We start from the raw sequence: 133,121 nt of genomic DNA on the forward strand, positions 1-133,121 counted from the left end.
TACAATGAAGTTGTCCATTCTAGCCTACAGCTGCACCCAGGCAACATTCATACCTGGGCTGACAAGTGGCAGGTAATATTCACACCACTTAAGTATCAGGTAATGATCATTTCCAACAACAAAAGGCCCAACCACTTCCCTCAACCTTCAATAGCACCACTATTGCCAAGTCTCCCATCATTGACATCATGTGGAGATGCCGGTGATGGACTGGGGTTGACAATTGTAAACAATTTTACAACACCAAGTTATAGTCCAACAAATTTATTTTAAATTCCACAAGCTTTCGGAGGCTTCCTCCTTCGTCAGGTGACGAAGGAGGAAGCCTCCGAAAGCTTGTGGAATTTAAAATAAATTTGTTGGACTATAACTTGGTGTTGTAAAATTGTTTACAATCATTGACATCCACAGGGTCACCCTGACCAGAATGCTAGGTGGACAAGTCATAGCAACAGGGTACACTGATGTGTGGCTCACCCCCTGACCTCTCAAAGCCTCTCCACCATCTACAAGACTCGTCAGGACTGTGATGGAATACTCACCACTCACCTGGATGGGTGCAGCTACAACACTCAAGAATCGCAACATGATCCAGGACAGAGCAGTCCACTTGATCAGTACTCCTACCACTAAAATCAATATCCACTCGCTCGACTACCGAGGCACTGTGGCTGCAATATGTGTTAGAGTGCACTACAGCAACTCAGCAAACTTACTTTGATAGCACTGCCAAACCCCACAACCTCTACCCCAAGGGCAGCAAGATCATGAGAACACCATCACCTCCAAGTCACACAACGGTCTCACTTATCATATCTATCAGCATTCCTTCATCATCCACAGAATCCTAGAATTCCCTACTTATCACAATTGTAGGAGCTGCGCCTGCAGAAAAACTGCAGCAGTTTGAGCATCACCTTCTCTCAACAGCTAGGGATGGATGAGACAACAAGCATTTATATAGTACCTTTAACATAGAAAAACATCCTAAAGTGCTGCACAGAGTTGTAACAAAAAATGCAGCTTTGCCAGCATCATCCACATCCAGAGAACAGAGGTTTTTTTTAAATAGCAATTTCAGTTCAGCTCACTTAAAAACCAAACAGGTAGCAAACTAAAGCTAAAACAAATTGTACATGATCAGCAGCAATAGCTGATTTCACGTTACAGAAAAGTTTATCAAAAAAGTGTTTTCACCTGTAGTTGCACAATTTGGCTCTAAAATAGAACAATTCCCCCAAATAATTATTAAAACTAGAGTCAGTGAAGTTGGACCAACACTTGTTATGGAAGTGGAAGGCTGCCTGCAGTTCCTGCCTCGAGTTCCCTGTGACAAAGTCATTAACTCTGTCTCATGGTCTGACACCGGATGTTTTCTAGACGAGGTGAAAGTTCGTCATGGTTTCTCACTATCAGGTGACGGTAAAGCAACAGTAACCCGTCTGCTGACCGAGGCTGGGCTGGGTAGCTGCTGTGAAAGCGGCGATAAAATGAGCAATCTAGCCGTGGAGGGATGCGGGGAAGAAGAGGAAAGCGAGTGTGGCTCCGTCGGACTGGAGTTCGCTTATGGAGGAGAAGCCGAGTGTGACATCGCGGATGGAGACCCTGATAACGGAGCTGCACCAGATGAAGGTATGAAAAATGCAATCACCCAACTGATCTTGTGCGATGAACCCAATTCGTGTATCTAGTACTGTTAGCCCAACTGATATACTCATTGGGTTAATCGCTATTGGCATATCAGTGCAATTAACTGGATCAGTAAATCCAACCATTTAATATTGGACATGCACTGTGCTCCAATTAGTTACACTTTGTATCTCTTACAGGTTTAAGCATTTAAAATATATATAAAAATAAACGTTCTTTCCAGACCTCTGGGTCCTTAAACCGAGGCCCCGTCTGCTCTCTCGGGTGGACCTAAAAGATTCCGTGGCACTATTTTGAAGAAGAGCAGGGGAGTTCTCCCTGGTCTCCTGGTCAATATTTATCCTTCAACCAACATCACTAAAACAGATTATCTGGTCATTATCAAGTTGCCGTTTGTGGGATCTTGCTGTGTGTAAATAGACTGCCTTTTCCTACATTACTCCACCTCAAAAGTACTTAATTGGCTGTAAAGCACTTTTGGGACATCCTCAGGTCCTGAAAGGTGCTGTATAAATGCAAGCTCTTTCTTTACACCAAATGACCATTCTTCATGTACAAGAGCAAGTGTCAGTGGGCTTTTTGACCATGGCAGTGGAATCTGTCCTCAGACATTTTTCAGCAGATGGATAGTGACGAAGAGGAGGAACTTGCCTAAATTTTCCTTTCCCTACCTTGGAAACATGGAGTCCAATTGTAGTGTCTCCACCAAATACTTGGGCTGAGATTAACTGATCCTGCACAGACTAGGCACCCAGTTTATTTGCTACTGGTTTCTCCTGATGTTCAGTGGGTAAATGCACAATAGTTTAGAGTTATATAGATCAGGGATACCCCAGGTTTGATCCCTGGTCTGTGCTAAGCCAGCTGCTGATTTCAGCTGGGGTGATGATTGGGCACTACAATTGGGCCCAATGTCTTTAAGCTAGAGAGGGAAAAATCACAAGCTTTCGTAACTCACCTGACGAAGGAGGAAGCCTCCGAAAGCTTGTGATTTCAAATAAAACTGTTGGACTATAACCTGGTATTGTAAGACTCCTTACATTTGTCCACCCCAGTCCATCACCAGCATCTCCACATCAGGGAAAAATCAGACAGGGTTTCTGCTCTTGACTGCCATCTCATGACCTTTACTGAAAAGTGCACAGTGGTTAAATATCAGATGCAAACAACAATAACTTACATTTTATATAGTGCCTTTAATGTAGTAAAATGTCCCAAGGAGTGTTATCAAACAAAATTTGACACTGAGCCACATAAGGAGATATTAAGAGAGGTGGTCAAAAGCTTGGTCAAAGAGGTAAGTTTTAAGGAGCATCTTAGAGAGCGAGAGAGAGAGAGGCGGAGAGGTTTTCGGGAGGGAAGTCCAGAGCTTAGGGTTTAGGAAGCTGAATGCACAGTCGCCAATGGTGGAGCGATGAAAATCGGGGATGTGCAAGAGGCCAGAATTGGAGGAGCACAGAGATCTAGGAGGGTTGTAGGGCTGGAGGAGGTTATGGAGATAAGGAGGTGCAAAGTCATGGAGGGATTTGAAAACAAGGATGAGAATTTTAATATCGAGGCACTGCCAGACCGGGAGCCACTGTAGGTTGGCGAGCACAGGGCTGATGAATGAATGGGACTTGGTACAATTTGGGATACGGGCAGCAGAGTTTTGGATGAGCTCAAATTTATGGAGGGTGGAAGAGGGAGGCTGGTCAGGAGAGCATTGCAATATTTAACAGGGTTAAGCCTTTAGTTAAATAGCCTGCTCATATTCATGGCCTTGCCTTATATAAGACAAATGGGTGCCTGAGTGAAGTACTGGAAGTCATGGCCTTCAAGAGAGCCAGATAGAAAAATAAGAGAATTTTGGGCTGAAAGATTCTCTGTTACTAATTTTACTGTCAACATCAGCATAGTTCTTGTCATAACATATTATTCTTACAAACATCTAATTTCTAACTAAAGATTTCTCTGGTCCCAACTGAAGTTCCATTGTAACCTGTAGAAGACTTAAAATCTTTAAGACAAGTCTGTAATCATTGCCACTTAGTCAGCTGTGTAATGACTGGGTTTGTTTTCAATAAGTTTGATAGTGAGTTTGGAGGATATTTACTCTATCTTTCAGTCTTTGCAGACATCTGTAAATACTGCAAACAAAATTATTTTAAATACTGAAAACAACATTTTGATCCGAAGGATGATCGGTAAATACATGTAATGAGTTTGCACATTCTTATTTAAGTGGGTTGCTGAAACTGGGGAAAATAAAACACTTTGGCAGTGCTCAATGGTATATACTTTAATGCACAGAGCCTAGTGAATAAGACAGATGAGCCGAGGGCTCAGATAGACACGTGGAAGAATGATCTCATAGCTATTACTGAAACTTGGCTTAAAGAGGGGCAAGGATGGCAGCTCCTGGTTACAGGGTTTTCAGACGAGATGGAGTTGGGGTGGGGGGGTGCTTGCAATATCGGTTAAAGAAACAATTACAGCTGTGAGGAGAGATGATATGTTAGAAGGATCATCAAATGAGGCCATATGGGTTGAACTGAAGAACATAAAAGGGGCAATCACACTACTTGGAGTGTACCCTAGACCCCCAAACAGTCAGAGGGAGATAGAAGAGCAAATATGTAGGCCAATTTCTGAAAAGTACAAAAACGATTAGGCAGTAATAGTAGGGGATTTCAAATACCCTAATATTAATTGGGATAGAATCAGTGTAAAAGGTATAGAGGGTGCAGAATCCTTAAAATACATTCAGGAGAACTTTTTTAGCCAGTACATAGCAAGCCCAACAAGAGAGGGGGCAGTTCTGGACTTAGTTTTAGGGAATGAAGCTGGGCAGGTGGAAGGGGTATCAGTGGGAGAGTATTTTGATGGTAGTGATCATAATTCAGTTAGATTTTGTGTAGTTATGGAAAAGGACAAAGATAGACCTAGAGTAAAAGTTCTCAACTGGGGAAAGGCCAATCAGTGGGAGGCATTCAAGGAGGAGATAGTGAGGGTTCAGAGCAAATATGTTCCCACAAAGAAAAAGGGTGGGACTCCCAAAACTATAGACCCCTGGAGGTCAAGGAGCATACAGGGTACGACAAGACAAAAAAGGGAAGCTTACGTCAGACACCGAGAGCTCAATACTGCAGAAAGTCAAGAGGAATATAAAAAATGCAAGGGTGAAATTAAAAAGGAAATTAGGAAAGCAAAGAGAGGGCATGAAAAAATATTGGCAAGTAAAATCAAGGAAAACCCAAAGATGTTTTATAAATACGTTAAGAGCAAGAGGATAACTGAGGAAAGAGTAGGGCCATTAGGTTACCTTTTTGGTTTCTGTGTGTGGCGATGGAAGACATGGGTATGATTCTTAATGAATACTTTGCGCCTGTCTTCACAGAAGAGGGGGACAATGCAGACATTGTAGTGGAGGAGGAGGAGGAGGAGTGTGAAATATTGGATGGGATAAACATAGTGGGAAAGGAAATATTAGGGGGATTAGCATCTTTGAAAGTCAGGCCCGGATGAAATGTATCCCAGGTTGTTCAGAGAAGCAAGGGAGAAACAGCGGAGGTTCTGACCGTTATTTTCCAATCCTGTCTGGCTACAGGCATGGTGTCGGAGGATTCAAGGACTGCTAAAGTTGTACCGTTGTTTTAAAAAGGGAGAAAGAGAGAGACTGAGTAATTACAGGCCTGTCAACCTAACCTTGGTGGTGGGCAAATTACTGGAAAAAATTCTGAGGGACAGTATCAACTGTCATTTAGAAAGGCATGGATTAATTGAGGATAGTCAGCATGGATTTGTTAAGGGAAGGTCGTGTCTGACTAACTTCATCGAATTTTTTGAGGAGGTAACAAGGAGGATCGATGAGGGTAGTGTGTTTGATGTAGTCTACATGGATTTTAGCAAGGCTTTTGAGTAGGTCCCACATGGCAGACTGGTCAGCAAAGTAAAAGCCCATGGGATCCAAGGGAATGTGGCAAGTTGGATCCAAAATTGGCTGTGGCAGGAAGCAAAGGGTAATGGTCGATGAGTATTTTTGTGACTGGAATGCTGTTTCCAGTGGGGTTCCGCAGGGCTCAGTACTAGGTCCCTTGCTTTTTGTGGTATATATCAATGATTTAGACTTAATTGTAGGGGGCATGATTAAGAAGTTTGCAGATGATACAAAAATTGGCCGTGTGGTTGATAGTGAGGAGGAAAGCTACAGACTGAAGATATCAATGGACTGGTCAGGTGGGCAGAAAAGTGGCAAATGGAATAGAATCCGGAGAAGTGTGAGGTAATGCATTTGGGGAAGGCAAACAAGGCAAGGGAATACACAATAAATGGGAGGATACTCAGAAGTGTAGAGGAACAGAGGGACCTTGGAGTGCATGTCCACAGTTCCCGAAAGGTAGCAGGACAGGTAGATAAGACGATTAAGAAGGCATATGGAATACTTTCCTTTATCAGCCGAGGCATAGAATATAAGAGCGGGGAGATTATGCTAGAACTGTATAAAACACAAGTTAGGCCACAGCTAGAGTACCGCGTACAGTTCTGGTCACCACATTACAGGAAAGATGTGATTGCACTAGAGCGGGTGCAGAGGAGATTTATAAGGATGTTGCCAGGACTGGAGAATCTTAGCTATGGGAAAAGATTGAATAGGCTGGGGTTGTTTTCTTTGGAACAAAGGAGGCTGAGGGGAGATTTAATTGAGGTGAATAAAATTATGAAGGGCCTAGATAGAGCGGATAGGAAGGACCTATTTACCTTAGCAGAGAGGTCAATAACCAGGGGGCATAGATTTAAAGTAATTGGTAGAAGGCTTAGAGGGGAGTTGAGGAGAATTTTTTTCACAGAGGGTAGTGGGGGGTCTGGAACTCACTCCCTGAAAGGGTGGTAGAGGCAGAAACCCTCATCTAAAAAGTACTCGGATATGCACTTGAAGTGCCATAACCTACAAGGCTACAGACCAAGAGCTGGAAAGTGGGATTAGGCTGGATAGCTTTTTTTTGGCCGGCATAGACACGATGGGCCAAATGGCTTCCTTCTATGGGGTAAATTTCTATGATTCTATGACTTGCCAAAAAAAAACATATGTTTATTTTGATGTACACAACTTAAGAATCTTATCATGATTCTACTGTTCATGTTAGTATTAAACAACTTCTGGAAAGATTGTATTATTTGACTTAAATTGTGTTCAAATTCAGATCTAAAAAGATGCAATATTATCCCTATAATATCTGTGGAGACATTATGGCTAGAATAAAAATAATCTATACCAGAATAGGGAGAAGAGAGTTAACATTTAATGTAATGAGTAAGTTTAACTTATAGTCACTACGCCAGAATAAAACCAGCACCTTCATATACTGTCACCATTTTCTATGATGAAGAATCTCTAATGAATGGTTTTGATAGGTGAAAAAATCTTGTCATTTTCCAAGAGTAATATTTTGTATTATGTTTTTGTATTTTGTGAAGACGATTCCGAACAGTGCACAAAAACCACCAACATTTTTTTTTAAAACTATAAAAACATTTTGAGGCACTTTTATTGTGATCATTCTGTACACTTCAGGGCTGATTACTTTACTTTAATGTTGTGAGTTTAATTTTTATTGATCTCCACCCCCCCCCCCCCACTCCAATTTTCACCCCTCATCTCCTAAAGGTGCTGACTTGTGGTTCTATGGGCAATGGATACCCACAGGTTCCACTTCCAAGTGCCCATTCTTTATGTTTGTGTCTAAGTAGTGAGCATCGGCAGTCTACTTAACCATGGGGACCACAGCAGAGCCCAACCCATTCAACATCCACATTATGTGTTCTTTCCCGCAGGAGCGAGAGCCTGGCTGATTGTCACCAGTCCCCTACCCCACCCCCGTGCTGAAATAATCCTTGTTTAATTTTTGAAAACAGTTTTTTTTTATTTTTTAGTTATGCACTTCAATGATGACTACTGCACAGAGGTCAAACCCAGGATCCTGCTAATGGGACTGAGGAGAAGCGGCAAGTCTTCCATCCAGAAAGTAGTCTTCCACAAAATGTCGCCTAATGAGACGCTGTTCCTAGAAAGTACCAACAAAATCTGCCGGGATGATATCTCCAACAGCTCTTTTGTTAATTTTCAGATCTGGGATTTCCCTGGACAGATTGATTTTTTTGACCCAACATTTGACTATGAGATGATCTTCAGAGGGACTGGGGCATTGATATTTGTGATTGACTCACAGGTAAAGTATTCTGAGCTTCAGATTTAGACATTACAGATGATTTTATTCTAAGTATAAACTGGTGCTACTTTCTATCCAACATCTTAAATACCACGGGAGATTTCAGTAGACGTCACACACAGAAGATATCTTCCCCCATAAATGGTTGGGATTAGTCCCAGTTACCAGTTTGTAAATGGGATTAGATTATTGAGACACCTGAAGGTGGGCTCTGATTGGGTAAGAGCCATTGTAAACACACAATGAATGCCTTTGCCTCCGAACCTTTCATTGTTCTGCATTCGAGCTACTGCTGTGAAATCCAGGGAATCGGACAGAATACCTGAAAAATAAATGAAAGCATTTTATTAAAAATAAAAGTATGTAATCCGACGGCATTAATGAATTTAAAGGCTTTGCTTTGCATAATTCAAAGCTACATCGGAGTTCATCGAAGAAAAATGCTACTCCACCTTTGTTCATTTTTAACAATGCTGCTGTTTTATTTTTCCTGCTACTTAATCACATGTACTTTTCAAACCATCATAATGCACCTCCACTGTATACAAATGTGTTACAGGTGGACTTGGTGAGGGAAAACTTCGGCACAGTGTTGTCATAAACTGTCCTTTCCCCTCTGGGACTTGGTTTTGAATCCAGCCAGGACTGACGAAATTACGGTCTTCCTCTTTCACCTGTAAGGGTCCCAGCTAAAATGAGTTTGGACAGTCCCTAGTGGACTGGGCAGTCCAGAATACAAAACTGTCTGTCATTTGCATAAATATGCACAAATTTAACTGACACACTTAGAAAGGCCATAAAGGTGTTTGGTGTGGGAAATAGAAAAAAAAATAGTTCTGTGGTTGGCATAAAAGTAAATGCTGAGGGCACATTGGTCAAGTGCACTGTGGGAGGGGGGTGCAGGGTTAAAATTACATAGCATTTACAGCACAGAAATGGGCCATTCGGCCAAACAGTTTATGTTCCACACAAGCCTCCTCCCGTTCTATTCACTTCATCTCACCCTATCAACATAGCCTTCTATTCCTTTCCCCCTCATGTACTTATATAGCTTCTCCTTAAATGATCTATCCTATTCGCCTCAACCACTCCATGTGGTATTGAGTTCCACATTCTCGCCACTCTCTGAGTAAAGAAATTTCTCCTGAATTCCTTATTGGATTTATTAGTGATTATCTTATATTTATGGCCCATAGTTTTGGACTCCCCACAAGTGGAAACATCTTCTCTATGTCTACCCTATTGAACCCCTTCATAATTTTAAAGACCTCTATTAGTTCACCTCTCAGTCTTCTCTTTTCTAAAGAAAAGAGCCCCAGTCTGTTCAGTCTTTCCTGATAGTTATACCCTCTCAGTTCTGGTATCATCCTTATAAATCTTTTTTGCACTTTCTCCAATGCGTCGATACTTTTTTGTAATATGGAGACCAGAACCGTGCATCGTGTGGTCTAACCAAGGTTCTATATAAGTTTAACATAATTGTTTTGCTTTTGAATTCTATTCCTCTGGAAATGAACCCCAGTGCTTTGTTTGCACTTTTTATGGCTTTGTTAACACGCATTGCTACTTTTAATGATTTGTGTATCTGTACCCCATTTAGACTTTCAATTAGTTTCAGCATCTCTGAGCTAAGGAGAGGAGAAATCAATCAGTATTCCTTTTTTTAATCACTGTATAGTAAACCCTGCTAGAAAATATGCAAGTCTGGATGTCAAGTAAGTAAGGACAGGATTGAATTTGGTTATGATGCCTCTGCAGTCAAATAGCCTGCTGACACCATTTTCAGGCTCACACATGAAGAATGGTCAGTAGGCTGAGTACTCAAGGGGATTGAGCACTTGTGGAACTGTACCCCAGCATGAGTCAGTGGCTTCTGGAAGGGTCGGGAGAAAGTTTGGAGAAAATATAGGTCCAAAATGAAGGTCGCTTTACTCTGTATTTGTTATGCTGACATTAGGTATGCAGAATGGTAAAATATTCTATTGGCATATTTTACCTTCAAGAACACAAAAAAGGGTTGGGGAATCGCTGGCTTCTATTTATTGATTTGAGGGAATAAAACCTACAAGTTTCCTTGGATAAGAAAGCTTTATTTAATTCTTCAAATTAAAACTATCTCCACAAATAATTACTTTGTTCATATAATCCTTAAAAATCTTTTGTCCCGCACTTCCTCTTTATCACACTTACTTCCTCACTTTCACCGTCACACGTTGATTGACTCAAAGTAAAACAGCAGCATCGTACTGCATGGTTTTATGCTCCTGTCGTATTAAAATAATGTATCATCTGACATAGGAAAACATTCAATCACAAGCTTACTAATAAACTTCCAGTCACTCCGACATCCTCCCTCATGCAAAATCATTAACCTTGACTCCAGGTACTTTGACCCGGGTACATTCTCTCCTGCTCTCAGACAGAACCACACCTGCCCACATCTCTGTACTCTAGGGACTAGGCCTCAGGTCTGTCATGAAGAATGCATACATACTCACCATAGACCAAAGGAATGCATATGCTGACAACTCCTTTACTGTGTGCTTCTATCCTTTCACCTATGGAAGTATTCAGATTAGCACAACTTTGTTTTCAGCTTGTACTTTTTGGTGATTTTTTTTGTGCTCATCAATATTTGTGATGATAGATGTCAAGAGTGAAGCACTGTTCAATTTTGGTAGCGATCAACAGTGGGAATCCTGCCCAGTTTTCCTCTCCTTGTCCCATGAGCACTGAGGCCAATTACAGCACCCCTACCACTGTCACGACTGAGATCAAGTAACTTTGTATAGACCAAGGATTGAACCTAGGACCTTCCTGGTCTGTATGGCTCAGCTGTTCCCTGACCCTTAGCTATCAGGGAAGCTAGTGTGACTTTTGTAAGAGAAATACATGCATTAAAGATCAATAAGTGATTTTCCCAATAATGCTATCAATCTCCTGCAGATCTGCTTTTGTAATAATGCATTTTTAAAAAAAATCTATTAATAGCCTTCTAATAAAACTATACCAAAGTAATGGGATTGGTACAACTTTGTTTTTAAATTGAAAATGCATATGTGGGGACATCAGGCTAAGACAGGATTGAGGTCAGGTGAGATCATAGAATGACACAGCATTGAAGGAAGCCATTCATCCCACCGTGCCTGGTCCTCCCCACCCCCTAGTAAAAAAGGCTTCCAACACTAACTTCCTAGGCTCATGCATGATTCACATGATTAATGACCACTTAGACGAGGTACTGGAGAAAAAATGGTGCCTGTGAAACCATTCCCCAACAAGGAATCAATGAGAATAGGAAGCGAGGGATGGCAGAAAATTGGTGGGAAAAGAAGGAAGAAAAAAAAATGCATTGTTAGAATTATGGATAATCTTTCTATGAGGGACTAAAACCTTTAGAACATTTTTGTTCAACATTAGCACTGATGATTGGGGTAACTGGATTAGAGGAGCTATTGGCCATGTGTGACAGAGGTGAAATTAATATCAGTTGTTTGTTAGTAATTTACTCAGATCTTCAGCAATAATATTGTTTCAACTGTTAATTTACCCCCCCCCCCCCCCACCCCGCAACTTGTCAGGCTTATTAGCTCCTCCATTACCAATTAATAAAATGTAAGAACAAGAAAGAATAGGGAAAAGGGTGTAGATTCAGTTGAAGAACTAGATATAAGCAACGGCCTTTTTCTGTGCTATGATTTTTAAGAAAATACTTCATCCACTCGTACTTGACCCACTCAGACCATTTTCATGTTGCTCCCATGACCTTTTTTCTCTTCTTTAATTTGCTGCTATATCCCTCTTCTGAAGAACACAACTTGTGCTGGATTACAGTTCCACAGGTGGTAGTGGCCATCTGATACCACAACTTGACTTGTTTGTGGCTTACCTGACAATGGGAGTCATCCCAACTGAGTCCTTTGGGATATCCTGTGCTCACCTAATGCTTACCAATGTGTACTTCCCCATAGATGTTACTGAATAGCAGTCGGGGTTGGGAACCCCTTTGTAGCCTGTGGTACTGAGACCAATTGTAGTGATCCCAGCTAATTCAACACAGCCCACAGATTGAATCTGGGACCTTTCCTGATCTATACTGTTCAATGCTATAACAATAAGGTGGCAGTTGAGGTGTTACAATTGGCTTCAACACTCCTGAGCTAGGGAGGGGTATTCAATCTGGGTTCCTAGTTCTGATCACTGTCCACTGACCTCTGATGGAAATTACCCATGTTAGGATATTGGGTGAGGGAGAGACCAAAGTCGATTGTAAAGACCCCATGGTTGCTTTCATGTGAAGAATACTCAGCTGTTACTAGAGGACTGCCAGTGTTCAAAGAACTGCACTCCAACTAGAGTTGGTGCCTTTTAGGAGAGGAAGGGACAAATGGGTGAAAAGTTGGTAGAAAAGCAAGTGGCAGATGGAATTCTGAATCGATACAGACAAGCAGGGGATAATTGATGGTGGCAGGGGTGGTACTGTTATAATTGTGTGTTCTACCCAGGTGAATTATAGAGATTAATAAAAATGAGTTAATAAAAATGAATCTTTCTATTAAAATGGTGTACTTTTTAAATTCACAAATAATTGATGGTTAAACAAAATTAGTTACAAAATGACAGCTAATTTCACTGGAGTTCAAATATTGATTAACCAATGTCCTCATCAAAAACATAGGTATTAATATTACATTATCACACAGATTAAAAGCTTGTATAATTAAGTATAATGAAGACCTCCTATGTCCAGGTGTCCATGCTCAGACAAACCATAGTAATTGACCCAGGATCTTAATTCTCATTTACCCCTAAGTACATATTATGGATATTAAACATTTTTTTTTTGTCTAATGCAACCTAGGATGATTACATGGAGGCTTTGGCCAGATTGCATCTCACAGTGTCCAGGGCATATAAAGTAAATGAAGAGATCAATTTTGAAGTTTTCATTCATAAAGTAGATGGCTTATCTGATGACCACAAGATAGAAACACAAAGAGATATTCACCAACGTGCAAATGATGACCTTGCAGATGCTGGTTTGGAAAAAATTCACCTCAGGTGAGAATCTCGTGAAAATATAATTTCTGGTTTTGAATACTGAATGCCCTCTGTAGCTACGATAAAGCATTTGTAACTGTACATACACCCCGGGTAAAAGATGACGATTAATCTAGTACTGTACTGCTCGTGTGTCACCGTTTCAAACCCTGCACATGTTGTCAACTTTGCGTGTAATGAATACCAGCTTCAATACATGGGGGTGTTCATTCAGTGCAGTTTTTTCTGAAATTGAAGAATAAGTCACCAAATATTAGAATATATTGTTTTGGTACCTTGTATAACTGGCACAGATTTCATTGTAGTGCTCTGCATGCCTTTAAATCACTACATGTCTAGAGCCCCAGTTGAACTGATTGAGCAATAAACGGAAGATAAAACTAGAAAACCTATCTCAATGAGTTTTTGATGGACAGGCAAAGGAAGGGAGACAATAGCATTTTCCACCTGATGCATACACTTTATCCTGTCTGCCTGAAATGGAAGATCTATGGAGGGACCCTGTAAATTAAGATTAAGTAACTAAAATTTATTCAAGGCCATCATGTTCTACACTATCCCCAACTCCAGGATATAACATTTATTGTAACCAAGTAGTGAAGTGAGAGAAATGTAGAAATCTGTGGAACATTTGTCAACTTATCCTTACATAAGATACCATTTGTTTTGGTCCTCTAGCAGTTTCTGGCCATCGGAAAATGTCAGATGATATTGTTGCAGATTGACAATGGGCTGTGAAAAATAACTTTATAGTGGTGGTATGCAGTGGAAGGAGTTATTTCAGTAGTCCCATAGTAAAGTGAAAAATTGTCATCTAGTTCCTTTTTGTTCACTTTAGTGTTAAAGCTCTCACTCAGCGCTCCATAATTTAGATTTACATTTAAGAGATGAACAATAATTGTTCAATAAAAACAGCTTTTGTTTTCTTTCTACAGTTTCTATTTGACAAGTATTTATGACCATTCAATATTTGAAGCATTTAGCAAAGTGGTGCAGAAACTGATTCCTCAGCTTCCAACCTTAGAGAATCTATTAAACATCTTCATCTCAGTAAGTTCCGTTTCTTAACAATTGCTGCTTATTATGTTTGCAAAAATATTTTGGTTTCTTCTTAAAGGAATGCTGTAGGGTAAGTTCCTACAATCATATCTTTTTGGTTATATTAATTGAAAAAAGATCCTCTGATTTGAAAGTGAAAGCTACAACTACCTCATTGCAGACCTTCCGATGGAGGCTGGCATCTCCAAATGTTAAGGCTATCCGATTGTCTTTAATTAGTCTCAGCTCCCACCACCCGACTGCTCTACTGAAAGCAATGAACTCCTGAAGGGAGTTGCAGGGAGCCAATACTTAGCAAAGAAACATCATGACTGACTGTCTAGCTTCAGAAAGATGGTGGACCCATCTCAGTGGGGGCATCCATCTGGTGCTGAGTTTAAATATTTTACAGCAATAATTACCTATTTTTAAAAAATTTGATGTACTCTGCAAACAAACTATTTAATTTCCTGTGGAATTGCTCATGGATAGCCTGGGGTCTAAAGGCACACTTGTGGTGTTCAGCTAACCTGATCTGTCCTTTATGGCCACTGTTTATGTACTTTTGTACTTTAAGTGATCTAAATAGATCATGAATTCAATCAGAGTTTATTTGCTATTTGGTGAGGAAGTTTCCAGATTGTAAGATTCTTGTAAATTTATGGCTGTAAGTCAGAGAAAAAAAAACACGTATTTCCCATTGCCCCCTCCCCCCTGTTTTTTGACAGCTTGAAATGTGACATCTGGCCTGTGACAGAAGCTCTCAAAACTTTAATAAATATAGATATGAGCATAAGGCTGTAAGGACTTGTACTAGGATATTTATTCCTATAAATTATGTTTATCTAATGTTTTCATCCTTGGAAACATCCTATAAATTATGTGCTACAAATAAAGTTCATTCTGTCTCACCCACTCTTCAAAGGCTTTTAATTCTAGTCCTATTTCAATTGAAATCTGCTGGACTGTTTTTTGTGCTGCATTCCATGCTGTGTTATGGTATGTTTACTGCAGGCGTGTCACCTTATAATAAATACTTGGCTCCTAGGATCTGTGTTATAATGAATAAAGCGGAATAACAATTGCAGAGGGTATTGTAGATCTAGGGTTCACTTGATATGGAAAAAAATGGGGAAAACTAAAGACAGACTAAATCATAATAATCAGATAATATACTCAGTTTATCTTGGTAAATCCACCAAACTGATGCTGCTTTACAGTGCCCATAATAGTACAATGTACCAGCAAAATTTGTGATGGGATACAAGCATCTAGTTTCAGTCACACTACCCACTCACGTCATTGTAGATTGGGGCTTCAGAGCTCCATATAAAGAAGACTTGCGTTTATATAGCCCCATTCACAACCTCAGGATGCCCCAAAGCGCTTTACAGCCAATGAAGTACTTTTTGAAGTGTAGTCACTGTTGTAATGTAGGAAACGCGGCAGCCAATTTGCGCACAGCAAGCTCCCACAAACAACAATGAGATTATGACCAGATAATCTGTTTTAGTGATGTTGGTTGAGGGATAACTATTGGCCAGGACACCGGGGCGAACTCCTCTGCTCTTCGAAATAGTGCCATGGGATTTTTTATGTCCACCTGGTGGCAGACGGGGCCTTGTTTTAATGTCTCATCCGAAAGACAGTACTGCACTGGAGTTATGTGTGTGTGTAAACACTCACATAAGGCACCGGTAACCAGCTTCTGACTACTACTAAAACTTTTACTGATGATGAGATGGTAAAATCTTTTCATGTTTTCTTCCCCCTCCAATTTTCTCCCCTCCCATTCTGAAGACAGTGGTGCCGTCTAGGTGCCGTCTGATAGCTCATCCAGGTATGCATAAGCCAAACAATGAATGTCAACAGCTTCAACCCACCCTCCCCTGATGATAATGTGTATGCTTTCCAATAGGGGTCACTGGTTAGCGATCAGGAGTGGGAACCCTGGTTGATTGCCCTGCCCTCTGTCCACAAACAAGATAATATTAGCACCATCAATATCACCCCAGCTGATACCACACCAGCATTGTGCTTACTAACTGAGCCATTGGGGAAATTCTTTTAATTGTTGCGATAGAATGACCGTGTAAGAGGCTGGGCAATTTTTAGTTGAAAATGTTAAGTAAAGACTAGCTTTGTACCAAACAAAAGGGAAAAACTGAAAATGTTGGAAATCTGAAATAAAAACAGAAAATGCAAGGAAAGGCAGTTTAGTCAGCATCAGTAAGGAGGTTATGACATTTAAGGGGTGTAGGCTGCAGCAGTTTAAATGGGGTTGGTGAGTATAAAAGACGTTGGCTTCATACTAACCTTATTTATACTGTCCCCGGTGTGAAGCAAAACAATACAAAAACAACCTTGGGGGTCGACTCCTTTGCCGTTGTACTGGGCTACACCAACAACTTTATGCTATACTTTTGGCACTGACTCACCTGAAAATCATGATGTAGCACCACCATCAAAGGTGCAGCAGAAACACAGTACAAGTAACAACAGGTGGTCTGGGATGAATTATTAAGTTGCTTGTGTCTGTTTTTAGTTTTATGCTCATATTGTGTACTCTTGGGTGCACCAATGATGCACAGTTTTGATCTGAAGTACCCGGGAGCGCACTAACATTTATAATACATCCCTTGCCATCAGTACCACGTTTATGTCTTTGCCACTTTTATGTTTGATAATGTTTTGTTTATTACAGAATTCAGGAATTGAAAAGGCTTTCCTCTTCGATGTAGTCAGCAAAATCTACATTGCAACAGACAGTATGCCAGTAGACGTGCAGACTTATGAACTCTGCTGTGACATGATAGATGTTGTTATTGACATATCCTGCATATACGGGTTAGTACCTGATTGAACTTGTTACAAAGAGAAAGCAAAAAAAAAGGTTAACTTCTTACATTGATTTTTCTATTATACTAGCACTGTGGCTTTTCAATTTTTTATTAATATTTCTCTCATTTATTTTCTTCATCTGCCCTTTAAGTAGAAGATAGACAGGTAATCTCCAAACACTCTACCAATACTACTGTATAACTGACCACAAAGAGATGCGTGGGAAAGGCTCGTTATTGCTCACTTCTAAGTTTGTGTTTCTTTTTCGGGAAGTACCTCATTCTGACAGCACAGCTGAATTTAGGACGTAATTGACATAAATCCACATCCTACCATTCCATCCTCCAATACGTTAATACGTCAGTGCATCTGCACAAACCCTGTGGACTTCATTTTTAACTGCAACTTGTTTACAAGACTCCCTTTGCTGCCTACCCATTTATTAAAACCACGTTCCTCTTGAGCTCCCACTGTCTATACAATCTTCTTTATGTAATACACTGTCTTACTCTGTTCAGTCCACTTCTCTACTTTGTAGTGTTAATTTAGCATACCCCAATTTACTGATTCAGTTGATCATTTTTTCATTTACATGGGCAAACATCATTGAGCAGTTAACTCCATATTAGTACTGTTTCCAAACAATCATCAATCATTCTTCAATTCACAAAAACAAAAGCAAAATGCAGCAGATGCTGGAAATCTGAAATTAAAACACAAAATGCTGGAAAACACTCAACAGGTCAAGCAGCATCTGTGGAGAGAGAAACAGAGTTAACATTTCAGGTTGATGACTTTTCATCAGAGCTCGTATCATCAATTCATGTCTTATTTAGCTGTTATTTAAAAGTGTGTATTTGTTTAGACATTCGGTACTAGGATTCTGTTTTATTGTTCCATAATTTCTGAGCCTCTACAAAAAGTGTATCAAATAAGATTACCAATAGTCAAAAAGAAAAAAAAGTCAAAAGTGTGAAATGCATAGATGCCAGTGATGCACATCTTGGCCATTTTACACAATGTGTTGGGGGGGGGGAAGAGAGGGGGATACTATGCAACAAACTTAAAAACAAAACTACAGCTTTTAGTCTATAGAAAATGTTTTTTATTGTTATGTGCTAGGGGAAGCTTCAGAAGAATCTACTTCAGAGTCACTGTATGCATTCAAGCCAACTTTTCTCAGCAAAGCTCAGTTGATATTGCCCACCAGTGTCAGGTCCAGTTTCATGATCAGGTGTCCAGTGGAAAGCTGAGATCCCAACTGTACACCATAGAAGTGATTCAAGGTGTCAAAATTGGACAGCAAGTGTATGTAATAAAGATTGGGGTGGTTTTATTGTTTTCCTTTGAATATAACAAGAACATTTACTGAATACTACATTATATTCTATTTACTAAGCAAGCTATAGACATCCAGATTTTACGGCACAGATTTTTCCACAAGTTTCACTCATATTTTACTATTGCACACTGCAATTTCACCCACTTAATTCTACCAATTAGCTTTTAGAAATTCGATATAGGACTATATTTTTCTCTGTGTAAAATTAAACAGAAAAATCTTAGTAAACTCTCACTACTTTTTATACTGACAGTTTATTAAACATTTTTTCATTAACTTCACAAATAGAGCAGAATATATTCCATAGTAGTTTGAATGGAATTCATACTTTGGAAAATATATTCCATAGTTGTTTGAATGGAATCATATTTTGGTCAGCTCAATGAAATAGTGTTGTCTAAGTTGGCCTGACTGAACATACTAAAAAAAAAAGAGACAAAACGTTCAGTGAATGAATTGCAAATTTCACCAGAACTTGCAAAAAAGCTGGGTGCTACCAGAAAACAAATACAGATCTCACTATTGAAATTAGAATCTGCTGATGTTCCTGCATTATGGTATCGGATAAAAATGAACGACTCAAACCTTCATCATCAGCAAATGATCAATGGGCTCAAATTATCATTTAATTGCATTTTGTGATACATGAAGTCCAACAATTCAGGACATTTACACTGATGAGGTGATGGACAAATACATTACACCCTTTATTATTTTTAAATAGTTAGGTTTTTAGCAATGTTAGAACCTAAATAAGGAACAATTTATGGATTTTTTTTTTATTTGTTCAGATTTCTTTTTAAAAGGCTGTTACATTTTAGGATTTTTATGCTAGGTACATTCCTTGGGCTCAGAGTGACCAGTTATTTCTGTCAGCAGACCTCGTGTTCCCTAAGAACCTGCATGAATCTTTACCTGCCCAATATCTAGGTAAATGTAATCAATCCCAGGGATCAAACAACCCTTATCAATGGGTGGCTAACTAAAGAAGTTAAGGATAGTATTAGATTAAAAGAAGAGGCTTATAATGTTGCCAAGAAGAGCAGTAAACCTGAGGATTGGGAGAGTTTTAGAAACCAGCAAAGAATGACCAAAAAATTGATAGAGGGAGAAAACAGAATGAGAGTAAACTAGCAAGAAATATAAAAACAGATTGTAAGAGCTTCTACAAGTATGTAAAAAGGAGAGCAGCAAAAGTAAACGTGGGTCCCTTAGAGGCTGAGACTGGAGAAATTATAATGGGGAATAAGAAAATGGCAGAGATGTTAAACAAATATTTTGCATCTGTTTCACAGTAGAAGACACAAAAACATACCAGAAATAGTGGGGAACCAAGGGTCTAACAAGAGTGAGGAACTTAAAGTAATTAATATTAGTAAAGAAAAAGTACTGGAGAAATTAATGGGACTAAAAGCAGACAATTCCCCTGGACCTGATGGCCTACATCCTAGGGTTTTAAAAGAGGTGGCTGCAGAGATAGTGGATGCTTTGGTTGTAATCTTACAAAATTCCCTGGATCCTAGAATGGTCCCAGTGGATTGGAAGGTAGCAAATGTAACACCACTATTCAAGAAAGGAGGGAGAGAGAAAACAGGGAACTACAGGCCAGTTAGCCTGACATCAGTCGCTGGGAAAATGCTGGAATCCATTATTAAGTATGTGGTAACAGGGCACCTAGAAAATCATAATATGATTAGGCAGAGTCTACATGGTTTTATGAAAGGGAAATCATGTTTGACAAATTTATTAGAGTTTTTTGAGGATGTAACTAGCAGGATAGATAAAGGGGAACCAGTGGATGTAGTACATTTGGATTTTCAAAAGGCATTTGATAAGGTGCCACATGACAGGTTGTTACACAAGATAAGGGCTCATGGTGTTAGGGTAAGATATTAGCATGGATAGAGGATTGGTTAACGGACAGAAAACAGTAGGAATAAACAGGTCATTCTCAGGTTGTCAGGCTGTTGTTACTAGTGGGGTGCCGCAAGGATCGGTGCTTGGGTCTCAGCTATATTAATGACTTGGATGAAGGGACAGAATGTAATGTATCCAAGTTTACTGATGATACAAAGCTAGGTGGGAAACTAAGCTGTGAGGAAGACACAAAGGGCCCGATTTTAGCAGGGGTGCGGGTTCTCGGTGGGTGGGCAAGCGGGCGCATGGGTAACGCGCCCGGTGAAATTAGTGGGTTTCCCGCGCGATCGTAGCAGGCAAACCACTAATTGGAGCCACTTACCTTCTCCTCCGGGTTCCCCGCTGCTGATCTGCGTGTCAGGCGGGCTGCGCATGCGCAGTAAGCTCTGTCAGCTGGAGGAGCTCTATTTAAAGGGACAGTCCTCCACTGACAGATGCTGCAACAAATAGCAAAGATGACTGCATGGAGCAGCCCAGGGGGAAGGCTGCTCCCAGTTTAGTGATGCCTCACCCCAGGTATCAATACATGGGGTGAGGAGGAGGGGGAGGACAGAGATCTTCCACCTGGCGGGCGGGAGGAAGCGGCCCGCCTCCGCCACCAGGAAGGCCTGGCTCGAGGTGGCAGAGGGGGTCACCTGCGCCACCAACATATCGCCCACCTGCACACAGTGCAGGAGGCGGTCCAATGACCTAAGTAGGTCAGCCAAAGTGAGTTTACGTAGTCTTTCCCCTACAGTCCGTCTGCCACATCACTCTCCCCACCCCACATCTCCTTCAGCACTGCCAACACTACTCTGTCACATCACCCCTCATACCCACTCAAACCCCATCCTCAACTTACCTGCACCTACTCACCTCACCAGTACTCACCCCGCCACTACCACGCAACCCAATCCTCATACAATCTCATGGCTCTATCCCATACTCACCCTCTCATGCATCTCTCTCACGGCCAGCCTCACTCAACCTGCCACCACCTGTGCTGCAGCCACAGGGCATGCATCACATATGTGCAGTAGGCAGCGTAAGGCAAACGTGTCGTGAGCATGAAGGGGATGCACAAGGGTGTCTGAGGGTTTGTCATGGTTGTTACATCTATTGAATTTCAGAACAACTCACATCACACATTATATTGGCACCACTACTGCCATGTCTTCGCGAATCCTGTCCGGTTTGTGCAATAATGCCCGCTCCTGGGTATCACTATGAGGACCCACCACTGATGCCACCCATTGTGTCACTGCAGAGTGGGTGTAGGTGTATTTGCAGGGCTCTTCTGTGCAGACGACTGAGAGACATCGGCGATGTCCCCGGTTGCACCCTGGAAGGCTGTGGAGGAGAAGTTCGGGAGGGCAGTGGTGACTTTGACAGCGACAGGTAGGAAGATGGTGCACGGGCCAGCCAGGAGCAGCTCGGCATGAAAGAGGCTGCAGATGTCCACGTCTACATGTCGAGTGACTCTGAGCCTACGTGTGCACTGCTGCTTAGAGGTCCAGGAGGCTGAGCCTCGGTCTGTGGACCCTGTGGCGAGGGCAGTGCCCTCTGCGACGCATCTCTCTCTGCGGTAGCCCTCCCTCCTGCTGTACAGGTGGATGTGTCACAGCACTCTGTTGTGGAGCTCCACGTGTCAGAGGTGGACGGTGTGGATGGCGAGGCTGGTGAGGCTGGTGATGCTGTTCGCCCTCCGAGGAGGTCATGACTGCAGCTATGGCGGCCCCCATCCGGAAGATGTACATCTGAGGGGGTCCGCAAGGTAGGTACATGTCTCCGGACCCCGGGGTAAGTGTGCAGGTTGGTGACTTTGACTGTCAGGAGGAGGGTGGTGGAGGCCAAACTTTGTCCCAAGTGACAGAGCGGCCTCCTGCAATGGGTGAGGGTCCCCCCCCCCCCCCCCCACTGTCAAATGGACCTTTGCAGCTGCCACAGGCTAACAGCTGCAACATGTCCATTCGATCTGGGAGTGTTTCCCCCAGTGTGGGAAACAGTCCCATGTTGATCCAAAATCACACACGGTCCCTTGATCAGGTCAGTTAATGACCTGAAATAGCTAAATAAATACTCTCAAGTGGCATCCCGCTGGCTTTAATTGCCTGCGGGATTCCCACCAGCGGGGGCTGCGCGCGCACCAGCGGGGAACCCGGAAGTGGGCGGGATCCTGCATTTCACGATTTTCGAGGCCCCCCCGCCGAGAACGCACCCGATAGCGGGTGCTAAAATCGGGCCCAAAGAGTCTGCAAAGGGATATAGACAGGTTAAGTGAGTGGGCAAAAAGATGGCAGATGGAGTATAATGTGGGGAAATGTGAGGTTATTCACTTTGGTAGGAAGAATAGAAAAACAGAATATTTTTTAAATGGAGAGAAACTATTAAATATTGGTATAAACTGGGCGACATGGACATGTTGGGCCGAAGGGCCTGTTTCCATGTTGTAACTTCTATGATTCTATGATTGATGTTCAGAGGGATTTGAGTGACCTTGTACATGAAACACAGAAAGTTAACATGCAGGTACAGCAATCAGTTAGGAAGGCAAATGGTATGTTGGCCTTTATTGCAAGGGGGTTGGAGTACAAGAGTAAGAAAGTCTTGCTGCAATTGTACAGGGCATTGGTGAGACCTCATCTGGAGCACTGTGTACGTTTTTGGTCTCCTTACCCAAGGAAGGATATATTTGCCTTTGGAGGCAATGCAACGAAGGTTCACTAGATTGATTCCTGGATGAGAAGGTTGTCCTACGAGGAGAGATTGAGTAGAATGGGCCTATATTCTCTGGAGTTTAGAAGAATGAGAGGTGATCTCATTGAAACATGTACGATTCTGAGATGGCTTGACAGGGTAGATGCTGAGAGGCTGTTTCCCCTGGCTGGAGAATCTAGAACTAGGGGGCACAGTCTCAGGATAAGGGGTCGGCCATTTAGAGATGAGGAGCAATTTCTTCATTCGGAGGGTTGTGAATCTTTGGAATTCTCTACCCCAGAGTACTGTGGATGCTGAGAAATTGAGTATATTCAAGGCTGAGATCGATAGATTTTTGGACTCTTAAGGGAACCTAGGGTTATTGAGATCGGGCGGGAAAGTGGAGTTGAGGTCAAAGATTAGCCATGAGCTTATTGAATGGCGGAGCAGGCTCGAGGGGCCGTATGGCCTACTCCTGTTCTTGCTCCTATTTCTTATGTTCTTAACATGCTCTGACTTATGTGTCACATGTGATCTCCTCATTCTTCCTTGGAGGAAGAATATACACTGTAGCAGACCATGGATCAGGCTATATACCGACAGAAATAAATTAATTTTAACATTAAACTGGGGAGCCAAGAGCAATCAATACAAACAGTATATTTACAGTTACTACAAACTTTTATTAATCTCCCTGAAATGTCAAAAGAAAGAAGCATTGTTGCTGTACGAACCCTCAACATAAAATTGATCCTGAAACACAGCCACTCGCTTCAAATGTGGTGAGATGTGCCCGCAAAAGTCTGTTATTAGCTTCTTACCCATGATGGCCTCACACTGACAGGTGCTGGGTGAAAGTTACCAAATATAAACTCATAACTGGCTGCTCCAGGCTCCAGGGCTGTTCATAGAATCAAAGAAAGGATACAGCACGGAAAATGGCCATTTGGCCCATCGAGTCCATGCTGGTTCTATGCAAGGGCAATCCAGCTAGTCCCGCCACCCACCCCCCCCCCCCCCGCCCTATCCCCATAGCCCTGCAAATTTTTTGCTTTCAAGTACTTACCCAGTTCCCTTTTGAAGGCCATGATTGAATCTGCCTCCACCACTCCCGCCGCCGCCCCCCCCCTCCCGCCGGCAGTGCATTCCAGATCCTAACCACTCACTGCGTTAAAAAGTTTTTCCTCATGTCACCTTTGGTTCTTTCGCCAATCACCTTAAATCTATATCCTCTGGTTCTTGACCCTTCCGCCAATGGGAACAGTTTCTCTCTATCTACTTTGTCTAGAACCTTCATGATTTTGAATACCTCTATCAAATCTCCTCTCAACCTTCTCTGTTCCAAAGAGAACAACCCCAGCTTCTCCAGTCTATCCACGTAACTAAAGTCCCTCATCCCTGGAATCATTCTGGTAAATCTTTTCTGCACGCTCTCTAAGGCCTTCACATCTTTCCTAAAGTGTGGTGCCCAGAACTGGACACAATATTCCAGTTGTGGTCGAACCGGTGTTTTATAAAGGCTCATCATGACTTCCTTGCTTTTGTACTCTATGCCTCTATTTATAAAGGTAGGTTTTAAGGATGGTCTTCAAGTAAGAGAGGTAGAGAGGGTTAGGGAGGGAATTCCAGAGCTTAGGGTCTAGATGCCTGAAGGCAGGGCCGCCAATGGTGGATTGAAGAGTGGGAGATGCACGAGGCCAGGGTTGGAAGAGCACAGAGTTCTTGGAGGGTTGTAGGGCTGGAGCAGGTTACAGAGATCAGGGTATAAGTATTTCTCCCATTCCTGAGAATTGCCAAGCACCATCTACTGCCAGACACTCAGGGGATCTGCTCTCAGTGCTCTGGCTTCACTGTTGTGAATTGAGGATGGCTCCTCTGCAGAGTTTTTTTTCCCCTTCATCCTCCCCCTGGAAAGAATCTGTCCTCCACTCAGTACTTCCCCACAGTGACATGGCTGAGATCGGCAACTAGATGGGATGGGGAGTTGTGGACACAAATCTATGTCTTGCTACTCCATTACATGGCACATGGCACATTAGTGCTCTAAGACATTGCCCCATAGCACTGCTAACTATATCTGGCACAAATCTTTATATACAGTTATGTATCCATAGCTTTCTTCAGTATTGCTTAGCTCAAGGTTACTCTTGACTTTTTGTCAATAGTTAGTATATATTTGAGTCTAATAAAAGAACTAAGTTATATTTGCAAGAGCTTTATAACCTTCAAAGCTATAATATTTGACTTCAACTAAAAGAAATCTAGAGTTCAACTCCCAGTCTCACCTCACGTTCACATATTGTCTACCTATCAGAAGGGGACTTTTGGTTAAATGATTTAAAGGAGGGAGGCAAAGTCATCAATGACCTCTTTAAGCGGTATGTCTTGTGGAGCTTGGCCAATGACTCAGTGTATAGATGCATTGCGTGGTGTGGTGCTGAACCTTACAGATCAGGAAGGTTTCAGTTTTGGTCCTGGGCTGTACTGAATTAGCTGGTCTCATTCCAGAGTAGCAATGGGGCCACTACAAATGTTCTCCAAGCTAGAAAGGAAATACATCAGCTGAGGTAACTGCTCCTGTGACTACCCAGTGACTCCTGCTAGAAAAGTAAGTGTGGAGGTGAAGAAAGGATAGGTCTGGGCTGAGCTGTGATTCCCCCCCCCCTCCCAATTCCTCAATCAAAAGCTCTTGTCAACACTCACTATCTGAACTCACATGAAGAGTGGCCACTTACGCAAGATATCAGCGGGCTGCTGGTGCCAGGAGGTGTAGCTCAGAACGAGTAACTGTCTTCAGGAAAGCAGAGGTGAAAATTGGAGGGAGAGAGATGGCATGCCTCATCGCGAATTAACAAAGTAAGACTGTGGAGAGGAGAAACATGTTTTCTGTAGTTTGAAATGCCACTCGTTAATGTTAATGCAACTGTGCTCTACTTTTCCAGGCATCGAGAATTTGGTGGAGGAAGTACTTATGACAAAGAATCAGTGGCAATCATAAAACTGAACAACACAACAGTTCTTTATCTAAAAGAGGTGACAAAATTCCTTGGTCTAGTTTGTTTTCTTAGGGAAGAAAGTTTTGAGCGCAAAGGTAATTTTTGCCTATTTTTATCATAAAATTACTCACCACATAAATATGTCTAGTTAGTACATTACATGTGAAAACTACTGTCAAATTCCCTGTCCATGTACTCAAAATATTCAGATGTTTTTATTTTTCTCAACCACTGTTCCCTCAATATAGCCATGATGTGGAGATGCCGGTGATGGACTGGGGTGGACAAATGTAAGGAATCTTACAACACCAGGTTATAGTCCAACAAATTTATTTTAAAATCACAAGCTTTCGGAGATTATCTCCTTCGTCAGATGAATGAATGAAAAGGTTCTCAAATCGCATATCTTATACTATGTTGGGACAGCATCACACCAATCAAAAGGTGTCGTTGTTATTCAAACAGGCCAGTCACGGAGAACAGCACGTCCCAGTACACTAGATATACATTGTGTCTATTACACAGGCAGGCAGAAAGAAACTCAAAATGGCAGAGAGAGAGAGAGAATTTTAAAAAACATATAATTTTTTTCCCCTTTTTGCTGGTGGGGTTACGTGTAGCGTGACATGAACCCAAGATCCCGGTTGAGGCCGTCCTCATGGGTGCGGAACTTGGCTATCAACTTCTGCTCGACGATTTTGCGTTGTCGTGTGTCTCGAAGGCCGCCTTGGAGAACGCTTACCCGAAGATCGGTGGCTGAATGTCCTTGACTGCTAAAGTGTTCCCCGACTGGGAGGGAACCCTCCTGTTTGGCGATTGTTGCGCGGTGTCCGTTCATCCGTTGTCGCAGCGTCTGCATGGTCTCGCCAATATACCATGCTCCGGGGCATCCTTTCCTGCAACGTATGAGGTAAACAACGTTGGCCGAGTCACAGGAGTATGAACCATGTACCTGGTGGGTGGTGTCCTCTCGTGTGATGGTGGTATCCGTGTCGATGATCTGGCATGTCTTGCAGAGGTTGCCGTGGCAGGGTTGTGTGGTGTCGTGGACGCTGTTCTCCTGAAAACTGGGTAACTTGCTGCGAACGATGGTCTGTTTGAGGTTGGGTGGCTGTTTAAAGGCGAGCAGTGGAGGCGTGGGGATGGCCTTAGCGAGGTGTTCGTCGTCATCGATGACCTGTTGAAGGCTGCGGAGAACATGGTGTAGTTTCTCCGCTCCAGGGAAGTACTGGATGACGAAGGGTACTCTGTTGGTTGCGTCCCGTGTTTGTCTTCTGAGGAGGTCTATGCGATTCTTCGCTGTGGCCCGTCGGAACTGTCGATCGACAAGTCGAGCGTCATATCCCGTTCTTACGAGGGCGTCTTTCAGCGTCTGTAGGTGTCCATCGCGTTCCTCCTCGTCTGAGCAGATCCTGTGTATTCGTAGGGCCTGTCCATAGGGGATGGCCTCTTTGACGTGGTTGGGGTGGAAGCTGGAAAAGTGGAGCATCGTGAGGTTGTCCGTGGGCTTGCGGTAGAGTGAGGTGCTGAGGTGCCCGTCTTTGATGGAGATTTGTGTGTCCAAGAAAGAAACCGATTCTGAGGAGTAGTCCATGGTGAGTTTGATGGTGGGATGGAACTTGTTGATGTTATCGTGTAGTCTCTCAATATAGGATATGCCTATGTAACTTAATTTTTGATTTTCTTTCTGTGCCAAATGGGAAAGACCCCTCCCTCCCTAATGGCACATTCAAGATCAGGAACTCACCATCTGTAATTACTGGTGTGAACCCACATCCTACCATTTCATGGCACTTAGCATTTGAGTGAACATGCTGCACCTGGTAATGCAATCCCTTTTTAATGCAACCTTTCCAAAAGAAATGCCCTTTTTTTCAAGTCAGACGCTGTCTTTGTTCGTTTTTAACATACCACCTTCTTTTCCTCTTTTGGAACATTCTGCTATGATGCGACACTTTATCTAGCAGTCCAGCTAAGAACTGGCACAATTCACTGCAAAAAGAGTAAGCAGAATTCATAACCTTAAGGTTATTAAAAAAAACATGGAATTAGGAAGGCCATTTGGACCATTAAGCTTTCTCCTTCCACAGGGTATCCACAATCCATTGTACCAAGAGTTCTACCTCAGTCAGATGAGTACAGTAATGGAGTAGCAATCTAGAGGGTGAGAGTTCAAATCCAATGTTATGACTTTGAATTCAATAAATCTGGGCTGGTACCAGGAACTTATTATCCCTACCTAGTCTGAACTACTTGTGACCCCAGTCTCACGTGACATGGTTGACTTTTAATACGCTCTGAAGGGGTCTGGCAAGCTATTTAGAAACATAGAAAAATTTATGGCACTAAAGGAGGCCATTCGGCCCATCCTGTCTGTGCCGGAAAAGGCCCATTAACATCTTCTCAGGGCACCTGGAGATGGGTAATAAATGCAGACTTGGCGGTGTTGTCCACATCTTCAGAATAAGAAAAAAGGCCCTCACTTGTTTAATTTCATTGTTCTGCAAAATTTCTTGCTGATCCTACAATACCTGTCTTCAGTTGCTTTTCACAGATGATATAATCATGGTCTCAACAATACAGAAACCTTTGTAAACAAATGGAACATTTGATCATTTCTCTCTGTAATTTTCCCTATATCCTTCAATTCAGTTTGTAACCAGATATTTATCCAGCACTTTTTAATTAACATATCCATTATTCTTGGGGGGAAACAGACTCTTCTGATCTCTTGGCTTGTTTTATTTTGGTACTTGTGCTTTCTATTTCTGCTCTCACTATCCAAATTAAATGTTCATCCATTTAAGAAGCAGACTTGCCAGCGTTGCTGAGCCTGAACAAAATACATCAGCTTCTTATTAAAAACCACAAACCATTGAGGGGACTAATATGAATGTATTTTTTACATTATTTGGATGTAATTGTTGCCTTTATGGCATTTGTTGGATTTCATTTAATTTTTCTTTGTCTCATTGCAGGTTTGATCGACTACAATTTTCATTGTTTCCGCAAAGCTATTCATGAGATTTTTGAGGTTCGCACAAACATGCTGAGGTGCCGCAAACAGCACAGAGGACTACAGAGAAGCAAAATGGGAACTCCCAATGGCACACCCAGACTTTTGTCATAAAGACTACTACATCCACTGTGTTTTTGCTAGCGCGATCAGTGATGCTAAGTTGCTATACTGTGATACAAATGCACTGACATACATGAAGGTAATGCTCAGGATATTAACACTGATAGAGAAATTGCTCTAAAGCAAGCACTTTGTAAAAGGTATATTTTTTCTTTAGCACATGCTGAAAATCAATATTTATCATATGTAACTTCGATGTATTACAAAATCCATTTCGAACAGCAAAGGAGTGGAATGGGTATCTATTGCTGGCCTGCTGAAATTGTAGCAGTTTATTTTAAAACAAATTAAATGCAGTTTAATATGCTATAGCTTTCCGTGTTAATAGGGCATGGGTTGACAGTTTCAGAGAACATCAAGTATCCATCTATTTAATCTCCCGCCAGTGTACCTAAACTTAGAGAAACCTCTTTGTTTCTCCCTCCAGTTTTCTCTGTTCCACTCCTAAAGTAGCTCTAGTACCTCAGGCACATGCAGGGCCATAGCCATGAAGAATTTTTACTGAGGTAAACATGGCCATCCACAGTTTTTTTTTACCATTTATAGAGCAATACATTGGTAGATGGGACATCTCTGCCACTTTACATTACAGGAAATGACTACTTTCTTCGCAGAAGCATGACTGACCAGTGTTATTTATGTTAACAAATCAGGACAGGAAAAGAAGTTACTGAGGCAGCTGCCTGTCATTGCCTCAATCCTGGGTGTCCCCCTGCCTAAGTAGCCATTCTTCATGTAAGAGTCAAGACCGTGAGTATTAGCAGTCAAGTTCATCTATGGGAGGCAACACAGCCAAGCCTGATACTCTCCTCATATGATGTCCACAAACACACTTTAAAGGGGGAGTTGCTGATTGCGAGCAGGACCGTGACTGATTTTTACCCTGCCTAGTCAAGGTGTGTTCAGGTTTGCTGGGATTCAACTAACCTCCTTCGCCTGCACTGCTTAGTTCCATACTGGGCAGTGTAATTACCAACTGAGGCATTGGAAGAGTAAAGAGTTACTTCTGTTCTTTGAAGCTGTCATCTCTGAACCACTCCAAACTAAATGTTGTACAGGTTTTTGTTTAGCATTGAGATTCCTGAGTGCAAGTTGACTTTAACTCCTTGGAGAGATCATAGAATAGGCCAACTTCATTTACCTTTGCCTGCCCTGGATTCTAAGCAGGTTCTCAAAAGTAAGTACTTCATAAGGTACTGGTGCTCCAATGCACTGTGTATTTTAACAACTGAAACCAAAGAGTACAAATGCTGTAAAACTAAGCAGATGTCCACTCCTTTTTGAGTGAATCTAACAGTGACATGTGACATAATGCTCTGCGCTTACTATGCAGTTTACGAATCAGATGTCGAACTACCCAGATATATATAGCTGCCTGTTCTTATTTATTTTATGTTCTGGTTGAGTAAGTAAAATAATAACAAGCTGGTTTTTAAAAAAAGGCAAGCTAATATGTAGCTGTAATAAGGAAATACTGTATTTTTGAAATGCTGAAAATATTTATACACTCCATTTTGCAGAGACGCAACCACCCACAAAATGATGATAAGGAAACAGGAGGCTTGCCAACGTGCATGCCCCATTCACAAATTGATGGTAGGCATCCGGGAAGCCCACCTACATGCATGTCTCACCCACATGCCTTTGCTAGAGGCTTGCTTGAGCCCAGCTGTCATGCTTGACAATAAATTTGAACAATTCAAAGTGATTCAGTGGTTCTCAAACTTGTTTTGAGCTGGGAGCAGCAAAAAGAACACTCAGCCTCTCACGCTCTTCTAGCTAAGGATACCGTTAGTGGAAAACATTGCAAAAAAACTCTTGTTTCTTTTCTCCTCTTCCTTCACTTTTGATTCTCTTCCCTGCTCTTCTACCTTTGTTTTTCTTTCTCCTCCTCCTCCTCTTCTGATTTTCTCTTTCTCATCACTTATCTTTTTCTTCCTCTCCACTTTCACATCTGTTTTACTCCCACACTTTTGCCTCCCCCTCCAATTCACTTTGTTTTCTTTATCAATGTTGTCTCTCTTCCCCCACTTTTCACTCTTCTCTTATTTTTCTATTTCTCTTCTGTGCCTTTGCAATAGTTTTTCAGGGGCTTCCTCAGTCTCCACAGCAGGTATGACTGCAGATATTTTCTTTCTTCTTCAGGCTTCTCTGCATATCCACTGCAGTTGGGGGTCACTGCCTCACACACAAGGCTCTTGCAGACAATCTTTCCTGCTGGGTCCCTGTCCTAGTGCTGCTGCTTAGCCTTTCTTACATTCTCTCTCCCATCACTGGTTACTACTCTTCTGCATTCATCTTAGTGTTTCTCTCCTGGAGTTCTTCATCATTACACTTTTCTTCTCTCCTTTGAGTCCTTGCAGATGCTTCTTTTTATCATTTATTTTTCCTGTGCTGACTTTCCTTTGTGTGCTCATGATTTCTCATACACCTGTAAAAGCTGTCTACAGCTGATTCCTGTACTCTCTCTCTCTCTCTCTTTCCTCTTCACCCACCCCCCTGACAAAGGCCTTTTCTCAAGCAGGTTTTTCCCACACATGTTTTGCCTCTGAGAACCAGATTTAAAATGTAAGAACTGGAAAAGTATCTGGACCATTTCAGTTCATTTTAAATGTTAGTGGTGATTTTCCTGACCATCCCAGTTGGTGGCTGCGCCACTGCCATTTTGTGTGGTGGTAGATTGGGAACCAGCTTTTTGGTATTGCGGTACTTATAGAATCATAGAAGTTTACAACATGGAAACAGGCCCTTCGGCCCAACATGTCCATGTCGCCCAGTTTATACCACTAAGCTAGTCCCAATTGCCTGCACTTGGCCCATATCCCTCTATACCCATCTTACCCATGTAACTGTCCAAATGCTTTTTAAAAGACAAAATTGTACCCGCCTCTACTACTGCCTCTGGCAGCTCGTTCCAGGCACTCACCACCCTTTGAGTGAAAAAATTGCCCCTCTGGACCCTTTTGTATCTCTCCCCTCTCACCTTAAATCTATGGCCCCTCGTTATAGACTCCCCTACCTTTGGGAAAAGATTTTGACTATCTACCTTATCTATGCCCCTCATTATTTTATAGACTTCTATAAGATCACCCCTAAACCTCCTACTCTCCAGGAAAAAAAGTCTCAGTCCATCCAACCTCGCCCTATAAGTCAAACCATCAAGTCCCAGTAGCATCCTAGTAAATCTTTTCTGCACTCTTTCTAGTTTAATAATATCCTTTCTATAATAGGGTGACCAGAACTGTACACAGTATTCCAAGTGTGGCCTAACTAATGTCTTGTACTACTTCAACAAGACATCCCAACTCCTGTATTCAATGTTCTGACCAGTGAAACCAAGCATGCTGAATGCCTTCTTCACCACCCTATCCACCTGTGACTCCACTTTCAAGGAGCTATGAACCTGTACTCCTAGATCTCTTTGTTCTATAACTCTCCCCAACGCCCTACCATTAACGGAGTAGGTCCTGGCCCGATTCGATCTACCAAAATGCATCACCTCACATTTATCTAAATTAAACTCCATCTGCCATTCATCGGCCCACTGGCCCAATTTATCAAGATCCCGTTGCAATCCTAGATAACCTTCTTCACTGTCCACAATGCCACCAATCTTGGTGTCATCTGCAAACTTACTAACCATGCCTTCTAAATTCTCATCCAAATCATTAATATAAATAACAAATAAAAGCGGACCCAGCACCGATCCCTGAGGCACACCGCTGGTCACAGGCCTCCAGTTTGAAAAACAACCCTCTACAACCACCCTCTGTCTTCTGTCGTCAATCCAATTTTGTATCCAATTGGCTACCTCACCTTGGATCCCGTGAGATTTAACCTTATGTAACAACCTACCATGCCGTACCTTGTCAAAGGCTTTGCTAAAGTCCATTTAGACCACGTCTACTGCACAGCCCTCATCTATCTTCTTGGTTACCCCTTCAAAAAACTCAATCAAATTCGTGAGACATGATTTTCCTCTCACAAAACCATGCTGACTGTTCCTAATCAGTCCCTGCCTCTCCAAATGCCTGTAGATCCTGTCTCTCAGAATACCCTCTAACAACTTACCCACTACAGATGTCAGGCTCACCGGTCTGTAGTTCCCAGGCTTTTCCCTGCCACCCTTCTTAAACAAAGGCACAACATTTGCTACCCTCCAATCTTCAGGCACCTCACCTGTAGCGGTGGATGATTCAAATATCTCTGCTAGGGGACCCGCTATTTCCTCCCTAACCTCCCATAACGTCCTGGGATACATTTCATCAGGTCCCGGAGATTTATCTACCTTGATGCGCGTTAAGACTTCCAGCACCTCCCTCTCTGTGATATGTACACTCCTCAAGACATCACTATTTATTTCCCCAAGTTCCCTAACATCCATGCCTTTCTCAACTGTAAATACCGATGTGAAATATTCATTCAGGATCTCACCCATCTCTTGTGGTTCCGCACATAGATGACCTTGTTGATCCTTAAGAGGCCCTACTCTCTCCCTAGTTACTCTTTTGCCCTTTATGTATTTGTAGAAGCTCTTTGGATTCTCCTTTGCCTTATCTGCCAAAGTAATCTCATGTCCCCTTTTTGCCCTCCTGATTTCTCTCTTAACTCTACTCCGGCAATCTCTATACTCTTCAAGGGATCCACTTGATCCTAGCTGTCTATGCATGTCATATGCCTCCTTCTTTTTGACTAGGGCCTCAATCTCCCGAGTCATCCAAGGTTCCCTACTTCTACCAGCCTTGCCCTTCACTTTATAAGGAATGTGCTTACCCTGAACCCTGGTTAACACACTTTTGAAAGCCTCCCACTTACCAGACGTCCCTTTGCCTGCCAACAGACTCTCACTTGTGTGTGTGACTAAGACTGACAGCTGAAATATCATTTTCAGAAATTAATTTTTGAACTTTGATAAATAAATAGATAAAATGCCCACAGATGAATGAGAGAATTCTGCCTTGGGTACAGTCAAACTAAAACACTAATATTTTTATAATTACTAATGTAATTACTAGGAAGGTGGCTAGCAGATTTTAAGAGCTCTATCTCAAGAAATTTTCTCAGTTATGGATCACTCACCAAACACATTCTACATACCAGCCAAACATTTATGGAAAAGCTAGCACAGTTTTTAATTATTTCAGGGTGGAAGCACAAAGTGTGCTTGAAGTCATTAATGTAAGAGAAAGAAATAGATTTGTGGTTAATTTTGTCAGTCAAATCTGAAAAAATTCAAGCTGATTTATTAGCCATAATTTTGTTACTTTCAGGTCGACCTACTAAAAGGAACAAAATTATTGCTGATAAATCAGCTTGCTAGAAAAGATTGTGCCGCCCCCACTTTTACAAAAAAGGTAAATTAACTGAAGTTCCAGGTTATCCATCTAACCCTACATATTAGATTAAGCATCCCTGGCTAGTTACCTTCCTTGTCAGGACATTTTCAGTATCCCAGCAGTTCATTCCATACATTGCAGCCTCATTCCAGTCATACTCTATTTTGTTCTCCCTCTCCAACTTCGGAATTCGTTGACACGGAAAAATTCCCTTTTGTTTCGGGTTGGAAAGTCGCAAATCAGCTTTTGTCACACGTTACACAATGGGGCTTATGTCTACAAATGGTTAACCTAGATGTCCTTTTTCAGTTAAATTTGCATTCCCCCAGTATCAGAAATATAAGAGAGAAACTCATCACCAAGCTATCACTCCTTAACCGCCCTGCTTGTTTTACTTTGCGGGACTTTCATGTTTGGGGTGGGGGTGGGGGTGGGGGTGGGGAGAGGATATTAATCAAACCTACAAGCGTCATTCATTGTGACTGACAGCCATTCATTCTGGCTTTGCAAAATGCGACCTATTTTGATGAGTGAGTGGGTATATGGACCAAGCACAGCCTCTCTGGGCATGCATGGTGTCCGTGGAAAGTTTATTTCCAACGTCCGTCTTCCCGCTGTGGTCGGGCTCTGCTTAAAACCCACACACACAAGATACGGTTTCACTCGCGGTTTGCCGAACAGATCCGTGCCTTCTGTAGCAGAGTGTCTCTTCCTGATCGGTTTCCATTGGAGGAAGCGAGAGGAGGGGGGCGGGGCTTGGGCGGGGCTTGGTTGGTTGGTGGGGGGGGGGGGGGGAGAGAGTGAGTGACGTCGGGTGGCGCTGCGCGCGAGCTCACCCGCCTGACGCTGCGCCGGGGTCCACAAAGTGACTGCCACGTCACAAAAGGCTAAACGTCCGCCGCGCGCGGGGGGGGGGGGGGGTTCTGAGAGCAGAGAGAGAAAACGGACAAACCAACGAACCCACCTCGAGACCGGGCTCGAGAGCTGGAGCGGGGCGCGCGCGCGCGCGAGGGGGGGCGAGGCCGCTGCCGCCGCACTCGGTTCATTAAAACCCGCTGTGTCGGTGGAGCGGCGCCATCAACGGCAACATGGAAGTTCAGTACAACCTGAGGAACCCGGGTGAGTGACACCGCCACCGCCTTCCAGACCCGAACCCCCCCCCCCCCCCCCTCTCTCTTCCCACCCCACCCCGGACCCGCTGCTGTGGGGCCCATTTTACGAATCCAGTCCGTGTTCTGGGCCAGGCCTTTGCTGTTTCAAACCCGGTCAGTCAGTCAGTCGTTCGCCGGCTGTTCACTGACTCTAGTCTGCGGCCCTTCTCTCTTCCCCACGGTGTGTTGTATTTTGTACGCACTTGTTCCTGCACCTGTACCTTTCTGTGTCCCCGTGTGACTGGAGTCGGATGGCTTTGTCACTTTTTTTTCCCCCAGGATGGGAAGGCCCCGAGCCACTCCCGGAAATATCTCCAGAATCCAAGCGCTGATCGGAGATAACCTGGTCGGTACGACGAGTCACACTGACCTTTAACTTATTAGGATGATATTAAGTATCTGTCCGTGGTTTCCACCCCCCCCCCCCCCTCTCCATTTCCTCATTTACAGGCTGCCCCTTGGCAACATCATCCGAAGGTACGGAGTCAGCTTTCATATGTACACTGACAGCACCCTGCTCTTCCTCAACACCATCTCTCTTGACCCATCCAATACTTCGGTGTTGTCCGACTGCTAGTCTTGAATGAGCCGTAGTTTCCGCCAGTTAAACTTCGGGAAGACCAAAGCCATTGTCTTTGGGCCCTGTCACAAACTCTGTACCCTTGCCACCAATTTCATGCCCCTCCCTGTCCACTGACTCCGATTGAACCGGACTGTTCACGCCCCATTCAAACTTAAGCTGAGTTTCTGACCCCCATGTACTCTCCATCACAAAGACCGCCTATTTCGACCTCTGTAACATTGGCCACTTTAGCCCCTCTGCCACTTAAACCCTAATCTGTGCCTTTGTCACCTCCACACTCAACTATTCTAATGCTCCGTTCTGATTAAAGGTCATTGGCCTGAAGCGTTAACACTACCTTCCTCCCTCCATCGATGCTGATGAGTGTTTCCAGCATTTTCTGTTTTTATTCCAGATTTCCAGTACTGCGTTATTTTACGCTTTGTTTTATTCCAGTGCTCTCCTAGCTGGTATTTCATCCTTCATTCAAAATTCTGCTGCCCTTACCTATCCTGCACCAAATCCCGCTCACCAATCACCTGTGTTTTTGCCACAATTTTAGACTTCTTATCCATGTGTAGCTTCCCATGAATATCTTTGAGATTCCTTCTAGAACGATGCCAAGCATTATAGTCATGATGTGGCGATGCCGGTGATGGACTGGGGTTGACAATTGTAAATAATTTGACAACACCAAGTTATAGTCCAACAATTTTATTTTAAAATCCACAAGCTTTCGGAGGCTTCCTCCTTCCTCTGGTGAATCACCTGAGGAAGGAGGAAGCCTCCGAAAGCTTGTGGATTTTAAAATAAAATTGTTGGACTATAACTTGATGTTGTCAAATTGTTTACAAGCATTATAGTGCACTTGGGTTACCCACCACAAATCCATTTTTTAGACCATTGACCTGATGTGCATAGAGTGCACTAGATCCCTAGGTGAGACTACAAACCAATGCAATATTATCTGTAAAAAGGAGTAGCGCAATTCTTTCAGAAGTGCCCGGAACCGATAGTCTGAGGCTGCCACTTACAGTACTATCTAGCACAACATTGATGCATAAATTGAAATGTGAGACTGTTAGTGGAAGGTTTGCCTTGCTCCTCTTTTCAGATATCTTTCCTATACTGTCAGTTAGATTGAAATTGAAATTAAGAGCAACTTGGGACTTGAGATGCTAGTTGGTCACTCTTCAGTTGTACGTTGACATTTAATTTTAAAAGGATTTCATGTGGAATGAGTGCTATTTCTCATGAGCTTTGATCCATTAATAAATGTACAGGAACTGCATAGTTATTAATTATTCAGTCTGGATGCTGGCCATCAGTATCTACTGTTATCATGCCCACTGGGGATGGGGGTACTAGAATACTAGCCATAGGAACTAGATTTTGACCACCCAGGATTTGAGAGAGGTCGAATCCACTGCCAACAGAAACAGTAGGATCGAGGAAAATGATATTTTCTAAAATCTAAATATTGTGTAAAAAAGAGAGAATGGGGTGGAAAACAGAGGGGCAGTTTTTGTGTTTTTATGTTATTACAAAATAGTAGTGTCACATCTGGTTGTTGTTACCATAGTAGTATTGTAATAGTTTTTTTTCTTAAATTCATGAGCTGAAATGTCAAATAAATGGCTGAGCCAGAATATACAAAATTTTGTGGAGCATGCAGCCTGGTAATAATGTAGGATCATACATTAAGAGGATCCATGTGCAGTTTGTTGTGGTTGTCTACTGTTCACTTATAAGTGGCAATTCTATTCAAACTAAAGCTAGGTCGTAGCTATATTCAGATAGAACTTTCATTTAGAAAATCAAGCTAAGCCTTTTAAAGGAAGTATTATATTCCAGAATCAACTCCTGTATGGATTGCTGAATAGATAACAATTCAGTTGGACAAAATACATGTTCAGTTTCTTTAGCTATCTATCAGGGAAATTGTGTCCTACATGAATTTAGTTTGCATAGTCTCAACTTAAATTGTGATGCACAGTCTGATGATTTATAAGTTGGATTTGCATTTAGTACTCAAATTAAAATTTTTTGAAAACTATCTTACTGTAGGTATTATTGAACACATCTAACTGAATCTGAGTTCAGTTTCATGAATTAGTTTGCATTTGTACAAGACCTTTTTAATTTTGTTAGAAAAATATCTGAATTTCATGTGGCTCTTCATGCAGTCAGTTTATAAGGATATTATACCATGTAAAATAGAATTTGTATCCTTTTTAAGCTACAAAGTCCATGCTGAAATGAATGCAGATGTCAGTTACTGTTAAGGTTATTTCACACCTTCGAGAGAGGGTGCAGGAGTCAAAAGTGTAAATTATCTGACAATCATTGTTTTAAAAAAATAAACTTTGCTACATTTGCACCTTGCTTAGAGATGTTTCATTGTTTTTAGTTGGTTTTAACTTCAAATAGCTGCAGCTGTTGAGAAAATGGAAGTCAGGGCTGTGAATCAATCACATAGGAAGAATAAATTTGCCATGGTTAGAATAAATTTGACAGTGAAAAAGTGTTAAAGAAATCTGCTGCAGCTTGTGCTATACATAAGACTTAAAATATTAGATATATACACATTGTTGTATTCATTATTTCTTGCAGTTGATTGGCTCTAATTTTAATTTCATAAAACAACAAAAAAAAAATCAAAAACTGAACAAGTAGGGAACATGCAAATAAAGTGAGAGGGAAGTGGACCGATACTATTCGAATGAGAAACTGCTATGGACATATGAAAACACCTTTAAGTATGAGTAGTCTGCAGAATTTACCAATAAAAGAGGAACAATTCAAATTGTCACTATATTGGTTTCTCCAATAAGCTGAGCACTTACTAATAACATTCATAATATATAATGGGTACAAAAAAAATTACAAAATTTACAAGAAAATGATTAAACTTAAAAATAGTAGTGTGTTTTTATAGTGTCTAACTTCTCTAGATTGGCTTCGAGGCCAGACTGAAATAGAGTGGCCCCACCTCCACATTGCAGTTTTTTTTGAAAAAAATACTGGCAGAACCTGGGAGCCTTGAGCTGCAGGGAATGAGCGTTCAGAAACTGGATTCCCAACACACTGCTAGGAAACAGCACACTAAGGAAATCCCCATAATTGTCATCACTAGATTGCATCAACTTGATGATATGATAGAATTTATGGATACAGTCTACATAACTCAGCATTTCATTCAAATTTTATGATGATTTAGAATTTTTCAGCGCAAAGTTCCCATTTTGCTGTTATTATGTTGCTTAATTCAAATAACTGGACAATTCAATATTTAGTGTTTTTAAAATAAAACACTATTATCAGGAGTGGCTTTTATTTTAAAACTGTCTAATAGAGCCCTTAAAATGCTATTTTTTTCCCCATCCTGTAACAAATTGGACTGAAATGTATAGAATTAGGTTAAATGCATCAACAGTAGGCATATACTTGTCCCCCTCTGTAATTTTTCCAATGTATTTTGACATTGTTAGTTGAATTGCTACTATTCGGTGGAGGTGGCAGTACATACCTGCAAGACTAAATTATTTTTGTAAAGTGAGCAACCTTAGTGAAAGGCTAGGTGTGCTCCAATGTGAGTGGATGGGGTGAGCTGTGGTTGTGCATTCCTTCTTGCCGGTGATCTGACCTTGTTTCGCAGGCAGTATGTGGTACGAAGACACATGTGATGGGCTATGACATCTGCCACTTGACTTGCATAGAAACAGATGCATTCTAGAGGGAATAGGGTACATTATAATAACATTCGTACTCTTTAAAAAATGCATTTTTTTAATTAAAAAGGGGAACTAAACTAATTGGCAGCAGCTGGAGAGTGATTTTTTTTTAGGGCATTATCACATTGCTAGGGCCATTGATGGGATAATTTGTTACAATAAAAATTGAAGTAGTAGAATGGCGAGAGGAGACAGTGCTAGCATAAGTAGTGTTTAAATAAAGCTCCTTATTAAAATTTAAGAGCTTATTTTAGGGTAAGCATAATACAGTAATAAACCAATTTTGATATCTGGGTGGTATTAGTGAGTGAATATTGCAATTTTTTTTACAACAGTGTCATAGTGCATGAGGTGAAAATTGGCCTGCCCAAAGAGTCAATAATTCTCTGGAGCTGCCACCAATTTAGGGGTTAAAAAGAATTTCAGTACTATTGATGTGTACTTGCTGTTTGGGAAGAGTCCCAGGTGGTGCAGTTAATATGAGAAAATGATAAGTTTGAGAGGTCTGTGTACACCGTGTGGCTGCAATGCTCCAGCTGGAAATGATCAGCCAAGTCAAGACTTCGAGCAATTATCTAAGTAAAAATAGCTCTTTTATAAAGAATAACGTTTCCTGTTGCTCCTAGTTTCACTTCCTTGTTGCACATCTTAAAAACAGCTATGAATGATGAGAGAACATTAATTTGCATTAAAGTTCATTTTAGTTGCACTTAATTACATTGCCTACAGATCACAAGATGGATACAGATGTGAGAGGCCATTTCTGCCCATCTATCCTGAAAGAACCTGTATTTCCTCAGTATCCAAGTTTTTGTCTCCACTGCTCCAGCAAGAAGTATGTTCTGTGTGCTGATGGTGTTGGTCACTTTTGTATGTACATTAGCCCTAAAATTCCCTTTCATTGTTTTAACTTGTCCCTATCTCCCTCTCTTATCCTATTGTCACATTTTAATTGAAAACATTCCAGTAACCCAAATTAGACCCCCCTCAACCGCCTCCATTCAAGGCTGAAAAAACAATGTTTCACAAGTCTTTCCTCATAACTCAATCTTCTGATGCTAGGGACCAGGCATGTGGCTTTTCTCAGCAGTGTCTTGATGCTTGAAGTTCTCCCTTGTGTCCACTTGACACAGTACACAAAGTACGGTCTGACAGTGCACTGTACAGTTTGAGTATGACTTCTCTGACTGGTATTCTACTGTTTTATCTATATAATTTAACATTCTATATGCTTTGTTAGTAAATCTAATAATCCCTAAACCTCTTTCACCTTCACCTTTTCAAAATCATTCTTGAATATGTTTGTCTTTATTTTAAAAAAATGTATTTGCAGTACACTAAATGAAAGAGAATTTGCTTTCATGATTCGGACGTCCTTAAAATGTTTTACAGCCAGTGAAGTACTTTTAAAGTGTGGTCACTGTTGTATTCCAAGCGATGAGCCAATTTGCGCTCAATAAGATCCCACAAACAGCAATTAAATAAATGATCAGATCATCTGTTTTTGGTATTGGTTGAGGGATAAATATTGGCCAGGACACCGAGGAGAATTCCCCTGCTCTTCGAATAGTGCCATGGGACCCTTTACGTCCACCCGAGAGAGCAGAAAAGGCCTCTGTTTAACGTCTCATCTGACAGATGCCACCTCCAACAGAACAGTACTCCTTCAGTGTACTGTACTGAAGTGTCAACCTAGATTATGGAGTGGGGCTTGAACACACAACCTTCTGACTTGGAGGTGGGAGCGCTACCACTGAGCAAAAGCTCATACCTTGTCCATACTAAATTTTAAAGTCACTGTTTTGTCCACCTCAATAGTTTCTGGGAAATATTAAAATTCTTATTACTCTGGAGTAATCCTTCACCTGAATACAGTTTACCTGAATACAGTTTGCAATTTGATTAATGGTAACAAAGTGGAGACAGTGATGTGGTAAGAAAAATGCTTGCGGCTACATTGCATGGGAAACGTGCAACGGATTGTCTAATATATGTATGCTTTACAATAGTATTCAAAATAATAGGGGGAAAAGTGTTTTTTACTGTGGAATTTTGAAGGTTTGGAGTAGATAGTAATAAAAGTAATAGTTTTACCACTGGGGAGCCATTGTTCTGCATAGCTAATGTTTTATCTTAATTGGTGTTTTAAGTTTTGTGTTTGTCTGGGAGAACATTGGCTACCGAAAAAGGTTCCTTTACAGCTGAGGATTAATGAACTGAATGTCTTTCTGCAAATAACAGTATTTATAGATGCTCTAGTTTTTAAAACTGTTTTTAGTTGGAGAAATGGTGGGTGTGCATCTTGGTCATGTTAGTCAGTCAAGTTTTTTTCAATCGTATTATGAAATCAGTAATTCAGACCAAACAACTCCAAACAAATGTCTTGCTCCCTTTCTGGTGTCGTCTTCAAAGCCTTCCTTAACATTTCAGCATTTTCATTGTTTGCCAAAATTGCACCGATATTCAGGTTGGGTACAAATATCAGTATTGACACAGCAGGTTGTAAATATGCTGTGTCAGAGACCGGCTGCAAGTTTAGCATGTTTACCCAGTGAGTTCCTGATTTTTGCAAAGCTGGTGTGGTGAGATGCCCTGCCCGCCGCCGCCCCCCCCCCCCCCCCCCCCCCCCCCCGCCACAGCCACGGAGGAACAATTGGTCGGTGTATTACTCTGGGCCACACTTAGGCCAAGACTGTGCAACATGTTAAATATTTAATTTTCTACTCTTTTGCATAACCCAGATCAAGAATCTAACTGAAGAATGAAATATTTTAACTTAAAAAAGATCATGTTACAGGAAAAAAGTATTTAATACTAAAACATTTTGGCTTACAAAACATTCTCCTATAATCATTATAAAATGGAAATTGCATTATGAAAAGTTTTTGCTTTAATTTTACAATATTAATCAAATCCTGCATCAGAACCAAATTGGATATAGTGTAAATATCTGCCTAAGATCATGATTAAATACTGAAATGTTTTTTTTAAAAAACCACAGATGTTCATCCTATGCTGCAAATTGTTGAGGCTCATGTCTGTGTCTTTGTGAAATTAAAGTGATTAAGCATGTCTGGTAATGATCTATTTGCATAATTTCCACATCTGAAGTCAACTGGATCTAAAATGCAGGGAACTTAAGATTGCTTTTTAAAATAATGTATTCCATCTTTCAAAGCTCTTAGTGGTGGAATGTAGCTGATGAACTTTTAGTGGTGACGCTATAATGTTACTTATTATGAAACTAGATTTTCATGAGATGGCATGCAAAGAGCAATTATGGCAGGAAAGCACACTGTTTGCTTAACTGCTTCAAGCATAGAAATTCAAAGTTATTGTGCAAACACTTAGCTTTGCAAAGAGTACAGTCAGAGCTAAATAAGTCCAACACATTTTGCACTACATTTTAGTCACCTTTGTAAACTTAAAGTATATTATCGAGGTGTATTGTATGACAAAATGTCCAGACCAATCCAAATAATGTAATGCACCCTAACTGACTAACAATAGTCTGATTATTTTTATTTTATAATTTTCGAACGAGTGCTTCTCATCTCCAGTGCATCCAGTTTTGTTAATGACTGGGAGAATACGTCGAACTCGAAAGAAAATTATAGTGGATTTTAGCAGGTCTATAATGTTTAATACCCACCAATATCCATTAGATGCTACAGTATAACTAGAGTATGAGCAGCAGAAATGCTGTTATACTACAGTTGCTGATAGATGATCTGTAGTTAGTTATACCACTAACTATACTGACTATACTTCATACTCGCCCCATCACACAGGAACACATATATGCAGAGCTGCACCTTGTCAGCTAGTTTTCAATGTTATGAGAGGGTTGCTGAATCCACTGTCACCCTAATGATTGATTGAAAATAATTTATTTCCTGATTTATGGATTGATTTATTGTATTCATGCTTTTGGGTTTCTATGGAAATTTGTACAGCAACATTGTTGGTAAGCTGGGAACACACTATTTAGTTACAGTGTAGCCATATTTGTCCCTGACTGTTCTGATAGTTGCAACTAGTAGGTGATTGCTACAGTGTTACACGTGTGCTCTTGTTATTTCCCTTCATTTCTTCAAACTTTGCAACATTTATATTGTTGTGCGCGGCTATTGATTTCCGGGAGCAACCATAAGTTCTACACTGGATTGTTTAGTTTTTTAAAAATTCATTCTCGGGATGTGGGTGTCACTGGCAAGGCCATCATTTATTGCCCATCCCTGGCTGCCCTTGAGACAGTGATGGTGGTCTGCCTTCTTGAACCGCTGCACTGTTTGTGGTGAAGGTGCTCCCACAGTGCTATTGGGTAGCAACACTGAAAGAACGGCGATGGATGTCAAGTCAAAGCTTTCTTCAAAATTTCAGCATTCCCATTCACTAGCTGCCGTTGTCCTTCTAGGTGGTGGAGGTCACGGGCTTGGGACGTGCGGCTGTAGAAGTCTTGACGTTGCTGTAGAGCATCCTGTATTTAGTAAACACTGAAGCCACGGCACTCTGGTAATGGAAGGCGTGGGTGTTTAGGCTCGTGGATGAGATGCCGATCAAGCGGACTGCTTTGTTTTCTGTGGTGGCGAACTTCTTGAGTGTTGTTGTAGCTTCATCCGTCAAGCAAGTGGAGAGTATTCCATCAGATTCCTGACTTGTGCCTTGTAGATGGTGGAAGCTTTAGAGTGTCGGGAGGTGAGCCACTTGCCGCAGAATATCCAGCATTTGACCTGCATTAGTCGTCAGGGCGTCTGTGGCTGGTCCAATTGAGTTTCAGGTTAATGGTGACCCCCAGGATGTTGATGGTGGGGGATCATCGATGGTAATAGGAGGTGGTGGTTAGGCTCTCTCTTGTCTGATTCTTTGGTGAGTGAGTTGCTTTTAAAGCCTATTGCACCTGCTAGCTGTGGCTCTTTGGTAGCATTCTCTCCTCTGAGTCAGAAGGCTGTGGGTTCAAGCCCCACTCAAGAGACTTGAGGACAAAATCTAGGCTGACACTCCAGTGCAGTACTGAGGGTGTGCTGCACTATCGGAGGTGCAGTCTTTCAGATGAGACATTAAACCGAGGCCTCGTCTGCCCTCTCAGATGAATGTAAAAGATCCCATGGCACTGTTTCGAAAAATAGCAGGGGAATTCTCCGTGGTCCTGGCCAATATTATCCTTCAACCGACATCACTAAAACAGATTATCTGGTCATTATTACATTGCTGTTTGTGGGACCTTACACTTCAATAGTACTTAATTGGCTGTAAAGCGCTTTGGGACATCCTGAGGTCATGAAAGGTGCTATATAAATGCAAGTCTTTCTTTCAGTGAGGGTCTAATGTGCTTTAAATACCTGGTCACACCATTGAGATAGTTAGTGACAAATGAGGGGCAGTTTCTGCTAGCTTCTTTAGGAGCTAGATTGAGACTGTCCAAAATCGTTTCACATAGGATTCATAGCCAATGTGGAAAGGAGAGTTTCATCCTGTCAGTACAACAACTTGCATTTACGTAGTGCCTTTTAGCATAGAAAAATCTCAAAGCGTTTGAGGTGTAATCAAAAATGGGTGCTGAGCCAAAGAAGGAAATACGTCCAAAGGCTTGGTCAAAGTGCTGGGTTTTAAGGAAGGTCTTAAAGGGGGGGCAGGCAGGCAGGCAGAGAGATTGAAGCATGGAATTCCAGAGTGTGGGGACTACGCATCTATTCTAGCAGATACGTATAGACCTTTTTCCATGCATATAATGTTGCCATTATTAGTGGATGTCTGCGCTCCTGTTGCTCTTGTTAGTCTATGAAAGACTGGCTGATAAGGTGGTTTGGTTGAGAAGCTCTGATCTTTGTGCCTAGCCATGAGTTGTGGGAATAGACCTGGCATAAGCCATAATTACCTGGAGTTGGGCTGCCCAATATAGTGCCTGAAGTTGGGAAGGCTGGGCAATCACCTCCTGTTTGGTGAGCTGCAGGGATATTGGGTGTATTACCTGCCCATAGAAACTATGATGATGATGGATACCTGCAGTGGTAGGTAAACCAAGTGGGGGACTTCATCCATTTCTTTTAAGTAATGTGTGCAGATTGTTCATTTATCCAGGTCAGCATGTGTGCTGGTCATAGTGGAGTCCTAAGTCTTTGTGTATAGTTTGGTGAGCTCAGGCATTCTCTGAGTGATTCAGTCTTTGCTAGGTTTGAACCAAAGCCCAGAGGTGAAACAGCCGTGTGCAAACCCATTACTCCAGCCAGTCCTTTGCCTCTCTCTCTCTCGCGCTCTCTCTCTCTCGCTCTCGTGTTTTTGATTGCTTTAATGGTTCTGTTTTCTAGTCAGAATAAAGTAGTCAAGATATAAAATGTATCCAGTTGCTCAAGACCAGAATCATCGTACCAATTTTTTAAAACAATATTTAGCTTTCAAAATAAAGTTGAATATTGGAGAAGAATAAACAAACTCCACAGTTGCTTATTCTGCAGCCATTATCTAGACATCTGATCTGATGTTGAATTTTAAAAGTTGCATTATTTTTTAAACAGCTGTCAAACGTTTAATGAAAGAAGCACAAGAACTGAAAGACCCTACAGAACAATACCACGCACAGCCTTTGGAGGTAAGACTAGAAAAATCTAATTAACTTTTAAAAACTAAATACAGAATTGTTTGGAGTGTATGTTTTTTGCTGATGGAATGGAGAACAGAAAACTCATCTCGTAACGCACACCATTCCTGAGTGGTCCAGCTGGCGATCTTTTTGCTCAATCTTCAGAGCACTGTTCACGACGTTTAACATGCATTTAGATGTTTTCTCTTTTCCATCTGTCACACCCTTTCTGCCATAGAAGTGCTTTGCCTCCATCTAGTTTTATTGTCATTTTAAAACTTTTTTTCCCTCTGGCAGCTTGATTGATATGAGAAAACTGCCATGGAATGAATTACAGGCAATGCTTTCCCTTGTTGAAGTTGGTATTGCAGTGCTGTTGTTCAAAGAGCTTTTTACTAGTGTCACAATTAAAAATGTAACGGTATTTGTAAAAAGTACTAATCAGATAAGCAATGGCCTTAGTCTTATTCAGTGACTTTTCATAAATGTGCCACTAATATGGATTTACTTGATTGGATCTACTTGCGGTGATTTGTCTATTGCGTTACATAAATATATTTTGTACTCTGTTAGCTGGATGTAACCCTGTGCTATTATCATCTTTATTGGGTCTATGAAATATTTTTATTAGCATCCGTTTTGTTCTTGTGCTCCATTGGTCAATGTAATGCTGATATGTTGATAGAGTTAGATGAAGTAGGGTGGGAGGAGGCTCGTGTGGAGCATAAACACTGGCATGGAACTGTTGGGCCAAATGGCCTGTTTCTCTGCTGCACATTCTATGTAATTGCACCAACAATTTTTAAAATTTGCTTTAATGGAGTTGAAGCTTGTTTAAAATCTGATGAAAGGTGTTAGAAAAAAAAATCTGATGAGAGTCTAGTAGCGGTATGCCTATTTTTTTCTTTCATGGTGATTCAGTGAGGTAGGAGTTGTTCAACTTATAGGGCTACTAAGTTTTTCTCTTTTGTACATTGTGACCTGACGGTGTGACATGACAGTTTTAATGCTTAAAGGGATGTGTGTTAGGCTTAAAGGTGGTGTGTGTAGCATTGCTGCTAATATTATATGTGAAGTTTTTGGAATGGTACAGAATATTGAGTTAGAGGTTTCATCAGCCTTGTGTTCCTGACATAAAAGTGAATGTCCAGCTGAAGTGTTAGCCGCTGTTATGTTGTTGCTCCATTGCATTATTCCAAAGATTATAGCTCATCTACCTAAGATGTTCGTCAAACCACCTGCAGTGATCCAGTCATTACTTTTTATTTCCCCCCAAGTGGACAGTGAAATTGACAAAGATAATGTCACTGAGAATAGCTAGGTTATTAATGAAAGTAGGAAAGGAGCTGTGATGCATTGTTGCAGAAATCTGGGTAGGTGGTGCAGTCAGCCTGTTACCCATTTATCATAGCAACACCTTTGCATCTTGAGGTTTATTTTTGGAAGGACCAAAGCCCTATAGTGCAGAATCCCGCCAAAGTTGAAAAGAGCAAAAGAAAATGACACACTTTACCAGCTCATCAGAAATCCTAGAAGAAGCCAGCTTTTCAATGGGAGAGGGTTGGTGTCGAAGACTGTGTTAAGGGCTACAATTATAACTTTATGCCGGACATCAAGAATCACTCAACTTCTGGGTGAATTAATAGATTAAAAGTGTAAGAACTTGATCAATTTGTTCTGAAGTCAGATTGACTATCAGATCGGAACCTACAAAACATGCCAAATGTTTTCCATGTCTTTTAATTCAGGAATTGTCCCCTTGGATTAGAAAATTGCCAATGTCACTCAATTATTTAAGAAGGGTGGGAGAGAGAAACCAGGAAATTATAGACCTATTAGTCTTGATGTTTGTTGTGGGGAAGTTACTAAAATCTGTTATTAGGGACAGAATGACTGAGCACTTAGACAAATATGAACTGATCGTAGATGGATCATGCATGGATTTGTAATGGGTAAGTCATGTCTAATTAACCTAGTTGAAGTTTTTGCGGAGGTTACTAATGTGGTAGATCAGGGAGTGCCTATAGATGTTATTTCTTTGGTCTTCCAGAAGGTATTCTATAAGGTTCCACACAGGAGACTGTTAGCAAAAATGAAAGCGCTTGGAATTAGAGGCAACCTATTGACATGGGTAGGGAATTGGTTAGGCAGTAGGAGACTGAGAGTAGGGATAATGAGTATGTACTCCAATTGGTAGAATGTGATTAGTGATGTCCCCCAGGGATCTGTACTGGGGCCTCAGCTTTTCACTATATTTATCAATGACTTCCCTCTAAGGTACTTTTAAAAATATTTTCTCCCTTCCTCCTGCACCATATCCTTGCCAATGCTGTTCTGAAACAAATCGCAGCATTGTCCGTGAGAGCAGCCTGGGCTTGCTTTTCTTACAGTACTTCTTTCCTCAATGGATGCTACTTAGGGCTGCCTTCCCATGGCAGTAAAGCCGACACCAACAATACTTCTAGGTGTGATCTTGCATCCTAGCACAGTGCACTGATGCTCCGTGCATCGTCACCAATTTTTGGTTTGTTATACAGTATTTGATGGCAAGTACACTATTAATCATTTGTTCTTGTGGTTATAATGTGACCCAATAATGGTTTATAAAAGTTAGGGTAGAGATTGCTTATGTCCCTGAATGGGTGTATGATTACATAATACGTATAAATGGCATGCATGTTTCTACATTGTGACTTATTGTTACTTATGATTTAACCTCATAATTTAAACAAAATGGTCAGATTTCCATTTAGCAATTTTTAACATTTTTTGCTTTTGTAATTTTTTGTCGCTTTTAGGATAATCTCTTTGAATGGCATTTCACTGTCCGGGGTCCTCCAGACTCTGATTTCGATGGTGGTGTTTACCATGGCCGAATTGTGCTTCCACCAGAATATCCCATGAAACCACCCAGCATTATTCTGCTAACAGTAAGAGTGTTTTAAGTTTCTTAACAAACAATGTGATGATAAGGTCATATCAATATAGAGCAATTGAAGGCTTGGATAAATAGAGTCCTTACCCTTGTGTTGAACTGATCACTTGGTTCTCTGGTTAGTTTACTATTGTGTAGTGGCACAGAGTGGATTGTTGCATATTTGTGCCCTGATTCCATATGTGCAGAATTCTCTCTTGGTCAGGTCATCAGAAGAGGGGAATAAGATTCTTCCTTCTGAGAAGGCAAAAAATCTGTTATTCCCAGAGAATTCTCTTGTATAGAATATGGTGGCTGGTTACATGGCAGCATAACAGTTTTTAGTATTTTTTGAAAGGAGAGTAATGTAATGGTGATGCAATGCATATGATGTGGCGTGCAGTATGTTTTAATGTTCTTAAATGTTGGATTTGCAGTTAGCACGCAGTTGGACCAGTCACCAGCATGAAATAAACATTACCATCCATCAGGTTTGCAAACTGTCAGCGATTTGAGAGGCATGTACAGGCTTTTCCTCTTGATCCAGTAGATTTTGAGCAGAGAGTCAGTGTTTGAAATGTCACTGGTTGGGGAAGGAAGTGCTCTAGCACAACAGGGAAGCAATAAGGAGATTGGCATGGCAGTGTGCACATATTATGCGGTTATTTTAACACTCCCTCAGTGTCTGGTAAGCATTGCCCTTGATGGTTCTTGTATAACAATCCACCTTTCACCAATAGATGTTTCTGAAATCCTCAGGACTATAAGCTTATTCTGTTCCAGTTATATTCAGCTATTATCAGTGCTGCTGAAGAACAGGAAAGAGCTGCTTTATATTTGTTTATTTCCTCCAATATATGAAAATGCTATTTTATATCACCAAACCTACAGACACGTTCAGTTTTTAAAAAAAATTATATTTATAAAGCATATTATGAAGCCTTGGAATGTTTCAAAGTGCTTCACAGCCATTGAATTACTTTTGAAGTGCAGCCACTGTTGTGTAGACATACATGGCAGCCAATTGCACACAACTTCCCACATATGACATGTGATGTACGACCAGTAATTTTTTTTGATGGCGTTGGTTGAGGGATAAATATTGACCAGGGCATTTAGCAAACTCCCTGTTGCTCTTCAACTAGTGCAATGGGATCTTTTGCATCCACCTGAACAGGCAGGCTGGACCTCAGTTTAATGCCTCATTCAAAAGACAACACCTCCAACAATGTCAGTACTGCACTGAAGTGTCAACCTGGATTATATGCACAAGTTCCTGTGTGGGGCTTGGTTCCATGACATTCTGACTTAGATGTGAGAGCGATACCAACTGAGTCAAGCTGACAATTATGTTAAGTGACTTTTTGTTAGAAAAAAAAAGTGCTTTCTGTTAACTTTTTGGGTTAGTTTAATTTTCCGCACCAACCCTTTGTTGTAACGTATCTAAGGAAGAGTACCAAATTATGCACTGTTGTGTTGCATGCTTGGAATTGCGAAGACCAGCTTTGAGAGTTTCCAAGCTTTCATTTAAGATTTTTTTTTGAGATGCAAAACTGTGAAATGGAACAAGCAGTTTAGTACACTGGTGCTTCATGTAGTTCGTTCTCCATTTCCGTTATGCTTTTTGCAGGGAGATGCTGAATGAAGGCTGTGCAGTCTTGTCTCCACAGCACATTTTGCTTTTGCTCTTGCTCTTTCTCTCCGCCCTCCTCCCTCCCCCCCCCGGCCCTTGCTTCAAGAGGAAAGGAAGGTCAGTAATTTACAGCACACCTGCATACGTCCTAGTATCTGACTATACAGCAGCATTGGCTGAGGCCCAGAACCAAGTATCTAGTCCACCCTATTAGCTGATGAAGGTATGTGATGTGGGGAGATTTTAGGAAGTGAGAAAATTAGTTTTCTCCCGTTAGGAGATGGATAAGAGTAACTTTGCTTAGCTTGCTTACTTTGTCTGGACGTGCTGAAAAATTTGGAACAAGCAATTAGTTCAGTAAAATTATTTTCTAATGGTAAGCAGAAACATTTTGGTATTTCACTGTGATTATTGAGGAAACATTGAGAACAGTTGGAAGCAAGCAGGCATTTCACCCACCCATCTGTTGAACAGGTTTTTTTCTGTTTCAGCCTAATGGAAGGTTTGAAGTAGGAAAGAAGATTTGTTTGAGCATCTCGGGACATCATCCTGAAACCTGGCAACCATCCTGGAGCAGTGAGTACTACCCAGAATCCAAGTCATAAACCTAAATCATCTCTTAACAGCTGCAGCATTGATCACAACAAATGTGTTGCGTCACCCAGTGTGGTAGCACAGTTCTAGTTCCAACACAATATACTATGGAGTGGTGCATGCAGGGTTACAGCTGTGATTCCTCTTTTTGCGAGATTCCAATTTTAGCCATGCCACAGTGGGAAGTTTCTAAGTAGGTACGAGGCTACAAGGAACAAGGTCAAACCCAACTGCTGTGGTGCACTTTCTTGGTCTTGCAATAGAGTTTTCTTTGTCCATTTGCTTGCCTGATCTCTTAGCTGGTATGGTGTGGACATAGACACCTACAGGAAAAATGGGAAACAAATACACTTTTTAAAAACTTTATAATTGTTGTTTTAAACCACAATATTGTTTGTTCCTAGTACGGACTGCATTGTTGGCCATTATTGGGTTCATGCCAACAAAGGGAGAAGGAGCCATCGGTTCTCTGGATTACACTCCTGACGAGAGGAAAGCACTAGCCAAAAAGTAAGATTTTGTTTAGTCTATTTACATTATTTAAGCGATGGCCCAATACTAGCATAGTTCCAGGTTATTTGGGGAAAGTTGTGCCAGTGTTTCTCCCCCCAGCACCTCAAGCTCACTTTCCCCTCCCAAAAAATGTTGTAGAAAGAAAATGTACATTTGTCAAAATCTGTATCATTGATGAATGCTAAAGCCTGCATAATATGTAAGAATTATTGGATTAAAGATTCCAATATGTAATCTATATTTAAAGTCACAAATTATCTCCAGTTGAGTCTCCAGTTAACCAAGCCGGATCAATCAACAGTGGGACTGCACTAAAATATGGAATAAAATAACAGAATTGCTGTGCCAGAGCCATTAAGGATGGTTTTGAACACAAATACATTAACTTGCACTACTTTGCTTAACAACATCTATGATATCATTAATACCATCGTAATAGTAACCATCAAAGTAAAGTAATTAACTGCTTATTATCAATCAGCAGAATAGGCACAACAGTATTAAGCATATCACTAATTCTTTGAAGAAGTAACAGAAAGCGTAGACAAGGGTAATGTAGTAGATAAAATATATTCAATTTTCAGAAGGCCTTTGATAAGGTACTACATTGTGGACTCATGGCTAAGGTAAGAGCATGTGTAGTCAGGGGAGAGGTAGCAGAATGAATAGTAAGCTGGCTGCAAAACAGAAAACAGAGTAGGAGTTAAGGGTTGCTATTCAGAGTGGCAAAAGGTGGGGAGTGGTGTTCTACAGGGTTTGGTGCTGGGACCACTGTTAACAATTTACATTAATGATTTGGATTCAGGAATTGGAAATACAATTTCAAAATTTGTGGACGACCCCAAATTCGGGGGTGTAGTTAATACAAAGGAAGAATGCGTCAAAATGCAAGAGGGTATAGAATCAGAGAATGGTTACAACGCAGAAGGAGGCCATTCAGCCCATCGAGCCCGTGCCGACTTTGTAAGAGCAATCCAGTTAATCCCATTCCCCCACTCTTTCCCTGTAGCCCTGGAAATATTTTCCCTTCAAGTATTTTTCCAATTCCTTTTTGAAAGCCACAGTTGAATCTGCTTCCACCACCCTTTCAGGCAGCGCATTCTGGATCATAACTATTCGCTGCGTGTAAAAAAAAAAAAAAAAATTTTCCTTATGTCGCCTTTGGTTCTTTTGCCGATCACCTTAAATTTTAGTCCTCTGGTTCTCGACCCCTCCGCCAATGGGAACCGTTTCTCTTTATTTACTTTATCTAAACCGTTCATGATTTTAAACACTTCTATCAAATCTCCTCTCGACCTTCTCTGCTCTAATGAGAGCAACCCCAGTTTCTCCAGTCTATCCACGTAACTGAAGTCCCTCATCCCTGGAACCATTCTAGTAAATCTTTTCTGTACCCTCTCTAAGACCCTCACACCCTTCCTGAAGTGCGGTACCCAGAATTGGACTCAGTACTCCAGTTGTGGCCGAACCATTGTTTATAATGGTTCAACATAATTTCCTTGCTTTTGTACTCTATGCCTCTATTTCCTCAACCTGTCCTGCCACCTTCAAAGATTTGTGCACATACACCCCAGGTCTCTCTGTCCTGCACCCTCTTTAGAATTGTACCATTTAGTTTATATTGCCTTTCTTCATTCTTCCTGCCAAAATATATCACTTTGTACTTCTCTGCATCAAATTTCATCTGCCATGTGTCTGCCCATTCCACCAGCTTGTCTATGTCCTCTTGAAGTCTATTACTATCCTCCTCACTGTTTATTACATTTCCAAGTTTTGTGTCATCTGCACATTTTGAAATTGTGTCCTGTACACCCAAGTCCTAGTACTGACCCCTGGGGAACACCACTGTATACCTTCCTCCAGTCCAAAAAACAATCGTTCACCACTACTCTGTGTTTCCTGTCACTTTGCTTGCCAATTTTGTATCCATGCTCCCACTGCCCCTTTTATTCCATGAGTTTTGCTGACAAGCCTATTATGTGGCACGTTATCAAACGCATTTTTGAAAGTCCATATACACATAACCGCACTACCCTCATCAACCCTCTCCATTACTTAATCAAAGAACTCAATCATGTTAGTCAAACATGATTTTCCTTTAACAAATCAGTGTAGACTTTCAACCCTCTCATTAATAAACTTACAGAATGGACATGTAATTATCAAATTAATTTCAATATAGATGAGTTAGAGGTAGTGCATTTTGATAGGAAGATTAAGGAGGTTGCATACTGCTTGGATAATAGTCTAAACGGGATAGAGGAGCAAAAGGATCTAGGGGTGCAGATACACAAATTACTAAAAGTAGCGACGGAGGTTAATAAGGCCATAAAAAAGGCAAATCAAGCACTGGGGTTCTTTTCCAGAGGGATAGAATTGAAAAGCAAAGAAGTTATGTTAAACTTGTCTAGAATCCTGGTTAGACCACACTTGGGAATATTGTGCACAGTTCTGGTCTCCATATTATAGAAAGGATTGGAGAGGGTACAAAAAAGATTCACAAAGATGCATACTAGAACTGAGAAGATATCCTTATCAGGAAAGGCTGAACAGGCTGGCACTCTTTTCTCTGGAAAAGGCAAGTCTGAGGGGTGACCTGATAGAGGTCTTTAAGATAACGATAGGGTAGACATAGAGAAAATGTTTCCACTTGTGGGGGAGTCCAAAACTAGAGACCATAAATACAAAATAGTCGCTCATAAATCCAATAGGGAATTCAGGAGAAACTTCTGTATCCAGGGAGTGGTAAGAATGTGGAACGTGCTATCACAAGGAGTAATTGAGGCAAATAGCATAGTTACATATAAGGGAAAGCCAGATAAACACATGAAAGAGAAAGGAATAGTAGGGTATCCTGATAGGGTTAGATGAAGGAGGGAGGAGGCTTGTGTAGAGCATAAGGGGAGTCTAACCACCTCCCCTTGACATTCAACGGCATCAACATCCTGGGGGTCACCATTGACCAGAAACTTAACTGGACCAGCCATATAAATACTGTGGCTACGAGAGCAGGTCAGAGGCTGGGTATTCTGCGGCGAGTGACTCACCTCCTGACTCCCCAAAGCCTTTCCACCATCTACAAGGCACAAGTCAGGAGTGTGATGGAATACTCTCCACTTGCCTGGATGAGTGCAGCTCCAACAACACTCAAGAAGCTCGACACCATCCAAGATAAAGCAGCCCGCTTGATTGGCACCCCATCCACCACCCTAAACATTCACTCCCTTCACCACCGGCGCACTGTGGCTGCAGTGTGCACCATCCACAGGATGCACTGCAGCAACTCGCCAAGGCTTCTTCGACAGCACCTCCCAAACCCGCGACCTCTACCACCTAGAAGGACAAGGGCAGCAGGCGCATGGGAACAACACCACCTGCACGTTCCCCTCCAAGTCACACACCATCCCGACTTGGAAATATATCGCCGTTCCTTCATTGTCGCTGGGTCAAAATCCTGGAACTCCCTTCCCAACAGCACTGTGGGAGAACCGTCACCACACGGACTGCAGCGGTTCAAGAAGGCGGCTCACCACCACCTTCTCGAGGGCAATTAGGGATGGGCAATAAATGCCGGCCTTGCCAGCGACGCCCACATCCCGTGAACGAATAAAAAAAAAATAAACTTGACATAGACCAGTTGGGCTGAATTGCCTGTTTCTGTGCTGTAGTTTCAATGTAACTCAATGTAACAATATTGGGTGGATTATGTTTAGTAGCAGTATGAGTTGCATTTAATGTTCAAAATTACGGTATGGCTTAGCAAGGCCACTTCTTCAGGCTGAACTAGACTGTATGCAATCTCCTGAACTGAGTTTCCAACTCCATATCCTCTCTATCACAAAGACAAACTAATTACTCCTCTGTAGCATTGCCTACCGCAGCCCCCATCTGCTGCTGAAAGCCTTATCTATGCCTTTGCCACCTCCAAACTCATCTATTCCAGTGCTTTCCCATTCTCCACCCTCCCTAAACTTCAGCCTATCCAAAGCTCTGCTGCCTAAACTACCCGAAGTCTCGCTCACCCACTACCCCTGTTCTCACTGACTTACATTGGCTCCCAGTCTCCCAATGCCTGAAGTTTAAAATTGTAAATGTATCCAAAAGCAATTCACTTCCATTCTATGATTGGAATTGGTGCAATCCTTGTATGCAACAGACTGAGCTTATTTGAGACTTAGCAGACAAATAAAATCTGTACTTATAGAAGGAGTGCACATGGTGAACTCTCAGCTCTCGAATCCTGCAGCTGCTCTCCTGCTTGTCTAGCCAGCAGCGTCCCCTCTTTCTCCTGCCCTTCTCCAAGCAGCCCTCAAAGTTAATACAGGGCTGCTGAATCAAAGCTTGGAATTCTCTACCTGCCCTGAACTGCAGCCTGACTCTGAAGACACCTCCCCTCTCTCTCCTCCTCCTCCCTCCCCCCCCCCCCCCCCCTCCACAACTTCCATTCAAAAAAAACCCATGCAAACAGCATTTCCAGCAACCTTGTTGCCAAGCCCAATGGCAGGCACACAAGGAAGCAGAATCCACTCCTAAATGTAGTGCCCCAGCACAACTGATGGTGATAGTTAATGATTTTTGTTTCAATTTCCAGGACTCTGATTTTTGACAGTTTGAACATGGCTAGTTTATGATTTTCCCCCAAATTTACCATGACAGAATTACAACCCTAAATTCAGCTTGTTTCAGTGCTAGCACTCTCTCCTCTGAATTAGAAGGTCATGGGTTCAAGCAAAATCTCGGCTGACTGTTTTGATGCAGTACTGAGGTAGTGTTACATTGTCAGATGTTGATTTTCGGATGAAATGTTAAACAGTGTTAAGGTAGACATATTATTCAAGGAAGTGCAGCAAGTTCTGGTCAACGTTTATCCGTCAACCAACAACACCAAAAACAAATTAACTGATCGCTTATTTCATTTGCTGTTTGTAGAACATTGCTATGCACAGATTATCTGCTGCATTCGTCTACATAATAAAAGTAACTACACTTGAAAAGTAACTCATTGGCTGTGAAAAGCTTTGGGATGTCATGAAGTGTGCTCTATAAATTCTTCATCTTCCTTCTAATTACCCAGTGCAAAAATTTGTATATTCTTACCTGTTCATCTATTACTAGAGTGGAAGTGTATATCGCCCTATTTTTGTGGGCTTAGTATGATTTCTGTCGTCTTAAACTGAGATTAAATGACACCTGAAGAGATCAAATATATTTGGCATGTTCTGGGACAAATGTGGCCTGTTCTCATTTTTAATGTGGCCATTCACCAGTTGTGGGAGTTGCATATGGCATTCACTCGTAAGAACATAAGAACTTAGTCCCATTAGTTTCTCAAGTACTTTTTCTCTACTGATATTAATTACTTTAAGTTCCTCACTCTCATTAGAACCTCACTTTGGTTCCTCACTATTTCTGGTATGTTTTTTGTGTCTTCTGCTGTGAAGACAGATACAAAATATTTGTTTTGTGCATCTGCCATTTCCTGATTCCCCATTATAATTTCTCCTGTCTCAGCCTTTAAGGGACCAACGTTTACTTTTGCTATTCTCTTCCTTTTTACATACTTGTAGAAGCTCTTATAATCCGTTTTTATATTTCTTGCTAGTTTCATATTCTATTTTCTCTATCAATTTTTTTTGTCGTCCTTTGCTGGTCTCTAAAACTCTCCCAATCCTCAAGCTTACTACTCTTGTTGGCAACATTATAGGCCTCTTCTTTTAATCTAATACTATCCTTAACTTCTTTAGTTAGCCACGGGTGGATCACTTTTCCCTTGGAGTTTTTATTTCTCAATGGAATATATATTTGTTGAGAATATTGAAATATTTCTTTAAATGTTTGCCATTGCTTTTCAACTGTCATACCCTTTAATTTGGTTTCCCAATCTACCTTAGCCACCTCGCCCCCTCATACCTATGTAATTGGCTTTATTTAAGTTTAAGACTCTAGTTTCTGACTTAAGTATGTCACTCTCAAACTCATTGTGAAATTCTATCATATTATGATCACTCTTCCCCAGAGGATCTCTTACTGTGAGATTACTAATTAACATTATACAAGATCTAAAATAGCCTGTTCCCTGGTTAGTTCCATAACATATTGCTCTAGGAAACTGTCTCGAATGCATTCCATGCACTCGTTCTCCAAACTACCTTTGCCAATTTGATTTGCCTAGTCTACATGAAGATTAAAGTGCCCCATGATTATTGCATTATCTTTGTTACAAGCTCCTATTATTTCATGATTAATACTCTGTCCAACGGTATAGCTACTATTAGGGGCCTATAAACTACTCCCACCAGTGTTTTCTGCCCCTTGTTATTTCTTATTTCTACCCATATTGATTCTACTTCCTGATCTTCTGAGCCAAGATCTTTTCTCACCATTGTCCTTATGTCATCCTTTATTATTAGGGCTACACTCCCTCCCTTTCCATTCTGTCTGTCTTTTCTAAATGTTATATACCCTGGAATATTTAGTTCCCAACCTTGGTCACTTCGCAACCATGTCTCTGAAATAGCTATTAGATCAAACCCACTTATCTCTACTTGTGCAACTAATTCATCTATCTTGTTACAAATGCTCCGTGCATTCAGATAAAGAGCCTTTAATTTTGACTTTTTACCATTTTTTTTCCTGCTTTGACATTATTTGTCGATGTACTATTATTGGTAAACTCTCTGTCTTTCTTGTCACACTCTGCTTACCTTTACCCAAATCACTACACTGCTTTGTTGCCTTGACTTTCCTGATTAGATTTCTAAATTTCCCCTCACCTGACCCCTCCCTTTTTAGTTTAAAGTCCTATCTATAGCCCTAGTTATTCGATTCGCCAGGACGCTGGTCCCAGCCTGGTTTGAGTGGAGCCCATCCCAACGGAACAGCTCCCTCTTTCCCAAGTACCGGTGCCAGTGCCCCAGGAATCAAAACCCCTGTCTCCCACACCACTCTATGAGCCACGCATTTAACTCTCTGATCTGTTTGTCCTTATGCCAATTTGCACATGGCTTAGGTAGTAATCCAGAGATTATTACCTTTTGAGGTTCTGCTTATTAAGTTAGACTCTAGCTCCTTAAGCTGTCTCAGCAGAACCCTATTCTTAGTTTCTCCAATGTCGTTGGTTTCTACTTGGACCACAACAACTGGATCCTCCCCCTCACACTCCAAGTTCTTTTCTAGCCATGAGGAGATGTCCTTAACCCTGGCACCGGGCAGGCAATACAGCCATCGGGACTCTCAGTCGCAGCTGCAGAGAACAGAGTCTATCCCCTGATTATACTATCCCCTACCACTACCACATTCCTTTTTACTCCCCAACTTGAATGGCCTCCTGTACCATGGTGCCATGGTCAGTTTGCCCATCCTCCCTGCAGCCCTTGTTCTCATCCACATGGATAGCAAGTACCTCGTACCTGTTGGACAAGGTCAAGGGCTGAGGCTCCTCCATCACTACAATCTGGGTCCCCATACCTACCTGACTTGCAGTCACATCCTCCTGTCCCTGATCACTGAATGAATCTGAACTACTACTTAACCTAAGGGGTGTGACTGCCTACTGGATCAAAGTGTCCAGGTAACACGTCCCCCCTCCTTGATGCATCATAATGTCTGCAGCTCGGACTCCAGCTCAACAACTCTGAGCCGAAGTTCCTTGAGCTGCAGACACTTGCTGCAGATGTGGTTCCCTGGGATCACGCTGCTCTCCACCAACTCCCACATGCTGCAGTTATGACTCGTGGAGAAAATGCTAGTCTTTTTGAAATATGGCCATGATTCTCTAATGTGTGATTTTTTAAAAAAGTTTTATTGTGTCATAAAACCAGAGGAGTTTTCAGCTCAAAGAGGCCATTCAGTTCATTACCTATGTGCTGGTTCTTTTGGTATGCCAATCCATAATTAATCGCACTGCCCTACTCTTTCCCCATATCTGCTTCAAATGTTTATTCATCCCTTAAAGATGCAGTACTACTCTCTGACAAAGCATTACATGCTCTAACAACTATCGGCATAAAATTTCTCGTAACTCCCCTACTAGTTCTCTTAAATTGATGATCCCTTATCACTGATTTCACAACAAGAGGAAATAGTCTTTTCACTATTCATCTTATGAAATCCCTTCATAAGTTTAACATTCTCCTTGCTTCAATGGAAATAGACCCAGTGTTTCAAGTCTTTTTTCATAACTATAGTTTTTCATTCTGGTATCAGTTTGTTTTGGAATTTACAGTCTAAAAGCTATTACTGAAAGGGACCACGGTGGAAAAATTTGATAGGATCTACTATTGGGCGTGAGTAGCACGATCCGCTATTCACCCATGTCCAATGGCCCCTGCGCAGGCAGGACAAGAACTTGGTCCGGCCTCTGTACTCGGGCTCAATCTGCGTTGAAATCCAGGCCTTGCATGTCGATTCAATGCAATTCGTACTTTCCACCAGCAGGGGGAGCCCCAATCTCTTAAAGGCAGGCTGTCTCTTAAAATCTCAAAGGTAGCTGGTACCTGTTATTTGCTTAAAAAAAATAACAGTCTGCTGTCTGCACGGAGTCTGAACGGCGATCAGACATCGTACATGTAAAACACAGGTGCCAGTCTTGTCCCTATGTTTACAAACTGATAAGTTATGTTGACACATTGAATAAAGGCTGTGCACTACTAAATCCCGCATCCTCCAATCTGCATGCCCGACCTCACCAGTCTGCCCACCTGAGTTAGTACCGTAGCTGCGAGAGAGCGTGCACCAAGGTTCCCGGCTGATGCACTACAGGCCTTGATGCAAGAGGTGGACAGTAGGAGGGCCATCCTATATCCGCTGGGGGGAGGGAGGGGTTGGTGGCAGCAAGAGGCCCTCCAGACATGCCCAAAATGCAGTGTGAGGCAGTAGGGGACGAAGTCAATGCCAGGCGCACAGCACCACGAACGTGGATGCAGTGCAGGAAGAAGTTCAATGCTTTGACACGAGTGGTCAAGATGAGTGAGGTCAAGTGGCGTCTCCTACCAACTACCACCACACACTACACCGCCCATCACCCACATACCAACAACCTCTTTCCATCAGTACTCAACTCTTTCAATCAGATGCTTCCTCACACAGTACCACTGTTGCAAGCCGCCCACCCACACCACACAGGCTATACACACTGGCAGTTATTCAGCCATGACAGGCACATCACCCAGACACAAGTCCTGCTTTCTTGCAGAAGAAGGTGACGCATAACAGGAGGCAGCAAGTGGCAGTGGCATTTAGCCCTTCGAGCTTGTTCTGCCATTCAGTGAGATCATGGTGGACTTGTGACCTAACTCCGTATACCCACCTTAATACCCTTGGTTCACAGAAATCTATCAACCTCAGATTTAGAATTCACAATTGAGCTAGCGTCAACTGCTGTTTGCAGAAGAGTGTTCCAAACTTCTCCCACCCTTTGCATGTAGAAGTGATTCCTAAATTCATTCCTGCACGTCCTGGCTCTGAATGTTAGGTTATGTCCCCTAGTCCTAGTATTCATATATGGGAGACCTCCAAAAACAGTTACAAATGTGTCGGCAGCCAGAAGCAATAATCCAGCCGCTAACCTGTAAATCCTGCATGGTGGGGGTCCTCCAGGCACTGTAAGACACGTTCAAATGGTCCAGGTTAAGACTGTGCATTGAGTGGAGCGTTAGGTCCCAAAATGGTGTCTATCACCTTAAAGCAGCGTTGCACACTAATCGTATCCATTTTCTCCTTACTTTACATGCTTCCGACGTTCGGTATTTGTGCATGCGCCACCTCCTATACCAAGATGGCGTCCGGAGCACATCATGCTGGTAACATGCATGCGCAGCCAAGACGCCATTTTGGATGTTCAGAGGCCGCCTAGCGCCGAAACAACGGGTGCTACACAGCCCAATTTAGCACCCCATATGTTTATATGAGAGTATGCAACAAACCACGGTTTAGATTGATTATCTCTGCTATTGTAATGAACAGAATGCAAAGGACCATGATTTTTACTGAACCTTTGTATTGCCTTTTAATAGCATATATTTTTCTAAAATGTTTTTATAATTTAGGTCACAAGACTTTAACTGTGAAAACTGTGGTTCTCACATGAGGACAGCCTTGCTTCCATGCACAGCAAGTAACATTCCAAGCCTGGCTGATGTGGAGGCCAAAGAGTTAGCAAAACAAATCAGTTTTAAGGTATGTTGACTTTTTATAAATTGTATTTAATATTGGTATACATTATTAGTTTAGCCCATCCATGTTACTTTATAGATTTGAGGAGTGGATGGCTTGCATATTCTCTGAAAACTCAAACATTGTGAGCCTTACTTGTCTTCTTTGACAAGTTCTACCATAATTCATCAGTAGTGGGGAAAGAAGTTATAAGAAGGAAAGGGCTAACTTGCATTGATTTAGTACCTAATGCTTCACATGGAATTAATTACTTTGGGAGTATAGATACTGTTATGTAGGCAAATATGGCAACCAATTTGCATGCAGCAACATCCCACAAACAGCAAATGATATAAATGGCCATTTAATTTGTTTTTGGTGTTGAGGGAGGAATGTTGGCCAAGATGTCCTGCTCTTTAAGCTTGATAGGCAGACAGGATCTCTGCTTAGTTCCTCACCCGAAAGACAGCACTTGGCGATGCAACACTCCCTCATTAGTGCATGGCAGTGTCAGCCTACATTATGTGCTGAAGTCTTGTAATGCAGTTAAAACCACAACTTCTGAGTCAGAGACCAGAGTAGAGTGCTACCAACTGAGCCAAACTAACAGTGTGTTTCAAGTTTATAACTGCATTATTTATCTTCAATAGGCAGAGACGAATTCTGCTACCAGTGCTGTTGCTGAACCCTCTCCAGCACAGACACCTATAATAAGTGCAAACCAAGATGTCCAAGTTTCCCATCAGATTCCATTCACTCACGCCAATCCAGAAACAGAAGCTATAACAGAGGTGTGTAAACCAATTTGTCTCCTATCTTTAACCTCACCTGTGTACGAGTTTCCTTTGAAGAGATCTATTTTCATGGAGATTATTCAGATTGAATCAGAATCTGATGGTGTACTCCTCAATCCACGTAGGCCTTACACTGGGCCAGTTTAGTAAAAGGAAATGTGCCATATGCAGTGGTGGATCCATTCCAAATGGACTTCAGTATGAATCCAGTTCAGGCTGATTTTAAAAACTTGATGTGAATTTATAACCATGCAACATAACTTTGGAAGCAACGCAAGTGACCTCTGCACCATGCACGTTTTAACCTTTTGCAAATGAAAAGCACTAGTAACACTAGGCTTTCAAGTGACTGATTCAGAGGCAAATGGAATCAAGCCAAAGAGGACGTTTTAGTACGTGCATGCGCAAGCACTATGATTGGTACATAGGAGAAGTCAAGACACTTAGTGCCACCTGTATAAAGAGTGTGGTTCCAAAATTTGGTCTAAGTGTTCCACCCTCAGGCACTGATATGCCCCCACCTTGAGGGGTGCAAAATAAATGGCAATCAAAAGATGAGCAAAGCAGTTTGATGAAATAGTATCTATAAATTTGAATGCTAACATTGGATTTCATAGTACAAAGGCATTACAGTGTGTTACTACATTGATATTTCCTGATCTATTCATGTGCTAAAAGGCCAGATTAGAAGATTTATAGGTTAACATGAATAGATTTTCTTTTTACTCTTTCCGTCAGTTCACCTACATAGAAAATGGCACATTTCATATGAATTAATTTAGTTTCACCAGCAAAGGGAATGCCTAACGGCTCAGTTGATAAGAACACTGATCAGTTTAGAAATGAGCCATAGACCAGGAAGGCCCCAGAACTGTGTTGAGCTAGCTTGCCTAACCAGGGCAACTGTAATTTTTTTAAAAGACAGCCAGGGTCACCATTTCTGACTTTTAACCAGTGGCTCTTCTAGAGATTTGCACCTTCATACCTTTTCATCCCTGAGTGCCTCATCACTTTGAGTCTTCCCTGCTCGGGGAGCTGCTTGACCAATGCCAACTAAGGCACTACATCAAGCAGTTCTGTTGGAAATTTCACAGATTGCATCTGTTCCTGACTTGGAAGTCGATCAGGCTGTGTTTGAACGAGTGAAATTCAGTACTGGCCTAAAATGCATATCACTTTGGAGCAGCAACATGCAGCATCAAAGAATGGTGGCTAAATCTGCCACTCCGCTTAATTGCTGATGCCAGCTGCTTCACTGTGGGGAGATGTTGAGCACACGTTGCTTAATTACCAGTGGGGAGCATTTAGGAGGTTGGAGGCCGTTAGAGAGAATATGAAAAGTATTGTCCCTAGGCTGTTTTTTTGTGACTCTTAGCACCAGCTCAAAGGGCATTAGTGGAGACTTAAAAGCTACTCTTAGCTATTGGTGATGTATGACCAGAAAAGGGGGAAAATCCAGAGGAAGACACACCAACCTCACCCTTCTTTTAAAATAAGTACTCTATCAAATGTCCTGGCTATTCTAAGAGTGTCAGATTTTAGCTTCTGCCGTATATTGTTGATACATCAATCATAGTAAACACAAGTGATACGTGTCCGCTGGATGGAACCTTTGACGCCTTGAGCTTGAAATCCAGTGTAAGGGAAGTTGGCAAGCCAGATCCGTAACTTAGGGATAAGGATTGATTCTAAGCTGGATCTGTTGGACTGGGGTGCAAAGCGGGGCTGGACATGTGCCGTGGCTGGCGAGGCGCCGCCCCCCCCCCCCCCCCGGGGCGGTGGCGACTCCGGACGCACACCAAGCTCTTCCTGTGGATCGTCCCAGCTGCGGTGCCTGTCTTAGCTGACCACCTTACACCAGTTTATTTCTACTTTTATACCCTATAGTGATCCATTTATGTCACCTGACCCTTTTATAGCACATCTACTTTTGGTCACAGGATATGATGTAACCACAGTCAGAAAAATGGTAGAAACCGGTTCTGTAGTAGACAGTAGGCCTCATCTCTTATCTCCTAGGTTGCTTTGTTCAGCACTTTACCACTATACTTGTGCATCCATGGTAACCTCGCTTAACTATATTTTAGATTTATACACTCCTAAAGTCATGTGATACAATTCTCATCTAAGGGTCAATTGTCTACAGGAATAGAGTTAATTCTATACCAACTACATATCTTGCTCAGGCTGCTTATTCTGCAGAGATATTTTTGACACGTGCTGTACTCTCTATCCTAATTGACCCAGATGCTTTCTGCTCATGTCAAATTATCCCAACAGTCATTTTCAACCATTACCTCAAATCTACAATGAGCCTATTCAATAAAATATTACGTGTAAGTCTGACCCCTTGAACTTCTGAACTATTTGGTCTGGAAATATTTCTTAAAATATCTTTTACTTTTACATAACAGTAGTTTGTTTGTGGACCAATTGCAGATGAGTTAGCAAAACTGGTGGCCATTTTGAAAATTAGTGCAGTATTAACTTAGAGAAACCCTGTGACTTAATTACAATAATTGAATTTCCATAGTTTATAGTTCTAATTTTGTTATGTATTTAAAATCTTTTGCTAGAATTTGAATGTTTTTTGACATTTGTGTTAAATTAACAGGGTAAACTTACTTAAATTAGTGTATGCAATATGCAGTAAATTCTCCCCATTGTCGGTTTGCTGTATTGTAATTATTTAGTGGATTGAGCATTTACATAACACTCTTCTTTTATGAAAGACTGTGGCCTGGAGCACAGCCAAGATAGCCTGGGTGGTAGGGTGTTTCAGCTTGAATTTGAAGATAAATTGTGGTCAAAATCCAGGATAAGCTGTGGTTCAGAAATGACGAAGACTGGAGATTGTTTTAGTAAAAACAAATCTAGTGACGTTGGTCCATCTGCTCATGTTCAGAGAAAGAGAAGGTAGAAAAGCTAAACTGAATCAACAACTTAAATCAGGAAATGCTGTCTATTTAAGCTCTTGTACATTTTTACTTAATTTCTAATTAATTGGTTTGATATGTTTTGTAAATTCAAGATTGGGTAATCTACAGTATCAAAAGAAGCACTGATATATTGTGGGGAGTGGAAGTCGTCCTGCAAAACAATACTATTTCTTCTCTTGTGGTTTTTGGAGAGGGTTTCCCTGTTCCCAAAAAAATTGTAATTAAAGCTTATTAATGTTGTTGTTAAAGGGAAATATATCTGCCTTTTTCCTGAAAGGTTTATAAGTAAAATGACATGAAAGAAAGTTGTCATTGCATTTTAATAACGGGTAATAGTAATTGTTGCTATCTGGCCTGTAAAATACTTTGTTTTCCCGTTTTCCCTTTTTCCCCCTTCACCATCTCCCACTATTTGTACAGGTCAAAAGAGTCTCCATTTCATATTAATGGAGGCAGAGTTTATCCATACTTGGTAGTGTGAGACATTCAGAAGGAGACTGTACCAAATTGGTTTTGGTAATGAGTTTTATTTAGTACAAGACAAAGCACATTTAACAGTCTTACCATCTAAGGCAATAGATACAATAAAAACAGTATTACCCGCTCCTTTAGGTAGACACCACCTCTCTACCACAATCTCTCTCTCTCTCTCTCTCTCTCTCTCTCTCTCTCTCTCCCCCTCCCTCTCTCTCTCTCTCTATCCTATCTCCCTTCCTGCTGTGTCGTTTGATCACCGTGTGGTCCCAGTTCTGTGGCTCAACTGGTTAGGCCCCAGCTGGAATATTGTGGCCAATTCTGGGCACCACACTTTAGGAAGCATGTTAAGGTCTTAGAGGTGATGCAGAGGAGATTTACGAGAATGGTACCAGGGATGAAAGGATTTAAATTACATGGAGACGCTAGAGAAACTGGGGTTCTCCTTAGAGCAGAGACAGTTAATGGGAGTTTTGATTATTAAATCATGAAAGGTTTTGATAGAGTAAATAAGAAACTGTTTCCACTGGCAGGTGGGTCGGTAACCAGAAGTCACAGATTTAAGGTAATTGGCAAAAGAACCAGAGGCAACATGCAAAAAAAATTATACAGCGAGTTATGATCTGGAATGCACTGCCTCAAAGGGTGCTGGAAGCAGATTCAGTAATCCCTTTCAAAAGGGAATTGGATGAATACTTGAAGGGAAAAAATTTGCAAGGCTATGGGGAAAGAGCAGGGGAATGGGACCAATTTGAATAGCTCTTTCAAAGAGCCGGCACAGGCACTATGGGCCAAATGGCGGCCTCCTGTGCTGTATCATTATATGGCTTTCTTGTATTGTTCACTTTACTTCGCATGTAAATCCACTTAATTAATATGCAAACTCGCCTTTGCATTGTGTAAATGTCGTAATATCACCCATCTGCCCTTACTTCCCTTGATCAATAGCCCTCATGCTGTGATCAAATGGTCAACAGCGCAAATAATGTGATCAAATGGTCCTCTTATCAGTACCACACATAGTATGATCAAACCGGTTTCAGTTTACTGTTGCATCATCCAAAACGTACTCCAATATCAATATCACCCAAAACTTATTCTAGCTTAATGTTGTATCACCGGAAACTTCTTATGCCCATGTTTGTTCCAAGCTGTTATCTAAAATGTAGTTCTACTATTCACCCTGCTTCCTTTCAGTGGGTTCCCTCTCACTTCATAATAACTATCTCAATGAAACTAATCAGGTCGCTTTGCCTCCTTTAGTGTGAAATGGAGTCAGTCATCTGATAGCGGGAGAGATATTACACACTGTTAAAGTGTAATTGGCCAGAATTTAGCAATGATGCATCTGCATGTCACCTATAGAGTTTTGTAACTTACTGTTGAGAAAAGTTGAGAAAAGGGCAGAGGAAACAGTAAGATGGCTCTTTTGATTTTTTTTTTCTGCATTGTTTAGTCTGATCGTGGGTTGGATACCCTGAAACCTTCCTTAACACCTTTGTTTTATTATAGATTGATGGCGATGGCACTCACACTGGAACTCAGGAACCTCCACAAAGCCGACCCAATACTACGTCCCTAAGCCCTCGACAGCGGCGTGCTCAGCAGCAGCGACAGGCAAGGCGCCCAACTTCACCATCGTACTCTCACGTCCGTCGGCCAGCTAATACTAGTCAAATAGGATCAACTGTCCTAATTGTCATCCTCACATTAGCACTGGCTGCCCTCATTTTCCGAAGGATTTACATGGCTAACGAATACAGATTTGACTATGAATTGTAATGATCAGTTGCTTTACATAGCCATAGACTGGATTTATTATATACCATATCATGTATTTTAACATGTCCAATCCCCATGTTAATGGCCAAGATTTGCAGGGGCATTTAATGACCTACCCAAAAGGTAATTTAAAAAGTTACAGTATGTAAGACTTATGCATAATTATTATCCTTGGGTTAATAAACAGTGGCATTTTCCAAAATTTAATGCTGCAGGGAAACCCATTCAGAAATATTTTTGATCAAATTCTTGTTAAAATCAATTTATCTTTGGTAGAATTGGGTTGGTTTTATTGAGACCATGCTGTTCAAAAATGTCTAATTCTGAGGGTGCTGAAAATCTGTTTACTGGAAAGTTTCTGTGGACCACTAAGGTTTATTAGACTCATAACCTGAGTGCTAGTGGGGTTATATACAGTTTTACCTTTTTGAAGTGAGTCCTGTTTCTGCCTATTAACTAATACATTAACCTGTCAGTAAGAGTGTAAACATCCAGTCATCTTATTTGAATTTGAATACCTAGTCAGGATTTTTTGTTCTGTCTGATTGTAGCAAATTTAAAATCCAAATTATGAGCTCTCAAAACTGCTAAGTGAAGTTGTTACAGGTTGCGATGTCATGCTAGTTTCATGGTGCTAGATTAGCAGTGTTTCAATAAACACCCCAAACTAAATATTAAAATATGCAAATTTCCTTTAACGACAATCCACCGAGAGTTAACATAAAACCCGCAGAAATCAATCCAAATCGATGGATATTATTACGTATCAAATGTATGAGATCCTTATTTTAGTCCTTTGTTGTCTATTAGATAATTTCTGTAAAATTTACCTGACATTATGCAGTTCATTTGAATTAAATGCTTTTTTTTTAAATGACACTTATATAGGATGATCCCATGGAAGGGCTGGGATGGAAAGGGAAATTTGGCCTTCTAAAAGTGCGAGAAGCATTACTTGCATTCCTTTTTATTTCTTTTATTTAAATTATCCTTTTTGTTTAATGGTAAACATGAAGGAATATTGCAGTAATTACCTGTAATTTTTGTGTGGCGTCAAAGGAACCATACTTGTAAAATTAAATGAGAAGAGAGATGTAAGTTTTGGGTGTAGTGCTTTGATAAGTTACTCGTAGAAGAACCTTTCCTTCTGAAGTCAGACAAAATAACCAAATGTAGCATTTTCCAGCAAGTGGTAGAAAGATGCCCCTTCTCCATTACTCATGGTTATTTATTTTCCTTAACCAAGGTATGCTAAACGCTGTAGCATGTCAGAATTAGCAATTAGAATGTGTGTATATATTGCAAAATTGAACTTTCTGTTGAATGTTGCATAATGCTTTTAATTTTCTTATACAGAATGCTATGCAGATTTTAATTTTTTTAATTTTTTTGATTGTTTAAAGTATGTGAATAAATATTGTCTGCTTCAGTAAGTAGACAGGGCACTTTTTTTGTTTGCTGGATGCCCTTTGAACAATGATTTTTGCCATTTGTAAAGTTACGGTTTGAATGTTGGAGTCCGTTTCAAATATAAAGCCACTTTAAAACAAACTATCTCATACAGATGTAAAATTTGACATTCTATGTAATTTTTTTCCTGCTATAGAATTGATTATGTGGGACCCTGAATACTTTGTACAAGCAGTGCCACAGCACTTTACAGTTGAGGGAACAATGTGGTCACCCTTCTAACTTTCTAATGCATCAATGTCACTAAATTGCTCAAGGTGGATTTTTGGCGAAAAGCCCATTGTTTATTTGTTTTGGGAAATACCTGACTGTTCTTGGGTTCAGAAGCAAAATTGACATAACTGCCTGTCATCTTAAAAAGAAAGATAGTACTTTCCTGTCGTGCATCCCAGATATATTACTGCAGTATCTTTGGAGAATTTTTGTATCAAAGTTCATTCAGCATGGTGTTAGAAACACTCTGTTCTGCCACAAGCACAACAATTGGAAAGGTCATTAAAATAGAGTACTTCCTTAATCTCTTTTTTTAAATATACATACATACATACATATATACATACACACACCAATGCCAGATAAAACAGTGAAATAAATATGCAGTTGAACAAATGTAAATCCAGATTTATTGTCTTGTTTATACTTGTTTATCTTCAGTTTTCTGTCATTTGAACAAATAAATGGCATTTTTCATTGTTTAATGTTAGATATTTTATCAGTATGGGTTGTGCAGTTGAACTGAAGAGACCCTTGCAGAAACTGAAGCTCAATGCAGTTATCAAATATCTTAAATTACATAGATTTAAAACAAAGAGCAAATTTACTTAGCCATTGTAAAATCATCTTGTATGTAATGAGCAATAGTGCTTTATGTACTTCTTGAAAAGAAAAAAATTGCAGGGCTTTGGGGAGTGGGACTCTTTTTCAAAGAGCCGGCACAGGCATGATGGGCCGACTGGCCGCCTTCTGTGCTGTATGATTCTATGTACGGATCATTCATGTCTAATGTTTGCAGACATAAAGCCTTTATTTTCTTGCTATAATAGGAGCCCATTCTATTTACACATAACCAAAATATAAAACGCTGGAAATAGAGCAAGCAGTCAGCATCTTTAAAGCAAACAATAAAGTTAGCACTGTGTTCCATCTGAATCCTTAACTTGTCTTTTCTCGTTACTGTTGATTTGCCAGTGTATATCCAGCATTTTCTGTTTTTTTGACTTTCCAGTATTTACATTTTTTTTGTGTTCACATGTAGTTGAACCATAATTAGTGGACTTATAAAAGCACTTGGGTTTTCCACTACCTAGCATTTTTCTACAAGTGACTGTTGAAGTCCTAGGTTTACTGTAATGCAATATAAATAGTGGAAGCAATACATCTTAAAAGTCCAATTCATTATATACTGTAATCCATGCACCATTTATGGTGGTCTTTTCATAGCCCTCTGGCATTTTCTATCCGTGAAACCAACACTCCTCATTCTTTCAAGCTGTACTGTGATGGTTATCCACATTCCAGTGTTGATGAATTCTTGATTATCCTGTGGTAAGATCACAAGGGCAGGGGTGCACCACTAGAACAGGTTCTAAAGAGGCAAGGGAGAAGAAATTCAAAAATATCTTGTAATCTGATTAGCTTTCAAACACTAAAATTTCAATAACATAATAAAAAAAATGTTGTCTTCCCGCACCAATTGATTTCCTGTTCTCACATTTTTGTCACACTTTGCTAACTTTTTCACATTACAGATGTGGACATGGAAATTTATAATGCAAAACGCTTATGCAAACATTGAGAAGACCAAAGCCATTGTCTTTGGCCTGCACTGTATGCCGCTTTTGGATCTTATAATGACCTCCAACTTCACTGATTTTCTGCCCTGCGATCGATTCTGCACACCTCCAGCAGTGTGTCCTCCCATACACTACCCTTCAAATAGCTTCTGGACTCACTCGCCCGCCGCACCTGTCTGCGCACGTGGACATCAGTCCGTCGATGCTCCAAACTGCCTCCACCTTACCCTATCACAGGACCTCTGACTTTAACTTTGGACTCCCTCCTATTGTCTCCTCTGTTTATTACCAGGACATGTCTATCCTAATCTTGCCATGTAACATGAGTTTCCCTGTGTCCATTTGCGTGCGCGTTTTGGCTGCTGCTCCGGACCTGAGCCCATCACTTCTATTTCCCCTTTGTTAATCTTTTCTCTTTACCCCTCCTAGGCCCCTCTCTCCTGCCACCATGCCTCCTTTCATTTCTCCCATCTCGGTTGCTTCGTCCCCCAACCCTTCAGCACTCCTCAACCTTCTGACTCTCCTGCCACTGTCACAATCAGATAAGACTACAGCTTCCCTCTGTGCCTTTCTCAGCAACCTCTGAAGGGCCCGTCGAGGTACTCATCGCTGTATCCCTATGAGCAGCAAACCCCAACTGCCCCACCCTACTCTCCTGCTTACAGACTTTCCTGCCCAGCGTGCCTGCCCGGGGCTGATCTTGCCAATCTCCTTCCCGTCCAACTCAACCTGCCCAGCGCTGCCCCTATGGACTCTGCCAGCTGATCAGCTATCACAGCCCCTCTCCACATCTCCCTCCAGAATGTCTATTCACAAGGCTCTTGCCATCCATGACCTTATTGTGGATGATTGCATCGACATCATGTCATTGACGGAAACCTAGCTGACTGGCGATGACACCTTCCCCCTTAATGAAGCCTCCTCGCCTGACTATATCTTCCACCGCTTGCCCCACCCAAACTGCCACGGTGGTGGTGTGGCCCTTATTACCAAATCGCACCTTGGTCTGTCCCCCTACTCGGACATCTCCTCCTTTGAGCATCTCGCCTTGTTCCACCCCTCTCACCACCTTTTAAAATCTTCATTCTGTGCCACCCATCCAAGTACCATGCTAAGTTTCTCACAGCAATATCTTCACTTTTTTCCTCCCTCAGCCTCTGCACCGAGTGACTTCTCATCCTTGGTGATTTCAACCTCCATCGCACCCTCGCCCCCACCTTTGATACCCTTGTCCCTATTAAAGACGTTACTGTCTCTCACCCTGGTCGTTCCCCCTGGTACAGCCCTCATCTCCACTCCCATAAGTCCAAGGGATGGCAGACTTGAACGTTTATGGCGGACAACTGGTTTAGTCATATATCACCAGATCTGGCCGGATCGCATAAAGCACTATCGGGTCCTGCACTCCTCTGCCAAAACTGCTCACAATTCCAGGATATCCTGGAATGCAAAGATAACCCCGAGCTTCTCTTCACTAAAAATCGTCTTCTTAAACCTCTCTCCCCAGCCTTCTCCACCCTCACCTCTAACAACAAGTGTGAGGCGCTCATGACTTCTTTGTTACTAAGATTGAGACCATCCTTTCAGCTGCCTCTGCCACTTCCCTCCCCCAGTCCACCAAGCCAAACTTCCCCTAAAGGTCCCCCCCCCCCCCCCTTCCCTAGCTCAGAACTCTCATCGCTTTCTAGTTCCTCTCGTCTCTCCCATCATGCCCTCTCTGGGCTCATCTTGACCTTGAGACCCACCTCCTGCTCCCTTGACCCTACCAAACTGCTGACCACCCAACTTTCCTTCCTGGACCCCATGTTAGCTGATATTGTTAACAGTTCCCTCTCCTCAGGTACGGTCCCCCTCCGCTTCAAATGTGCCGTCATCATTCCCCCTCCTCAAAAAACCCACCCTAGATCCCTCTGTACTTACAAACTACTGCCCCCATCTCCGACCTCCTTTTCCACTCCAAAGTCCTTGAATGTGTTGTCGCCTCCCAAACCTGTGCCTGTTTTTCCCGCAACTCCATGTTTGAATCCCTTCAATCAGGTTTCTGCCCCTGCTGCTGCCACAGTACTGAAATGGCCCTTATCAAAGTCACAAATGACATCCTCTGTGACTGTGGTAAATTATCCCTCCTCATCCTTCTCGACCTGTCCGCAGCCTTTGACACAGTTGACCACAACATCTTCCTCCAAAGCCTCTCCTCTGTCGTCCAGCTGGGTGGGACTGTGCTCACCTGGTTCCATTCTTATCTATCCAGTCGTAGCCAGAGAATCACCTGCAATGGCTTCTCTTCCCACTCCTGCGCAGTTACCTCTGGAGGCCTCCAGGATCTATCCTTGGCCCCCTCCTATTTCTCATCTATATGCTGCCCCTCGGCGACATCACCTGAAAACACGTTCCATATATATGCTGACGACACCCAGCTCTACCTCACCACCACCTCTCGACCCTCCACTGTCTCTGATTTGTCACATTGCTTGTCCGACGTCCAGTACTGAATGAGCAAAGATGTCCTCCATCTAAATATTGGGAAGACTAAAGCCATTATCTTCGGTCCCTGCCACAAACTCCATTCCCTAGCCACAAACTCCAGTCCCTAGCCACCGACTCCATCCCTCCCCCTGGCCACTGTCTGAGGCTGAACTAGACCATTCGCAACCTTGGCATCCTATTTGATCCTGAGATGAGCTTCCAACCACACATCCGTTCCATTATCAAGACTGCCTACTTCCACCTCCTTAACATCGTCTGTCTCTGTCCCTGCATCAGCTCATCTGCTGCTGAAACCCTCATCGATGCCTTTGTTACCTCTAGACTTAACTGTTCCAATGCTCTCCTGGCCAACCTCCCATCTTCCACCGTCTGTAAACTTGAGCTCATTCAAAACTCTGCTGCCCGTATCCTAACTCGCACCAAGTCCCATTCACCCATCACCCCTGTGCTCGCTGACCTACATTTGGATCCCAGTCCTGGAACATCTTAATTTGAAAATTCTCATCCTTGTTTTCAAATCCCTCCATGGCCTCACCCCTACCTGTCCCTGTAACCTCCTCCAGCCCTACAATCCTCCGAGATCTCTGCGCTCCTCCAATTCTTGCCTCTTGCGCATCCACGATTTTAATCGCTCCACCATTGGCAGACATGCCTTCAACTGTCTAGGCCCTAAGCTCTGGAATTCCCTCCCTAAGCCTCTCTGTTTCTCTACCTCGCTCTTCTCCTTTAAGATGCTCCTTAAAACCTATCTCATTGACCAAGCTTTTGGTCACCTGTCCTAATATCTCCTTATGTAGTTCAGTGTCAAATTTTGTTTGATAACACTCTTGTGAAGCGCCTTGGGACATTTTACTATGTTAAAGATGCTTTATCGTAGTATCATTGTAGGTACAGCACAGGAGGAGGCCATTCGGCCCATCGTGCCTTTGCTGGGTCTTTGAATGAGCTATCTAATTAGTCCCATTCCCCTGCTCTTTCCCCATAGCCATGTAAATTTTTTCCCTTTAAGTATTGATCCAATTCCCTTTTGAAAGTTACTACTGAATCTGCTTCCACCATCTTTTCAGGCAGTGCATCCCAGATCATTACAACTCGCTGCATAAAAAAATGTTCCCTCATGTTGCCTCTGGCTCTTTTGCCGATCACCTTAAATCTCTGTCCTCTGGCTACTGACCCTTCTGCCACTGGAAACAGTTTCTCCTTATTTACTCTATCAAAACCATCCATGATTTTGAACACCTCTATCAAATCTCCTGTTAACCTTCTCTGTTCTAAGGAGAACAGCCCCAGCTTCTCCCGTCTCTCCACATAACTGAAGTCCCTCAGCTCTGGTACCATTCTAGTAAATCTCTTCTGTACCCTCTCTAAGACCTTGACATCCTTCCTTCCTAAAGTGTGGTGCCCAGAATTGAACACAATACTCCAGCTAAGGCCTAACCAGTCTTTTATAAAGGTTTAGCATAACTTCATTGCATTTGTACTCTATGCCTCTATTAATAAAGCCCAGGATCCCATTTTTTTTTTTAACAGCCTTCTCAACTTGTCCTTCAACCTTCAAAGATTTGAGTATGTGCACCCCCAAGTCTCTCTGTTCCTGCATCCCCTTTAAAATTGTATAATTTAGTTTATATTGCCTATCCTCATTCTTCCTACCAAAATGCATCACTTCACACTTCTCTGTGTTAAATTTCATCTGCCATGTGTCTGCCCATTTCACCAATCTCTCCATGTCCTCCTGAAGTCTGTTACGATCCTCCACATTGTTTACTACATTTCTGAGTTCCGTGTCATCTGCAAACTTTGAAATTATACCCTCTATACCCAAGTCCAAGTCATTAATATATATAAAAAAGAGCAGTGGTCCTAATACTGACCCCTGGGGAACACCACTGTATACTTCCCTCCTGTCTGAAAAATAACCGTTCACCACTACTCTCTACTTTCTGTCCCCTAGCCAATTTTGTATCCACGCTGCCACTGTCCCTTTAATCCCATGGGCTTTAATTTTTCTAACAAGTCTATTATGCGGTGCTTTAATAAATGCCTTTTGAAAGTCCATAGACACAACAACAACCACACTACCCTCATCAACCCTCTCCATTACTTCATCAAAGAACTCAATCAAGTTAGTCAAACGATTTTCCCTTAACAAATCCATGCAGACTTTCATTTATTAGCCCATACTTTTCCAAGTGCCAATTTATTTTGTCCCGGATTATTGTCTCTAAAAGTTTCCCCACCACTGACGTTAAGCTGACTGGCCTATAATTGCCAGGTTTATCCCTCTGCCTTTTTTTGAACAGGGGTGTAACATTTGCAGTCCTCCGGCACCATCCTCATATCTAAGGAGGATTGGAAGATTGTGGCCAGAGCCTCCGCAATTTCCACCTTTACTTCCCTCAGTAATGTAGGATGCATCCCATCTGGAACAGGTAACTTTTCTACTTTAAGTACTGCCAATCTTTTAAGCAGCTCCTCTTTATCTATTTTTATCCTATCCAATACCGCTACTATCTCCTCTTTTACTGCTACAATGGCAGCATCCTCTTCTCTAGTGAAGACAAATGCAAAGTATTCATTTAGTACCTCAGCCACGCCCTCTGCCTCTACAAGATCATCTTTATTGTCACTAATCGGTCCCACGCTTCCTTTGAATACCCTTTTACTATTTATATGTTTATAAAAGACTTTTGAGTTCCCTTTTATGTTAGCCGCTAATCTATTCTCATACTCTCTCTTTGCCCCTCTTATTACCTTTTTTAGATTCCCTCTGTACTTTCTGTGTTCAGTCTGGGTTCGCTACTGTATCGTGAACCTTACATTTGTCATAAGCCTTCTTTTTCTGTTTCATTTTAATCTCTATATCTTAAGTCATCCAGGGAGCTCGAGCTTTGGATGCCCTTCTATTCCCCTCGAAGGGATATGTCTACCCTGTACCCAAAAAATCTCCTCTTTGGTGGCCTCCCATTGTTCAATTACTGTTTTGCCTACCAATTTTTGATTCCAATCCACCTGGGCATGATCCCTTTTTAACTCACTGAAATTTTCCCTCCTCCAGTTAAGCATTTTCACATTTGATTGTTCCTTGTCCTTTTCTATAACTGTTCTAAACCATATAAATCTATGTAAATGCAAGTTGTTGTTGTAATCCATGCAACAGCCCCTGTCCATTTATGACATTTCATAGTCCTCTGCTGTTTTCTATTAGTGAAACCAACTCCCACCCTCCACCCTCCATAAACAAGCTCATCCAAAACTCTGCTGCCCGTATCCTAACCCGCACCAAGTCCTGTTCACCCATCACCCCTGTGCCTGTGCCTGCTGACCTATATTGTCTTCTGATCTCCCAACATCTTATTCTTGTATTCAAATCCCTTCATGACCTCATCCCTCCCCACCGTTGTAACCTTCTCCAACCCTCCAGGAACTCTGCGTTCCTCAAACTCGGACCTTTTTTGGATCCCGAAATCCCTTTGCCCTGCTGTCTAGGCCCTAAGCTCTGGAATTCCGTCCGTAAACCTCTCAACCTCTCCTCCTTTAAGACCCTTATTAAAACCCCCCTCTGACCAAGCTTTTAGTCACCCTACCTAATATCTCCATTTTGGCTGTGTCGATTTTTATTGATTACACTTCTGTGAAGCACCTTGGGACATTTTCTATGTTAAAGGAGTTATATAAATGAACCAAAACTGGTTCGCAAGCTACCCTCGGATATCAGATGGGCTGCCTTACATATGGTGACTGATTGGAGGTCAGTTGAGATCAGCAGAACAGTGAATAAAAGAAGTACGGCGAGAGCGGAACAGAACAGCAAAATCAAAAATGTTTTTTGAAAAGTCTACATGTGACGTCACAGAGGATTGCCGAAGGTAAGTCAGTGTAAGTATTTAGTTTATTGGTAAGCGTTTTTAATGGATATTGTGTTTAGTGGTTAGTGTCTTTAGTGGTGGTTACTGTTTTTAGTGGTTAGTCTGTTAGTGTTAGTTAAAAAGCCTTAAAGCTAACATTTAAACAAACCCAAGAAAGAATCTCAAAAGGTGACGTGATAGTCAGCACAAAGAGGGGAGTGGCGGAACCTGAGGAAATTAAACTAAGTCTTTTATTTACTATACACACTATCTTTAAATATAAACTGCATTATAAATAAATAGTTAGCAAATAAATATTCAGAATAATTAATTACTAATTAATTTAAAATCAAGCTAAAATCCATCTACTAAATATAATCTAGACCTTAAGTGTTCCTATTAGTTCTAGAATTGAATTAATACTAATAAATAAATAAATAAAAACTAGGAATGGCCGTGCAGGTTGTGTGTCGGGACTGTATTATGTGGGAGTCTGTGGACAGCGAGACTGTCCCGGATTGCCAGATTTGCTGTGAATGTATCTGCCTTGAGTCACTCCAGCTCAGAGTCCTTGAGCTGAAGTGCAAGTTAGAGACACTCCGACACACAGTTCAGCAGGGTAAGGGGAACCAAGGGGAGGTAGAGAAGGAGGTCCTGCAGATGCTGGTCCTATCCAACAGGTACAATGTACTTTCTACCTGTGAGGATAAGGATGTAGGCTGTGGGGAGAACAGCCAGAATGCTAACCAGGGCACCATGGAGCCGGAGGCAGTCCAAGGGTGAGGGGGGGGGGGGGGCGGGGAGCAGAATAGAAAGGTTGTAATCAAAGGGGATTCTATAATTAGGGGGACAGATAGCATTCTCTGCAGTTGCAACTCAGAGTCCAGGAGGGTGTGTTGCCTACCTGGTGCAAGGGTAAGGATATCTCGGAGCAACTGGAGAGGACCTCGGAAAGGGAGGGGGAAGATCCAGTTGTTCTGGTCCGTCTTGGGACCAATGACATAGGGAAGAAAAGGGAGGACGTCCTGCTAAGAGAATATCAGAAGTTAGGAACTAAATTAAAAAGTAGGACCTCACGGGTGGTAATCTCAGGATTACTACCTGAGCAACATACTAATTGGCATAGGGATAAACAGATCAGGAAGGTGAATGTGTGGCTGAAAGACTGGTGCAGGAAGGAGGGGTTCCATTTCATGGGACAGTAGCACCAGTACTGGGACAGGAAGGAACTGTACTACTGGGACAGGCTCCACCTGAACCGGAATGGGACCAGTGCCCCAGCGGAAAGGATAAATAGGACTGTCGATAGGATTTTAAACAAGTAAGATGGGGGAGGGATCTGGGGAAGATAACAGAAGTCTGGAGAAAAAAGAAATAGGAAATGAGAGTAAAGGTCAGACCAAGATAAGGAATAAGGGTAACATAAACAGTCAGGGAACAAATACAGTTATAGAACATAAACACAAAATGATTGATAAAAATAAAGGGAGGGGAACAATTACTAAAAACAAATTAAATTGCCTGTACAGCAATGTGCATCCAAAACAAAACTGGGGAACTGGAGGCAATAATTCATAGCGAGGAGCCAGGAGTGGTAGGGATAACTGAAACATGGCTACATAAGGAACAGGACTGGCAGTTAAATATTGCAGGATATAATGTATATAGAGAGGTTAGGAAAGGAAGAAGGGGGTGGGGTAGCTGTACTAATTAGCGACAACATAATGTCTATAGAAAAAAGGTACATACGTAACATTAAGATGGAAACAGAATCCATATGGATTGAGACAAAGGATAAGAAGGGATCGGTCATGTTAATAGGTATATTGTACAGATCACCCAATAGTGGAAGGGAAGCGGAGGATGAAATATGTAGACAAATCAATGAAATGAGTAGAAAACATTGAATAATAATCATGGGAGATTTCAACTGCCCCCAAATAAACTGGGAAGAAGAGGTAGGGAATTGAGTTTTTAAAGTGTGTACATGACTCCTTTCTTATCAAACATATGAGAAGCCTAACAAGAGAGGAATCACTGCTGGATCTAGTAATGGGAAATGAACCAGAACAGATAAGAGAAGTAAGCTTAGGGGAACATCTAGGCAATAGCAATCAGAACATAAAAGGTTTAACATAGTGATTGAGGAAGACACAAGTAAGACAAAGACCAAAGCAACAGATTGGAAAAAAAAGCTAATTTTGAGGGGATGAGAATGAAACTAGGGCAGGTAAACTGGAAAAAAAAATTGACAGACAAAGAAATAGAACAGCAGTGGATAATATTTAAAACGGTGATCAATAGAGTTCAGGAGAAATAGATTCCTCTAAAAAACAAGAATGAACTAGCCAATAATGAAACACCATGGATGAATAAAGAGATAAAGGTAAAATTGAAACAAAAGAAAAAGGCATAGTCTAAGTACATAGACAATAAAGGAGAGGATGACAAAAGGGAATACGAAGAGGTTAAGAAAGAAATCAAAACAACCATTAGGAAAGCAAAGAAGAACTACTAGATTAAATTATCAAGAAATATAAAAAGCAATAGTAAAGTATTCTACAGGCACATAAATAACAAAAGAAAAATCAGGATAGGAATAGGGCCACTAAGGGATACACACGGTAAACTCACAAGTAATGACAGCGAAATGGCAGAAACATTGAATAGCTACTTTGCCTTTGTATTTACCAGGGAAACAAGGTGGGCAGAACATTAGAAGAAGGGATCGAAAAAGATATTAAAACATTTAAGATAGAAAGGGGGTGAGAGATAATTGATAAACTAATCAAACTTAGGGAGGATAAGACCCCTGGTCCAGATGGATTGCATCTGTGAATATTAAAAGAAGTTAGGGAGGAGATAGCAGAGGCACTATTACATATATATAAAAATTCACTAGAGAAAGGAATAGTGCCAGAGGACTGGCAGACAGCTAATGTTATTCCCATATTTAAAAAGGGAGATAGAACAGGTATTGGTAACTATAGATGAGTTAGCTTAATGTTGGTGGTAGGAAAGATAATGGAATCTTTATTCAAAGATGTAATAGAAAAACATCTAGAGTACGAAAATCTAATAAAAAATAGTCAGCACGGATTTCAGAAGGGAAAGTCATGCTTGACCAACCTTATTGAATTATTTGAAGAAGTATCAGAATGAGTAGTCAAGGGTAATGCAGTAGCTGTTATATATTTGGATTTTCAAAAGGCCTTCAATAAGTTACCACATTGGAGACTCATGGCTAAAGTCAGAGCATGTGGAGTCAGGGGACAGGTAGCAGGGTGGATAGCAAGTTGGCTACAAAACAGAAAACAGAGAGTTGGGAGGGGTGAAGCGTGGCTCTCAGACTGGCAGAAGGTGGGAAGTGGTGTTCCACAGGGATCGGTGCTGGGACCACTGTTGTTCACAATTTACATTAATGATTTGGATTCGGGAATCGGAAGTACAATTTCAAAATTTGCGGATGACACCAAATTGGGGGGGGGCGTAGTTAATATAAAGGAAGAATGCGTAAAAATGCAAGAGACATTAATAAACTTGCAGAATGGGCATGTAATTGGCAAGTGAATTTCAATGTAGATAAATGTGAGGTGGTGCATTTTAGTAGGAAGAATGAGGCCACATACTGCTCGGATAATAAGTCTAAAACGGGATACAGAAGCAAAGGGATCTCCGGGTAGAGATACACAAATCACTAAAAGTAGCGATGCAAATTAATAAGGCCATAAAAAGGGCAAATCAAGCACTCGGGTTCATTTCTAGAGGGGTAGAATTGAAAAGCAAAGAAGTTATGTTAAACTTATGCAGAACCCTGGTTAGACCACACTTGGAGTACTGTGCACAGTTCTGGTCTCCATATTATAGAAAGGATATAGAAGCATTGGAGAGGGTGCAAACAAGATTCACAAGGATGATACCAGAACTGAGAGGATATCCTTATCAGGAAAGGCTGAACGGGCTGGAGCTCTTTTCTCTAGAAAAGAGAAGGCTGAAGGGTGACCTGATAGAGGTCTTTAAGATAATGAAAGGGTTTGAAAGGGTAGACGTAGAGAAAATATTTCCACTTGTGGAGGAGTCCAAAACTAGAGGTCATAAATATAAAATAGTCTCTAATGAATCCAATAGGGAATTCAGAAGAAACTTCTTTACCCAAAGAGTAGTAAGAATGTGGAATGTGCTACCACAAGGAGTAGTTGAGGCAAATAGCATAGATGCATTTAAGGGGAAGCCAGATAAGCACATGAGAGAGAAAGGAATAGAAGGGTATCCTGATAGGGTTAGATGAAGTGGGGGGAGGAGGCTCGTGTGGAGCATAAACACTGGCATAGACCAGTTGGGCCGAATGGCCTGTTTCTGTGCTGTAGTTTCGATGTAACTCGATGTAATTGTCTGCAGCATTCGGTTTTCTATTTTTGCCATTGGTAATGAAATCTGAGCTGTGGCTGGAGCTTGTTCAGTCAATGTGTGTAGTACATCTGATATAAAAGTTAACCATTTTCAGTAATATTATCAGATTTGTTGAGATTTGCTCACATATTATCATCTTGATGAACAGCACTCAATATTGTTTTTAAAATAGTTTATTGTATTAAATAATCTTTGCAGTGTCAGGATAATGGCAATGATCTGCAAAGATTCAAAGTTACAATTTTCTAATGAGCACTTAATGGTTAATGATAACAGTAATTTATCGTAAGGGTTAACAAAACCCAGTTTAACTGATCAAGCAGTTTACCGTAGCTGGGCCGTGTCCTCTCAAATGATGGAGCAGTTAACCACTAGATTAACCAGCTGCACCAAAAAGAATAATTTTGGACCCTAATGCAGACTGAAATTCAATATTTGTGAGCAATAAATCTTTATGATGTAATCTGAATCCCTTTCTTTAATCACTGTCTTGTATTTCACTGATGCAAACTAATAAGCTCCACATTTACCGATGAAAAGCCCCATCTCTTATTAAATGAGGCACCAGTGCAGTTCTGCAGTAAACCAATTAATAAATGCACTATCTATCTATTTTCACGTCAAATTTTCTATTCATAGATTAGAAACAAATGCAAATAAAAATAGCTTCTAGGAAAAAAATTAAATCACATCTGTCCTCCTGCACAACAAGCTCTTTTATTTATATCAGATACTCTGAAAGATACTCAGAATTTATAAATTAACTCAGTACTGAACATGCAAAGTGTAACTATTCATCACGCAGCTGCTTTTGGTTTACTGCTTTTGCGCAGTTTTTCATATATCTGAAAAGAAGACTTATTATTTCCCATTCCTGCAAACCTTCATATTGTTCACGTTTTTCCTCGTCAGATATTCAATAATATTTTCCATCATTTGTTTATGTAATTTAATGAGACAAACATTTGTTCCTAATCTCGTATCCGATGTGTGCATGCGGAAAGAAACTGATTTTCTCATTCCACCCCAATTTGATCTCTAAAGAAGGTGTCAGCACTCTGGTTAACTCGCCAGGCTGGGACTGCTGGCTTTATGGATAATAAGTCACCTGTCAATCACAAAGCAGCGTTGACACCGAAGTTGCTCCAGCGCTTTGGAGAACTGTGCAGTCGGAAATGTGACGAGCCCGAGATCAGTCCGACCTCCCCGATCACACTGACCCACACATTGCAGGAGCGACAGCCGCGGCATCAACCGGAGAATGCTACTGGAGTAAAAACCGATTCAATGTTTAAACGAGAAGTGATTCGCACTGCAGGGTTTTACAGGACTATTGCTGGGACTGTCTCGACTTTGAAAAGCATGCCTTATTTTTTGAAAGCTATCTTAATACTCTGCTGCCTGACAATAGCTGCTGAAAGCAGGAAGTACAGGAAGAAAAGATGGGCATCTCAGATAGAACACCTCAAACAGGGCAGGTAAGAAGTCTTGACAGGGCAAGAAACATCTATGAAAGAAAACCAGGTAATTTAGGGTTGTTAAAGTATAAGGTGCTGCGATTGACGAAAATCAATTCTTTTGTAATTAGAATAAAAAGTCTGAATTGGTTCTTCACTGGGAAGTGAAAGGAAAATGAAAGTTTGGAACGTATTTTCACAGTTTAGAAAGTAACCGTCAAATGTAAGCGACAAGGCTACTGAGAGGTTTTCCATGGAGCACCCGGCATCTCCCTCGCCGTCTTTATCTTGTTCTGTTGGTTTCCACAACACCGGAATGACCTAAATGCCGAATTAATTTTCTAGCGAGGGCAGATTTGGGGTAAACGTTTTGATATCAACTTTTGAAAATTCTTACTTGAAGCATAATTTCGCAGATGCTGAAAGATTCATATTGTTCATGAATTATTATTGTGCTCAGGTTATTAATTTTTAAAGAATTTTTCTGGTTCCTTGAGTAGGTGACAATAAGTTGGCTCACAATATTGACAAAAAGTTCTCCCAACACTTTTTTCACGAGTAAATGCAATTTATATATATATATAAATAATATAGATTATAGAAGGTATGTAGTGGAGCAAAATAATTTATGCGATCAATATAGTGGGGCATCTTTGTAGTATGTTGCCTTTGTAATATTTTCCATAGCATAATACCCAACTGTGAGACACAAAGACTTTATGTATCCAATTAATTGCACTTTAGTTACTCTGTGACTGTATACTTCAAAAGTAGTGATTTGATGTGAGGTGCTAATGCTGACTGGCACTGGCACCAGCACTAGCAAGGAGAAGCTAACGGCTCGGTTCACTTCATGACCACTGGATCTTTGACTGTAGTCGGGGGATCCCCAATTCCCACATTATTATCAGGTTTCTGATATATTTTTGAATATTTGTACTGGTTCAAGGTACAACCCACTGATATTTCAAAGTCTTTTTATGCACTAAAGTTTTGAATTATCTAATAAATTGAAATAAGCAATGTGCCAAAAAGCATAGCAAAGTGCTAAAAAAATTGACTAATCAGATAATTTGAGTTAAGCAGCATTTAACTGAGAGTAGAATGTATTGTGATAGGTACAGTTAAAAAATAGATTGGACAGATTGGCATTGGTTAATCCATACTGCCGAGAGCTGTGCTGTTTTGTTCAAGTATTTCTTTGAATAAAGACTTTTCACGGGAATTCATTTCATTCTGGAATCACTCGGACAAAACACCTTCGAACACTTCAGTTACAAAAACAAAATAGTGCTGTTGGACTTTGACATGAAAGGTACAATGTACCGGCTATTAATTCACTGCATGTAATCACTTAACTGCTGAAATTCCTAAACACGCCACTCTCTACAAGTTTCTGCTGAGATCTTCTTTGAAAGTATTGGTTGTGATTGAAATCCAAGTAACATCACAAACTATTCTAGATCAACAACGTTTGAAATTCATACCAATTTATTTCGGAATGATACCATAAAATAGTTTTTAAAATATATTTAAAATAATGCTTTGTTGGTATAGAGAACAAAATTCTTGTTAAATCTCTATTTTCACATACCATGGATTGGGCAAACAGCCTAACTTGGAAGTCAAAGGGATTCTTGGTCCCTTCAAGAGATGTTTACAGTCACAGTCAGATCCATTGGAATTGTCCTTTCTGTGATACACCAGTACTTCAAGTGAGTATTTTCAGTACTTTTTCTGCTGTCCTTGGTATTAGTTGCATTTGCACTGATGCAATTTGTGTGAGAGAAGTCTGTCTCTCAACAATACAACATCTTTTCCAACCTGATACTAACCACTGGAAGCATAGAAAGGGTTTGATACTTTGTTCTCTCTAAGTGTGCTTTCTGAGGGATGACTGGTTTCTACAGTATTTATAGGACTTTATGTGGTCTTTATTTTTAACTTTGTGTTTGTTCATTTCTGTAATCAGCAGTCATGATCACTCCTCCTGGTATCTCCTGGTGGGCCACCACTTTACAGCCTATAAATTTTATCAACATTTTCAAAACTCCAAGAAATCAGTCTGATTGTGATGGCTGATCAACCTCCTGACTCATAGCTGAGAGCGCGACCACAGAACCAGGCTTCTAAATACAAGTAGCACAGTTTGGAACACACCCACAGAAAAAAAGAAGGAAAGAAAACATTTGCATTTATATGTCCTCAGGATATCCCAAAGTGCTTCATAGCCACCAAATTACTTTTGCAGTGTAGTCATTATTGCCATGTAAATCAATGCAGCTGCCAATTTGTGCACAGCAAGGTTCCACAAATAGCTACGTGATAATTGAAGATGTTGATTGAGGGATAAGCTTTTTGAAACCTGTTTTTTGAATAGTGTCATGGGATCTTTTACATCTACCTGGACAGGGCCTCAGTTTAACATCTCATCCAAAAGACACCTCCAATAATACAGCACCTCCTCAGTACTGCACTGAAGTGTCACCCTAGATAATGTGCTCAAGTCCTGCAGTGGGACTTGACTCTACAACCTTCTGACTCATAGCTGAGAGTGCTACCACAGAACCAGGCTGACATTTAGGTAGGTTGAGGCATTGGGTTCAGTCCATCATCTAAAAGGTGTTATCATCAAGGGAGCATTCAAATACATCTGAAAGGTAGGAGGGAATTTACTCTTATGATACCTTAGGTCTCCTGGTTGACTTACATTACCGGCTAACGGCAATTAACCAAGGGAGGCAGAAAGATGTTGTCTACTCTCCCAACACTGCTGCAGTGGAACTCTTTATTTCCCCTTATTCAATTCCCCACATTGGTAGTCGTGACATGGACTGCTTTCTGGCAAACTCAAATTGAAACTGGTAGCTATTTTAAAAGTGGCGATTTCTGATTGCTCCAGAGGAGGACATATTATAACTAAACTTCGCCATAGCTAATCAAGGAAAGAAATTACCAGTTCCAGTAGGTTAAACCAACAGTTTTAAGAGGCCTTTCATTCTGCCAGGATTTAAATACAATATATAGGCCTAGATAATCGGCAGGTTGGAGCAGGGAACGATCCCTGTGCCTGAACAGTTAGGCCCGAGGCCCACCCAATAATGGGCCTCGAGCCTCATTAACATCAGACACCCGCTGGCTGTCCCCAGGCAGCTCGTTGGTGAAGACTTCTGCAATTTCAAGCCACAGCAGCAGCCACAGTTATGTCATAAAGATGGTGGGGGTGGGGGGTTCTTTAATGTCCAATTATAAAATTCCCCAGCTCCTCAGCCGGTTCAATTATATTCTAATAGTGATTGCTCAGGAACCACAGTAAGCAGCTCCCATAATTTGGTACTACTTGACAGAGAATCCATGAAGATTAATATTATGGGTTGCCAGGGATACCTTGAGGATATAATGCGGCTTTGTGGAAGGTTTAAGGAAGCTTTGTGCACTATCACATTAGTGCAGCTTGGGAACATTATACAGGTTATGTGGAGGATAACCTCATTCAAAGAAAGAGGATAACTCCTCCTCAGAGTGAGCAAATCTGCCTTTGTGGGGCATAGCATCATAAAACAAAATGCCTAAAGTAGAATTGAGAACATCAAGTTGAAAGTTTTATAAAATGTTGAATTTTCAAGGATTTCAGCGGCCAAGGTGTTAAGTAATGTTTTAGAGAATAATGTTTCAGTCTAATCTAAGTTGTGATGTTTCGAATGGAACGCAGTTTCTTACGCTTTTTCATACACATTAAAAATAAACAAAATTGGCAAAGAGATTGTAAATATTAATCCAATTAAAATTAACAGTAATAATCCTTTGTTGCTATCTTCAAAAAACTTTGCCACTAATTGTCATGTTCAATGTTTAAAAATAAAAGATATGCAGTGATGTGACATGGCACAGTGTGCTGAAGCATTAAGGCATGGCATTACAAACTGGTGGGTCACTGGTTCATTGGCTGCTAATGCTCATGCCACTAAATTGCAGGCCACAGCTAAGTGCTTTGGGTACACCTGGTGTTTCCTGTATGGGAGAAGGGAAAGTCAGGAAAAGGGTCATCACCAGACTACTTCTCATAGATCCGTTTAGGAGTGGCATGGGTAGAGGTGGGCTGCCCACCTGTTCTCTCACCCATGCCACTCCTAAACGGATCTATGAGAAGTAGTCTGGTGATGACCCTTTTCCTGATATATGACCAGAGATGACCAGGGAAAAAGAGAAAATAATTTGAAAAAAGCAAGGTTTAGGCTTTTAAAAAAAAAGAATACAAGTTAATATTATGTGCTGTTTATAAATAAATTATAATGCTCCACTTGGTTATCTGGTATTAGTCACAATGTCATATTGATAAGTGATATATTTCTAAGGATGTTGAAACTGATCAGATATTTTGCCCTTTGCAGTCCCATATTATTGAGAAGTCCGGATTTAACCAAAACTCGAGCAACAAAGTCTGAACACCTTCTCAGAGTGGAAGATCATGATTTCACAATGAGACCTGCATTTGGTGGTAGGAGCTTGTTTTATTTTATCGATGATTAGACTTCTATTGCATGCTTTTCCGACAGTGTTGCTCAGGACCTGTAGTTCCTTAATTTAAAGCAAGGTTTTCAGGAGTCTCGTGTTTATAAGCAATTCACTTGATGTGGTAGCTTTTCCAGTATTTAAGGAGAAAGGAGCATAAAGCAGAAATTATGTATTTAGATGTAGGTAGATGAAGAATGACAAGTACTGTAGAATCACATTAAAAAAAATACAGAATATATTATAAATATAATAAAAGGCATCAAGGGGTGTGGGGAGAGAGCGGGAAGATGGTATTGAGATAGAGGATCAGTCGTGATCATATTGAATGATGGAGCAGACTCGAAGGGCCGAATGGCCTAGTCCTGCTGCTATTTTCTATGTTTCTATAATTACTTGATAGGATTCATATTGATGGAAGACCAGTTCTGGGATTCTGTGCTGGAAGTGATGGCAGACACTGAATCGGCCCGCCAGTATTTAGGCAAGCATGTTGTAATGAAATGCTAATGATGGAAATACATTATCCAATGTATTTTCTGTCATTATCACCTTAGCAACGCTGGGCATTAGGGATGGCTTTGCGTCCCTGGCATCCAGCATTGCTAAGGCAGTGGAGCAGGGTTTTAAGAATTGCATTGCCTATTGCAATCGATCACAAAGTAATTTGGCCTCAGCCAGTGCCGCCGACCGTGCTGTAGTGTGGTAAATGCTGCAGCAACTCCCCCCCGCCAGTTAAGATAGGTGACCTAATGGGACTGGAACTGACGCTGGGAACCCATCACAAAACATCAAAGTGAGCCTGGCCCGCCATTGCTGCAGTACCACCCAGCCTGTGGAATTCCCGCTGGATCAGAATATCCAGGCAAACACTACTAAAGACCATTGATGTTTCAGAGGCGGGATGGGGGGTGGGGGGCAGCTAGTGGGGGACAGGTCAGGGTAGAAGACGTCTGTTTTATCACTTTTTTTTTGCTAAATATTTTGGATTTCAATTGTGGCTTCTCATTTTTGCATGATCTGAAACACTAACCTGGAATGGTTCTTAGTCAGGACCAGTGTGCAACTTTGTAATTGTTCGCACTATTACATCAATATCGGTCTTGTGGAATTTTACAGATATGGCAGGATTTTTTTAAATAAAAGGCTCATTCCACGATTTAATTCTTAACTGAAGTAAGCTGATGATGATATTTAAAATTTGACTTGTGTCCTTTCAGATTGATTTTCAGTGGTCACCATTGTCTGAGCTTAAAAATAGGATACATTAGACTGTGGCAATGAATGATTGCAAATACTCACGTGTCCTGTGGCCTTAAAGGAATTACGCCTTGGGGCTTATGTCTACAGATGTACACACAGCGATTACATTACCCATTCACATTGGCGTATTCTCCATCCGTGTTTTATTCACACGTCTATTGTAAATAGAGGAAGCAGGTTGTGCAACTGTAAGGGGACCTCTTTGCTACTCATAGGCTAAACAGGCATGATGTGTGATTTTGTTTTCAAATCCCTCCATGGCCTTGCCCCCTCCCTATCTCTGTAACCTCGTCCAGCCCTACAACCCTCTGAGATCTCTGCGCTCCTCCAATTCTGGCCTCTCCCCAATTTCAGTCGCTCCACCATTGGCGGCCTTGTCTTCAGCTGCCTAGGCCCTAAGCTCTGAAATTCCCTCCTTAAACCTCTCCAAAGCCCCCCATCTCCTCCTATAAGACTCTCCTTAAAACCTACCTCCTTGACCAAGCTTTTGGTCATCTGTCCTAATAATTCCTTATGTGGCTCGGTGCCAAATTGTGTTTGATAACGCTCCTGTAAAGCACATTGGGACATGTTATTACTATTTAAAGGTGCTATATAAATGCAAGTTGTTGTTGTAGTAGTAGTAGTAGAGGGGATGGTAAAATCAATCAAGATCCTTGTGGTATTCCAGACTGCTTCTCAGAAGAATTGAAGATAAGGGTACATGTGCAGTGGTTTGACCTGGGGCTACAGCCCCTCCGGTGCTCGTCAATCAGAGAGAGATGGGAAATTGTGGAGTTGGTGAGGGATATGGTATGTTTCTGAATAGGGCCTTTTGCACTGTGCTATATGTGGAGTTTGTAAGGGTTAACCTCAGTACTTCTTATTGCTCTTTCAGAAGACTTTGGCTAAGAACCTTTTAGATTTTCTCTGTGTTTTCTGTCAAGCTGACTGTGAATATGTTGCAGAGAATGAAGTACTGTTGGAAGTTTAACCTCAGCAGTGGAAACGACAATCCGGGACAGAATTAACAGTCACTTGGATGAGTGTGGATTGATTAGGGAAAGCCAGCACGGACTTGTTAAAGGCAAATCATGTTTAACTAACCTGATAGAGTGAGAGGGTAGATGAGGGCAATGTAGTTAATGTGGTGTATATGGACTTTCAAAAGGGTTTGATAAAGTGCTGCATGGTAGGCTTATCATCAAGATTGCGGCCCATGCAATAAAGGAGGCAGTAGCAACATGGATACAGAATTGGCTAAGGGACAGGAAATAATGAGTAGTGGGGAACGGTTGTTTTTTGGGCTGGAGGCAGGTGTACAGGTGTTCCCCAGGGGTCGGTGCTGGGACCACTGCTTTTCTTGATATATATTAATGACTTGGACTTGGGTGTACAGGGCACAATTTCCAAATTTACAGATGACACAAAACTTGGAAGGGCAGTAAATAGTGAGGAGGATAGTGATAGACTTCAAGAGGATATAGACAGACTGATGGCATGGGCAGACACATGGCAGATGAAATTTAACACAGAAAAAGGCGAAGTGATAGATTTCGGTAGGAAGAACGAGGAGAGGCAATATAAACTAGAGGGCACAACTCTAAAAGGGGTTCAGGAACAGAGTGATCTGGGGATAAATGTGCACAAATTGTTGAAGGTGGCAGGGCAGGTTGAGAAAGCGGTTAAAAAAGTATGCGGGGTCCTGGGCTTTATAAATAGAGGCATAGAGTACAAAAGTATGGAAGTCATAATGAACCTTTATAAAACACAGGTTTGGCCACAACTGGAGTATTGTGTCCAGTTCTGGGCACCACACTTTAGGAAAGATGTGAAGACCTTATAGAGGGTGCAGAAGAGATTTACTGGAATGATTCCAGGGATGAGGGACTTTAGTTAGGTGGATAGACTGGAGAAGCTGGGGTTGTTCTCCTTGGAACAGAGAATGTTGCGAGGAGATTTGATAGAAGTATTCAAAATCATGAAGGGTTTAGACAGAGTAGATAGAGAGAAACTGTTCCCATTGGCGGAAGGGTCAAGAACCAGAGGACATAAATTTAAGGTGATTGGCAAAAGAACCAAAGGTGATGAGGAAAAGCTTTTTTACACAGTGAGTGGTTAGGATCTGGAATGCACTGCCCGAGGGGGTGATGGAGGCAAATTCAATCATGGCCTTCAAAAGGGAACTGGATAAGTACTTGAAAGAGAAAAAAGTGGCAGGGCTACGGGGATAGGGCGGGGGGGGTGGGACTAGCTGGATTGCTGTTGTATAGAGCCGGCACAGACTCAACGGACCGAATGGCCTCTTTCCGTGCTGTAACCTTTCTATGATTCTATGATTCTAAGTTATTTTAGGTTCTAATGTGCTTAGTTTCGATTGAGTTTTGGGCCTATGTCTAGGTCTTGGAAGTGGTGATAGGTTTGGAGAGTGTGGAAATGGTCAAGCTGTGAGTGATGTGGAATTTGCTGACCAGTTACTGCAGGATTATGATTTCACCCTTGTGGAATATTTTGATTATTACCGTGAAACTGTTTTTTTCCCCATGGCCTTACTCTGGTCATGGCAAGTGCTTCTAGGAATTATCAGTTGTGGCAAATTAGGGACTGGGTGGCTCTCCATTTCTTCAGCAGTCTAAAGAAAGTGTGACTGATCCCAGGATTTTTATTCTCATCCAATTTTTATTCGCAGCATCCTTTCAGCCATCATACCTGCTCCATGCTGCTCTGCAATTGGGTTCAGGTAAGCCCCAGGGACAATCCTCCCTCCCACTGCCAACAGAGAGCCACAGGTGAGTGAGGTGAACGCAGTTAAAGAAGTGTTCTCATCTCCAAAAAACTGCCGGCAGAAGTAGCTGTTCTGCCAAGTTGGGAATAAAGCAGTTAGCACTACTGGCCATCTCGCCATGAGTGCATATCACTCACATGGGTATTTTTTCCACCACCGAATGTTGCTGTTGGCTTCCCTCCCCCCCCCACCCACAGCGTCATTCCGACCTGAGTGTTGCTGCTAATGGAAGTGATTCCGCCCTCTGCGTATTATCAGCTGGAATTCCTGTTCTTGCAAGAATTCTCTTTTACAGTATTCAGGGGATTGAACCACTTCCATTAACAGTGGGAGCGATGTTAAGAAGGGAGGGGTACAGTCCATGCTGTTTTTTCTCAGCAACTGCCAAACACATGGACCAGGCCCCTCAAATGCTGATCTCAGCGTGAAACACTGACAGTTGGCGTCCATGATTACACTTTTGTTGGATGCTCATGAAGCAGCGTTGACAGTGGCCGTGAAGACACCAACGAACCAGACAACTCTCCCACTTGAAGACGAGACTGTGCTGGTGGAAATCTAAAGGGGGGAGATTAGGCAAAGGAATGGCTATCTTTGTGATATTGTTTTATTTTAAATGTTGCAATCCCTGACAATTTAGTATGTGAGTATGTCTAATGAGTGCGTGAATCTCTTTCATAAACTGAAATACTCTGTCAGGACATTCAAGATGGCTGCCTCTGCTATTTTATGTTTTACAGTCATATAAATAACTTGAGAAACGATTATGCTACATTCAGTAATTAGGTAGATTTAACTGGATTATTCTCTGGGCTGTAGATAGGTCTGCAGCCGTGCAGAATCCCAATTTTGATGGGATTTCTAAGTCGGGGCCATTGTCTAGAGCAATTTTGAATGCCTTGGAAAGGTTCTTTTTTATTTTTGTTTTTAACATTAGGAATTGTTGGCTGCAAGCTAGAAATTTCTGCTACTCCTCTAAAGAAAGTCACTGTTCAGCTGATCGCAAAATTGAGAAGCCAGATTTTTGAAATTATTGACACTGTTACCAGGACATGTAATAAACGATATTGTTACTCCAACTTGTGGCTTTGTAATTAAAAGATTTTTTAAAAATCTTTTGCATCTCCTTTGCGTTACCATGGACTACAGCTCTCGCTCCTGATAACAGTAGCCACTATTATTCAAGGCATTCTTCTGTAGGATAGGAGTAGCAACTCATTATCCTTAAATTTAGATTGGTTTCTCCTAGAGGATACTGTAACTTTAAAGCTCTCCACTCCTCCCACACACTGTGCAGCCACATGCATTTGGAATTAAGACTGTAAATCACTTTTTTGGATTTTGTATATTTCCTGCTTAGTACAAACCCCATTCGCTGTGGAATTTGACTAACCATCTGGAAGCTCAGTGGATGTACGAGAGAGGATTAACTAGCTCACAGTCTCCTGTTGACCCATGTGGATTAGAGGAAACAGCAATTTGTGCTGTGTTTGTAGGTCTGTACAACAGCTGCCTATCTATCTATCTTGGGAAACACAGTGTACACGTATATGTCGCTTGCAAAGAATTTCCCCCAAGAAGCGATTCTTCCTGTGGAACATACAAACCGTTCGAATTCCTAAAATAAAATGTCTGTCTCAAACAAAATTTATACTTGGACATATTTAATTTTAGAATTATGTAATTTCATGTATCATACTGGTGGCTTAAAGATAATACAAAGCAGCATTAACTCAATGTATTTGTGAAATGCTTTTTGCAACAAATTATCTAATATCTCATGGGCTGATTCATGCACTGGAAGAGGATGTAATCAGTTTCTTTATGGAGAATAAAGCTCAGTGGCCAAAGGGGAAGTAAGTTCAAAAGGAAACTCATCAGCAGGTTTGTTGGTAGTTAGTATGTAAGTTTGGATGAATGAGGAGGGAGGTTGCTATCTTGGGAGGGGAAATGTCTTGCCACAAAATTGTGGGGAGAGCACAACGCTTTTCCTTATTTTTCTTTACCTGTAAACTTAGTAAGTTTGTTTCCTTTGGATCAGTTATTCAGCCATATCTGTCCCACCCAGATGGACAGAGTACCTTATGTTCACTTATTTATACTTCTTGAGATGTCTTAACAGGGTGATTCCATGATCCCAGCAGGGAATCATGCTCACAGAAGAAGAGGAAGAAGAAGAAGTTGTATTTATATTGAGCCTTTCACAACCTCAGTTTGCCCCAGAACACTTCACCATCAATGAAGTATCTGACAATGAAGATAAGGATTGTGGGACTGTTGGTGTATTGGGGATGGGAGGTTTGCTTCACATGAAGTGCTCTTGGATGAGCCGCTCTCTGAGAACTCTGGCTGCGACGGCACTGGTCTTCCTCCTCTTCATGCCGCTCCTCCTTCTGCTGCACATTTTGCTGCCCAGATGGTGGTAAAGGCTGGTTCCTTATGATGGCAAAGCTATGGTGCATTCAGCAGACGACCACAAATCTGGATACTTGCTCAGGGATGTACTGCAAAGCTCCTGCCAAACAGTCCAGGCAGCAGAAGTATTGATTGAGCACAACGACTGTCTGCTCGATGACATTTCTGGTGACAGCATGACTCTCGTAGGCCAGCTCTGCAGGTCTGCCCTGTTTCCTGACAGAAGTCATGAGCCAACTCTGAAGGGGAAAGGCCTTGTCGTCCAGTAGCCAGCCTGTAACCTGATAGCCTGGTTGGAACAAAAGCGGCACAGAGGACTGGCACAGGATAAATAAGTCATGACTGCTGCCAGGAAACTGGGCGCAGACCTGTACAATGTGGCCTGTGGTCGCAAACAAGCTGGACATTGAGGGAGTGGTATCACTTTCTATTGGTGATGGGGAGCATACAAGACAATATGGGTGCAGTCTATGGCACCTTGGACCCTGGGGAAGCCTGCAATGTGGGTGAAACCTAGTGCTCCCTCGTCTTGATTTGTTCTGCACCTGGGGAAAGCGATGTAGCTGTTCCTCCTGGTGTGGAGAATCTCAGTGACCTCCCTGATACAGCAGTGCACTGCAAACTGTGAAATGTCACTGATGTCATGCGCTGCAGCGTGGAAGGAGCCTGTTGCATAAAAGTTACGGTGACCTTGATAGCCACATGTAGTGTTTTCCATGCCCTGGTGCGAGGCTTGTGCTGTGGCTGCAGCAGGTGACACAGCTCAGTCACAGCTTCCTTTGTGAAGTGAAGGCGCCTCATACATTGCTCCTCGGAGAAGTTCAGGTAGGAGAAGTGCTCCCTGAAGACGCACTGTGGGAATGGCTTCCTGCGCAGTGCCCTCCTCGTCCTCCTCCCTCTTCTCCCAGCTGCTCCTGCTCTATCCTGTCCTCTTCTGCTCCTCCTCGTCCTCCAGTCCCAAAGGTAACCCTACCAGACTGACTGCAGTAAAACTGTGTTGAAGGCAGCCAAAAACAGTGAAGCACCAGCAAAAACTACTTCTCAGAAGTCAGTATTTTGTTTTATGTCAGAAAACAGGCCAAAAAACTCCCATAAGTTAACCAGCAGCCCAAAAGGACAAACCGGCATCTAACCTATAGGTAGTGGATGAGCTGTTTAAATAGTGCTGCTGAAGGCTCCTTCCTGCCTGTTAACGCCTCAAGTTGCTGAGCGAGGTTATCATGTGGTGAGTCAGGCGCTGGGGCAGACAAATATCACAAAAAGGTCCTACAAGTGTAGTACCCTTACTTAAATATTTTAATGATCGTTTAAGCTACTTCCAGCGTGTAATGAGTGTGTGCATACCGCCCGCCATAGGCACCCATTTTGCACCTGAAAAATGGGTGCGGCGACAAAGTATTTCTAGGGCCACTGTCTTCCCGTTACAAAAATTAGTATGGATAGAAAATCAATGCAATATTTTCCTCTGTGCATTTGTTTGAACAAATCCACAAACTTGTGATTTCTCATCATGATTATAGATTTGTTAAAACTAAGAAGGAAAACATTGGCACCTGCTCCGTTCCCTCTCCTTAGGGTATCCCCTCCACTCTCAACAAATCTATTCACCAAAAAATCTAGAGATGATCTTGCTGCTGCAGTTATTTTCTCTTTAACCAGTGAGCTTTGTTCTCTGTAAGTAAACTGATTACATTATCCTCCAGCCCATGAACCATTCCAGATATTACATAATTTACTGCAAACATGTCCTGCAGCACGCAGCGGACCACATTTGCTTTATTGCTATGTGAAGAGAGATTTAACTTTCAGACGGCCTCTGCCTCATCCCTGCTGCCCAGATTGGGTTGCAGAGAGGAAAGATCAGCTCGGATAGGTGGCACACTGCCGAGGAGTACAGGGATGACTGATTATGTTTTCTCGACTTGAACTAATGAAAAACAGCCTCAATCCAGTTCCTACTGGGCTTAGGCCCACAGCACAAAGCTGCCCCTAATTCACGACACTAAACTGACAAGCTGACAGGATCGCTGGTGTGGTAGAAAGAGGTGCCCAAAATGCAGTTTTCCATTCCCCAGCATTAACATCTCACATCTTGATGAGCACAAAATTCATGAAGGTAAACAGGAAAGATTGATTTTCTGTATGGGGATTCCCATATTTTATAGATGTGGGAATAATTTCCTGAATTTAGCTATTACTGGGGAGCTTTACTCATTGTTAGGAGTGTAATGCTGAACCCTACTACTCTCTTTAAATGGCATTGGCATGCTTACTGACAAGCACCCTTCACAGCAGGTAGCAGACACAGAGACTAGAGACTGAATCTGTAAGCACCCTGGTGTGTATGGCTCAGTTCCATGCCACATAGTGGGGCCGATTTTAAGTGACTCCGTCTGGCGTAACCAAGGTGGCAATGGCCTGAAAATGGCATCAGGTCACACACCGCCCTGTCTACGCTGATGCTTTGACCACTGCTATCTGGAGTAGGGCCCTGACAAGGGCGCCCAGACAGCCTGTCTGCTTCAAATGCGAGGTCAGTTGTAATATGCAAATCGGGGTACAAATGGGTGGAATGTGCACTGCCGACGATCTACCCGTTTGTGCCGGCCTCAAGCAGCCTAACCAATGGTCCTTAAAGGGACTGCTGGAGGCCACTCAAAAAACAACCAACGATATTTTTAACTTTTATTTTTGTGGGGCCAAGAGGAATAGGAGTGCTCCTCTTAGACCTACAAAAAAAATTACGGCCTGCTTCTGGCCTATTTAAGGTACCCCCCATCCCCCGAGATTGTGACCCCTCCCCGCCCCCCCATCCTCCCCAGTTCTGACTGTTGGCTGGCTCAATGTAGAAGCCAGACGATTTCCTGACCTCCCCAACTGGCAAGCTGCCTCAGAGCGCTGTTTTGGCGCTGGCTGATTGCACGAGGCCCAGCAACAATGGGCGGGCAGCAGTCACATTCTGATCCCCGACTGCCTGTTCTGGGCCTAAAATCAAAATCAGCCCCAGCATGTTTACTCACTCATCTTTTTAAAAGTCACTTAGTGCTATTTTTAAAAGCTATTATATGCAATTTAATAACCAAAATCTCTGAAGAGAAGTGATTTGACGGATCATGCCAATGTTTCATGGAGCAAGGAATTGTCAGTGTAGAATGGCAGAAGGGTTCTTTGTGTTGGAAGCAAACAATTTCATTTCAGTATTAAAATGATATCATGAATTAATGCGATACTGCAATTATACAATATCTGCATTCGTGCCATGATTAGCAGCAGATAGGAAATCGGTCCTTTTGTACAGTGTACCTCTGACCCTTACTGTATACATAGATTGAAGATTCTGCCCAAGAACCCACATAATTGTCATATTGATATAATCCACTGCAAAAGAAATCGACTGATGTTTGGAGAAGGTGAACAGTTGGTTTTTTTGATCTGAATCTGCATCAGTGGATGAATTAAATGTATTCTTTTACAGAAGTTTATTGTAATGCATTATGAGTCATTTCCAAATGCAGAGATTGACATTGTTTTGCTCTGTCAGGCCCAGCAATACCTGTTGGAGTTGATGTGATGGTGGAAAGTCTGGACAGTATTTCTGAGGTGGATATGGTAAGTGATCAAACTGAGCTTTAATACTATATATATTCAGTGGCAAATGGCAATTTTTTTTTGGAAATTAACAGGCCAGACACAAACTACTTTGTTCCCACTTACATGATTATGACTATGCAACTAACGTGCCATAATATCTCTCCCCATGTGAGAAAGGTTGTACTTGCTGTTTTGTGTGCCTTTAGACCAAAACAAGGAGCACTGTTGGATTTTTAAATATATATATTTTTTGAGGATATGCTATTATCTAATTTCTCCTCCCGGTTTCTTTTCCCTTCTGGTCCGCCAAGGTAATGTATAACTTGCAGCCGAGAGGGCATACTGGCAGACAGCTCCCAGTTCTCGGTGATTTGTGTGCGTGATTACCTTTCCTCTGATTTTTCCCACCCTCAGGGGGGAGTATCAGTGACAAAATTAAGATTGACGATGGGGAGACTGCAACTGCCCCCCTTCTATTCTGTGGGCCCTTATATCGATGGGTATTCTGACCTTAAACTGAATGTATTCTAAGTGATGTGAATGCCTATTTATGTATTAGCAACAATCTGTGGTAAAGGTTGTAGAAATGATGGTTCTGTGTATTACGCACATTGAAATTGACACTGCTGTTTGTTGTAGTTCAAAATGTTCTTATTTAACGGTAACATTTTTTAAAAAGCCTAAACTTTTTTGATTTTCAATGGTATAATAAAAAGTTGCTTTTATAAATATTTTTTCAACAGTTAGAATCAATAAGCAGCAGCTGTGGAGTGCATCAAAGTAACAATTGTCCTCCCATCACCCCTCTAGCTGAGATCAGCTCACTTAGCACAAATTCGGCATTTGACCTGGGAATTTCTTGGTCTGTATGTATGAACTAATTTTAAAAAGAGTAAAAAAGAAAGATATTGCACCATACGATATTACAAAGAAACATCTCAGAGTGCTTCACGTACAACTAATTCCTTTGATGTGCAGTGAGTGTTTGTAGACAAACATGGCAGCCATTTTGCACACAGGAAAATCTCACAAACAGCTTTAAGATGAATGGCCAGTAAATCTATTTTTTATGGCTTTGGTTGAGGGAGTAATGTTGGCCTGGACACTGGGAGAACTCGTTGCTCTTGGAACAGTGCTATGGGATCCTTGACATGCACCTCAACCACTGAAGCAGACGGATAGGGCCTTGGTGTAATGTCTCAACCACAGCACAGCAACGTTGATGATGCAGCACTCGCTCAGTACTGCACTGGGATGGCTGCCTAGACTGTGAGCTCAAGTTCTGGAGTAAGGCTTGAACTCATTAACTTCTGATACAGAGGCAAGAGCCATGCTGAAAAATGCAAACATACAGATCAACCCTTTCTCAAACATGATGCCTGTCTGTTATAATTCATACTTCACGTTTAATTCCCTAGCAGTGATTTACTCCTGCCCGTGATTGAGAACAGGGTTATTCCTGGAAGTAAATGGTAAAGCTTATGGGGCTAGAAATTCGGCCATGTAACATCCATTTTTCAGGTGCTACGTGGCCACCTGGGGTCCCAAATGGCGTTCAGAATGCGCGCACACACTTCTAGCGTGACGTGCGCGGACGTCATCTTGGTAAAGGGGTTCACGCAGGTGCAGATAATGTATGCCAGCAGCATGTAAAGTCCGGAGAATACGCGTTAGATCAGTGTGCAATGCTGATTTAAAGGGATATGTCTGTCTTAACCACAACCAGTTGAACGTGTCTTAGACGGCTGGAGGACCCCCCATTATTGCTATTTAAAGGGACCGTGCAGGATTTACAGTTAGTTGCTGGATTATTGCTTCTGGCTGCTAATGTATTTGTATCTGTTTTTGGAGGTCTCCTACACTTGAATGTTAGGACAAGGGTACATAGCCTAAGATTTAGAGCCAGGATTTCCAGGAGTGAAGTTAGGAAACGCTTCTACATGCAAAGGGTGGTAGAAGTTTGGAACGCTCTTTTGCAAACAGCAGTTGCTGCTAGCTCAATTGTGAATTTTAAATCTGAGATTGATAGATTTCTGTTAACCAAGGGTAGTAAGGGATATGGGGCTAAGGTGAGTATGTGGAGTTAGGTCACATACCAACCATGATCTCATTGAATGGTGGAACAGGCTTGAGGGGGTAAATGCCACTGCCATTTGCTGCCTCCTGTTATGCGCCACCTTCTCCTGCAAGAAAGCGGGATGTGTGTTGGTGAGTGTCCTGCAGGATGTCTGGGAGATGTGCCTGTCGTGGTTGAATAACTGCCTGTGTGTGTGACCTTTGAGTTGTAGGTGTGTGGCTTGCAATAGTGGTAATGTGTGAGGGTGAGAGGAAGCAGCTGATTGGAAGAGTTGAGTACTGATTGAAGGAGTTTGTTGGTATGTGGGTGATGGGGGGTGTAGTGCGTGGAGCAGTAGATGTTGCTAGTGGTGCAGTTGGTAGGAGATGCCACTTGACAGTTGACCTCACTCACCTTGACCACTCGTGTCAAAGCATTGAACTTCTTCCTGCACTGCATCCATGTTCGTGGTGCTATACGCCTGGCATTGACTTCGTCCCCTACTGCCTCCCACTGCCTTTTGAGCATATGTCTGGAGGGCCTCTTGCCCCCATGCGGATTTAGGATGCCCCTCCTTCTGTCCATCTCTTGCACCAAGGCCTCTAGTGCATCAGCAGAGAACCTTGTGCACATTCTCTTGCAGGCCTAGTACAAACTCAGATCGGCAGATTGATGAGGTGTGGCGGGTAGATTGGAGGATGTGGGATTTAGTAGTGCGCAACCTTTATTCAATGTTTTAACATAACTCAACAGTTTCTGAACATAGGGACGGGACCTGCATCTGTGTTTTGTGTGTGCGATGTCTGATCTCCTCTCAGACTCCGTGCGGACCCGTATCTTATATTTTGCACATAAGAGATGCAGGCTGACTTTAAGAGGTGCGAGCAATTCACGCGATATCTGGGCTCTCCTGCTGGTGAGAAGTGAGAAGCTGGTGAGAACATCGCAGCTAGGTCTAGCTGCTGCACTACAATCAGGTAAGTGAGGAAGCAGCATGAATCTCACGTGCTGCCTGCATCAGAACCACCGGGTGCGGGTTAATCGTGGTGCCCATGCCCAGATTTGGGGGTTAACCAATTTAACCCCCATTGTACCTAAAGGTATTCAGTTCTCTCTTGTTTTGAGAGTTGTTTGTAGAAAGCTACCATTGTGTGACCATGAGCAAGCCCATGGAGACCTGAGGTTTCCAATCCATCACCAGTGACTGCAGAGAGTGAAAAAGGGGATCTAAGTGCAGCAAAAGTTCTCCTTCAGTCTTCAAATAGTGAAACTATCACATACTTCAGAATGTTTCCCTGGAGGAGCTATTCATTACCATAGTCAGGGTCACCACGTGGTAAAAACTATTTGCCAACTGGGCTTTCATTCTATATTGTTTTGGATGAATTTTTGTGCTAACCAAATTGTGGGATATCAACCTAGTGACATCATCGAGCACTCCCAGACTAAGTACAGCACAGGTTAGATGCAGTCAGAACCTACTTCTGCTTTGATCTAGCAAAATGCCTTTGGCACAAATTGACTAAAGCACATAACACACCAATGACTGATTGGCATTTTCCACACTAGTCATTTTTTGACCTCTCTATTTGAAGTTGCCAATTTAGTACCATTTTTTTCAAATCATGGGCAGTTTTATGCTATAGAATTTTTTCAACTAGGAACTGGGGGATTGAGACTTGCCCAAACATTTCACACAGGATCCTTATAGCCAGCAGGGAGAAGAGACTTTCAATTCATAAGTCTGGGCTGAAAGCTGAAATCTAATGAGCTTTAACATTTGGAATGTATTAGCCAGGCTATAATTTTAGTTCATATTTTCCAAGCAAATATAGAACAACTCTGTGGTGCTCAAGGCACCTACCCAAACTCAAAAATCTAAGGGTAAATTTTGCAAATTCATATTCCTAGCACAAAGCTTTCGGCGCTAGAAGTGAATCTAAGAAATTTGGATGTAGAGGTCACGTTGTTGCAGAAAGGCTTTTTCCCCAACACCGGGTTAGAATAAAACAGCTGACTTGATATGAAGAGTTTTTTTTTCTAATGCCAACCATTAGGAAGATAGTGAAGTTTTGTCAGTAGAGGTCAATGGTCATTTTGTAAATTGGGCTGTTGAGCTTTCCTCTTTGTCCAAGGGTTCTTACCGATCAACAAAGCCTGAATCAGGGACTAGGAGGCAAGGTCGGTGGCATGAGCACACATTAATTGAAGGGTGTAAACGTTAATAACCTCAGCCATGAAACCTTGAATAGACTCACACCAGAAGAACATTTTTAATGATTTCTTTAGTCCCTATCCACAGAAACAACACAACAGCAAATTTCACCCTAAAATGCAGCACTAAATCCATGATTTTATCACCTCTGGAAGGAAATAAAGATGTCTTTTCACAGAAAAAAACAATCAACTAGATTTTGCAAAGGAAATAAAGTGCAGTGGGTTGGGGGGGGGGGGTGGTGGGAATCATTTTGCCACAATTTAAAATAATGAAAGATAAAGATATAGTTAAAGTAAACAAGTAATTTAAATTGGGACAATGAGCATGGCACTATAGGACACAAGTACAAAATTCACAAGCCTCCATCAAGGTTAGAGATAAGAAAAAATAATTTAACCCTCCCAAGGCAGTGGATACGTGGAACAGATTCTCAGAAAAGGCGAGAAGTTAGTGAACTGTCCCCTTTAAAAGGGGGCTAGATTGATATCTAATTAGAAGGGAGTTCAAGGGTTATAGAGATATTTATAGCACTGCTTGATTTTCTTTAGAGGAGATAGGGAAGGAACTTAGAGAATCAACAGTTGATGATGTGGAGAGGGAGAGAGGTCCATAATAAAATAATCATACATTGACTTGGAATGGAGCAGGATTGATCGGCTAAATGGCCTTTTTCTCACGTCAGACGTTTTCATTTCTTATGTAGCACTTCTGGAGTACTGCAGCTTTCAAAAATAATTCTTAAAAATCACAAAACAATCATGGATTTTGTTTTAAATTTAGATGTCTAGGTGAAAGGTTAAGGCCCATAGAGTTGGACAGCACGAAGGTTGAAAAGAGCATGACCGAGGACAAGAAGAATCAAGAACAAGTAGTCAAGTGACATTAAACTTGGTTTGTAAGAGCCTGTAGATTGTAGGATTAAAAGAATCCAAATATATGTACTGATACGTAAGTCTGGACCTTCCATGTGGTATTACCCTTGTTGCAACACTTTGCAATGCCCAAAGTATAGTTGAAGGATTGTGACACTGACCCCAGTCTGTGTGTCATGGAGTTGAGAATTCAGTCCTTGATTGATTTTATTGTCGTGTTTCCTGCAGGATTTCACAATGACTCTATATTTGCGCAATTACTGGAAAGATGAGCGGCTTTCATTTCCTAGCACCACAAACAGAAGTATGACATTTGACGGCAGGCTCGTCAAAAGGATTTGGGCACCTGACGTGTTTTTCGTTCACTCGAAAAGGTCATTTATCCACGACACAACCACAGATAACATAATGTTACGCATCTTTCCTGATGGGAATGTACTGTATAGTATAAGGTAAGTGTAGGTTCTGTACCGCATTTCTTCTCCAGAGAATTTACTGGGGCTTCCACCATACATCCACAACCCCCATTGCATCAGTATGACCTTTTCCGTTTTCCATACCAACTATCCTTATAGCTTCTCTGAGTGGGATTGCCAATTAATAATGAATTGTAAGCAGTTTTGTGCTGTGAAGCAGCATCCACTAAGAACTGGGTTGAGACTCAACAAACTCATTTAGAATTCTAGCGATGGCAACTTTCAACCCATCAGTGTAAGTTGGACGTATCTGCATTCCCCGAGGAAAGACAAAGTACTCACTCATTGCACTACCTGGTCCCCAACAAAGGTGTTCTCAAATGTTTTTGTTGTTTGTTTTGTTTTTAAAGACTGTTATTAAGGCATTTCAAACATCATGGTCTAAATTTTCTGTTATTGTATAATCCACGGTGGGGAAGAAGTTTCCTCTGCCACAGAGAAGCACTCCGAGCCGGGCTGATTGTCCAGGGTTACGTCACTTTGTATATTTTAGATGGGCTCCCTAGTCTCCACCGGGGAGTCTATCTGGGGTAGAGGGTTGGTGAAGAACGATTGCGACAGGCCTGGGATGACTGCAAGAGTGTAGAGTGTCTGGCAACTTTATTTCGATCATATTAGACTTAAAAAAAAATACTTTTTTAAAAAAGGTACCTTATTATTGTCAATTCATTACTCTGTGATTAATTGCATTGGCTTTTTGGCTTTTTTAATTTTTGAATTGCTCCCTCTGACATGCAGAGCAAAGCTGTTTGTTAGAATGAACAGGCATCCCTGATGACCAGCATTGCTATAGCGCAAATGGTGGAAAATACTTAGGATGAGGTATTTCTGTCATTTGCATGTATTGCAGTGTACCATTTATGCGTGGATGTACTGCATGTTCCTCATCATGGCCAGTGGGAAATCCCTGACGTGGTGGGCGACACGGGGAGCTGGCAGAGCAATCTCCCGCCAAATTCCACGTGACTTATTCTGGGGAGCTGAATATCTAGGCTTATACGTCTGCTTTACTCATGCCAAGAAACCGTATTGCAGATATAAGGGCTGATTCTGTGGTGGGGTGTCTCCGGTGCAAAGTGATAGCACCACAGTAGGCCTACAGTGCCTCATTTTTTTTTTGTCCATTAATTTATCAACCCTACCGAACAAGGTGGTTTATTTTGTTCCTGTCAGCTTACTGAAAATAATGGAAGGGAAATTTTCCTGGTCTGGTGCCTGGGCATAGTGGACACAGCAAATACTGGGAAATCAGGCGGGTTGGAACGCACACCCTGTAAGGGAGCCCAGCCGATTATCCTATATTTGCTGTGCCCTGACAGTGCAGGACACCCAGGCATGAGACCAGGAAAATCTCCCTTGGGATGTTTTACCTTTTTAGGAGGCAGTTATTTTCCTCTTTGGGGTATGGAGATGACCCAGAGTCTCTTGGGAATTTTGCAGCAGAATTCAGAGGAAAGGTCCAATCAATTCCATTCTGCAGACGTGAAGAGATCAGATAAGCCTATCATAACACTAAGTAGTAGAATGATGTTTACTCTACAGCAGTGGCCAGAGCAGGGTCTTTGTTCAATGTGTAACATTCTCAAACTACAGGTATTAGATAGCGTTACAAGTAATCTATTTGATTTGTAGGGTTACAGTAACGGCGATGTGTAACATGGATTTCAGCCGCTTCCCTCTCGACACACAGACCTGTTCCCTGGAGATAGAGAGCTGTAAGTCATGTTCCCCAAGTGCTTCTCCACCCATCTGTATTCTCACTACAATCTAAGATTGACTAAGGAAATATTAAAGCCCATCCTTGGCCACTGAGGCAGCAATCTTCCAGGATGAAGATGAAATGCACTGTGGTAGATACGTTTTTGGAAAATATCTGGTCATCATTCTTTACCACATCATCCACCACATTAATATAAAAATTGACTAAACTGATGGACTCTCTGTCCAAACAGACATAGATTTCATAACCGGTGGAAAACCAGCCAAACCTAGATTTCCATCAGACATCCAATTTTCTACTTACAGGCAGAGAATTTATTGACACCAAGAAGATTCTTTTATTACATCACCCACCATAATACAAAGGGCTAGCAAAGATTTAGTAAAAGTTGCCAGTCCTGTTCAGGAAATGCATGCTTGAAAGAGCTCACCTTGTGCCATAACGCAAGAGCAGTTCATTTATATAATTTATTGGCATTCAGAATGTGTTTCTCACTGTGTTGGGAGTGCCAGCAGCCAATGTAGGTCTGCTGATGACTTCTCCAGCGTAGAAGCGGGGGTGGGGGTGGGGTGAGGGCACCAGGGGCTGCGGGCAAGGGAAGGGGCACAGAGACGCGTGGGATGTCATGAGTGGGACAAAGGACAGAGGTGCCCAAATTTTTTTTAAATTTAAAAGCGGCCTCCACTTCTTTGCCTGTTCAAGAACCACATTATGGGATGGGCACCTTAATGTAAATGAAAGTCGAGGGCCCAATGAATCTCGTGCAAACCTGTGTGCTGGCTTCCAGCACTGGGGAGCATTGAGTGCCTCAGACTCTTGGCCTGTAGACCCTGAGGGCTGGGTAAGACCTTTTACGAGCAGCCTCCCTTCGCCTGCTGTCTAACAGGCCCACCCGCTGCTTGACCTGGTTGTCAAAGCTGCTGCTGCCGCTCGCCTTCCTCCAACTGTTCCTCCATCCAAAGCAATGATGCAAAAATAGCACCCATGACAAGCTTTGAGAGCTTAATTAGGTGAGAAAGGTTAAAAAAAACCGGAAACAAGCAATCGCCAAGCTCAAAAATCTTTTGGAAATTCATTAAGCCCAATAGCATGCAGATCCCTGTGATCTGAGCGCCTGTAACTGTGTCCATTCAAATAGTGCCTCTAGTCAGTGCTTGAGGCCAAATCCGCAAGGTTTTCCTCAGCAGGTTGGCCGCTGGGCAGGACTTCAAGGTCTTGATTACACCACTAGACTGATGCTGATTTGCATCACATACATGAGGCACCTGTTTGCTTCCGGCAGGCTCCTCAGCCACATAAGTGAAATCAGCGGTTAAAATGGCGGCCAGCGCGATTACCGTGGGAACAGGGCAGTAAGTCGAATCGATCTGTTTTAACGGCTTCCCTGCCCCGTTCCTGCTGGGCGGGGTGGGTTAAAATTGACCTCAATGTATAAGTACAGTGATGTCAATCTGGCTGCATTACTTATCTACACTCTGTGACTATGTTACCTGGTGGGTGTTGTGCGAAACGTCTGATGCTCAAATCGAAACCAATCTAATCCAAACCAGCAATCTAATTTTTTGATTGGATTCTTTGAATGTAAAATGGAGCTGCTCTGCTGGTAGGTTAAGCTGTTTCAGCACATAGGATTACAACCATTGTTAAGTGTATACATCAGGTTCTGAATTGCGTTTAGTAGGTGATTTTGTAGCTAAAATTAATGTTATAGTATTAGCTGTTCACCAGAGCCTGAGTTCTTGATATCCAATTTCAATCTGTCACAATTAAACATTCTGATAATACCTCTTTCATGGCAGATGCTTACACTGAAGATGACCTTATGCTATATTGGAAGGATGGCGACGAAGCATTGAAGACAGATAAGGACGTCTCTTTGTCTCAGTTTCTCATACAGAAATTTCACACTGCCTCCAAATTGGCTTTCTATAGTAGTACAGGTCAGTGTTCTCGAGTGACACATGAACTGTAATTTCATCATATTTGTTGTTATCACAGAGGGTTTAAAAGATAGCTGAACAACTGAGCAGCCATGGTTTACTCATCCTTCAGTTTTAGCTCCCTCCTGATGGGAGTCCATTCAGGACTCTCATTGATGACCTTCCTGAGATCAGATGCCTACCAAGTGGGAAATCGCAGATGAAAATCTATATCTTACCTTATCATAATATAGTGCATTTGATACTGCACATCCCAAGTCATTATGCTGTCATAGGTCATGTCACTAAAAGAAAAACTATTAATACTGTATTTAGCCAAAAACTTAGCTGAACATGAAACCCTTGTTGGCAAGATAGCAAAAAGTAGACAAAGCAGAATGAGAAGACCAGAAAAATCAATTTAAAAGTAAGCATACAAGTAAGTTCCACCAAGATTACTACCAACTGAATAATTACCCATGATTTTATTGCAGATTTGCTGCAAAAAGAATGGTTTTTATGTCAGCCAAGCTACTTTTTTTTTTCAAAAAATTGACAACAACCCATCTAAATGATACTGTCATAGGTCACAAGCCAGTGAATCTCTCCTATGGATAGGGTTATAGGCCATACATTTTACAATAAAATTTAACGTATTTCATTATGACTTTAATATGCTGTACATAATTTTAATAAATCCCTTTTGTCAGGTTTTGAAATTTTTTTATAGTTTGGTAATGCGTTTATTCAGATTTAGCTCTGCTTCGGTACAAAATCTGTAATTAAAATAATTTGTAAATGGAATATAATATGGATTGGTCTACTCTGCAGTATATTAGCAGTGCTAATTCTGATCAATGGTAATTCTTTTTCTATGGCCCTACCTGTAGCAGTTCAGTAATGAAACCTTGAAAGCTTAAAGTGGTTGATAGCTGACTCCTAACAAGAATGTTTGTTAGTTCTGGCCCCAGTGTTGCCAGTTACAAGCATTCCCATGGGTGCATGAGCTTCATTACTTATCTGCCAGCCCTCCAGATATGAAGATTAGCAACAAACTTGGTCAAAAAGAACCTCTGGAGAGACTGGAGAAGCTGGGATTGTTCTCCTTGGAGCAGAGAAGGTTAAGGGGAGATTTAATAGAGATGTTCAAAATTGTGCGAAGTTTTGATAGAGTGGATAGGAAGAAACTATTTCCACTGACAGGAGGGCCGGTAACCAGAGGACACAGATTCAAGATAATTGACAAAAAATCCAGGGGGGAAATAAGTTTTTTTTTACGTAGTGAGTTGTTACAATCTGGAATGCACTGCCTGAAAGGGTGGTGGAAGCTGATTCAGTAGTAACTTTCAAAAGGGAATTGGATAAATACTTGAAAAGGAGAAATTTGCAGGGCTACGGGGAAAGAGCAGGGGAGTGAGACTAATTGGATAGCTTTTTCACAGAGCCGGCACAGGCACGATGGGCCGAAAGGCCTCCTTCTATGCTGTTTGATTCCATGATTCTGTTTAATGCCACACATTTCAATTTCAATGAAGTGAAAATTTGGAAGAAATTAGCATTATTTGTGCAACTTGGGGATTTAAGAAGACTCAGAAGATGGAGATGAGTGTCTGAGCAAAACCTGGGAAACTACGCGGCTCGGGGCTGACCTCGACCTCAACCTCGTTGGCTCAGCCTATCATATTGTTGCATTCTCATGTAAAACAAAAAGCTGCTAAGCAGTGCAGAGAGCAGCCAATGACATCTTAACTATGACTGTACGGTGCAATTTTTGGAATAAACACCCACCTAACGGCACATCTCCGAGGAACCAAAGAAAATCAAACTAATTACTTCATTGGAGGTTGTGTTTTGGGAGTCCTCCTCGGAGTGCAAGCTCACCGCTTCATGATTGGCACCACAGTCTGCCTGACCCTTGGCGCACATGCAGCTCTCACAAAGCTAGGCAAGGTGGAAGGCTAGCGCATATCAGGACTCCCCCCAAACTTTGAAAACAGCAGAAATAGAGAAAATTATTGTAGTATAATGTATCCTGTCCAATAAAACTAATGTAAATTCTGAAAAAAAAATTGCAGAAAGTGAAACCTAATCTGTGATTGGGGGGAACTTAGGTGAGGAATGAATGTCACTGGCATAAATTCACAAACAGCTCCACAATAAAACTGACTTCCTTGGAAAAACGTGAATCTCTTTATAACAGTGGACGCCAAGAAGAAGTTTTGATCAGATACATTCGCCTCACTGCTACTGCTGAAAAGCCCATTCAAGCACGAACACCATATTCAAGACACGCTAGTACAGTCATGTCAAGTATTTTCCATTCAGATGCACCTTTATTCCAGGGAGAGGAGAATGAAAAATTCTGTTTTCACATGAGGATTTATTAAGAGCATAATTGGGTATCAATTAGGGACAAAATTGCTTGTATTTTGAAGGACAGTTCGAGAAATTCTTACACAGCTGGAACCCCTGAAGTTATGATCTTTCACTCCTACAAATATATTGAGGAATAAAATATTTCAAGACAATTGTGTGGCATTGGAGATTTAATTGAAAATAGACAAACACCATATTTGTTGAGCCAATTGATTATTTTGTTGTTTGTTTTCTGCTGATAAACTGCTGATACTTCTGTAATGTTGCTAATGACACCTTTTCTTACGGATTAAAGGCATTAGCAAAATTTCGCTGTGATACGATTTGTAATTCCATAACTGCATCAAAGTAAGTCATGTGATTGAACACCAGGGCTCTGGCCCTGTCTCCCACTGTAATTCTGGCGGAAGACCACAGAATCCCCAGAGAAGCTGAATAAATGGTTGAAAATGGCTATTTATGCCATATCTCTGGGGGTTCCACCAGTGTTACAGCGAGAGACTGGGAGAGTTCCTATGGAATTTCAGGACCCAGGTTCTCTTTTTTTAATCATGAAACATTTAGTTCTCTTGGTCAGGCTGAACATTTCCTACTTGGGTACATTTTGGAATAATCAGAGCATTTTTTTTCAATCTTTTGTAGTTGTTAGGTTATTTATTTCCCCAAAATTATCACTATATATATTTAAAAGACCACTCACTTTGAGGAATTACTGGCTATGTGAGAAGCTGGATCAACATATCCTGCTGATATGATACAATTGCTGAAACAGTCTTAGTTAAAGGGTTTTGAATGGATCTATTGGCATTAAAGGAATGCTTCTGTATAAGGTCCTACTATAAGCTTATCCTGGAGTACCAGGATACCTCCCCATTGTAAAAAAAAATCGCTTTGTTGAGTTTTTAAATTTTATGATAACATATGGTGGGCACAAAACCAGACTGTAGGTTGTCTTGGTTTTAAATGGATATTTTTGTAAACAAAAAGAACTTCACTTTTAGATTCATTTTTATGTGACTGTTTAGAAGATTGCCGAATACACATGCACTTTGTCAGCCACCTGACTCTCCCAAAGAGGAAAAGACTAGTCTCATAAACACGTCAACATCTTCTCTCAACCTTGGTGACTAGTCTCCTGATTAAGGTCGCCACATTCTTGCCATTTCTAGCCCGGGTGCTGGAACAACTCATTCTCAGCTTCCAGCAGCCACTGCTGCTTCGCTGTCAGCAATGAGCATGAGGAATGGGTGTTACCTGGGACCATGGCTTAGAGTCCGAGTGTCATATTTCAGTAACCAGCCTCAGAAATGGCAAAAAAGCTGGCAGTCCCAGGGAGGTCAGGCACTACCTGGTAAACTTCTTAAAATATTGTCCCTACCCCAATGGCTCAGTTAGTAAGTTCGCTGCCTAGTGTGGAATTAAAAGGTATTTAGACACAGCAGTAGTGTAAATTTGTTTAAAGTGTTATGAAGGTTACATTGTTGAACCATCATTGGTTCCTTCACTAAATATGGTGTGCTTTTCAAGTCCAACAATGCAACATTTTTTTTTGGTAAGTGCATGTGAATGCATCCTGATAAATATCTGCTTTCACAAATAGGTTGGTACAACCGTCTGTACATTCACTTCACGTTACGCCGGCACATTTTCTTCTTTTTGCTGCAAACCTACTTCCCGGCGACTCTGATGGTCATGCTGTCCTGGGTGTCATTCTGGATTGACCGTCGCGCTGTACCAGCTAGAGTTTCATTAGGTAAGCATAGATGTAATTTTAATAAGGTCAATTAATAAGGGCCAGTTTTGTACAATTATGTATGTCACTAAATAAATTAAAACTATAGTTACAAACAGAGACAGTTGGATAACCAGCAGAAGCAATTATTAAGTTTATCTTCACTATATGGATGTGAAAAGAGCCTTGAAGAAATGGCTCAGTTGGCTTTGATCCAGTTTTAGCCAAGCCCATCACTACACAACTTGCTGCAAATCTGCTGAAAATGTTTTTTTCTTCTGTAATTCATTGGCAATGTGAAAGCTCAACTCTTGAGTTTTTTACTTTGCTTCCTCTGGGAAAAATCAAAACCTTATCAAACCTCAATCAAAGACAGTTGGTTCTTGGTGTCCTAATCTTTGATTCATTGAGAAAGATGATAAGATTTATTCCCAAAACTATGCATTCTCTTACTTTAAAACATTTAGAAATTGGCGTATTTCTAAACCGTGGGATGAGGTAGGGGTAGATGTATTCCATCAAGAAACACCAAAAGGCATGAATGTAATTGATGGAGAAACACCTGCCCCCTTTTTTTGAACCTTTTCAAAAATTAAGGTAAGAACTGTTTGAAGTTTTTTTTGCGTAGAATGACACAACATTTTTCAAGTTGTCTGTAATTCCAGGTATAACGACAGTTCTAACTATGTCCACCATCATCACGGGTGTGAATGCTTCCATGCCAAGGGTGTCGTATATTAAAGCTGTGGACATTTACCTGTGGGTTAGTTTTGTGTTTGTCTTTCTCTCAGTGCTGCAGTACGCAGCTGTGAATTACCTGACTACGGTACAAGAGAGGAAAGAAAGAAAACGCCAGGAAAAGGTGAGATTAAACAGCACACATCTGTATAATTAACAGTGTTCACCTACAGGGATCAAAAACTTCAGACACCTGCTTTTTTATTTGCAATACCAGATTTGTACCTTTGTGGGTACCCCACTGCCTACATCCTGTTCTGGACTATGACCCACTAGCCCATCACCAACTACCACTAGCTCCTTATCCCACGATGCACTGAATTCAAAATCCTTATCATTGTTTGCAAATCCCTCCATGGCCTTGCCCCACTCTATCTCTGCCCAAGTTTATTTCTATCACTGTTATGCTCTGGTGATCCACAGACATTTTAGGTCTTAAAAACTCTTTTTAAAAAAAGGTCAGTATGGAATTTCGGTGGTGAGTAGACTTTCCTGTCACCTCTGGAGGCTGTGTTGAAATCCAGCCTAGACCGATAGGAAGAACATTTTAGTCCAGAAATTGCACGAATCATAGGAGTGCAATTCTGCCTTAATTCTGGTGGGGGATTTGGGTGGCACCCAGTTTCTGCCCCTCTTTAAATGCCGAACAAATTGTGCACCAGGCAGGCGGGCTCTTCTTCTGCTCCTGTTATGGTGTGCCAGCAATTTGGGACGTTTCCAGGGACGTTCTTGGGCTTCCCTGAGAATTCCACCTGAAGCACCCCTGGTAGGCCCAGTGGAACCTGTGTGTGCTGAGAGCTTGTGTAGGTCCCACTGTGGGCCTAAACTGGGGCCTGAAGATCCAAAGGCGAATGACAATCGATCTGAGGGGCCCCTCTGATTCCTGAGTATAAGTTAAAAAGATTTTTGCTTCTTTTTCTTTTGCCCGATTCGCACCTGGGGCTCCCTCTCCGAGTGGCAGGGTGTTGCTCCCAGATCCGGAGCTTCTGTGGTTGCGTGCCTTTGTTTCACCTCTATATGTGCGACGCCTGCACCGATTATTTAAACGACACGTCCTCAGGATTTGAGTGAAAGTGGCAGGCGACAGTTACTATAACAAATAAGAAATCATTATCATTTTTAAGAAAAATTGGATAATTGGATTCCAATGGAGAAAGAGGGGACATTAGCCTAGCTTTTCCAATCATTTACAGTTGGTGGTACAATAATACCAGTTAAAAAAATCCAGGCTCATCCAAGTGTCTCAAAGTCACTGGAAATAAGGAAAGACTTTCCTCTTAATTCACTTCCATAAACTTATGGACACACGTAGTCCAGCCCCACCACACTTCCACCATGCAATGGTCTCATGGGATTTCTTCCTGTTTGGGCTTGCTCAACCTAAGTTCTAGTGGGTACACAAAAAGACACAGCACAGAGCTGCTGTAATTTGGCAAAATTTGTCAATTCCATTCAGAGAGTCCACAATGATAGAAGGTATGGGGAGTGAGAAGATTCACACTGGTGCAGTAAAAGTGCTGATTGGATTTCGGCTTCAAGCACATTGTTACATTCATCTAGTTGTGCTGTATGTCTCTTCATAGAAACATGCAATTTTATAGAGCAGGAGGCCATTCAGCCCATCGCTTTTGTGCAGGCTATAAGAAAGTGCTAACCATAGTCCCATTCCCCTTTCCTATTAAAATTTTCTTTATCAAGCATCGATGTCCTCCAAGTTAAGCATGCTCCATTTTTTTGGGTTGTCTGCAAAATTTGGAATATGTGCCCACTATACCCAAGTCCTGATTTTATATATATCTATCGAGAAGAGCAATGGATGCATCACTGACCCCTGGGGAACACAATTGTTCCACTCTGAAAAATATCCATTAATCACCACTCTCTGCTTTGTGTTCTTTAACCAACTTCCTTATCAAATGCCTTTTGAAAATCCATACACCACTTCCACAGCATTTTCTTTATCAACACACTCCATTAGTTTCTCAAAGAACTATGTTAAATTTGTCAGATTCATCTTGCCTTTTATAAATCCATGTTGACTATCCTTAATTAACACATGTCTTTCCAGGTCATCCCGTATTATGGTCTCTAGAAGTTTACCTGCTACAGATGTTAGGCTGTTTGGTCTATAGTTGTCTGGTTTATCCCTTTCTCTGAATTTGAACAAAGGTGTTACATTGGCAGCTTTCCAGTCCTCTGACACAATTTCTATTTACAAGGAATTTGAAAGATTGTGGTCAGAGCCTCTGCCATTTCCATTTGTGAGTACTTGATGCCAACACTGGAGGGCAAAAGTGGTAAAAGTGCTCCATTTCCCAGTAACGTAATCTTGCACCTTAATGGGCATAACAAAAAATCACCAAAATGTTTTGGTAGAATACACAATAATAAATTTAAATTTACTGTATGTTTTCCTACTAAACAGTTCAGGTCATACACGTATTTCCAGGATTCCTATTCATTTTGAAGGCCTAGAACTTTCTTTTCTCTTTTCCCAGTTCCCCTGCACATGTGGAATTCCCAGCACCAAGACCATGATGTTAGATGGTACCTACACTGATTCTGATGCTAACAGCCTGGCTGGATATACTAGAGCTTCAATAATAACTGATGGCAGAGTCAAGCAGGACAGGATGGTAGTTCACTTATCCATTGGTGATGAATCCAATTTACAAAAGAAGAAACGCCTTAGGGAATTTGTTGGCATGCGGATCATTAGGAATACCCACTCAATTGATGAATATTCCAGATTGATATTTCCAGCCTCTTACATATTTTTTAACTTGGTATATTGGTCTGTATATCTATAGATGCTATTTTGAACAAGGTTGTTCCCCCTTTAAAACCAAAACAATATGTTACAGTATCTGTACAGTACCAGGACACAAAACAAAAAGATTATGAATGCACTGTGTACAATATTACTGCATTCAGAAAGGAATTATTTGTGGCTCATACCCTGTTTATGAAACTCTGCCTTGATATCCATCTTACATCTGCAACAGCCTGAATATAAATATTGATTTTTCTGCAAAATAAAATCTGTCTAAATTAAATTCTGTGGGGAACTGGGTTAGACACTGACCTCTCACCTCTGGAACCTGGGGTCAAATTCAGCCCAGAATGATGTGATGAATGTTTCCTCTGTCTGCTTGGTTGTAATGGTCCTATGTGAAATGAGCTTGGCTAATCTAGTTCCTATTAGGCTTAGGCAGCACAAAACTGTCCCTAATTTGGCATAATTGGGAGGTCACAAGATGGTTGCTGTGGGAAATGGAAAAAGTGTCACACTGGTGCAGTAGTGGGGTATTCTTCTGAGACTGGCACTGAGAATCATTGTGGAGGCAGATTAGATGGAGCTTTACTCTGCATCCAGCCATGCCATGCCTGACCTAGCAGTGTTTGCTGTTGACAGTGGGCATCTGAAATGGAAAGTGTTCCATTCCCCAGCACTGTTTATGATACTAGTATATGAATGCTTAATTAATTTATCTGCAATTTTGCTCTAGTAGAGGCATTCACCAGTTCAAAATGTAAAATAATACTAACATTGCAGAAAGAGGAATTTCATCTTCTGGAGTCCTTTAATGTAATTTCATGACTGCAGAGTTTAAAATTTTATAATATTAAAAATTGTAATTTTTGTTTAAAGTTTTTTAAATCTCTTGTGGGTATAATACAGATGGCAAAATGTCTTACTTTTGGTGGTTTAGCTGTAGGGAATGGATCCTGTTGAATCACTATGTTAAATGGTGAAGCATAAAGTATATTTATTGTTGCATAAGACAATTTCCATATAAATATGAAATATAGCAATACAGAGAAAGGAAAATTAATTGCAATGAAATGACTTGACTTAACTTTTCTGTATAATAATTAAAAGGAGTTTCTTCTTCAGTCTCCTTGTGTCTCAGTTATAACAGTGACTTTTTGCACCAGCGAGGCATGGATTGCCCTTGTAACCAAATCTGCAGTACTAATCAACTGGAGTATTGTGTACAATTCTGGGCACCATACTTTAGGAAGGATGACAAGGCCTCGAAGAGGGTACAGAGGAGATTTACCAGGATGGTTTCAGGGATGAGGGACGTCAATTATGTGGAGAGATTGGAGAAGCTGAGATTGGTCTCCATTGAGCAGAGAAGGTTAAGGGGAGACCTAATAGAGGTATTCAAAACTATGAAGGGTTTTGGTAGAGCAAATAGAGAGAAACTGCTTCCTCTGGCAAGTGGGTCGGTAACCAGAGGTCATAGATTTAAAATAATTGGCAAAAGAACTAGAGGGGAAATGAGGAGAATTTTTTTCACCCAGAAGGTTTTTAAGATCTGGAACTCACTGCCTGAAAGGGTGATGGAAACAGATTCCACAGGAACTTTCAAAAGGCAATTGGACGTGTACTTGAAGAGGACTAATTTGCAGGGTTATGGGGAAAAAGCTGGGGTGTGGGATTAAATTGGACAGCTCTTTCAAAGAGCTGGTACAGGCATGATGGGCCGAATGGCCTTCTCCTGGGTTGTAAGATTCTATGATTCTATAATTCCAATCAGCTTATTTCACCATTTACATGCCTGCATAAAACAACTCAGTTTGACTTAACATTCTTTAAATTCATTTAGATAGTGTCTTTAATGTAGAAAAATGTCCCAAGATCTTTCACAGAGGAAGAAGGGAATGGATGTCAAACCCTTGTGAGAGGGTTACACCGCTGACTGAAGGCTTGGTGAAAGAGATAGGTTTTAAGGAAGTTTTTAAAATTGGAGAGAGAAGTAGAAAGGCTTGGGGTATAGGAAGAGAGAGCGCTAGAGATGAGGGCCAAGGCGGCTGAAGAATCTGCCACCAATGGTTGAAGGGAAGGAGGGGGAAGCACAGAAGGCCAGTGCTGAGAACCAGGTGGTATGGAGCGGTTGTAAGACTGAAGAAGGTTGTTGCAGGGCAATAGCAGATGAAATTTAATGCAGACAAGTGTAAAGAGTTGGATGTAGAAAAAAATGTGCTCCATGGATGGTGTTGAAATAGCCAAGGACTAAACTGAAACTGACCTAAGAGTTGAACCAGTGCAAAGCAGCAATCAACAAAACCAATAGAATGTTGATGTAGAGCTAAAAGCAGTAGAATACAAGTAAGAATAAGTCATGACTAAATTGTATCATGCTCTAGTCAGACCATACCTTGACCATCTAGTTCTGGTCACCAAGTCATGGGTGACATTCAAGCACTAGAAGCATTACAGAAAAAAGTCACAAGGGTCAGGCACCCGAGTTATCAGTGAAAACTTGGGATCTCACTCTGGAAAGGTGATGTCTGAGAGATGATCTTACAGAGGTATAAAAATAATTATAAGAACAGAAAAAGTAATTCTAGAATATTACCTTAAATTCAATTGCAAGAGTAGGACAAGGGGACACTGATCTAACCCAGTAAACTTATGACTGATATCAGGAAGTTCTTCTTCACGCAAAGAGTGATCAACACATGGAATGGACTTGCAGATAGATAATGAAGGTGAGAATGTTGGAATAATTTAAGAAACAATTGGATGCTGAAATGGGAGGACTCTAGTATCTCTCTGGATTGATGAATTAAGATGGACAAATAGCCTTCCTGATCCATAACTATCTTGTGATCTTGTGATTTGTAGATAAGGACGATTGGTCAGGGACTCATGGCGCAGAATGTAGATAAGAAAGAGGAGGGGGGGCCAAGTGTGGATCCTTGGGAGCGGTGGGTGGTGCTTTGGATGTGACTGTGCAGGCAGAGAAGTGATGACCAAAGCTGTGTTTGCTGCATTGAGACTGGTAGGAGTGGAACTACACAAAGGTAATCACATGTAACCGCATCATGGAAGAGGCGATGGAGAAGGATGGCACGCTTGACTCTGTTTTGTTCCAGAGAGGCTGAGCAGGACAAAGACAGATGAGAGTAGTATGGTCACAATCACAGTAGATATCATTGGTGACTTTGACCAGGATGTAGATGAGGTGCTCTTTTGAGTTTGAAGCAGTGTAGAGGGAGCTTTACACTGTACCTGAGGTAGGTGTTGACAGTGGGTGCCCAAGATATTCTAGCAGAGATTCTTTATTTTGATTTGTAGAAACATTGGATCCCTTCCCCCTTTAAAACAATTCCAACTGCAGTAGATTTGCATTTTACCCCATCTTTGCTTTGATCGAATGCGGATATCCCTGGAGTAATAGCTAGGTTGCCCTCAAACCCTGCAATGTCCCTTTTCTAGGCCTAAATGAAAGAAAGGCATTTGGCCTCATCATGGATTTCTACTGTTATTTTCTTCTGAGTTCTTGAATTGTAGAAGAGCTTGCAAAATAATTGCAGCTGCTGGAGAAATCATCTCACTAATGGTCTCTTCCACTAAACCAGTGCAATTAGGAGTTTGGAGGTTTCTGGCAGATGCTTTAAAATTCTTTAATGACCTGAAATTGACTGTGTTCAGTGAGATATAAGGACTGACAGCATTTGCAACTATTTGGAAAATTAAAGTAATGCCAATGCACGGTCCTCCACACTTATGGCTCCTTGGGGGAAAATGCCCCTGTTCAGTAATGGTGTGTGATGTTATTTTATCCAAGGAAGGGTTACACTTTCTTCTTCGTGTTAGTTTTTATGAGAATGCAGACATGAGTTAAAGGGTGAATAAGACTGGTAGAAAGCAGGGACTGACTTTTCTTCCATTTTTACCATTGCTCTGAATCCTGCTCCCATGCCAAAATATATTTGCAAAAATTTGAGATTTGCTAGTTAAGAATTGTTAAGGGCCAATCATGAGAAATTGCAGCAGAAGTACATGGAGACTGGGACAACAGAGATTAAAAACTGAGTTATTAACTGACATGCAGACTTGTGAGTTGGTTATAAAGGGGTGGAAAGGTTTTAGTAACAATGTAGTTCTCATTTCAATTGAGTTTTAATGGACTATTAATAACTGCTCTTTGTAACCAGAATTGTCAGACAATCAGTAAATATTTGTGTGACATGCATTGTATGGAATACATTGACTGCCTTTTGACATAAAGCTGGCTTCAAGTCTTCAAAATTATTTCAAGAAAGCTACTGGGCAGAAACTACTAAAGCCAAAGAAAAATATCCCATCAATACAGCTGACTGAACAGTACTGATGCATCCTGAGAAGTTAGGTACACTGCACATGCTCAGACTACACAATCCAAATTTAGCTCACTAAGTACAATTCAATGAATACATTTAATCATATTGTTAAATATGTGTTGGAGTAGATATATTTTTGCTTTTGTAGTTTTTTTACTGAAACCAAGGCATAATGGCTAATGTATGAATTGTGGGTAGGATAAAATGTAGCAATATGGGTAAATTAAGTGGGTCTTTTGTATTCATTGACTCAGTATAAAAACATCTTAAAGCTAACAAACAGGAAGCAAAAGTGTCTTGCTTTGCTAACAAACAGGAAGGCATTCCAGCAGAGACATGTGTACTGAACGACATTGCTGCAGGAATTCTTCAGGGCAGTGTCCTAGGCCCAACCATCTTCAGCTGCTTCATCAATGACTTTCCCTCCATCATAAGGTCAGAAATGGGGATGTTCGCTGATGATCGCACAGTATTCAGCTCCATTCACAACCCCTCAGATAATGAAGCAGTCTGTGCCTGCATGCAGCAAGAACTGGACAACATCCAGGCTTGGACTGATAAGTGGCAAGTAACATTCGTGCCAGACAAGTGCCAGGCAATGACCATCTCCAACAAGAGAGAGTCTAACCACCTCCCCTTGACATTCAACGGCATTACCATCGCCGAATCCCCCACCATCAACATCCTGGGGGTCACCTTTGACCAGAAACTTAACTGGACCAGCCGCATAAATGCTGTAGCTACAAGAGCAGGTCAGAGGCTGGGTATTCTGTGACGAGTGACTCACCTCCTGATTCCCCAAAGCCTTTCCACCATCTACAAGGCACAAGTCAGGAGTGTGATGGAATACTATCCACTTGCCTGGATGAGTGCAGCTACAGCAACACTTAAGAAGCGTGACACCATCCAGGACAAAGCAGCCCACTTGATAGGCACCCCATCCACCACCCTAAACATTCACTCCCTTCACCACAGGCGCACCATGGCTGCAGTGTGTACCATCTACAGGATGCACTGCAGCAACTCGCCAAGGCTTCTTCGACAGCACCTGCCAAACTCGCGACCTCTACCACCTAGAAGGACAAGGGCTGCAGGCACATGGGAACCACACCACCTGCACATTCCCCTCCAAGTCACACACCATCCCGACTTGGAAATATATCGCCGTTCCTTCATCGTCGCTGGGTCAAAATCCTGGAACTCCCTACCTAACAGCACTGTGGGAGAACCTTCACCACACGGATTGCAGCGGTTAAAGAAGGTGGCTCACCACCACCTTCTCAAGGGCAATTAGGAATGGGCAATAAATGCTGGCCTTGCCCGTGGCGCCCACATTCCATGAACAAATAAAAAAAAAAGTTAACTACTGCCTATACCTTGAGACAATGGTATAGGATATTGGTACGGTCAGAGCCCTAGAATTGTTTATGCTCAGCAATCTGCTCGATAACTGAAGGGTCATAAAACGTCCAGCAAAGTTAAACTTGATGACCTAAGGGTCAGAAGCTGAAACTTGCTATCAACTGAATTGTAGAAGTCACAAACATGACCACTGAAATGGGTATAAAATAAAGGGAAAAGCTCTTGAAATTTTCGAGAGAACAGAAGAAGCATCCGAACCCAGCCGAGTGTCCCAAGCACGAGTATGCTGTTAAATGCTTAATTACGGCTTGTATTAGAGTAGGTCTGATTGACTCTTGTTAACGATTAATGTAGTGTCTAATTAAGTTCGCATGGACTTTTGACGCAGTAATATGTTGAACTGACATCTCATGAGTTAATCTAAAATATATAATTTTAAAATGTTTTAACTTTGTTTCAACCTTTATTTTGGACATTTGAAATTCCAGTTACTGGGAAAAAATTAAACATTTTTTAGAAAGCATATTGAGTGATTTGTGGGGACCCAGTGGCTAGATTGCACAATGACAGGGTGATATGCTCTCACTATAAAATATCAACTACTGTGTGTCACACTGCACCTACTACAGGAGTAATCCCCGGGACGCACACTGAGACAGATATCAACTACTGCTGGAAGACCATCAACTCGGTGAAGGATGCCCTTTGGTCCGCCCGAAACCTGCTGGTCTTCCAGCGGAAGGAGCTGTTCACGACAGAGTGCTGCCAACTGGCATACTCCAAGGTCCAGGAGTACGTGCTGTGGGAGTGAGGTGTGGCCTACGCAAAGGCTGTATGGGGAAAGGCCACCGTGTAAGGCCATCCCACCTTATTGTACAGCTTGTATTAGAAAATATATATTGTGTTTTGAACTGTAATGATAGGATCGGAGTGTGTACGATCTGTATTGTATTTTTTGAATGGGAATTGTGTATCCTTAAATTTTAGGAAATAAAGTATATTTTGAAATGTTTTAAAAAGTACAGGAGTAATCGGGTATTGCAGGTACTTATAATGAGTTTTCAATGAAACACATGCCTCACATACCAAAATTAATATATACTAGGGGAACTGCACCAGATTACTTTGCACAAAATTCAAATTGAGATATAAGGATTGATCTTCCTCTCCCCGCACACAAACCAGGAGTAATTTACGCACGGTGTCCAAACTTTCTGTCAGGCATAATTTAAATATTATGAGTAAGTACTGGGTGCACATGGGGGTACACAACTAGGTGCAGGCCAAAAGGAAGTCTAAGGGCTAGAAATTTGGCCATCTAGTGCCCAGTGTTTCGTTGCTATGTGGCCTCCCGAATGTCTGGGATGTGAGCGCATGTGCGCCGGACGCTATCTTGGTAAAGGGTTGAGCGCACGCGCAGATAACGAATGCCAGAATCATGTAAAGTAGGGAGAATATGTGTTTGATCAGTGTGCAATGCTGAATTAAAGTGATCGACGCCATCTTGGCACTTAACCCTCCACTCAACGCACTGTCTTAATCACGACTAGCTAAACATGTCTTAGAGTGCCTGGAGGGCCCCCCTCCACCAATGCTTTTTAAAGGGACCATATAGGATTTCAGGTTAGTTGCGGGATTATTGCTTCTGGCTGTTGATGCATTTGTACCTGTTTTTGGAGGTCTCCTATACTTGAATACTAGGACCAGCCTAAACATTAGAGCCAGGACTTGCAGGAGTGAAGTTCGGAAACGCTTCTACATGCAAAGGGTGGGAGAAGTTTGGAACGCTCTTCTGTAAACGGAAGTTGATGCTAGCTCAATTGTGAATTTTAAATCTGAGATTGATAGACTTTTGTTAACCAAAGGTATTAAGGGATATGGGGCTAAGGCGGGTATATGGAGTTAGGTCACAGATCAACCATGATCACATTGAATGGAGGAACAGGCTCGAGGGGCTAAATGCCACTGCCATAGAGTCATAGAGTCATAGAGTCATAGAGTTATACAGCACGGATAGAGGCCCTTCGGCCCATCGTGTCCGCGCCGGCCATCAAGCCCTGTCTACTCTAATCCCATATTCCAGCATTTGGTCCGTAGCCTTGTATGCTATGGCATTTCAAGTGCTCATCCAAGTGCTTCTTGAATGTTGTGAGGGTTCCTGCCTCCAAAACCCTTTCAGGCAGTGAGTTCCAGACTCCAACCACCCTCTGGGTGAAAAAGTTCTTTCTCAAATCCCCTCTAAACCTCCCGCCTTTTACCTTGAATCTATGTCCCCTTGTTATAGAACCCTCAACGAAGGGAAAAAGCTCCTTAGTATCCATCTTATCTGTGCCCCTCATAATTTTGTACACCTCAATCATGTCCCCCCTCAGCCTCCTCTGCTCCAAGGAAAACAAACCCAATCTTCCCAGTCTCTCTTCATAGCTGAAGCGCTCCAGCCCTGGTAACATCCTGGTGAATCTCCTCTGCACCCTCTCCAAAGCGATCACATCCTTCCTGTAGTGTGGCGACCAGAACTGCACACAGTACTCCAGCTGTGGCCTAACCAGTGTTTTATACAGCTCCATCATAACCCCCTTGCTCTTGTATTCTATGCCTCGGCTAATAAAGGCAAGTATCCCATATGCCTTCTTTACCACCTTATCTACCTGTTCCGCCGCCTTCAGGGATCTGTGAACTTGCACACCAAGATCCCTCTGACCCTCTGTCTTGCCTAGGGTCCTCCCATTCATTGTGTATTCCCTTGCCTTGTTAGTCCCTCCAAAGTGCATCACCTCGCACTTTTCCGGGTTAAATTCCATTTGCCACTGTTCCGCCCATCTGACCAACCCATCTATATCGTCCTGCAGACTGAGGCTATCCTCCTCGCTATTTACCACCCTACCAATTTTTGTATCATCAGCGAACTTACTGATCATACCTTTTACATTCATATCCAAGTCATTAATGTAGACCACAAACAGCAAGGGACCCAGCACCGATCCCTGTGGTACCCCACTGGCCACAGGCTTCCAGTCACAAAAACAACCTTCGACCATCACCCTCTGCCTTCTGCCACTAAGCCAGTTTTGTATCCAAAGTGCCAAGGCACCCTGGATTCCATGGGCTCGTACCTTCTTGACCAGTCTCCTGTGGGGGACTTTATCGAAGGCCTTACTGAAATCCATGTATACCACATCCACTGCGTTACCCTCATCCACACGCCTAGTCACCCCCTCAAAAAATTCAATCAAATTAGTCAGACATGATCTTCCCTTGACAAAGCCATGTTCACTATCCCTGATTAATCCTTGCTTCTCCAAGTGGAGACTAATTTTGTCCTTCAGAATTTTTTCCAATAATTTTCCTACCACTGATGTTAGGCTCACTGGCCTGTAGTTCCCAGGTTTTTCCCTACTCTCCTTCTTAAATAATGGTACTACATTAGCGGTTCTCCAGTCCTCTGGCACATCCCCTGTGGCCAGAGAGGTTCTGAATATATGTGTCAGAGCCCCCGCAATCTCCTCCTTTGCCTCACACAGTAGCCTGGGATACATTTCGTCCGGGCCTGGGGATTTATCCATTTTTAGGCCTGCTAAAACCGCCAATACCTCCTCCCGCTCAATGTTAATATGTTCGAGTATATCACAGTCCCCCTGCCGTATTTCTATGTCTACATCGTCCTTCTCCATAGTGAAAACAGATGCAAAAAATTCATTTAGAACCCCTCCTACATCTGCCGGCTCCACACACAGATTGCCATTTTTGTCCCTAATGGGCCCTATTTTTTCCCTAGTCATCCTCTTACCTTTAATATACTTATAAAACATCTTAGGATTTTCCTTTATTTTGCTCGCCAGTGTTATTTCATGGCCCCTCCTTGATCTCCTAATTTCTTTTTTAAGTATCCCCCTGCACTTTTTGTACTCCTCTAGGGCTTCCTCCGTCTTTAGCCTTTTGTATCTGCCAAAAGCCCTCCTTTTTTTCCTAATCCATTCTCATATATCCCCTGACATCCAAGGTTCCCTGGAGTTCTTGGAACCACCCTTGACCTTTACGGGAACATGTTGCCATTGTATGGTCTCAATCTCCCTTCTGAAAGACTCCCATTGCTCCGATGTGGATTTTCCTACAAACTGCTGATCCCAGTCCATTTTGGCCAGATCCTGCCTTATCCTATTAAAATCGGCCTTCCCCCAATTTAGAACCTTTATTTCCGGCCCCTCCCTGTCCTTTTCCATGACCACCTTAAATCTCACCGAATTATGGTCACTGTCACCAAAGTGCTCACCTACTAGCACTTCTTCCACTTGGCCGGCCACATTCCCTAGAATTAGGTCCAGTACCGCCCCCTCTCTTGTAGGACTTTCTACATGCTGGCTCAAAAAGCTCTCCTGGATGCACGTTAAGAATTTTGTACCCTCTAAGCCTTTTACACTCTGAGTATCCCAGTTAATATTGGGGAAGTTGAAATCCCCCACTATTATTACCCTATTATTTGCACAATTTTCTGAGATTTGCCTACATATCTGTTCCTCTATCTCCCCCTGACTGTTTGGGGGCCTATAGTACACTCCCATCAAAGTGCTTGCCCCCTTTTTGTTTTTAAGCTCCACCCATATGGCCTCATTAGAGGAACCTGCTAATATATCATCCCTCCTTATGGCAGTAATTGATTCTTGCTGCCTCCTGTTCTGCGCCACCTTCTCTTGCAAGAAAGTGGGACGTGTGTCAGTGAGTGTCCTGCAGGATGTCTGGGTGATGTGCCTGTCATGGTTGAATAGCTGCCAATGTGTTGTGGGTGTGCAGCTTACAACAGTGGTAATGTGTGAGGGTGAGAGGAAGCATCTGATTGAAAGAGGTTGTTGGTGTGTGCGTGATGTGGAGCAGTGGATGCGGCTAGTGGTGTAGTTGGTAGGAGATGCCACTTAACAGTTGGCCTCACTGACCTTGACCACTTGTGTCAAAGCATTGAACTTCTTCCTGCACTGCATCCATGTTCGTGGTGCTGTGCGTCTGGCATTGACTTCGTCCCCTATTGCCTCCCACTGCATTTTGAACATATATCTGATGGGCCTCTTTTTCACCCCCCCCACCCCCGCCACCGCGGATATAGGATGCCCCTCCTTCTGTCCACCACTTGCACCGAGGCATGGGAACCTTGGTGCACGCACTCTCGCAGGCCTGGTACCAAATCGGACTGGCAGATTGGTGATGTCTGGCATGCAGATTGGAGGATGTGGGATTTAGTAATGCGCAATCTTTATTTAATGTTTTAACAAAACTCAACAGTTTGTAAACATAGGGACAGGACCTGCATCTGTGTTTTACATTTGTATGATCTCTGTTCAGACTCCGTGCACACCTGTATCTTACTTTTTTGCAAGTAAAAGGTAAAGGCTACCTTTAAGAGATTTGGGCTCCCCCTGCTGGTGGAATCATAGAATCATAGAACGGTTGCAACACGGAAGGAGGCCATTCAGCCCATCTAGTCCCCACCGGCTTTATGCAAGAGCAATCCAGCTAGTCCCACTCCCCCCGCCCTATCCCCGTAGCCCTGCAAACTTTTTCCTTCCAAGTATTTATCCAGTTCCCTTTTGAAGGCCATGCTAGAATCTGCCTTCACCACCCCCTCGGGCAGTGCATTCCAGATCCTAACCACTCGCTGTGTAAAAAAGTTTTTCCTCGTGTCACCTTTGGTTCTTTTGCCAATCACCTTAAATCTATGTCCTCTGGTTCTTGACCCTTCCGCCAATGGGAACAGTTTCTCTCTATCTACTCTGTCTAGACCCTTCATGATTTTTAATACCTCTATCAAATCTCCTCGCAACCGTCTCTGTTCCAAGGAGAACAACTCCAGCTTCTCCAGTCTTTCCACGTAACTAAAGCACCTCATCCCTGGAATCATTCAATAAATCTCTTCTGCACCCTCTCTAAGGCCATCACATCTTTTCTAAAGTGCGGTGCTCAGAACTGGACACAATGGGCTCGATGTTACAAGGGCTGCATCTATCCACGTAACCAAAGTGCGAATGTCATGGAATTATCGTGTCAAAACCTGATTTCTTTGCATGCATGAGGTACATTATCTAGTTGTACGAATGTCTCGTGCTACCTGCAACGGATCGACCGAGCGCAAGTTAATCGCGCAATGCGATGCCCATGCCCGTTTTCGGGGGTGAACCGATTTAATCCCCTAAGTGTTGTATTAATGACTTGGATGAAGGGATTGAGTGTAATGTATCCATGTTTACTGACGATACAAAGCTAGCTGGGAAAGTAAGCTGTGAGGAGGACACAGAGTCTGCGAAGGGATATAGACAGGGTAAGTGAGTGGGCAAGAAGGTGGCAGATGGAGTATAATGTGGGAAAATGTGCGGTTATTCACTTTGGCAGGAAGAATAGAAAAACAGAACATTTTTTAAATGGTGAGAAACTATTAAATGTTGGTGTTCAGAGAGACTTGGGTGTCCTCATACAAGAAACACAAAAAGTTAACATGCAGGTACAGCAAGCAATTAGGAAAGCAAATGGCATGTTGGGCTTTAGTGCAAGGGGGTTGGAGTACAAGAGTAAGGAAGTCTTACTACAATTGTACAGGGCTTTGGTGAGACCTCACCTGGAGTACTGCGTACAGTTTAGGTCTCCTTATCTAAGAAGGGATATACTTGCCTTAGAGGCGGTGCAACAGTGGTTCACGAGATTGATTCTAGGGATGAGAGGGTTGTCCTACAAGGAAAGATTGAGTAGAATGGGCCTATACTCTCTGGAGTTTAGAAGAATGAGAGGTGATCTCATTGAAACATGTAAGATTCTGAGGGGACTTGACAGGGTAGATACTGAGAGGTTGTTTCCCCTGGCTGGAGAGTCTAGAACTAGAGGGCATAGTCGCAGGATTATGGGTCTGAGGAGCAATTACTTCTCTCAGAGGGTTGTGAATCTTTGGAATTCTCTATGCCAGTGGGCTGTGGATGCTGAGTCATTGAGTATATTCAAGGCTGAGAGCGATAGATTTTTGGGCTCTAGGGGAATCAAGGGATATGAGGATTGGGCGGGAAAGTGGAGTTGAGGTCGAAGATCAGCCATGATCTGAGATGAGGAGAAATTTCTTCACTCGAAGGGTGGTGAACCTGTGGAATTCTCTACCACAGAAGGCTGTAGGGGCCATTCACTGAATATATTTAGGAAGGAGATAGAAACATTTCTGGACACAGAAGGCATCAAGGGGTATGATGAGAGAATGGAATAGGGTATTGAGATAGAAGTTCAGCCGTGCTCATATTGAATGGTGGAGCAGGCTTGAAGGGCCGAATGACCTACTCCTGCTCCTATTTTCTATGTTTCTATGATTGAATGGCGGAGCAGGCTCGAGGGGCCTTATGGCCTACTCCTGCTCCTATTTCTTATGTTCTTATGTACTTAACATCACTAAGTGTAAACAAGTACAGAATCGGCAAAACCACTTTTTATCAAAAAGACAAAAGTCAAGAGCATTTTTGACAATACCAGCCTTTCCCTTTAAAAAAAAAGCTCTGAAATAGCAGCTCTGTAATCACTTGCTTCATGCTTTTATGGTGGCAGTTTGCCCGTATCCTATACTCAACACTAGAATCATAGAATCATAGAATGGTTACAGATCAGAAGGAGGCCATTCGGCCCATCGAGCCTGTGCCGGCTCTTTATAGTTTGTCCCATTCCCCCGCTCTTTCCCATAGCTCTGCAAATTGTTTCCCTTCAAATATTTATCCAATTCCTTTCTGAAAGCCACGATTGAAATTGCTTCCACCACCCTTTCAGGCACCGCATTCAGATCATAACTACTCACTGCTTTAAAAAGTTTTCCCTCGCCTGGTTCTCACTTGTGTTATCAACTTGACGTCTGTCAAACGCCCCCTTTTTCTGCTTCATCTTACTCTCTATCTCTTTCGTCATCCAGGGAGCTCTGGCTTTGTTTGCCCCACCTCTCCCACTCGTGGGAATGTACCTAGACTGTACCCAAACCATCTCCTCTTTAAAGGCCGCCCATTGTTCGATTACAGTTTTGCCTGCCAATCTTTGATTCCAATTTACCCGGGTGAGATCTGTTCTCAACCCACTGAAATTGGCCCTACTCCAATTAATATTTTTACACTAGATTGCTCCTTGTCCTTTTCCATAACCAATCTAAATCCTATGATCACTACTCCATAAATGTTCCCCACTGACACTTGCTCCACTTGACCCACTTATTCTCCAGAACCAGATCCAGCAATGCCTCCTTCCCCGTTGGGCTGGAAACATACTGATCAAGAAAGTTCTCCTGAACACACTTCAGAAATTCTTCCCCCTCCTTGCCCTTTACACTATTACTAGCCCAGTCCATATTAGGGTAGTACTCGAGGGAATTTGGGTGCAAAGACATCCGACATTCATTTGCATGTGACACAGTCATATGCAGACACCAGAAAAACCATAGAGGAAGTTAGGGTACCATGTTGTTCAGGAGCCAAACGGGAACAAAGAATTAGTGCTCATTTCTCCTCCACATTTTGCAGGCACTATTCTGGAACAATTGTAAACAATTTTACAACACCAAGTTATAGTCCAGCAATTTTATTTTAAATTCACAAGCTTTCGGAGGCTTCCTCCTTCCTCAGGTAAACCTGAGGAAGGAGGAAGCCTCCGAAAGCTTGTGAATTTAAAATAAAATTGCTGGACTATAACTTGGTGTTGTAAAATTGTTTACAATTGTCAACCCCAGTCCATCACCGGCATCTCCACATCATTCTGGAACAAGACAGAGAAAAATCAGCCGTAGTAAGTTTTGGAAGCTGTGTTCTAGAGTATAATGCAGTCTGGTGGGATTGAAGTGATGATATAATATTTTCTATGAAATCACATTATACCAATGGCACAATACCTGTGCTGCAGGGAGGGGGAAAGTCTGGGGAGCTGATAAAATTCTTAGGTTTTTTTTTATTTGTTCATGGGATGTGGGCGTCGCTGGAAAGACCAGCTTTTATTGCCCATCCCTAATTGCCCTTGAGAAGGTGATGGTGAGCCGCCTTCTTGAACCACTGCAGTCCGTATGGTGAAGGTTCTCCCACAGTGCTGTTAGGAAGGGAGCTCCAGGATTTTGACCCAGCGACGATGAAGGAACGGCGATATATTTCCAGGTCGGGATGGTGTGTGACTTGGAGGGGAACGTGCAGGTGGTGTTGTTCCCATGTGCCTGCTGCTCTTGTCCTTTTAGGTGGTAGAGGTCGCGGGGTTGGGAGGTACTGTCGAAGAAGCCTTGGCAAGTTGCTGCAGCGCATCTTGTGGATGGTACACACTGCAGCCACGGTGTGCCAGCGGTGAAGGGAGTGAATGTTTAGGGTGGTGGATGGGGTGCCAATCATGCGGGCTGCTTTGTCCTGGATGGTGTCGAGCTTCTTGAGTGTTGTTGGAGCTGCACTCATCCAGGCAAGTGGAGAGTATTCCATCACACTCCTGACTTGTGCCTTGTAGATGGTGGAAAGGCTTTGGGGAGTCAGGAGGTGAGTCACCCGCCGCAGAATACCCAGCCCCTGAACTGCTCTTGTAGCCACAGTATTTATGCGGCTGGTCCAGTTAAGTTTCTGGTCAAGGGTGACCCCTAGGATGTTGATGGTGGGGGATTCAGCGATGGTAATGCCATTGAATGTCAAGGGGAGGTGGTTAGACTCTCTCTTGTTGGAGATGATCATTGCCTGGCGCGAATGTTACTTGCTACTTGTCAGCCCAAACCTGGATGTTGTCCAGGTCTTGCTGCATGCGGGCACGGACTGCTTCATTATCTGAAAACATTATTTTGTTTGTACAGTAACTGAAGCTACTCATGAGGGACAGTTTGCAGGATTCTCTCAAAACCTCATGCTGATCTGCCCCCATAGCAGACTATTATGAAACAAATTTTGCCCAACACAATGGGAGATTAAATAAATTCATCATCTATTCTTAGTCTTGTTGTTTGCTTTTAGTCTATTACTCCAGACCCACCCATCTCTCTTCATCCTGCTCCTGGCAGATCCTCCAAGGTCAGCCTCATTAACATGTTGTCCCTGGCCTCCAGGAGTTATTTCTACTGCTGCTGGGATCGCACCCAGAGGTGGGGGTAGGAGAAGGAAATTGGCTGTGAAACCTGCTGTATGGTATTATAGCAGATGGTGCTGGTTGAAGGCTAAAAAAAAGTTTGTATTTTAATTATTCAGATATCCCATTTGCAATCAATCTCTCTATGATCAATTGCAGTAGACAAAGTGATGATTTAGTTTTTATACTCCCCTCCACTGCCTTAGCAATGCTGGATGTCAGAAACACAATAGTATTGTTGTGACATTAATGGTGGGAAATATGTAGGATGACATATTTTAGTCATTACCCTAACATTTGAATATGCTTACCCAAATATGGGCAGATGTATTCTACATCCGTGGTCACTTCAAGTGGTGAAACTCCAATGCCGAGTGAACACGGATCTCCCGGCCGTTTTCCGCTACCCACAGTCGCACTTCTGCCTGATCTTTCGGTCACATGTGAACCTGCTTCATTTTATTGCAAGAATTCACTTGGAAAAACTGCCCAAAGATCACATCAACATACTTGGTTACATCGCTGGGAGCTAGCCCACTACCACTTTGATCATCCTAAATTTACTATAGCAATTCTGGTGGAGAACTTGGAAATAATTTGTGGGTAGGGGGAGACCAGCATAGTTTCTGAGGTCTACACTGGTTCTCAGCCATCCTCGGCCCTTCATCAGGCCTATAACTGAACTGTGCTTTTATCTCACACTCACAGTATAGTCAAGTAGCATAACCGCTACATCATAGTATTTAGGGTACGATAGTGTAATGGTTATGTTACTGGACTAGAAATCCAGAGTCCTAGACTAATAATCCAGACAATGTGAGTTCAAATCCCACCATGGCAGTTTGAGAAGTTAGATTCAGTTTAAAATATCTGGAAATAAAAAGCTGATATCAACAAAAGTGACAATGAAGCTGTTGGATTGTCAGAGAAACCCAACTGGTTCACTAATGCTCTTTAGTGGAAGCAAATCTGCTATCCTTCCCCATCTGACTTACCTGTGACCAGTCCCACACCAACGTGGTTGACTCTTAAGTTCCCTCTGAAGGCCTAGCAAGCCACTACAAAAAAGAAGGCCCACCACTGTCTTCTCAGGGCAACTAGGGATGGCCAATAAATGTGATGCTCACATCCTGAGAATGATTATTAAAAAAACACACATACTAATGTTGACTTCTCATGGTGGATGTAAACATGAAAACACTCAGCCAAGAGATGGTGCTATTGTAGAAAGAAGCAGGAGCTGTGCAGCTCCAGACTTTGTACCACAAGCAATCGCTGTTTGTTCTTATTTAAAATTAAAACAATGACCCTGTCATTTATCAGCAGTGCCCTTGTTACACAGCGTACAAGTCTGCACCTTATCAAACCAAAAGTATTACAAGCAGCAATTATTATTACATCAGATGCCAGCTTGACTCAGTTGATAACACTCTCACCACTAAGTCAGATGCTTGTGGGTTCCAATGTCACTCCATGACTTGAGCACGTGGTGGAGGTACTACCTCTCCGATGGGGTATTTAATTGAGGCCCTGTCTACCTGTTCAGGTAAATCCCATGACACTATTTGAAGAAGGCGGAGCTCTTGTTTTCCCAATGTTCTGGCCAACATTCCATTCTCACCAACACACCAAAGGTAAATTAACTGGCCATTCATCTCATTGTTATTCGTGGGACCTTCTTTGTCCAATATAACAGTGATTGGACTTCAAAGTAAATCATTATATGTTAATATGTGCTAAGAGATATAAAAAGGTGCTACATAAATGCAGGTTCTTTCTCTATCTGAGAGACTTCAATGGATGGACTTTGTACTGACGGTAATTGCTGGAGGTGTGGAAAAGAAGGAATCAATATTATGTGGCCTTAGGGTTAGGATATGTGAATAAATATCATTCACAACAGTTATAAAGAGCCTGTAGATTTGCATACTAGATGACATGAGCCAAACATACTTAACAGGTGCCTATCTGGAGGAACTGATTTCAGCAGTTAAAGAAAAGTGACTTTCACCTTACATGTACTATGTTGATGATTCCTGTTTTTCCAATCAAGTGTTTTTTCTCTTTCTTTCTTTCTCTCACTCTTGAACAAGAAAATATTATAAAGATTTGGGTTCCCATTCACATCATAAATGAAACTCCAGCTTCAATGGAACGCTTTCTCCAGTGCTAAAGCTGCTGGAATAGTCCTGCTTCTGTAGCATTTTCTCTTGTTAGACTGGGACAGAAATATACAGAAAAAGGTCTGCTAAATGACATCAGCAAATGCACAAATTGCTGCAACACCTTGCTGCAGTGCAGTGTAGATTTAAAACTACTTGAAAGCTTACATTTTCTGAAATTGCTGATATAAAATTTAAATTCCCCTCTTCCCCTTTGCCTATAGAAACACTACTAAGGCAGAAGTGATGGGAAATACATTGTA

At 41.9% G+C, this 133,121-nt stretch overlaps 4 protein-coding genes across 6 annotated transcripts; 3 read left to right on the forward strand and 1 right to left on the reverse strand.

Moving 5' to 3' along the window:
- The first annotated feature begins 1,396 nt into the window (after nucleotides 1–1,396).
- LOC137321956 (ras-related GTP-binding protein D-like) lies at nucleotides 1,397–30,577 on the forward strand. Of its 2 annotated transcripts, none has more exons than XM_067984890.1 (7): nucleotides 1,397–1,632; nucleotides 7,564–7,859; nucleotides 12,721–12,920; nucleotides 13,856–13,970; nucleotides 16,663–16,805; nucleotides 25,677–25,825; nucleotides 28,709–30,577. In XM_067984890.1, the coding sequence occupies exons 1-7, from the start codon at nucleotides 1,491–1,493 to the stop codon at nucleotides 28,858–28,860; spliced, it is 1,197 nt and encodes a 398-aa protein (XP_067840991.1). In that variant the 5' UTR covers nucleotides 1,397–1,490; the 3' UTR covers nucleotides 28,861–30,577. The 2 variants fall into 2 exon arrangements, with proteins under 2 accessions (XP_067840991.1, XP_067840992.1); XM_067984891.1 differs by having other exon boundaries at nucleotides 25,677–25,767; nucleotides 28,709–28,790.
- LOC137321957 (uncharacterized) lies at nucleotides 26,055–34,576 on the reverse strand. The gene is made up of 2 exons (XM_067984893.1): nucleotides 34,294–34,576; nucleotides 26,055–27,722 (listed from the first exon to the last, which is right to left on the reverse strand). Exon 2 carries the CDS (start codon nucleotides 27,322–27,324, stop codon nucleotides 26,341–26,343), a length of 984 nt encoding a protein of 327 aa, XP_067840994.1. The 5' UTR covers nucleotides 27,325–27,722; nucleotides 34,294–34,576; the 3' UTR covers nucleotides 26,055–26,340.
- A 539-nt stretch (nucleotides 34,577–35,115) lies between these two features.
- On the forward strand, nucleotides 35,116–70,646 carry ube2j1 (ubiquitin-conjugating enzyme E2, J1). The gene is made up of 8 exons (XM_067984894.1): nucleotides 35,116–35,324; nucleotides 46,168–46,241; nucleotides 49,031–49,162; nucleotides 51,271–51,355; nucleotides 51,778–51,883; nucleotides 61,933–62,062; nucleotides 62,689–62,829; nucleotides 67,758–70,646. Exons 1-8 carry the CDS (start codon nucleotides 35,294–35,296, stop codon nucleotides 68,025–68,027), a joined length of 969 nt encoding a protein of 322 aa, XP_067840995.1. The 5' UTR covers nucleotides 35,116–35,293; the 3' UTR covers nucleotides 68,028–70,646.
- Nucleotides 70,647–83,247: 12,601 nt separating this feature from the next.
- On the forward strand, nucleotides 83,248–116,024 carry LOC137321471 (gamma-aminobutyric acid receptor subunit rho-2-like). 2 transcript variants are annotated; one of them, XM_067983862.1, is made up of 9 exons: nucleotides 83,248–83,513; nucleotides 87,884–87,990; nucleotides 97,988–98,055; nucleotides 103,412–103,635; nucleotides 105,292–105,374; nucleotides 107,179–107,319; nucleotides 111,275–111,427; nucleotides 112,072–112,268; nucleotides 114,643–116,024. In XM_067983862.1, exons 1-9 carry the CDS (start codon nucleotides 83,323–83,325, stop codon nucleotides 114,952–114,954), a joined length of 1,476 nt encoding a protein of 491 aa, XP_067839963.1. In that variant the 5' UTR covers nucleotides 83,248–83,322; the 3' UTR covers nucleotides 114,955–116,024. The 2 variants fall into 2 exon arrangements, with proteins under 2 accessions (XP_067839963.1, XP_067839964.1); XM_067983863.1 differs by lacking the exons at nucleotides 83,248–83,513; nucleotides 87,884–87,990 and adding an exon at nucleotides 96,440–96,562.
- The last annotated feature ends 17,097 nt before the right edge of the window (nucleotides 116,025–133,121 follow it).

The sequence above is a fragment of the Heptranchias perlo genome, chromosome 5, assembly GCF_035084215.1.
Source record: "Heptranchias perlo isolate sHepPer1 chromosome 5, sHepPer1.hap1, whole genome shotgun sequence".
NCBI lineage: Eukaryota > Metazoa > Chordata > Chondrichthyes > Hexanchiformes > Hexanchidae > Heptranchias > Heptranchias perlo.

Coding starts and splice junctions, on each gene's coding strand:
- LOC137321956 (XM_067984890.1), top strand. CDS start 1,491: ATGAGCAATCTAGCCGTGGAGGGATGCGGGGAAGAAGAGGAAAGCGAG. Junction 7,860..12,720: donor TATTTGTGATTGACTCACAG/GTAAAGTATTCT, acceptor AATGCAACCTAG/GATGATTACATGGAGGCTTT. Junction 12,921..13,855: donor TTGGAAAAAATTCACCTCAG/GTGAGAATCTCG, acceptor TTCTTTCTACAG/TTTCTATTTGACAAGTATTT.
- LOC137321957 (XM_067984893.1), bottom strand. CDS start 27,324: ATGGACTACTCCTCAGAATCGGTTTCTTTCTTGGACACACAAATCTCC.
- ube2j1 (XM_067984894.1), top strand. CDS start 35,294: ATGGAAGTTCAGTACAACCTGAGGAACCCGG. Junction 51,356..51,777: donor CTGGCAACCATCCTGGAGCA/GTGAGTACTACC, acceptor GTTTGTTCCTAG/TACGGACTGCATTGTTGGCC. Junction 62,063..62,688: donor CAAAACAAATCAGTTTTAAG/GTATGTTGACTT, acceptor TATCTTCAATAG/GCAGAGACGAATTCTGCTAC.
- LOC137321471 (XM_067983862.1), top strand. CDS start 83,323: ATGTTTAAACGAGAAGTGATTCGCACTGCAGGGTTTTACAGGACTATT. Junction 87,991..97,987: donor AATGAGACCTGCATTTGGTG/GTAGGAGCTTGT, acceptor TTGCTCTGTCAG/GCCCAGCAATACCTGTTGGA. Junction 111,428..112,071: donor ACCAGCTAGAGTTTCATTAG/GTAAGCATAGAT, acceptor CTGTAATTCCAG/GTATAACGACAGTTCTAACT.